We start from the raw sequence: 144,179 nt of genomic DNA on the forward strand, positions 1-144,179 counted from the left end.
GCACCATTATGTGAAATGTAGTGAAGATAGACTGAATGGTAAATAAAACTATGTTTTTTAAAGTGGTCAGTATATTTTTATAAAAAAATTCGGGAAAGTAGTTAAGTTTCACACTTAAAATTATTTTTGTCCTCGCCAGTGAGATTAATAACACTTGTTTACTTTTTAATATGTAATAGACATTGTTTTTAAAACTCTACTTGTTTAACCCATTTAACCCATACAACAACTCTTGGAAGTAAGTAGTATTATCATCCCCATTTTTGCAGGTAAGAACATTTAAATGTGAGAGGTTAATCAACTTTCCCAAGGTCACCCAGCTAATATGTGGAAGGGCCAAGGTGTCAGCCTAGGTAATCAGGCTCTGGAGTCTGTACTTAAGCACCAAGAGATACTAACCCCACAGGGAAATGGCTATTCTATGTCTTATAAAGACAGTATACACATTAAGAAAAATTGGCCAGGCTACATTATAATTATGAATTGAAAATAAAGTTGGTAATTGTAATGTAGAAGAACAATATAAACATAAAGTAAATCTCTCAGTAGTTCATTTATTTACAAATAAACATGTTAACTGATATCAAACAAGTCAGAGAAGTTCAATTGCCTTGTATTATAGTGGAGAGAATACAGAAACCATTTCCTGACCTACCAATTACGACAGTGTCGTTCATTGCACAAGTCTCCTAATCTCTGTGTATTTCACTTTTCTCCTCTGTAAATAGGAAGGTTTGTACTAAATTATTTTTAAGGTCCTTTCTTCGCTAACCTTTTAGATTTGTTTCTTTTAAATGAATATGCGTAGTTTTTCTAAGTCAAATTTAAATCGAATATTCTTTCATTGAAACGTGTTACCTACTGGGGAATTGTTGTTTGTAAGCAGCATGTATTCAGTATTCATATTTTCTCTATGATGGCCACTTTTGGGAGATGTTATCAAAATGGCTAATACGTGTCTATTGTTACAAGTTAAGAGAAATAATCAAATGAGAATTAATTGAATAAAAGCCATAGACTCAAATGTGAAGTTATCCTTACAGCACTGGATTATGACTCTTTCCTTCAGAGGTACCTCAGTCAAATTCTAGCACCCTGCATACAGTGGACATTCTGTATATACTGTTAATTTGCATACACAAACTGTTTCCTCCTCACGCATTCATTTTGATAAATGCTATATCTACTGCCACCTGGTGTTCAAAATATGTCAAATGTTTTAGAAAGTCATAAAAATCTTTTACACTGTTTTCTTTTTCTTCTATTTTTGTTTTACTTTATTTTTTTAGGGAAGTTCTGGGTTTACAACAAATCTGAAAGGGAGGTACAGAGCTTTCTCATATACCCCCTGCCCCCATGCATGCCCAGCCTCCCCCCATTATCAACATCACTTACTCGAATGGTTTATTTTTTACCAAGGATGAACCTACGTTAATGCATCATAATCGCTCAAAGTCCATAGTTTACCTTAGAGTTCACTCTTGGTGTTGTACATTCTATGGGATATTGGACAATTGTATAATTACATATGTCCATCATTAAAATATCTTACAGAGTATTTTCACTGCCCTAAAATTTTTCTATGCTCTGCTTCTTCATCTCTTCCCTCTCTCCCTCCGCCCTTGGCAACCATTGATCTTTTTATGGTCTCCATAGTTTTGCCTTTTCCAGAATGTCATACAGTTTGAATCATACAGTATTATGTACCTTTTCAGATTGGTTCTTTCACTTAATGATATGCATTTAAATTTTCTCCATGTCTTTCCATGGCTTGATAGCTCATTTCTTTTCAGCACTGAGTAATGTTCCATTGTGTGGATGTACCTTGGTTTATTTATTCATCTGCTGAAAGATATCTTGGTTGCTTCCAAGTTTTGGCAATTATTAGTAAAGCTGCTATAATGTCTGTGTGCAGGCTTCTGTGTGAACATAAATTTTCAGCTCTTGTGGGTAAATATCAAGGAGGACAATTGCTCAATCATATGCTAAGAGTAAGTGTTGTTTTGTAAGAAACTGCCAAACTGTCTTCCAAAGTGGTTGTACCATTTTGCATTTCCACCAGCAATGAATGAGAGTTCCTGTTGTTCCACATCCTCATTAGCATTTGGTGTGGTCAGTATTACAGATTTTAGCCTTAATAGGTGTGTAGTGATATCTCATTGTTATATTAATTTGCATTTTCCTGGTGCCATATTATGTAGAGCATCTTTTCATATTCTTATTAGACATCTGTATATCTTCTTCAGTGAGGTAGCTGTTAAGGTCTTCGGCTCATTTTTAACTAGGGTTGTTTGTTTTCTAACTGTTGCATTTTAAAAGTTCTTCGTATATTTTGGATAACAGTCCTTTATCAGATAGGTCTTTTGCAAATATTTTCTCCCACTCTGTACTTATCTTCTAATTCTCTTGATATTATCTTTGGCAGAGTAGAAGTTTTTACTTTTAATGAAGTCCAGCTTATCAATTCTTTTTTTTCATGGACTGTGTCTTTGATGTTGTATCCAAAAAGACATCACCATACCCAAGGTCATCTGGGTTTTCTCCTATGTTATCTTCTAAAAGTTTTATAATTTTGCATTTTACATTTAAGTCTGTAATCAACTTTGAGTTAATTTTTGTGAAGGGTGTAAGGTCTGTGTCTAGATTCATTTTTTTGCCTGTGAATGATCAGTTATTCCAGCATTGTTTGTTGAAGAGATTACCTTTTTTTTTTTTTAAACATCTTTATTGGAGTATAGTTGCTTTACAATGGTGTGTTAGTTTCTGCTTTATAACAAAGTGAATCAGCTATACATATACATATATCCCCATATCTCCTCCCTCTTGTGTCTCCCTCCCACCCTCCCTATCCCATCCCTCTAGGTGGTCACAAAGCACCCAGCTGATCTCCCTGTGCTATGTGGCTGCTCCCCACTAGCTATCTGTTTTACATTTGGTAGTGTATATATGTTCATGCCACTCTCTCACTTCATCCCAGCTTATCCTTCCCCCTGCCCGTGTCCTGAACTCCATTCTCTACGTCTGCATTTTTATTCCTGTCCTGCCCTTAGGTTTTTCAAAACCTTTTTTTTTTTAGATTCCATATATATGTGTTAGCGTATGGTATTTGCTTTTCTCTTTCTGACTTACTTCACTCTGTATGACAGACTCTAGGTCCATCCACCTCACGAAAAATAACTCAATTTCATTTCTTTTTATGGCTGAGTAATATTCTATTGTATACTTAAAACAAAACAGAGGGCTAGTAGAAATAGGTATAGAAATTAGGATATTTAAGAAAATTTTCTTTCTGAAAATTTAAATGTAATTAAAATTTTTATGAAGCATAATTTAATTTAAAAATAGAATACCTCAAATAAAATTTATTTGAATTTATGAACAACTTATTTTTACTTCTTTCATCATAATAAAATAGGTTGGAGGAAATTCAAGGTATGGTGGTTAGAGTTACCAGGTAAAATCACTGGCTGGGCAGGAAGCCAAGGAGTAGAGCAGGGAAAGGCCTCTTAGCACTGCTTGTGTAGGGGTGAGAGAAGAAGGAAAGGTTATAGTATCAGTGGGGGACACATACTCTTCAGAGGAGATGTGCCTACAGCTCTTCAGGAAAGTCTGTTTAATTCCAGGGCCTTGGTTGTCTTCTAAGGCCTGAACCTATCTTAAACTGGATTACTCCCAAGTGTGGCAAGGCTTTGAATAATCCCTAATAGACTTCTAAATAGATCTCAAACTTGAATACTACTCCTAATATCTCCTCTCATTTTTCCTACTTTCACTAGTATATGCTCTTGAAGGAAAGGAGAAAAGAAAGAGAAAGGTAATGCTAAGTAAAGGCAGATGGTGGGAGGCATCTGGCAATGATCTTTGCCTTTTTCGATGAAATGCAAAAACATTAATAACAAGAGTACTATTCCAGAATGTCGTATCTTTGTTTCTGGGTTGGCTTTGAATGCCTTTTGTTCACAAAGAAATAATCAAAGAAATTCTAATACATGCTGACAAAAGAAGCGGTCAATGGAAAATATTGGAGATTTGGTAGTCTCTTGGAAAGTAGGAGCTGTTTGTTCTAAGCAAAGGAGAAAGGAAAGAAGCATAGAGCAAACATTTTTATCCTGATATTCCTTCTTTCCTTCCTTCCTTCTTTCCTTTCTTTTCTTTTTCTTTCTTTTCCTTCCTTCCTTCATTTCTTTTTTTGAGGAAAGTTTATGCCAAATCCTCTAAAATTTATTTATTTCCGTTACTATTCCCAGTCTCTTAACTTGAGTGGCATGAACTTCCATCTGGGTTATCAAAACAGTGTCCACATTGTTTGTCAGCTTCAACGTCACCAATTCTAACCAATTCTCTACACTTCTTATTTAATGAGTGGCCTTCAGGATGGAAGTCAAATTCCTTAACTTAGGCTTTACCTCTAGCAGGAAGGCTTTTGCTCTTGTGCTTCCCTCTGATGGAGCACCCTGCCCCAGCACCTGTGCTTAACTCGCTCCTATCATTCTGCAGATCTTAGATGTCACATTCTCTAAGCCCTGCTTGCCAGCTAAGTATGGGTTAAATTCCCCTCCTCCCTACTTCCATTACGCACTGAACTTCCCTTATCAAAACATTTATCACATTTTATTGTAATTGTTTGTTTGGGTGCCAGCAAATGCTTCCAACAAAGTGATGCTTTAGCTGGACCTGGGAGGCCGTTCATGAATTAGTCAGGTGGATGGGGTTGAGAATAAAGACCTTCCAGGAAGAGGGAATATCCCTGCACAACTGCAGATGACTTCAGTCTCAGTTTGAATGAAGTTCAGGAAGCACTGGGGAAAATGAGAGTACATAAGCCAAGAGAGAAGGAGGCATGTGGTCACAAAAGGTCTTGAATATATAGAGATAAATTGTCTGGACTTAATCCAGAAGGGTGACATTTTAAATGTTTTGAAAATATGAATTACCACCATCATATTTGCTTTTCATCAGCATCATTTCTATTGAAAAATAAAAATACACATTACTCTGGCAACACGGGGAAGGGTGGCTTGAACAATAATACAGGAGAGAAAAAATAAAGACCTAAAGAAACGAATGAAGTAAAAATGGAGCAGTATAGCCAGAACTGACAGGGTTTTGTTTTGTTTTTTTCTTTAAGTAGAATTTTTTTTTAAATGTATTTATTGAATTCAGGTAGGAGAATGGATAGCGGTATTTAGGATAGATGAAAAGTTTTTGACATGGGTGACCACAAATGACAATGACAATTTTATTAACAAACCTCCACTGCTTCCAAAAGAGTTACTATTATAAGAGAAATAGACTAATATGGGAAGCTGATGAGTAAGGATTTATACACATTGAGTTTGAGATGCTGGGGGACATCCAAGTGGAAGTGTTTTGGAAGAAATCTGGATGTATGGACTCAGTGTCATTTTTAAAAATTCCAAATATGATATTTAAAACCTGTATTTTAACACCAAAGGAGTACACAGAACATAATCTCAGAATAAAGTTATGTTCTTGACAGGAAAAAATCTTTTCTGTTTACATATATACATATATATGTGTGTGTGTGTGTGTATGTATAGCATTTTCTAAATTAGATATATAAATATGTTCTCTGACCCCATCACAATTAAATTGGAAATCATAAATGAATATATGGAAAATCCTCCAAATTTTTGAAAATTGAAAGCCACACCTAAATACTCCATGGATCAAAGAAAAAATCAAAAGAGAAGGATGAAGTAAATCTGCCTCTATTTGGAGACAAAAACATTGTGTACATTAAAAAATCCCATGGATTTTTTAAAAAATAATTTTTAGAAAGCTATTACACCAAGTAGAATTTAGAAAGATGCACAATATCAATAAACAAAATCAAATAGGGTTTCTCTGTAATATTAATTAATTTTTTGCATATTGCTTTTAAGTAAACAATACCATATGCAAAAGCATGAAAATCTGAAGTACTTAGGGATAAATTTAATAAAATATATGCAACACCTATTTGTATCTCCATATTTAAACTGGGTTTGGTAATTTTTAAATTCTATTTGACATGTTTGTCTTTCAAGTGGAGTGTTTAGATCATTTACACTTTATGTAATTATTGATATGGTTGAATTTATATCAATGATATTGCTATCTTACTATGTTTTCTATTTGTTCCATCTTTTGTTTGTTTGTGTTTGTCCTTCAAGTTTTCATTCTTTTAAAAAATTATTTTAGTACTTTGAAAGTTTCCATTTGTCCCCTCTTTTGGCTTATTAACCTTCTCTTTGTTTTATATTTTTAAACGGTTATTCTACAATTTAGAATGTGCTTCTTTAACTTATCACAGTCTAACTTCAAATAATATACCACTTCATGTATACAGTATAACACCTATTCCAAAATACTTCTATTTCTTCAATCTTGTCCTTTTTGCTGTGTTAGGCATTTTTTATACATGTTTACAAACAAATTATAAAAAACATACATTATTATCTTGCTTTATACAGTCAACTTAAAAATATTAAAGATGAGAAAATATGTCTTTCATATTTATCCACATGTTTACAATTTCTAGTGCTTTTCATTCCATTGTTTAAATCCACATTTCAATCTGATATCATTTGCTTTCCACCTGAAGAACTTCCTTTGACCTTGTAGTGCAGCAACACTGGTGATAAATTTTCTTACCTTTTGTTTGTGTTAAAAAGTATTTGTTTCGGCAAGATTACACATATATAAGATTGTTAGATATTGGCCCATAGGTTACTGAGACTCTGTAATTTTTTTTCCTCTCTAAATTTGCATAGTTTTTATTCCACATTTTCAAGTTCATTGATCTTTTCTACTGCAGTTTCTAATCTGCAGTTAAACCCATCTGGTTTATTTTTCATTCCAGATGATTTTTGTTCATCCCTAGGACTTCTATTAGGATAATTGTTTATAATTTTAATTTCTCTCCTTATTACTTCATGTGTTCCTTTATAACCTTGTCCATGGTTATAATATTCAGAATAGCTATTTTAATATCCTGTTCTGCTTATTTCGTAATTAATACCGTAACTGAATCTGTTTCTTTTTACTTCTGCTTAAGAGCCACATTTTCCTGCTTATTCCACTTTCTGAAAGTTTTGATTGGTTACTGGACATTGTAAATTTTATAGTACTGAGTGCTGCATTTTACTGTATTCCTTAAGTATGGCATGCACTTAAATTCCTTTCAGATTTGTTTAGCCTTTTTGAGGCTTGTGTTAAAGTGTATTTAAGTCAGGACTGGAGCAGCCTTTGATGGAGGGCAGAGATCCTGAAACTTAGTTTTCTCAGGACCCATTCTGTCAGATTTCATAATCTTGTGCTGACTATTGTTCAATGTCTAAAAATATTTGTTTCATACATTTTGTCAAGTTTTCTAGTTATTTACAGTGAGACGGCAATTCCCACATCAATCTTTTGTGAATGTAGGCAGGAGATCCTGACTTTAATTTTAAGTAACCTTAAATAAAGCACTCTTCCCCAATGATTGCACCTCATATTAATGACAGCTTAGAATTTGATTTTTTCTCTCCCACATTAGCATACTTAATTTTCATGCATTAAATCAACACAGATATCTTGAAGTAACTAAGATATGGAGAACATAACCATAACAGAGTAACGATATAAACAAAACTTCCTACCACAGTCAGAAACATAGACTCTCCGGACTGCCTAGATGAATTACTCTACTTTACAATTTCAAACAGAAAAAGTTAATCATATACAGTTAACCTTATATAGGACTCAACTGATAACATAAGAGCCACTGAGATAAAACAATATAAAGAAAAACAAAACATACAGAAATTATTTGAGTGCAGTCTTACAAATACCTATAAATGCTTACTATAATAATAATAATTTATAGTCTAGTTAGGATAGTATAACACATTTCCATCTTCTTGTTAAAGAAGATTTGTGTAAAAGAGTAGAGAGCCTTATATTTGTAGTGTATGACTCGGCCATGGGGGCCATCCTCCCTCGCTCCACCAAGAGCAGCAATCAACTTCAGCCAATTGTGTTGATAATTCTGGCAAATTGAGGTGAATGCACAAAGGCTGTTATATTGTAGGTTTAATACATAGTCTCTGGGCAAAAAAAAAAAAAAGTGCTCACTATTTTTTTCATCTAAAATAATAAAAAGGTAATGTGATCATATTAGAGATTAATCATGGTTGTTCCAGGAAGGTGTTTAGAGCCTCCTGACATTTCTTGTCATTGGTGTTAAGAAAATGGACTAGAGGGGATTCATATCCTACAAGCTGTTCCATTGGTAGCACTTCATGCTGCCTCACGAGCACTTACCCAGTTACAAGGTGACCTCATGACAAGCTGCTTTTGCTTCTTACATACTCTGCAGTGGATGAACTGTTCTGGATTTTCATACTTGTGGTTTCAAAATATTTTATATTTCTGTTTAGCACTACAATTCTGATTATTGCTACAATTTGCGTGGGTTTTCAGTAGAAAACAATGCAGGTCAATGCAAGCTAATGCACATGCAATCGATGTCTTGAAAGCTTTTAATCATACTTTCTTCCTGTACAGATCAATCGTTAATGAAGGTATCCAATTACCTTCCTTGGAGTGTGTTTGGGAATAGCATTAAGTGAAGAGATCTTGATGTGACTACCTGTTTATAACTGTGCATTATTCATGAGACTTTTCCTGTGTGTATCAAATGCTGCAGCAGCAGAGATCCTCAGCAGACCTTGGCTGGTTTTTCTTGGGTTGCACTGCAGTAGAATCTTTGTGCGCACTGGAAGGGTGCAGTGCTTTCTTCTGCAGAAAGCAAGGTGAGGACACGGAAATACATTTAATAATTTAAGGTTCAGGAGAAAAACAGACATCTTAGAGATGATTCTTAGTCACTCTTTGGGATGTAAAAGAAAATAAATCAACACATCTCCTTTAATCAATGTGATGCTACTACTGCAGTCTTGTTTGTCCTAAATATGTCAGTGCTTCTCCTTGATCTAAAAAAGCTTTGCTCAGTTGAGAGAACGAATACTTTCCTTCACCAGAACTGTCAAGCATGGTTGATAGAACAATTCGAAAGAAATAATTATTCAGCAAAAAAAAAAAGATAGCTCTTTCATGTACTGAAACAGTATGATGTACCCAATGATTGAAAAGCACTATTTTATGAGATTATGATAGTTTCCTTCCAATTCACTTGTTTAGGATTATTGGAGAGAATCCTAAGCAAAAAGTGAAAGTCAGTGTAGGGTTGGAAACTACTGCCCGTAATACCCATATGTCTAACAAAGAGCCAGTTATAATGGGACATTATATTAGAGTGCTATGCTCTCTACTGCACTACTGTATAACAATTTTTCAGTTTTAAGCTCTAGAGAATATGATTCTGCTATAATGGTGTGATTTTTTTTTTTTAAAGATTTGGACCTTTGCCCGGAAATTTTGGAAAGAGGTTTGGGTCATCCCTCAGGGTTCATATTTTTCTTCATAGTTTAGGTAAAGGAGACACAATGTGATCTGACTGTTCCCTACTTTAATCATAAAATATGATTATACTTTAATCATAAAGTATGATTATCTGAACCAGACCCTTCTAACTTATTGCTTAGCATTCATTGATTGTTGGCCTCCCTTGTTTCATAACAGATGCCCTGCCTCTTCATCCATGTTCTGGTCAGTGGAAAGAAAGTTAAAAAGGATAGAATTTAGTTACATGGACAGCCTTAATTGAAAAAAAAGAAAAAAGGTTATAAAGTATAGTATTTATTCCAGAAGGCCATGTTATCTAGCTAAGAATCAGGAATGCTATTACCACCTAAGGATGGGAGAACAAGTTTGGGGGAACAAAGAGTCTTTGTAACATACTAAGAGTCTGCTTAACATGAGACCTAGTTAGAAAATTAGCTTTTATCTAAATCTTACACTTATTAAAAGGAACTTCTTATTGAACAGTTTTCACTGTCGTGCCTTGAATTTTCTGTAGTTTTCTCATCAGGATGAGAGTATGGTGCCCATTTGGAAAGGAGGCTGCTATCTCTGTTTCTGCTGGAGGGACTGGAAGCTTGGAGAGAATTCAGACAGTATTCTTGGTGATGGATTTTCAAGTGCTCAGGCTGGGTTGTGGCAGCAAAGATGTGATTTTCTGAGCAGAAGAACTTCAAGTAATTGGGAGTTGAAGCAAGAGAGGAAGAAGAATTGGGCTGAAACTTGTGAAAATACTGTTTTTCCTAATTGTGTTCATACTGCTAGTGTGTGATCAAAGGCCAGATCAAGTCCTATGGTGATAATCAATTTAGTAGCTGTGGTACATTTACTTCCATTAGTAATCTGAGTTGCAGCATATATCACCTTTAATTATTTTTATGTCATTTTATTAATGGTCTGTTGCCCCACCTAGATGTCAACTTCTTGAGGTCAGAGAGTCTGAATTTTACTTGGTTTCTGTACCTAAATATACTACTTGGAAATAAGAACAGACTGGTTTCTTGGCATATATGAGACAGTCTATGCTACAAGAATTTTAACACAAAAAGAAAATGAGATTCTATTTTGCATATTTTCAGATATTATTTGATATCAGTTCAGATTTTTTTTCACCCTTTAACCTTTGTTTCTGCCCTCTCTCAATTTCCACACATTTAGGAAGAGAACTGATTTGTTCTTTCTAAACCCAGCCAATTATATGTCAAGGCAGAAAAGACAAATAGCTTCTAAGTACTCTGGACTTTGCTTTTGAAAAGCCTAGATCTTTAGGAAAACTTATAGGTTTTAGGTAAGTTTCAGATAGAAACAAAACATCTTGAAAAAGCACAGGGGAAAGGTGAATTTCCTTTCTTCAGACTAGAAAAAAAGATTCTCCCAGACTGAAAACAGGAGTGCTTCTTTCAAAGTGGGGCCACCAGGTAGGTGAAAAGATCTAAACAATTCACTCTACAAGTCTCACCACATAGGTCACTTCTTCCCAAACTTTGCTTGCCCAGCCCTTCTATATCCAAGTTTCCTCTCCTATCTCCCATGTTCTCAGAGCCATATAGTTTCTCTATTGTTCTGAGCAGTCAATTCAGCTGTGGTTCCAAGCTTGTTAACACTCAGCAAAATACAAGTATCATAGTATGTACTCTTCCTTCCTTCCTTCTTTCCTTCCTCTCTCCCTCCCTCCCTCCTTTCCTTCTTTTCTTCCTTCCATTTTTCCTTCCTTTACTTTTTCAAAAAAAATAAAGTTAAATTAAAAAAATTTTTAAAAAGAGAGAGAATAAGATTTCAGCTTACTTTGAGGTCAATTATTACAGGAGGTAGAATTTGAGTTCTTTCAGTTTCAAGAACTATAAAAGGCCAAAAGTTTAGCTGGTGTATGGATCAGGGATAATTTGTGGAGAGTTGAGCTCATAAAATGTACGGGCAAAGTTTAAAGGGAAGTCAAGGGACTTTGCTTCTAGGCCTGAAGGCGGGGTGGGGGCTGGGGATCAGGGTGCACGAGGCATGTTTACAAGAGGTTCCCTAGAGACTAGATGTAGCTATAACAAAGTGTCAGTTACAGAAGTTGCAGCCATAAAGAGTGGAAATTAAACCCAGTAATCTGGGAGATGCAGAGACTTTCTTTCTCTGCCCAGAGACACCTGAATGAATGGGAGGAGCCAGCAAGGAGGATGTAGGCACAAGTAGCCCGGTCCAGAAAGTCTCCTTGTCCTCATGAGCTGTTAGAGGGATCCTTCCTCATTCCCTGACCTCCCTCTGAGAAAAGCCAGGTTGCTTGGCCTGTGAAAACCTCTTTCAGTCCAGCAGGGACCAGGGGCAGCCCAAGCCACATCAGATAAACAAGGAAAACCAAAATAACACCTCCAAGGCTCTGAAAATTAAACTACCATGAGAACCACAGCCTGCAAAAATAGACCAAGACCTATACGCTAAACCTAAACAGTGTGATTAACTGCTAAAATGAAAGATTTAAGTAGGGTCCAGTATCTCCTAATATAGACAAAGTATCCAGAGTATGATTTTAAAAAAACAGCCAACATACCAAGAACGAAGAAAAATCACAAGTTGAAGGACAAAAGACAATTAGTTGACAGTAATCCTGAGATGAGTCAGATACTGGAATTATCTGAGAAATATTTTTAAAACATCAACTATAACAATGTTTCAACAATGAATTGCAAATTCTCTTGAAACAAATTAAAAACCAGAAAATCACTGCAAAGAAATAGATTATATAAGAATAAAATCAGTGGAATTATAGAACTGAAAAATACAATAACAGAAATAAAAAACTCAATAGATGGGTTCAACAGTAGAGTGAAGATGATGAAGGAGAAAATCAGTGAACTTAAGCAGAGAACAATACAATTCACCCAATCTGAACAACAGACAGAAAAAAGATTGTTAAAAAAAAAAAAAAAAAAAGAACAGAGCCTCAGGGACCTGTGAGACAATAACAAAAGAGCCATCCTTCATGTCATTACTATTGCAGAAGGAAAGGAGAAAAAGGCGAGGCTGAAAAATTGTTTGAAGAAGTATTGGCTGAAGATGCCATAAATTTGGTTAAAGACACAAATCTACAGTTCCAAGAAGCTGAGTAGATGCCAAACAGGATAAACACAAAGAAATCCATGCCAAAGCTCTACCCAATTAAAAAATTTGAAAACTAAAAATTAAAAATTATTGAAAGCAGCTGTAAGGAGATGACATTTTACCTACAGTGGAATGAATACCAATGCAAATGACAATGGATTTCTTATGTGAGGTTATGGAAGCCAGAAATGGCACAATATTCTTCAGGCAAAAAACTGTCAACCACAAATTCTATATCCTATGAATTTATCCTTCAGGAATGAAAGAGAAATAAAAACATTCTCAGAGGAAGAAAAGCTAGAAGAATTTGTTACTAGCAGACATAGTCTTTCTAAAAATTTAGTAATATATTCTGTTTAACTCAATATATCAAAACGCTATCATTTCAACTTGCAATAAATATATATTAAATATAAAAATATTAAAGAGAAATAAACTCTCTTACTTTTAAAGATTGGCTAAGGAAAATTCTTCAAACAGAAAATAATTGATAAAAGAAGGAATGATGGAGCGTCAGGAAGAAAGAAGAAGTAATGCAAAGAGCAGAAATATGGACTCATACAAGGGACTGTTCTTTTCCTTATGAGTTTTAAAACCATATTTGATGACTGGAACAAAAATTGTAGTGCCTTCTGATTCCCAAGACAATAATATTTTCAAATGGGGAAGACAAAGAGACAAATGAGAGTGAGGTTTCCATGCTTCACTAAAAGTGGTAAAACGCTTTATATTAGACTGTATAATTTGTAGATTGATAGATATATAGATAAGTAGATATAGTAATACTCAGAACAAGCACTACCAAAAATATACAAAGAGATATATTTAAAAGCACTATGAATAAATCCAGATGGAATCCTAAAATATGTTCAGAATTGTGCAGGAAGGTAAGAAAAGAGAACCAGAGACATGAGACTGGAGGAAACAAATAGAAAACAAATAATAAATGACAACCTTAAATGTTAACATATCAACAATTACCTTAAATGTAATTGATCTAAATATACCAGTAAAAAGTAGATTAAAAAATGTGACCCAGCCATATAATGATTATAAGAAACCCACTTCAAATTCAGGGACATATGTCTATTGGAAGTAAAAGAATGAAAACAAGGAAGATTTCCCTCACCAATGGGCAGGCATCATCCAGTTCATTTAAGGTCCAAATAGAACAAAAAAATGGAGGAAGGATGAATTCTCTCTCTGTTCTTGAGCTGGGACACCTATATTCTCCTGCTCTTGGACACTGGAGCTCCTGGTTCCAGGGCCTTTAGATTCAGATTTTGGGACTTACACAATTGTCCCTCCCCAGTTCTTAGGCCTTTGGCCTTGGACTGGGAGCTACCCCATGGCTTCCCTGGTTCTCAGGCCTTTGGATGTGGACAGAACTGTACTGCCATCTTTCCTGGTTCTCAAGCTTGCACATGGCATATCTCAGATTCTCTAATTGTGTGAGCCAATTCCCATAATAATAAATCTCCTCTTATATATCTCTATGTATCTAATAAATCTCCTCATATATCTCTATGTATCCTATTAGTTCTGTTTCTCTGGAGAAGCTTGACTAATACCTTTTTAAGGATAAAGACAACTTTATCTCTAAATTACTGTGCCTAGGAGATGCTCAACAGTTTTTTATGAAAGATAGTAAGAAGAAGGGAAGAATGGTGATGAAATTTTGTATGAATGGGGACCCTGAACTTATGGGTCATTTGAAGACGTTACCTTCATTTGGTCTAGACTAGAATCCAGGAGTAAGGGTGTTGTGCCACCTGGATGGTTAATAGAGTAGATAGCTGGAGTTGAGAGAAAATCCTGTGAGCTAATTTGTAACTCTGAAGTCAGTGAAGATAAGAGGTTCACTTACAGATGAGGAGAAGAGTAGGTGTCTGACCCTGACAGTTTTAGGTTACCTAACATAAAGATGAAAATCCCCACCGGTAGAGTGAAGCCTCAGTCATCCACTGGGGCATGTTACTGAGTGTTAGAGTTGAGAATGTGGACCTGGAATTTATTGAAAGGAGCAGTTAAAGGAGGAGAGGGTTCAAGAACCAAAGGGCAAAATAAAGCATGTCTGGGAAGGCATTCAGAGTGCCCAGAGTAATTCTGCTCCAGTTTCTATTCCATCTCTGCTGTGAAAATTTTATCCTATTGTTGATTCCTCTCTCTCTCTTTATTGTCTAGCTTGAATAACTAGTAGCTGGAACCTTAGGTCTCATCTCCATGATGAACTCCTCTCCTTAAAATTGTCTCTGTGTTGAATACAGTTACCTTTTTCTCTAATTGATAAAATCTTTCTTTTTCTTCAGGGGCTCATTTTATTAACATCACCTGTAATTTCTAATGAAGAATCCATCATTCCTTCCTGTATATATATATTACAGGTTATATGAAATAGTATAAAAATTACCATATATTATATATCCAGCTGAATAGTTATGTTTCCCCTGGTAGCCAATAAATTCTTTAGTCTCATATTTCTCTTTGTATGTATCTATGTGTATATGTATGTATATCTATCCAGGCTCTGGGTTTATCTCTAGTATCTAGCATTCAATAAATGTTGAATGAAAAAAACTTCTGTAGTTTTATCCCTTGTGCCTTTCCTTTTTCCAGACGTGGTCATAACTTTTAAAATTCCTTCCGCGGGGGTGGGGTGTGGGCAGTGGTGGTGGAGGGGGCTGGAGGTTGGGGAGAGAAGGAGAGAGGGAGAAAGGGAAAGAGAGAGGGAGAGAGAGGGGTGGGGGAGAGGGCAAGAGGAGAGGGAGGGAAGAAGATTCCTTATCTCTGCACAAAAATATAATTTATCTTAAACTTCCTTTGTCTTTACCCAGGTCATTTATTACTAGACAGTTGTCATACAGAGTGGTTAGCTATTCAGGCTCTGAAACTAGCCCTGGTTTGCATTCCTGGCCGTGTTAATTACAAGTTCTGTGTCATATAAAAACCCTTATAACCCTTCTAAGCCTGAGTATTTTCATCTATAAAATGAGAATTATCATTGCTTCATGAGTTGTGAATGCTGAGTTCAGGCATGATAAATACTTAGCACAAGGCTGGGCTTAACAGTCTGCTCAATAAATGGTAGCTATTTCCAACATTTGAAAAACCATTTTAAAGTGAATTATATTTATTAAAGAAGCAGAAAGAAAAATTTTAAAGAAGCAGGTATTGATAAATATTAGCATACCAATAAATTTAATTTCAGCATTATCTTCCATATAGCAACTTCTAAAAATATGGAGATATATCTAGTAAACTTCGGATTTTGCTAAGAGGAGTGCTTTTTACATTTTGTCAGTTTGTAAGGGTCTCTGGCAAGCTTACTAATATTTATTTTACAAAATTAAATTAATCCAAAGGAAGCAAAAATATTTCCAGTTTTGAACTTTGAACCTGAATGAATAAGCTTTAATATAAGGCTCATTTTAAAAAGTTCTTATTACACAAAGTTGCCAACCTAATTTACGAAAGAAAAAAACCAAAGCTTACCTTGGTTAACAAGTTGTATTTACTATTTTCTTTAGTATCTAAAAAGTAAAATATATTGTAATATTTGCTAAAAATAATTCTTTACATAGTTTTTGGAAGGTTAGTGGCAAACATGATTTACAATTAAAAGATATCATTTTCGAACTAAAATCAGTTCATAGTCTTTATGGAATTTACAAAAGCAAGCTTAGATTCAGTTTAAATATTTGAAGCAGTTTTCACATTAAAGCATTTCCAAGAAATAGAAAATTGAGAAGCTTAAATAAAGCACCAGCTGTCACCATGTCACCAAATTAACACTGATTCCTCACTGGTCCCCATCACATGATGGAGAACAGGAGGAGAGAGGGAAGGAACACTTACAGTAAGAAACAACCCTGAAATTACATTTGCTTAGGGGATCCCCCAAAGGCATCTTGGTCAGGTTAATACATTTCTGAGGAGCAGAAATAGATTATAATAGTTAAGGCTCAATCAAGATCATGCATTTATAATAAAATACGATTACTGATATTTAAGTGATATTGAATGTCATACAACATAGTTAAAGCTGGTCATTAAGTCATCAGTATACATATTTTCTTTCTGAATCCTTTAGGACTTTGTAGGCACACTGAAATCAATCTTCATACAAATAGAATAAATATCTGAATCTCAAATTACAGGGATGCAAGAGACTGCATTTTATGATTACATCAAAACAACTATCTGTGCCTATCTTTTAAAAATAATTTTACTAGTGAAAATTAATGCTTAGGATTTTAAAGTTTTTCAAACATAAAACATTTTACATAGTAATTATGTATGTGATGAAATAAACATGAAACAAAACAGAAAACTTGGAAAGATAAATGAGAAAGTGGAAACTAACTTGCATACACTAATGTTATAAAACACCATGAGCAACAAACTCACACTTTGATCTCCTAGTTCAGAGTCCACACAGTTTTAGTGATCATTTTCTTTCTCAAAGTTATAAAAATCCATGAAGTGCAGTGGAAAGTACTACAAAGTGGCCACTGTTTCCCAATGAGAAATAAGAAAAATTAGAAAATGTAAGCTGTAACTGTAGTTCCCTTTATGCTGATTGTTCTAGGAACTCATTCTCTTAAAGAGAGAATGGTCCTTAGCTGGAACTAGCCAGAAAGATGAGAAACCAGGAATCCAAGAACAATGAAACATTAATTCACAAACCAAAAATAAATAAAACCAAAACAATCAAAAACAAAACCTAGGCTCTAATCAATCTTTTTCAAAAGTGGTTTGAATCAGCCCAAGAGTCTCTTTGATTAATCTCAAAGACACTTTCTAAGAACTGCCTTTCCTCTTCCCCTGATTGGTATCGGTCTAGGCAAGTTTATGATTTAATGGCCTGTAGCATTGTACTATTTTTTAAAAATACCATCCCACTTTAAGAAAGTACTTGTTTATTTGTAATTAAGTCCCATTAGTAGTGACTTGAATCCCATCAAGTTAAAGTAGACATAAAATGTATAAGTAAGCTCCTTTGGCTACTAATTTCTGCTACTACCTCCCCCAACCCTCCAGAAGAAGCACACACCATATAAGCCATATAGAGAAAACAAGTATTGGATTATTAAACAACAGTTTTAACCCAACTTAACTCTGCAGTAATATCAAAGGGTTGTCTTGGTCAGACTGAATATACAGGGGTAAAAGTGAATTGGACATGGGATCTTGTGAGCACAAGCTTATCTTCCATGGGTTGTAAACAATTCATTTTTAAGTGAAATCTTTAGTTTCTCTGACCTTTGCTTTTATTTCTGATCTAAACTTTTAACATTTGGGGAATATGTAAAGAAGGTGAAAAGGTAGTAAGTGGGATTAGATCTGGCTTTAAATAGTTGACTTTCCCTCAGTTTTGTCAAAATATGAATCTTCTTTGATAGCCTGAACTTCCACGTCCCCATCTATCATACGAATATCTGATGTTTTTTTGTCATTTTGCCTTAAACGGTAACTTTTATAAGCACGCTGAATGATGGTTGCTGAGACTACCTCTTGTTTTCGTTTCAGAGTAGTTGTAATTGGCTCATATGTGATCTTAAAAGGGTTGGCTAACGTAAATCCAGATTCCATCTCTGAAAGAACTTTCTCCATGCTCACATCTTTACTCATAACTCTCTTTGTTAAAGCGAGTAAGATGTCAAGGCAATGAATTCTGTCCCCAACAGCCATGGGAAGATCCATAGCAACGATCTGGCCCTTGTTTGGTTTTGCCATTAGAAGAGGAGGATCAAGAGCAGCTGCGAAGTCTGAAAGCTTGCTAGAGTCTATATACTGGGTTCTATCAGGATCAAACCTCTTCCATACCTGAAAAAATTTCCTAAAATCATCTTTACTCAATGTCTTGGCTTTTTTTTTAGAAGCAATATTTAAAAACTCCATGACAACAACAATGTACATGTTTACAATGATCAGCCACGATATGAGGATGTAACTGACAAAATAAACAATCCCAACAAAGGGGTTACCACAGTCTCCTCTAACCTGAGTCCCAGGGTTAATTTTATCAGGATCACAGTCAGACCATTTACTGTTGAAAATTGCATTGAGCATCTCGTCCCAACCAGCAAAGACTGTAACTTGGAAAAGACAGAGCATACTGCTGCCAAAGGTTTCAAAGTTGGACATGTCATTAATTCCAGCTTCCTTTTTAACATAGGCAAAATTGTACATTCCAAAGATGGCGTAGACAAACATGATCAGGAAGATAAGGAGACTGATGTTCAACAATGCGGGGAGGGACAGCATCAAAGGAAGCAGCAGATCATGGAACACCTTTGGTCCTTTCTCAGGACGCAGGATGTGGATGGTCCGTGAGAGAAGTATCAGTTGCACAAGGGAAGGAGGTACAAGGTAATATCCCACCATCAGAGGCAGAAATAGTCCTTGGTGTAGAAAAAGATAAATCAGGCAATACAATTATTTAGAGGAATATAAATTATTTTATACTTCTTTGGTTTTCTTCTATATGTTAAGGTAATTAATCCTTCCCGTATAACATTTAGCACATACTGAAAGTCTGGGTTAGCCAAATACTAATTGTGGCAATGCTCAGAGTGTCTAACAAAATTTGGAAGAGAATTATTTCTACCATCATTTTCAGAGTATTACAGATCAAGCACTTCTGGAGTCACAGATGGCATGAATTCATAATATACGACAGTAGTCATATTTTTTTTTTCCTGATTGCAGTTAGATCAAGAAATTTAATTCAACCCAACCTTTATTGGATACCTAATAAAGGTGTCAAGAAAATATGTGAAGATGAGTGACATGACTCCTATCCTCAAAGACCATATAACCTAGGGAGTAGAGGTAGACATTTAAACTAACTATAATGCAAGGCAGAAAGACCTATTGGATAAACATAGTTTAAAAAATATTTCATATTCAGTGATCACAGATTATAATTTGATTTATTGACTTCATAAATAGTATCTGGGACCTTAGGAGCTTTAAATGTGAATTGAATAAATGAGTCTTCGCCAAGAACTTTTCTTTCTGGCAATGGTGGGAGGATGAGGGCACTATGAGAGGGAGATATATAACTATAAAGCAAGGTGAAATTATAATTACCATAAAAAACATAAGGGATGCTCTCTGAAAGTACTGGAGAGGGTGTGGTTCATTCTGAGTTGAGAAGGTGGAGAAGGGGAAAATCCCATGAAACTTCTAAATGAGATGGTATGTTTGCTGAATCTGGAAGGATCATGTCTCACATTTCTGTTAATTTGGTCACTGTCAATGATGGCATTCTCCCTGACGTTCTATCTTACATATACCCTCATTTCCACAGTGCTTTAGTGAACTTTCTACTCTGACTCAAATGTTCATTTCTCCTCAATCTCTCAAACCCTTCCATTATGCAGGAGGTTTTCCTACTTAACTATAAACACATTTTTACTTCTTCATCACTAAATTTTCTTCACTTCCTTTCTTATCTAAAATCTGACTCTATCTTGAGGACACTATTTCCCTTGCAACACTCTCAAGCACAGATAACTCACTCTTTCCCATTCCACATTTCACAGGGTAGAAAGATGGAACAAGCAAGCATCTTTCCCTCTTTCCAATGTGATTTCTAGATACTTTTCCTTCACATTAATTTTATAAACAAAAAAGAAATTTTTCACAGTTTGTGGACCATGACATTCAACTATACCATCTCCTACCATTCCTTGGTTCTATGATTTATTCATTCCCCCTCGTTCATATTCATTGGAGACTTTGGTACATGGCTCACTGTCACCCTTTCCACCCCAGCACCTACCATCAACAACCCATTGAAAGGCTAGCCCTCCAGTATTTGGCTTTCTTAAATTTTAATAATCTCCATCATTTTACTGTAGACACACCCATCTATGGCCACATTCTGCACCCAGGATACCTGACCTTCTGAGATCTCAAATTCGAACATCTTTATCTCGGACTGCAATCTCCTCTCCTTCTAGCTGTCTGATTCAGTAACTCTCATTTCAGTCTCATGGGGCTCTTTAATTCTGTTTTCCTCTGTTTTCTTCCTATCAGCCCTTTCCTGACTTTACATACTTTTCTAGCAAGCTTCTTGTACTTGTCTATCAATATTAGCTGCACTGCCTCTACTACCAGCTGATGAATGAATTTTCTGGGAGCACAACTGAGCAGTTTATCTACATTTTTCACTACTGACTGCATAGAATAGTACTTGACAATAACATTAAATATTGTTTCTACTCTTATGGAGATAACATTCTAGTATGTGTCTTATGGGAGGTAGACAATAAACAAACTTTTCTCTGCCTAAAACACTTTTATCCTAGATTCTTGGCTACCTCCTTATCCAATAGGTCTCTATTTAGATTTTTGCTTCTTCCGTGAAGTTTTCTCTGATCTCTACTTACTGATTAGGTGCTCCTCGCTCTGTTGTGCTGCTGTGGCACCCCATGCTTCTTCCCTTATCATAACCTTAATAGCACAACATTAAAATGTACTGTTTAATTGTCTGCATCCCTTGATAGATTATAAACTATGTATATACAGGAATTATGCCTACTTTGTTTGTAACTGAATTCTTTGCACACAGCATAATACATATTCACAAAGAGGGTAATCAAGTATATTTGTTAAATATAGGACTGGTATCTCCAGAGTAAGAGAAAACTTGTAACAAATTCATTAAACCCTAAAACTCTAGTGTTGTGAGAGTAGCAAACAGTTTTAGAGATTAGAGGAAAGGGAACAATAATGAGTTTGAAAGGTTATATCATGCTAAGACATAAAGGTCTGTCTAGTGTCATCTTAGAAAAATAATGTATGTGATATACTGAAGGGGTAATTAAGCATTTATCTGGTGGTCTGTGAAGTCAAGTCTATGTATTAATTCAGAAAGTATTTTAAATATCTTATATCTGTCAGGCATGTGTACATGTATGAATGTAAAAATGTAAGGCATTCCTGCTGGAAATAAAAAGGATCCCTACCTGTTTTGCTTATTAAGAGACTATATCTCAGGAGATGTTTACTCTAAGAGCTTGCCTGAATTAGTATTATTACAAATGAAAATCTGACTAAACAAAATCTTACCTGTAATAGAGAAAACAACCACCATAAAATCAAAAAGGTTCCATCCATTGGTGAAATAGTTGTAATGGAAAACGACGAGCTTTAGTACACATTCTCCAGTGTACAGTGTAACAAAAACTGAGTTAATCCAGTAGAGAGCAATGTCAATTTTGGGGTTCTGTTCATCACTTTGTATCATAATGGTTATTGCTTGGAAAAATATAAGAACCATGATGATGACATCAAAAACTTGATTTGTTACCAAGTCAAAGACAAATCCTTGGAACTTGTTCTGTGTGTAAAGAAAAAAGGTGTAATATTTTTATTAATAAGATATTTATACAGACGTATTGTCTTTAGATTTACAGCTTCCCTCCCAGCATAAATAGGAGAATAACTGAAGACTAAGATTTTACCAAGCTATGACTATAGCACAGAGTAAAAGCAAACAAACAGAAAGACCATCAAAAGCTCTTTCAAAGACTATATTTTAAAAATTTTGTCAAAAGCATTTGTTGTTAAGAATTTTAAAAACACATCTTCATTTGTAAGAGAGAATATATAAAGGAAACTTTTTCAGAACTTAAAACAAAAATCTAGATATTTCCTTACTTCTGGGCGAGGTACTGGTTTTTGAGAGACTTCGCACATCAGCTTCTTCAGTGCATGACATTGTTTCTTCTGTTTTACTGTTATAAAGATATTTGAGCCTCCCAGGTAAAGAAATGAAAGAAAAAGATGTTAAAATCATATTTAATCCAAATTTCATCTTACATTAATATGTGTTTTCGAAAGCTTGGCAATTATTGATTTAATCCTCTAAAAAAGGCTTAACTGCAATGAACTAAATCATGTTTAAACATGTCTGACCTTCTGCACAAAAATTCATACAAAACACAGAGTATACACTGGAACTGATTGATAATCAATTATCTTTTGATGAACTTTCCGATGGGTAGTCAACCTTATTTTAACTTTTTAGTTACTGAGGCCTACCTCTTGTTAGAGACAAAGGAGAAACAGCAGAGGATATCTGGAAAGGTTACTAAGAAAAGCTGAACTAAAAAGCTAAAGGTAAAGCTGGTTTGTACCTTTTAATAATCAGGAAAAAAATAATTGGTCATATATGTGTTTTTATATGTTCATACATTACTTAATTTTCCAAATACTATTAGAAGATACTTTTCAGTATTATTCAAAAAGCACCAGTGCTTACCTCTTCATAGAAACTTCTAGGGATTATTCGTCTTTGTGTTTCTAGTGTTAATTTCAGTATCTTATACAGAATATGCAAAGTGAATAAGAGGTGAACATTTAATGTGTTAATCTAGGAATTAGGAATTGTTACTGCCCATGTCAGGACTTGCTCACTTAAAATTGACAGGGGTCATCAGTTTGAAGTCCAGAAGCAAATCCTAGGATATTATCCCATTAGGTTGAAATCGTTAGGAAGATGAAGCATCCAATTCAATGAATATTTCATTTGACCACTGATCTCTCTAATCCCATCTAATTAGTGCAGACTCAGAGTGGTTTGTTTACCAGATTCTACACGTGGTTAAACTTTGATGACATGGCCAAAGATGGAATTTCAAGATTAAACTCTTCTTTTCTTTGATTTACCATAAGTCATTCCTACACCTAATAGGAAGTACGGCCCTGAGGTTAAAATAAGTGAACTTATATGACTTTTGAGGCATTTGTATTAACAGAAGCCCTGAAGGGAGTCTTTGTGTGGAGATGGCACCAAACATGGGTTGTTAAATTCCGCCTCTGAATTCTCTCTTATGTGTTTCAAGCGCTCCTATTTAGGTCATGTAATTAGGATTTATGACTCCCTCTACTTCTAGCAGAAAAAGCTATTTCAACCAGCAAATATGTCTCTGCTGGTTATGACTCTGAAAGCTTTGAGTATATCAGAGAGTAAAAAAGTGTGGCTTATTTTTCTTGAACATCTTCAGATATTTGTGCAGATGCATAACAATGTTATTTTTCAGCATGTCATTATTTACAAACCTATATACAGAAACATTTGTAATTTTTAACGTTTAAACTTGTCTGTGCTTATTTGAATATAGAAAACAATGTAAAGATGAACATTTCAGCAATATCCATCAATCTGCAGGAACATCAATCATTTTTTTAAAGATAAGTACCAAATAAAACCAATATTAAGCTGAATCCAAAACCAATTATTTGAAGCAGGACATATTTTTTCCCTCGGGCATTGATGAACAAAGAATATTTATACTTATCTTTACTTTATGTTTGTTGAAATTAGCAATAATAGCACCAATCAACATACTCAGAGGAAGAAATAATCCAATGATAATAAAGTCAATAAAGTAACAACACATGTAGATGTTGTCTTCAAAATTAGGCTGCATATCTACCTAAAAGTTAAATTAAAAAATAAGCAAAATAAGGCAGAGCACAGAGGATTTTTAGGGCAGTGAAAATACTCTGTATGATATTATAATGAAGGGTATATGTTATTATACATTTGTCCAAACCCATAGAATGTACAACACTGAGTGAACCCTATGAACTATGAACATTGGGTGATAATGATGTGTCAATGTAGGTTCGTCTTTGGTAAAAAATATAGCATTGTGGTGAGGAATGTCAATAATGGGGAGGTGTGCATGTGTGAGGGCAGAGGTATATGGGAAATCTCTGTACCCCCCTCTCAATTTTGCTGTAGACCTAAAATTTCTCTGAAAAAATTGTTTTTAAAAATAAAATAAAAAGTGAGAAAATAAGCAAAATATTTATACTGACCTTTTAAGACTTAGAAAATAATTTATGACAAAAAAAATACAACAGTGATACTTGAGGCAATATTTCCTCCTTGTTCTTTGGTGAAAAGATATCATGGCTTTTATTTGAATTTTAAAATTTATTGCATTGGTTTAATCATTTTTATGATAATCCTTCAAATGGGTCTATTTGGCCTCAACCATTGTATATAATCCTGGAAGGAGTTCATTGTTCATGAAATATTCAATCTGAAATGTATTTAATTTCTATCTAGCATAAGCATTTGCTTTTACCATGTTAATTACTCAATTATTGCTTGTGTCCTGTCCTTGAATTGCAAAAATGACTTTGTGTGAACCTTAACAGTGGCTCTAGGATTATATTGTACTTACACCAACAGAATCAACTGCTGAATTCATAATAGTGATCCATCCATTAAATGTGGCCTGTAAAAATGGCATGTATTTAATTTTTATGGAAATCTTATGTTTTGTGACAAGTAAAAATTAAAACTCAATCTGTTATTAATACAGTAAAGCATTTGATTAGTAAGGCTGACCACACTTCAATATACTGTGTAATTGAGATCTTTACCACTTTCATTTTTACATTTGTATTGTCTATTAACAACTATTTAAAACTACTTAGCTTAATTGTAGTTAATAACTTAAAATATTTTAAGATAGTATTAATAAAAAGAGAGAGAGAGAGCACTGGTTAGATAGATAGATAAATGGTAAGTAAATACACGCTGCCCAAGTGTCATAGTTAGTTGTAACTGCTGTATATGTGCTTTACTATGACGGAGGTAAGACAGAAATTATTCACCACCTTATATCTGCTAGATATTGGGGGACCAAGTAGCCATTCCTCAAAGCACTAAGTAGAAACAAAATAGCAGTAATCTGAGTTAGATCAAAAATTGTGAACCTATTATCTCATCAGTGGTGGAGGAAATAGCTTTGGCCAGTACCTGTCATTTCCTCCGTTAGTCCTACCTTTATTTCCACTTCCTTCTCCCAACAGAGCAAGGACTATATTTCACTTTTGTCTTTCTAAATGAGCTTACTATAGTATGTCCCATAACATGTATCTGCTAACTAATAATTGCTAAAATAATTTAAAACCAACTTTATTAAGCATCCACATTTTGTCCTTTATGTTCACATACAATATGAATGAACATGTAATTCACAAATTCAAACATGTACTTACTACTTGAAGCAGTGAAAGAAAACTGATTCCAACATTATCAAAGTTCAGTTTTGCATTCTCCCATGGCATGGATTCATTAAACACAAGGCTTTCACATTGACTTCTATTCATGACTTCAGATACAGGAAACCTTTCTCCACTTGTTGGGTCAATGCATTCATAGAATGTGCCAGCAAATAAGTGTACTCCTATGATGCTAAAAGCCAGCCAGATCATAAGGCAGACCAGAAACACATTCAATGTGGGTAAAGTTGTTTTTACCAAAGCTCTCACTACCACCTGGCATATAAAAAACAAACATGTAAACTTTAGGTAAGAAATGTGAAAGTGTTTTAATTAAATTGGAAATATTTATTAATGTAAGGTCATATTGAAATAACAACAAAAAGGCCATCTTTAAAGATTTAATAGATCACATCTGGTATTTGAATAACCTAAAAAACAAATTTCAGTTAAAAATATATATTAAAGGCCGTGAGCCTGTGCTCTAGTGTCAGACTCAGTGCACCCCGTTACCTCACCACCCACACCTGCCCCGACGGTCCCGTTGCCTCCTGCCTGAGCAACTTCAGTGCCGGCTAATCAGACGAGACCAGCCCCAGGTTGCTGATCTTTCTGGAAAGTTTTAACTGTGGAGGAGAAAGGAAATGTCTTAGCTTTAGAAGATAGGCCTGCCTTGAGGGAGTGGCAGACAGGTTGAGGGCGCTTGATTTCTAATAAGTAGAGAGAGGGTGGAAGAACATAATAGGTCCTGAGGGCTTCTGAACCCCAACCAGGTCAGCCCAGCACAGCTTCACCCAACGTGACCCTTGGAAGGGAAGAAGCGAGGCCCTGGTTTATTAAATGTGAGGAATAAAATGCCTGCAGTAGAACTAAAACAATCAGAGTGGTTGATGAAAGAAAGAGAGAGAGAGAAGAGAAGAGAAGAAAGGAAACTAAAAGAAAAGAAAAGAAGGATTGAGATGTTCGAGTTTTAACAAGCTGCCACACGATGCCCATGTGCTGGTCTTAAGATCACATTTTGGATACTGTGTGGCTGACAGGGTCTTGGTGCTCCGGCCGGGTATCAGGCCTGAGCCTTGGAGGTGGGAGAGCCGAGCTCAGGACATTGGGCCACCAGAGACCTCCTGACCCATGTAATATCAAACAGTGAGAGCTCTCCCAGAGATCTCCATCTCAACGCTAAGACCCAACTCCACTCAACAACCAGCAAGCTCCAGTCCTGGACACTACATGCCAAACAACTAGCAAGACAGGAATACAACCCCACCCATTAGCAGAGAGGCTGCCTAAAATCATAATAAGTTAACAGACACCCCAAAACAAAACAACAGATGTATTTCTGCCCACCAGAAAGACAAGATCCAGCCTCATCCACCAAAACACGGGCACCAGTCCCCTCCACCAGGAAGCCTACACAACCCACTGAACCAACCTCACCCACTGGGGGGAGACATCAAAAACAACAGGACCTATGAACCTGCAGCCTGTAAAAAGGAGACCCCAAACACAGTAATTTAAGCAAAATGAGAAGACAGAGAAATACTCAGCAGATGAAGGAGCAAAGTAAAAACCCACCAGACAAAAGAAATGAAGAGGAAATAGGCAGTCTACCTGAAAAAGAATTCAGAGTAATGATAGTAAAGATTATCCAAAATCTTGGAAATAGAATGGAGAAAATACAAGAAACATTTCACAAGGACCTAGAAGAACTAAAGAGCAAAGAAACAATGATAACACAATAAATGAAATTAAAAATTCTCTAGAAGGAATCAATAGCAGAATCACTGAGGCAGAAGAATGGATAAGTAACCTGGAATATAAAATACTGGAAATAGTTACAGAGCAGAATAAAGAAAAAAGAATGAAAAGAATTGAGGACAGTCACAGAGACTTCTGGGACAAAATTAAATGCACCAACATTTGAATTATAGGGGCCCTAGAAGAAGAACAGAAAAAGAAAGGAACTGAGAAAATATTTGAAGAGATTATAGTTGAAAACTTCCCTAATACAGGGAAGGAAATAGTCATTCAAGTCCAGGAAGTGCAGAGAGTACCATACAGGATAAATCCAAGGAGAAACACACCAAGACACATATTAATCAAACTATCAAAAATTAAATACAAAGAAAAAAATATTAAAAACAGCAATGGAAAAGCAACAAATAACATACAAGGGAATCCCCATAAGGTTAACAGCTGATCTTTCAGCAGAAACTCTGCAAGCCAGAAGGAAGTGGCAGGACATATTTCAAGTGATGAAAGGGAAAAACCTACAACCAAGATTACTCTACCGAGAAAGGATCTCATTCAGATTCAATAGAGAAGTTAAAACTTTTACAGATAAGCAAAAGCTAAGAGAATTCAGCATCACCAAACCAGCTTTACAATAAATGCTAAAGGAACTTCCCTAGGCAGGAAACACAAGAGAAGGAAAAGACCTACAAAAACAAACCTAAAACAATTAAGAAAATGGGAATAGGAACATACATATCAATAATTACCTTAAATGTAAATGGATTAACTGCTCCAACTAGAAGACATAGGCTGGCTGAATGGATACAAAAACAAGACTTGTACATATGCTGTCTACAAGAGACCCACTTCAGACCTAGGGACACATACAGACTGAAAGTGAGGGGTTGGAAAAAGATATTCCATTCAAATGGAAATCAAAAGAAAGCTGGAGTAGTAATTCTCATATCAGACAAAATCGACTTTAAAATAAAGACTATTATAAGAGACAAAGAAGGACACTACATAATGATCAAGGGATCAATCCAAGAAGAAGATATAACAATTGTAAATATTTATGCACCCAACATACGAGCACCTCAATACGCAAGGCAAATGTTAACAGCCATAAAAGGGGAAATCGACAGTAACACAATCATAGTAGGGGACTTTAACACCCCACTTTCACCAATGGACAGATCATCCAAAATGAAGATAAATAAGGAAACACAAGCTTTAAATGACACATTAAACAACATAGACTTAATTGATATTTATAGGACATTCCATCCAAAAACAATAGAATACACATTCTTCTCAAGTGCTCATGGAACATTCTCCAGGATATATCATATCTTGGGTCACAAATCAAGCCTTGGTACATTTAAGAAAATTGAAATCATATCAAGTATCTTTTCCAACCACAATGCTATGAGACTAGATATCAATTACAGGAAAAAAAATTGTAAAAAATACAAAAACATGGAGGCTAAACAATAGACTACTAAATAACCAAGAGATCAGTGAAGACATTAAGAGGAAATCAAAAAATACCCAGAAACAAATTACAATGAAAACACGACAGCCCAAAACCTATGGGATGCAGCAAAAGCAGTTCTAAGAGGGAAGTTTATAGCAATATAATCCTACCTCAAGAAACAAGAAAAATGTCAAATAAACAACTTAACCTTACACCTAAAGCAATTAAAGAAAGAAGAACAAAAAGACTCCAAAGTTAGCAGAAGGAAAGAAATCATAAAGATCAGATCAGAAATAAATGAAAAAGAAATGAAGGAAACGATAGGAAAGATCAATAAAACTAAAAACTGGTTCTTTGAGAAGATAAACAAAATTGATAAACCATTAGCCAGACTCATCAAGAAAAAAGGGAAAAGACTCAAATCAACAGAATTAGAAATGAAAAAGGACAAGTAACAACAGAAATACAAAGGATCATGAGAGATTACTACAAGCAACTATATGTCAATAAAATGAACCACCTGGAAGAAATGGACAAATTCTTTGAAAAGCACAACCTTCCGAGACTCAACCAGGAAGAAATAGAAAATATAAACAGACCAATCACAAGCACTGAAATTGAAACTGTGATTAAAAATCTTCCAATAACCAAAGCCCAGGACCAGATGGTTTCACAGGCAACTTCTATCAAACACTTAGAGAAGAGCTAACACCTATCCTTCTGAAACTATTCCAAAATACAGCAGAGGGAGGAACACTCACAAACTCATTCTACAAGCCCACCATCACCCTGATACCAAAACCAGACAAAGAAGTCACAAAAAAAGAAAACTATAGGCCAGTATCACTGATGAATATAGATGCAAAAATCCTCAACAAAATATCAGCAAACAGAATCCAACAGCACATTAAAAGGATCATACACCATGATCCAGTGGGGTTTATCCCAAGAATGCAAGCATTCTTCAATCTATGCAAATCAATCAATGTGATACACCATATTAACAAATTGAAGGAGAAAAACCATATGATAATCCCAGTGGATGCAGAAAAAATTTTTGACAAAATTCAACACCCATTTATGATGAAAACCCTCCAGAAAGCAGGCATAGAGGGAACTTACCTCAACATAATAAAGGCCATTATATGACCAACCCACAGCAAACATTGTTCACAATGGTGAAAAACTGGAACCATTTCCTCTAAGTTCAGGAACAAGACAATGTTGCCCACTCTCACCACTATTATTCAACGTAGTTTTGGAAGTTTTAGCCACAGCAATCAGAGAAGGAAAAGAAGTAAAAGGAATCCAAATCGGAAAAGAAGAAGTAAAGCTGTCACTGTTTGCAGATAACAAGATACTATACATAGAGAATCCTAAAGATGCTACCAGAGCTAATCAATGAATTTGGTAAAGTAGCAGGATACCAAATTAATGCACAGAAATCTCTTTCATTCCTATACACTAATGATGAAAAATATGAAAGAGAAATTAAGGAAACACTCCCATTTACCATTGCAAGAAAAAGATAAAATACCTAGGAATAAACCTACTTAAGGAGACAAAAGACCTGTATGCAGAAAACTATAGATGCCAATGAAAGAAATTAAAGATGGTACAAACAGATGGAGAGACATACCATGTTCTTGAATTGGAAGAATCAACATTGTGAAAATGACTATACTACCCAAAGCAATCTACAGATTCAATGCAAACACTATCAAACTACCAATGGCATTTTTCACAGAATGATAACAAAAATCTTCACAATTTGTATGGAAACACAAAAGACCCCGAATAGCCAAAGCAATCTTGAGAAAGAAAAATGGAGCTGGAGGAATCAGGCTCCCAGACTTCAGACTATACTACAAAGCTACTGTAATCAAGAAAGTATTGTACTGACTCAAAAACAGAAATATAGATCAATGGAACAGGGTAGAAAGCCCAGAGATAAACCCACGCACATAGGGTCACCTTATCTTTGATAAAGGAGTCAAGAATATACAATGGAGAAAAGACAGCCTCTTCAATAAGTGGTGCTGAGAAAACTGGATAGCTACATGTAAAATAATGAAATTAGAACACTCCCTAACACCATGCACAAAAATAAACTCAAAATGGATTAAAGACCTAAATGTAAGGCCGGACACTAAAACTCTTAGAGGAAAACATAGGCAGAACACTCTATGACATAAATCACAGCAAGATCCTTTTTGACCCACCTCCTAGAGAAATGGAAATAAAAACAAAAATAAACAAATGGGACCTAATGAAACAAAAGTTTTTGCACAGCAAAGGAAACCATAAACAAGACAAAAAGCAACCCTCAGAATGGGAGAAAATATTTGCAAACGAAGCAACTGACAAAGGATTAATCTCCAAAATATACAAGCAGCTTATGCAGCTCAGTATCAAAAAAACAAACAACCCAATCCAAAAATGGGCAGAAGATCTAAATAGACATTTCTGCAAAGAAGATCCACAGATTGCCAACAAACACATGAAAGGATGCTCAACATCACTAATCATTAGAGAAATGCAAATCAAAACTACAATGAGGTATCACCTCACACCAATCAGAATGGCCATCATCAAAAATCTACAAACAATAAAGGCTGGAGAGGGTGTGGAGAAAAGGGCAACCTCTTGCATTATTGGTGGGAATGTAAATTGATACAGCCACTATGGAGAACAGTATGGAGGTTCCTTAAAAAACTAAAAATAGAACTACCATAGGACCCAGCAATCCCACTACTGGGCATATACCCTGAGAAAACCAAAATTCAAAAAAGAGTCATGTACCACAATGTTCATTGCAGCATTATTTACAACAGCCAGGACATGGAAGCAACCTAAGTGTCCATCGACAGATGAATGGATAAAGAAGATGTGGCACATATATACGATGGAATATTACTCAGTCATAAAAAGAAACAAAATTGAGTTATTTGTAGTGAGCTGGATGGACCTAGAGTCTGTCCTACAGAGTGATGTAAGTCAGAAGGAGAAAAACTACTCCAGAGTGGGAAGTTTGGGAAATGAATCTACCACCTAAAATTAAATAATAGCAATAATCTATGATCACTGTCTCCATTTCCTCAGTTCCCTTCATTCTTTAAATATTATTGATACATTCAGAATTTTATTCTTATCACTCCACTAAAGCTGTTATGGTGAATGTAAACCAGTGGCTATACCCAATAAAATATTTTCAATCTTTGCTACCTCTTTATCTTTCCTTTATCATTTATACTTTGACTCCTTTTCCCCAACCTCACTTCTTTCTCTCTCTCTCTCTTTTTTTCCCTGAGGGACCCTTCTCTTTTCTACCATTCTAACCTTTCCTTCCCTCAGCCATTACTGGATACGTAGCCTTTTGCCTATACTTTCTTTCTTATATTCCTTAGATTTCTGTCCTTGAATTAATATTTTGATTTTTAATTATGCTTTTAATTACATTTAGTTTTATTTCTAAAACTAAGTCACAGATCCTTTGTTGACTTTTAGATATTTTGAAAGGCCCACTGATGCTTCTGATGAAAAAAATGCTATGTCTATTAGAAAATACACACAAATGTAAGAATAAAAGCAATAGATATGGTTGAAACAAATATTTAAATAGTAAGAGCACCTGAAGACCTGAAGCTTATTAAATACATAAAACATTAATTTTGTAATCACTTAGCTTCCTTATATACTCAGTTAATTCAGCTACAGAACTTCCAGAGGATGAGATGAAGATTAAGATCTGAATCTGACCTTGACCTAAACATAATTATTTACCTGACCTCGAATTGTCCATGGCTACTGTCTCATTGCCGTTCTAATTAATGAATGGCATCAAATAGTACAGCACTTGATTTCTGACAGAGGCAGCTTCCCTAGCAAATCGCTTCCTACTTTTCTGTGAATCAAGGGCAGAAAATTTGCTGATTTTGACACTTTTTTTTCGTCTTTGTATCTAAATTTATTAGGAAAAAGAAACCCTGATATTATGCCAGAATGTTTTTTAAAATAAGGAAAAGTAGTCTAGTTACATTCATTATCTAATTTTTGTGTGTTAGTGTATATCTGTACATGTGTTTTGCTTTATTTAGGTATAATTTACAAAAATTGTGTAAATTTAAGATGTACAAGGTGATGTCCTGATATATGTATAAATTGTGAAATGATTCCCACAATCAAGCTAATTAACACATCCATCACTTCACATAATTATCTTTTTGGGTATGTGCTGAGAAACATTTAAGATCTACTCTCTTAGAAAATTTCGAGTATACAGTGCAGTATTACTAACTGTAGTCACCGTACTGTACACTAGATCCCCAGAACTTATTCATCTTATAAATGAAAGTTTGGACACTTTGATCAACATTCCTCCATTTCCCTTACCCACAGCCCCTATGTTTTAATAGGCCATGTGTAGTTTATAACTCTAGAATATACTATGAAATTATCTTATCACTAAACTGAATTTATGCTAGAAATTTGGCTGTATTGTCATTCCTGAATCTTACAGATCTTTTCAGTCATTTTCTCCTTTTCAGCTTATTTTCCTCCTTATTTTGGTTCAAAAGCACTGGGGAATATCACCACCTGTGGACTTCCATCATGTTGTTAATAAAGTGTTTTGTAAGTCATAATGTAAATTACAATTAATATTCAAAATTTGTGTTTCCTAGGTGTATGATAACTGGAATTTTTCTGTATTTGCTACATGATCAAATGTTTCTTTCCCAACACCAGCACATCAAATGTATTTGGAGAATAGGTTGACCAGTCACAGATTCGTATTAATTACAAAAATATTGTCAATCATGCATTTGCATATATATTAAAATATAATTAACATACTTAAAACATATATACACACAACTGTGTATCACATAATCATATTATATTGAATCATATAAAGATGGTACTATTAAAATTTTGGCAGTATGTTTTTGGTAAAATACATTTTTAAAATTACTTATATTTCTGTTTAGATTTATAATAATTACTCACATTTTGAAATAAAAATAAATATCTATTTTTTAACCAAGTGGAAAGAATTTAAGTATTGAGTTTCTTAATGAATGGCAGTTTAAATGTAACATACAATGTATCAACTATAAAAACAATACAGCTTAAACATAAATTATATTTCTTATTCCACCTACATTGAATATATGACATTCCATAGTATTAGTCAAATAGGCAGGCTAATGTTAAATAATCCATGTAAATGACAAATGCAAGGAAATATAAATGTATGATTACAAAATAAAAGGTAAAATACGACTCTCCCATTTCTGCATATAATTGATCACTGTATAGCGACATAATTATACTACTTGTGGTGGTCATAGACTCTGTTTTTTCTTCTAGGTTGAGTCACATGGGACTTCCATTATAGGCCCAAAGATTGAACATTGGCCATTTTATATGGTGCAACCTATTAGTTTCCCTTACATTGTTCAGAAGAAGCTTTAACATGGGAGTGAGAGAGAGAAGACTGGCAAGAATTCATAATTTGTGACATGTGACTTAAAAGTGAATTTATTTTAAAATTCAAACTGTTATTTCATTTGGTAAATTAATAAGTGTGTATAATGTCCTTATAATTTAAATAAGTTAGCTAACTGATCAACATTTCATTTTCTATCAGTTATATTTTTAACATGGACATAATTTCATTAATACTTCTATGTATCAGTGGGTTAGAATGGTATTACTTTTTTCTCTCTCAACTATTAGATTTTTTGCTTCTCTTTATTACTTTTCATATCTTATGAGCAATAAAGGCCCAAAATATTAATAAGCATAACTAATAAACCTTTCTTCTATATTTTTAATTAGTAATATGTAAGACTTTTGTATTAATATTGTTAAAGATACAAATGTGAAGACAACAATGATTGTTAATTTATGGAGCTTTATTAATCCTAAATAAAAGCCTATAGATTAGAAAATTTTGTCTTACCTTCATTCTTTCAAATTGAGATAGAACTCTGAGTGCTCGAAGGAATTTAATGGAAATAAGCGGTTTTAGTTCTTCCCGAGATTTGCCTATTAAGCTAATACAAAACACCTGGGTATATCAAAAAAAGTGAATAGAATTTAATTTTAACTTTAATCAAAACAATGTGTAAAAAATCTTTTATTATGGAAAAGATACACAAAGCCTACTAAGAAATTTATGAAAAATTTTAATATACATTTCAATATATCTTAATGATGACCTACAGAAAGATATAAGAAAATCATTCTGTGTTAAAATCACTTAAAGAAAGATAAAACAAAACTATTTTCTGGTAACAGGAATATATGCTATCGAGATAAACAAAAGTTTGTATACTTGAGATTCTTTATTGTCAAGGCTTAATATTTATATCCATTTTTTATTTTTAAATTAAATTAAGAATCAGTTACACGATTATTTGCAATATAGTAATAGTACACAATGTATTCATTAAAACAAAATTCGGAATATATTTACATATGAATCTAAATATGAAGATGGTTAAGATGATATAAAATATAGGATTTCAGAGAAGAGGCATAAAGAAGGAAATGAATACTGTTAAGACCAAGTACTAATTACCAAAAAATATAGCAAGATTCTAAGGTGATTTTTTAAACTAAACATATATGTATAAATATGATTCAAATTTTAAAAAATTAACGGAGATTGAGCAAGGTGGCATAGTTATGATTAACTTTTGTTGTATCTTCATATTTTCTGTATTTTCAAGGCAATATAAATGAAAAAAATTACTCTCTTTTACCCTACTCTAAAGAGATTATCTTGAAGTGGACTTTGAAGTAAGGGTATCATTTATATAAGCATGGAGGGATGGGGACTCAAAAGAACAATAACCAGAAAACAGGAAGGTGGGTTGCAGGTGTAGTATGGTTTGGTTGAAGTAGAAGGTTAATTGCAAGAATTAATTTAGAAGACAAAGGTCAGATATTGGAAGTCATTATTTAAAGACTGAGAAGCTTCAATCATTGTTTATAGAATAGGGAGACATTTGTGCATTCGACAAAAATTATTGAGGACCTAATATGTGACATGAATTGTTCTAGGCATATAGGATAAGGAGAAAACCAAACTGAGAAAATATTTTGCCTTAATGGAGCTTATATTTCAGTAAGCAAAATCAATGAGTAAATTATATTGGGCTGGCTAAAAGGTTTGTTTGTTTGTTTTCTGTAAGATGGCTCTAGTAGCACTTAGTTGTCTTTAACTTCATTTGAAACAATTTTGTTAGATTGTATTGTGACAGCTGTCATATCTGTGTGCATTTTTTAAAAACTTATCAAAATTGGTGAATTTTTGTGTAACCATTTTAATATTGAAGATGGAAGAAAAAAAGCAACATTTTCAGCATATTATGCTTTATTATTTCAAGAAAGGTTAAAACGCAACTGAAATGCAAAAAAAGATTTAGTAGTTTTTGAAGAAGGTGCTGTGACTGGTCAAACGTGTCAAAAGTGGTTTACGAAGTTTTGTGCTGGAGATTTCTTGCTGGATGATGCTCTATGGTTGGGTAGACCAGTTGAAGTTGATAGCGATCAAATCGAGACATTAATTGAGAACAATCACCATTATACCATGTGGGAGATAGCTGGCATACTCAAAATATCCAAATCAAACGTTGAAAATCATTTGCACCAGCTTGGTTATGTGAATCACTTTGATGTTTGGGTTCCACATAAGTTAAGCGAAAAAAACCTTCTTGACCGTATTTCTGCATGCGATTCTCTACTTAAGTGTAATGAAGATGTTCTGTTTTTAAAAAAATTTGTGACAGGCGATGAAAAGTGGCTACCGTACAATAATGTGGAATGGAGGAGATGGTGGGGCAAGCGAAATGAACCACCACCAACCACACCAAAGGCCAGTCTTCATCCAAAGAAGGTGATGTTGTGTATATGGTGGGATTGGAAAGAGAGTCCTCTATTATGAGCTCCTTCTGGGAAACCAAAAGATTAATTCCAACAAGTACTCCTCCCAATTAGACCAACTGAAAGCAGCACTCAACGAAAAGCATCCGGAATTAGTCAACAAAAAACGCATAATCTTCCATGAGTTTAATGCAAGACCACATGTTTCTTTGACGACCAGACAAAAACTATTATGGTTTGGCTGGGAAGTTCTGACTCACCCGCTATATTCACCAGACATTGCACCTTTGGATTTCCATTTATTTTGGTCTTTACAAATTTCTCTTAATGGAAAATATTTCAATTCCCTGGAAGACGGTAAAAGGCACCTAGAACAGTTCTTTGCTCAAAAAGATAAAAAGTTTTGGGAAGATGGAATTATGAAGTTGCCTGAAAAACGGCAGAAAGTAGTGGAACAGAAGGGTGAATATGTTGTTCAATAAAGTTCTTGGTGAAAATGAAAAATGTGTCTTTTATTTTTACTTTAAAACCGAAGGAACTTTTTGGCCAACCCAATATAATATTAATAGGAAATGAAGAAAGCAGAGAAAGCACAAAGGAGTATTGTAGTGGCTGCAGTTTTAAATATGGTAGTGCAGAAAGACCTAACTTCAAGTTTCTTTTCAGCAGACATAAATGAGGTGAGCCAGCAAAAGTTTCAGGTGGAAGGAAGAATAAGTGCAAAGGCACTAAGATAGAAGTAATTTTGGCATGGTTTTTGAACTTCAAGAATTCCGGTGCTGGTGGAGCAGTATATAGACCAGGATGGGGGAAAGGGAGAGTGGCAGGAAATAAGACTGGATCATGTAGACACTTGTAAACCTTTGATTGCAAAGACTGTAGCTTTTACTACGTGTGAGGGGTGTTTATTGGAGGATTTCAAGAAAAGTGACTTGAACTGAGTTTCATTTTACAACAGTACAACATACGTGGTTGCTATGTGGAGAGGAGAACAAAGGTGTGCAGTGGTGGAAGCAAGGATCTCAGCTTGGAATCTACTGCAGTGATACAAATGGGCAGTTCTGGTAGCTTGGATCAGTGTGGTACTGGTGAAGGTAATGATAAGTAGTCTAATTTTAAATGTATGATTTAAAGGTAGAGCCAATCTAAATATTTTAGAATGCTGATATTTTCAAGATATTCTGCAGTAAGCCTATTCTAATTAGCAGCAGGTTTATAGGCAATGATTAGAAGAATCCAGGAGCTAAGTAACGAACTGTTCAAATTTTAGAATGAAAATAAAAGGATGGATGTGAAGCATTACATATGAAGAAATATGGGATGTTGGTGACTGAAAATGTATAGAGAGAGGGAAAAGAAAGATATAAGTAAATGGAAGAGTAAGTCAGAGTAAAGAAGGAAGAGTAAATCAAATAGCCTTTAAATTTTTTCTTTAAAATACGTACAATAACAACCATGAAGTCTAGTTGATACCAGCCATTAGTGAAATAGGCTTTAAAACCATATGCCATCCACTTTAGAAGCATTTCCAGAATAAAGATGTAAGTGAAGATCATGTCAGCATATTCTAATAAGATTTTAATAGTCTTCCTCTGATCAATATATATATCTTCAAAAGCCTGTGTGTAAAAAATTTAAGGATTAGTGTACATGTAATTTCTACAAGCTCTTTTGGCATAGAGGGGGATGAAATCCCATCTCTAGATGGTGAGCATTGTCATAGGTTGTAGTCTCAAGGGCTTGTTCACTTGGTTTGGATTTATTCACACAATCCACATCCGTTTTCTGATCCCATGCCTGTAGCAGACATCATTCATTGATTCCAGAACCTCCAAATTGTGTTCTAATTAGTGATCTGAAAAGCCTCTCTCAAATCAGTTAATCAAACGTAAGAGGTGGAATCTTTAGTCACATCTGACCTGGTCCTTGTCTCTAATTCCACATAGCCATCTCATAGATATATGCTATTGAGAATAAAGGAGCAGAGATAAACAAACAAAGAAACAAAACCCCCCAAACCTGTGTTTTCAGAAATCCATGCTGCTATTACATGAAAAAGTCACAAAGCTTGTCAGATAAACCATTGGAAACACATAAATATGAAATAAAACTATATTGTTTTTCTAAAGTTTCTCAGTTTTAATAGATCAACCTCAATTTTACCGTGAAGGAAGCAAATTCTGATAATGTCATTCAAAGCAATTTCACAGTATTTTTTTAGCACTGAAAAAAAGGCAATAAAGTATCAATAACCTCAGGCAGACTTGTTTCAAAGTGCATTTGAGGTCAAAAATTAAACAATGATGAAAATAATCTTCGGTAAAGAATGGTGTGATTCTTAAAAACCTATTGTTAAATAAAAGTAAATATAAAATAAGAGAATTGCCGACTTGAACGAATTATGGAGTTTATAAAAGCAGATTATAAATATCATCCAAAGTTATTTTAAAGGACTTTATTCATTACATGTATTTATTTACTGAATAGGTATATAATGTGAAATAATATAAAAAGATATACAGAAGCCTCTATTTCAATTAAAACATTAAAAAATAGGCAAAACCAATCTGTGGCAGTTGAAGTCCACATACTGGCTATCCACATGGAATGAAGAAATAACTGTTAGGGGTCAGAGTATGGTTCTGGAGCCCTGGGAGCATTCTATTTCTCAAGCCAGGTGATGGTTACATAGGTACATTCACTTGGTGAAAATCTTTTATGCTATACACTTATGATTTGCATGCTTTTCAGTATGTGTCCTAAATGTCAGTATAAAGTTTACTTTAAAAATATTTGCAGGGCTTCCCTGGTGGTGCAGTGGTTGAGAGTCCGCCTGCCAATGCAGGGGACACGGGTTCGAGGCCTGGTCTGGGAAGATCCCACATGCCGCGGAGCAACTGAGCCCGTGAGCCACAGTTACTGAGCCTGCGCGTCTGGAGCCTGTGCTCCGCAGCAAGAGAGGCCGCGATAGTGAGAGGTCCGCGCACCGCGATGAAGAGTGGCCCCCGCTCGCCGCAACTAGAGAAAGCCCTCGCACAGCAACGAAGACCCAACACAGCCAATAAAAAAAAAAAAAAAAATTTGCAGTACAAAGTCTGGTTCCCAACCATGACTCCATCTTCTCTGTTTTGTGCATCTCACGATTAACTATTTCTTGTGTATCATTCTTTGATCTTCTTCAATCAAACACAAGCAAATATCAATATACATTCTATTTTTCTCCCTTTCTTACGTAAAATGTAGCATGCTGTGCACTTTATTCTTTCTTTTTTTCACTTATTACCATATCCTGGGGAATTGCAATATCAGCATGCAGACAGCTCTTGTATTTTCTAGGTAACTGCACAGTATCCCATTGGATGACTGTACCATAGCATATTTAAACAGTCACCTAATACGGTTTCTTTTTGTTTTTCAATCTTTTGCTATTACAAAAAATTCTTCAGTGCATAGCCTTGTAAATGCATTTAATATGTGTGAAGATTTTAAGATAATTTTCCTGAATTAAGCTTCTTGGGTCAATGGGTAAATATATTTGTAGTTCAGAGGTTCTTAAAAGTATGGGCAGGGACTTCCCTGGTGGCACAGTGGTTAAGAATCCGCCTGCCGATGCAGGGGACACGGGTTTGGGCCCTGGTCCAGAAAGATCCCACATGCTGCGGAGCGACTAAGCCCGTCCGTCACAACTACTGAGCCTGTGCTCTAGAGCCCTCGAGACACAACTCCTGAGCCCATGCGCCTAGAGCCCGCAACAAAGAGAAGCCACTGCAATGAGAAGCCCGCGCTCTGCAATGAAGAGTAGCCCCTGCTTGCCTCAACTAGAGGGAAAGCCCGCGTGCAGCAACGAAGACCCAAAGCAGCCAAAAATTGGTTAATTAATTAATTAATTATTTTAAAAAGTAAATGCAATATTTCTCTTTCCAATGGAACAGGTAACAAAGTACTAGCCTAATATGTGCATTTTATTAAACTTTATTAAAATAAGAAAAATTGGGTATTTATTAACATTCTTTTTTCCTGCTATCATTCATATATTTTGAAATTATATTATTTATTTAATATTGAATGAGGCATATACAGACTCTCTAAGAAACTGTAATGTATGTCTTCCAAAACTAAAATCCTAGAATATGAAATTTGGTGCTATAATAAGTATTCTGGGGAAAAATGATTTGGCATGGTGACTTCATAAATGTAGACTCATGATGCATTTTTTTTCCATAAAAATATGAACTCTCACTTACCAGAGCACCTGTGCTGAGCAGAGTGACAAGGCCAATGAAACACTTAAAACAACTGTTTTCTACTATTTTGCAGCAAGTTTTCCTTATGTTCTGCCACATTTTTCCTTTCTTGGAGTCTCTGCTGATTTGAGCAGATGAAGATCTTCGTCCATAACCTGTCAAGAATGAAACTATTAAGAACAGAAATCTAGAAAACTCATGAAAAAGTAAACATTCCAAATGTTTTAGCAAGTATTTATTTACAGAGTCTAATATAGGTGGTTTCTGACATAAATATTTGATTTTTACCTCTATTGTAGTGACCACTGCAATCACTGAGGAAAAAAAGAAAAACTTAACTTGTGAGTTTGGTAACAGTAGGAGGAAATAAATTGTGAAAGGAAGAGATGACGTAGAACATCCTCTTACCCTGCTGGGTAGAGTCTGAGAATAGAACTCACCTCCACTCCTACAAAACACACACACACATACACACAAGACACACACACACCATCTTCTGATTACTACATTTTTGTATAATGCCTGAAAAGTCATTCTCTGAAGACTCACATGGCATAACAAGCATTTCCATTTAAATATACAAATATTTATGACGTAGTAAGAGGTATAATATCAGTTAAATAAATTAAATTGATCCCAGCTCTTAGGTGGCATGGGAATGGAAATTTTGCTTGAGACTATTTAAGGAGCTAAGCTTGGATTATGGAGTAATTTGTGGGTGGGTTACTGGTGTATGAGGTTGAATTCTACCTTCTCGTCAAGAGAGTTAGCATAAGGAAAACGTGAGGCTTGAGAAGGGTATGATTAACAGGTAAGAGAATGAAGAATGGAGGTGGGTGGAGTTTAAAGTCAACACATTTTAGAATTTTATAGAATTTTACCTAGAGTCAATTTATACATCTTTGGTCAGAAAAATATAGAAAATGTTTCCTCCCTGGTCTTGTATGATACAAGTGCTATAACTCAAGCTACCGAGAGCGGATTCTTATTTTTGAATATAGGAATTTGAACATTTAGCAATTACCATTTTGATGATTTCCAGTGATTTCAAATATTCAGAACCTACAGTTATTTGTTAATCTTGTTAGGAAACTAATTTGAATTATAAGTCATTGAGGGGTGCATGCTACATATCTAGTGAGTCAGTCAACTGACAGAAGCCCTGTACATTTCTTAATATTCATGTGGAATATATAAATACATGACCATTACGTGATTTGTTTTCCTATGAGTATTTTAAATAATGACCCCATTCCACGAGTTATAAAAACACACACACGTACACTAATTTAATCTTTTTAATAATCCCATGAAGTCTTATTATTATTCTCATTTCACATGTTAGGAAATGAGCCAGAGAGAGGGTAAGTAAAAGCTAGTAAATGGTGGGCTGGCATATGAACTCAGGCTGTCTGATTTCAGAACCAACACTCTTAACTACTACATTAGACTCCCTAGGAAGTAGGCCCTTTCTCTCTTTTCCAAATACTGACTTTTTCTTTGATATTCATTGTAAGTTTCTATCAGGATTCATATGGGCATGTGCACATGTGCATGCACACAAACATGTTCATGTGTGTGTATTCCTTAGTCAAATTAATAAACTCTTTAAAATTAAAAGTGTATTCAATAGTATTATTTAGGTTAAGAGAAATTTAGTCTAATTTCAATACAATTTTCAAAGGAATTAATTTTTTTCTTACCATTTTTAAGACGCTTTGGCTTTCCACGTTCATAGACCCTTTCTTCTTCTTCAGAGATAGCAATATCAACCGTACTGCATTCAGATGAGCTAAATTGCTTTACCTTCTGAAAAGTAAAATCCCACCAAGGAAGCTGTGATTAAAGTTTCATTTACTCACTGTAGTTAAAGTTTATTTTATTTTCAGAAAAAAGAAAAATTATGTACAGAAAGACTACTGTCAGGCGTAAAAGACTTCAGGCCAATTTCATAATTGATATTAAAATGCATACATATCTCTGGGACTTGAAGTTTTAAAAAATATTTAAAAAATTAATTTAAGATAAAATAATTTTTAGATTAAAATTAACATATAGTTAATAACACTGTTATCCTAAAAGATGTGCAGGCTATCTCAAATTTCTGAAAGGAAAGATCTAGGTAGAATATATAAAAAAGAAAATTATAAATATTTTGTTCTACCTCTTTGTCTTTTGCACAGTAAGTGTCAAGGACATAAAATTAGAAGTTCTGTTTGCTTTAAACCATATACAGTCAATTGTAAGACATCATGGTGCTCAATTAAAAAAATAAAATATCCAGCAGGATATTACTCTTAAATAAGCAAATCTTTTGAAAAATTATTTCATTTCCCTTTGTATTCTCTTTATTATTGATAAAATAAGGGTATAGCAACACACTGATTTGTGAGTAGACAATAAATAAATTAATATTATATAATGTTTGAGCATTCAATAATTGAAAATTATACATTTTATATTTAAATGCTTTATTAGAGTTTTTAAAACCCTTGCACATAAATTATTTGATGACATTTTCCCAAAACTGTGTGAGTACTTATTATTCTAAATTTATAAATAAATCAATTAAGATTCAAAATTATAAATCATTTTAGTAAAAGATTATTTAATGGCCAATATATATTGCTACATTATGAAAAAAACAAGTTTCAAAATCTGATTTAAATTTTGTTATTTTTATGAAATTTATATAGTTATATATTTGTAATAAAATATGAAAGTTTAAATACCAAAGAAAGAAGAGTACGAATCTCTGAATTATCAGATCACATGTAATTTTTATATTTCATCTTTGGCTTTTGGTAGATCAACATCCTAAGTACTCTTTGGCTACATAATCTGGAAAGCGTTATAAATATATAACGAAATACATAAATGAATAAATCTTCTTTGAGTAGTTAACCAATCAACAAGACCAAATAATTATGCAGCTTAAATGACAACTTCTGAAACTTCAACATTTACAGTTATATTAATTTCCATCTTTCCTATGTATTTTCATATCTCCAACTTTCTAATGAGATTGGCAAGAAGTTTCCCATTTCCACATGATGTGCTGTGATAAATAGTAATTTTACTGAGAAATGGATGGTAGTACATGCCTTATAGTGTTGTTATAATTTAAATAAAATCAGCTAGCACTCTATAAATATTCATAAATATTTAAGTGAAGATATAGAAGTGTGCTGGAGAAGAATACTTTTCATTTTCTAATAATGGTATTAATTAAAGGAAAATGAACCTGAGAATATGGGGTGTAATAAGGAGTGAAAATGGTTCTCGGAAACAAAGATGCCTGCACTAGAAACTAGAAGAACTTTGAATAATTGAAACTTAATTCCTTTTAGAAGGCCAATTTGATAATTTATTGCAGAGAGCAGCTGCCAAGCCAGAAGAGGTCTGGGAGATAAGATGGTGGCAGAGACTTTGGGGACCTGGAAAAAGATATTCTCTGCCCTTCTCCATGCCAGTGAATGAACTAAAACGATTCTCCAGTGAAGTCCAATGCAAGTGGCTCACAGTGCAGATGTGATCTCTATAGATGTAGCTTTGTATTAAATGATAGCTCCTACTAACACATTATGCTGCTTGCAAATGAAGACAGACTGTATCCTGTAGGTTATACATTTTAAAAGCTAAGTGAATAGCAGTATCTGCCCTTCTTTGAATATGACCCTTCTCCCCCACCACCCCGCGTTTATAAAGTTGCAAAATGTTCACAATTCAAACTGGTGGTTTTTTCCTTTGTTCTTTTAGTCCAACTCAATTATATAGGTTATAATATGTTGCAGAAATGAACTGACAAGAATCTTAAAATTTTAGCAAGCAAGAAAGTAACTTTTAGCACTCTTCTAGTCCCATCTTATATTTTAAACATGATAAAGCCCAGGAGAGTTTGGTGATTTCTCCAATAATACACATAGATTTTAAAAATGTAGGTTTCTTCAATATGCTTTTCATCACCCCATGCTGCTTGCTTATTAACGGACAGACTATTATAATTATATTATCTGATGTTTACTAAGTGCTTACTATATATGGGCATTATTCTATGCACTATTGAACTATTTTTCTTAATCTTTCTATCTCCTCTAAGAAATAGATACAAGTTTATCCTCATTTACAGACGAGGAAACTGAAGCTTAGAAAGTTTAAGAAACTTGATCAGCAGCAGAAAATCAGGAATCATTGAATTGAATGGGTAATCTAACTCTGGAACTTCAGCACTGCTTCACTTCCTTATCAACAATGCCATCAATCAAAAATAAGAAATCATGATATTAAAACAACTTACCTCTTTGCTGCTTCCATCACCTGACTTGCTCTGAATCTCCTTATTGTCCAGATTTTCTATATCAGATTCTTCTGACGCAATTGGTACAGTTTCTGAGACACTGGGACTGGGGATAAGTGACTGACTCCCATTTTCGGTCATTGTGTTTTTCTCTGTGCCACTGCTTTTATCCTTATCCTTGAGGAAATCTTGGGTGTTACTCAATTCAGAGAGAGTATGGTCAGAAATATTCCCTTTAACATATATATCACTTACATTGTCCATTGTTTCCTCTAGAACATTTTGGTTTTTGCATAATATTTTAGAAAGCACATAATTTATTCCTTTTTTAATCCTTGCCATTGCACGCTGGAGATTTTTTGCTTCATCATTCTCTTCAGTTGTTGTAGCCTTGTATGAACTAAATGAGCTGACCAATGCCAGAAACAGGTAAAGTATCTGAATGAGGAAGTAAATGAGGTTAAATGCATCTCATTTTTTTGTTTCCTTTCAAACAACAGCAACAAAATAATCTGTTAAAAAAGCTGACCTGAGATTTGAAAACAGCATACACACTACAATGCTATTTAGGCTATTCAGTTTTTGTTCATCTACAGTGGGCCAGGTGCTGTGTTAGTGGTTTGTATAGCCAGAACTCATCTCAAGGTCACAATATTCTATGAAATATCATTTGTTTCTCTTTTACAGATGAAAACCACAAAGCTTACAGATGCTAAGTATCAAAGATCACACAGGTTGAACATAAGTCTGTCTTATTCCCAAGTTTGTTTTTTTTCACTAAGCCAGGTTAACTTTCCCAAGGTGAGAAAATGAATTGCTACTCCAGGTGGCTGACTTCACTTTAGCCCTAGCCCAGGAAGATGTGTAATGACATCTTCACGGGTTCTGCAAACCCATGAGGAATCTCATGGGGAGAGAGCTATCCCTGGTTCTGAAGCCCACATCTAACTTTCCTTGTGATGTGCAAGCACAGGGATTGGGTAGGTTAATTGATTCTCTGTGATAATAAATTTGGTCAAATAAGAAGGAGATGAGTGATGGAAGAATCATTCCTAATATTTGCAAGTTATTTTGAATTCGAGGATAGTGTGTATTTCGACTTTTACTATCACTGAGAAATAAGATCAAGGCATGTACATTTTCCAGAGAATCTGATTTTTATTTTGTTTGTTGTTGTAGGGTATAGATTATAATTTTAGATTCTAGTGTTGGAGATTTATATTGATTATTCTCTTAGACTTAAAGTAGTAATTTGAGCATTTTGTCTATTCTGGCAGTTTTCTCTCTTCTCTTCAGATATTTGAGCTTTTGAAGATTTAATTTACTTTATGCTTTACATATTATTTTTAAAGGGAAAGGTTCAAATGTTATACATTATGTGTAATAACATGTATTTAACTTACATAACATTTTCCTGCTTGTATTTCTGATTTCTTCATATATTAAGATCTACTCTTAAAAATACTTATACTGACAATTTATGTGTACATAAAATAAAATAGCTAAGTATATGAAGATCTGCAGCATTCATTTGTTAAAATATCTTTCAGAATTTTGGATCTATGTGAAGAGGTGAATTCTCAAGCACTCTGATAATTACTGTTTCTCATGCACATATACACCTAAAATATTATGAAGTACCCACCAAATCGTGTTCATGTCTAATGAATTACTTTTACTTCTCAATACCCAGATCTTTTTAACACTTAGGAATAGAGAAAGCTCAAATGAGACTCACTCATGGAAAAATCAAAATATTTTTGCAGATAATAAAGTCATCAAATAAATCATCATAATCGTAACCATAGTTTTGGTGTAGCAATAAAACGGAGGGTATAAGATGGCTCAGCATTGGAAATTTCTTGCAGGTAAGAGCATCTGAACAACTAACATATATTTTCTATACACTACAATGACAGAATCTCAATGGAAAAAAAAAACAAAACTAAAAAGACAGTAATTGAATGCCAATACCCCCAGAATAGTTTGATTGTTCTCCCACTAGTGTCCCATTTTGACATTAAGGCTTATTTACAGATAATCTGGGCAGGGGCTCCATGGCCCTTGTAGGAACTAGACTATTAGCATCTCTATCATTCTCAAAGGACAAAGGAAAAGACCAAGTGTAATTTAAGGTAGTTAGTTGTTTCTTTGTCCTTTGTTTGGTTAAGTATTGTCCACGGTGAGAAAAATGAAAAGGGTGTTTAGTAAGAATTTCATGACTATAAGCTTCATATGAGTAGAAACCATGTTTTCTCTTAAATAGACAACCAGCACAATGCTAGGCACAAAGTACATGATAAAAAAATATTTGTTGAAAAATTAGTTAATTATGGAATGAATGAAAGAATAGATTTTTGTGCCAGGATTTGAAGAAGGAAAAATTATGCTACAGCAACTGTATATTTAAGAGCTTACAATGTAAGATTTCTTATATCTTAGACACACACACTTCCCCCATATATATATATATATATATATATATGCATATATACATATACAATAAGAGCGTTAAAAGGCTGAAAATTAAGTTCAAAATGCTCTGGAACCGTGATATAAAGAAAGAACTTTATAACACTGTAAAATGCTACTGCTTTGTTTAAGTGCGCTCTGAATTAAAAATAGCCTAGTCTCTTAAAAGATTAATAGGAGGACTCATGATCCCTTCCTTCATGGAGCTTACAGTTTAATAAGGAAGATAGACAAGTACATGAACAATTAAACATAATGCCAATGTGTGCATATGACAGGAGTATGCCCAGGGTAAATAGAAGCAATGAGGAAATGTGCTGATACAATGGAGTCTAACCTGTGATTTTTTTCCCCACCTTTTGGGAGATGTGCTTGACCTCTATGACTTAGGAATAAAAAGTAAATATTGAGTCTCTCTTTTTTCCTGTTTTTTTTCCCAAAAGAACAATTTTGTCTTATAAGCCATTTTTTTCTTAGAAGAAGTAAAAGGTAATATCACTCCAATTACTGGAAATTTAAAAGTGAAAGCATTTCCTTTTAGTGAATGCATAACAGTTTTATAGATCAGTGGTTTTCCAACTTTGCTGCACAATTTAATCAAATGAGGATTTAAAAAGAAAAATCCTGATGACCAGGCTATGTCCACATACCAGTAAAATCAGAATCTCTGGGAATGAATCCAAGACATTAGTTTATTTTTATTAGTTCCCCAGGTAATTCCAATGTGCAGTCAAATTTGACAACCAGTGCTACATTTAAGTGCTTCTTAAAATTTAATGTGCATACAGATCACTTGGGGATATTGTTAAAATATAGATTCTGATTCCACAGGTCTGGGATGGGATCTGAGAGTCGTCATTAATAACTATCTCCCATAAAGCCAAAGCTATTTTGAGTAGCAGGTTATAAGCAGTGCTATCCAATGGAGATATGATGCATATCACATATGCAATTTTCCAGTAGGCACACTAAAAGTGTAAACAAAAACAGGTGAAATTAATTTTACTAATATATTTTATTCAACTAAGTGTATCAAAAATATTATAATTAAAATGCATTCGATATAAAAATTATTAATGAAATCATTTACGTTCTTTTTTGGGAGGTAAGACTTCAAATTCAGTGGGTATTTTACACTTATGACACATCTCAAAGTGGACCACTCGTATTTTAACTGATCAATGGCCACATGTGGCTAGAGGCCACCATATCAGACAGCACAGTTATAGACCACTGGCTTCCATAAGTCCACATTGTGAAAATGCCAGACTACAATACATCAGTTTTTCAAGGAAAATTTTAAAGCATGGATTACTTACCAATAAGTTTCCAACTAAAATCACCATCATGTAAAAAGGAATACAACTGAATTGGCCTGCTACCTTAAAGCAATCCCATAAAGTCTCTATCCACTCTCCACAGAGAATCCGGAATACATTCAGGAAGGAGTGGAGGAAATCATGCATGTGCCAGCGTGGAAGTTGACAGTCTTCATCTATGTTGCAGACGTATATTTTGTAATTTGAACCAAACAGCTTCAGGCCAAGCACAGCAGAAAAGAATATGAATGTGAACAACAGCAGGACCAAGTCTTTCAGGGCCATCATTGAGTTACCAAGAGTCAGCATCAAAATCTTGAAAGTTGGCCAATATCTCCCCAATTTGAAAATTCGTAACTGATAGAGCAATGTAAAAACCAGAATAAGAAAAAAACAACAAAAAATCTGGTCACTATTCATTACAATGTACATTAAAAATTTTTATCAGCATTATACACGTATACATATGTAGTCTTTAATGTAATATTCAGTTTTGAGAATTATTAATACTAAGCACTGAAAATTCAGTTTATGTACAATGGTTAATACATCTTACATATTCTATAGTTTTTTACTGTAAATCATGTATATTTTCTTCTATTGATCTGTCAATTCCCATTCAATATTACACTATTATAATTATTCCAGTTTTATGATTTAATATCTGGTAAAGCAAGTATCCATTCTTTGTTTTGTTTTTCACAGTGTATTGAATATTTTCCCACATTTTGACATATAGATGATGCTGGAAAAGTCTTCAGTTTCCACTGAATTCCATTGACAGTTCTATTGTGTATTTACCTTTAAAAATAACATGGAAGACCAAACATAACATTCTAGGTTTAGTCCGAATATTTCACTTCTTTTCACCAGGTTAAAAAATTTTTATTTATATGGCACAAAATCACCTTAATATTTGGGTCATCTAAAATCCATATATTATTTTTATATGTGCTATACCTTCCTCAACTTTTTCTGGTATATAGTTGGCTTTCTGGACTCAGGGGTAGGACTTAACATTTATCCATGTAAAACTTAATCATCTTAGATTCAGTCCTTTACTAGCCTTTCAGATATTTTGATACTACCTTTTATTACATTGTCTGTATTTCCCAGTCTTGTTTCATCCATAGATTTGAAAAATACAGCTTTTATATTTTTCTCTTACTCATTAGACAAGCCTATGGATAAAGATTTAAGATAGGATTCTGAAGAATTATTTGGATAAGATCAAATCTACTTAATTGTTCTTGATATCTGCTACATTCCTTCAACTTGTTACCAAGAATGAGACAATATATTATTTATCAAATGCCCAACATTTCTATAAATATCATTCTAATAACATTATTTCTTTGCCTAGTTTTCTGATGCTTTTACCACCACCTACATTGCAGGCATATAGTGATTCTGACTTGATAATTTTCTAATAACATTTTATTGGCCTGACCATTCTTCTTTTACAAAGTTTTCTACCCTACATTTAGAAATACTCACCTGATTCTTCAGTTACACACTGGCTTACATTCAGCTTCTGGGACTCCTTATTATCCTGCTTCTCAAAACTGACCCAGTATCCCTGACTCTGCTTTCTAAAACAGTATCTCAAATTTGCTGTATATATGGCATATTTCCTTTAATGCCTGGGCCAAACAACAGCATTGGAGACTACTTACTCTTTTCTGGGTTACTTTCTAAGCTTGTTACATATGAATTAATTCATTTACTACCTCCAATATACCAAAAGTATAGGTATTACTATTCTTCCCACTTCATGTCTGAGGAAACTGAGATGAATTTTTATAAAATAAAATTTAGGTCTTGGATTCTACTTACCACCCTGAATGATCGAAAAACAGCCAGTCCATGAAAATGTGTTACATAAAGTTCTACTAAACCATGGAACACAATTAGGCTATCATAAATGTTCCAGCCTACTTGGAAATACCCATACGGATGCATGGCAATTATTTTAAAAATCATTTCTGCTGTGAAAATTCCAATAAACACCTAAATAAAACAAAACATAGAGATGAGAATATGATTCCAGTAGCTCTATCAGAACCCTCACACGCAGAAACTGTAAATTTTCACTGCCACCTTCTTCGTATTTCCTCTGTCAAGATCTGATTAGTTTCAGAGTCTGTATTACAAGTACAGGCTCATAGGTTTTGTTTGACAATCTAATGTCAAACATTGTGTAATCTTCAATTACTTTAATAAAAGTCATCCTAGAAGAAAACAAAAGAATATTTGAGAGTGAAAATCTTTTCATTTTGAATAGTTCCTTTTGGGATAAAGAGTACACATTAAGATATTTAATTTTTAAAACTGTAAAAGAAATTTTTCAAAAGTATATATGATCCAGAAAAAAAGCAAACCTATGGAAATTGTCCTTTGAAAACTACACTGGCAGAAATAACTAAATTACTGTTTTGGTATCAAGTAAATGTACAGTTCAAAATTGGCAGCAGTTGGCTGTTTGTATTAGTATCAAGCAACTAAACAACAATAAAAGCAAACGAAATTAAACAATATATATTTGCTTGAATGTGACTTGTTTTTAAACTCATAGAAATCTTTGTCTTTTGTATTGTACGTGGAAAAAAAAGATGGGTGAATCTCAAAAATACCTTGCCAAAAGGATAAGCTCCAGTCTAAGATTAGGTGCAGTTGTAACAGAATTCAAAATTCAGGTGTCAGTGAAGCACTTGTGTCTGTTATTTCACCTCTGCCCTACCTTGATCTAGGGGTTACCCTACCAAAAGATGGGGTATTTGAGAAGGGAGAGGAAATAAATAATATCTACTTAACCTGACTGCCATGCAGTTAGTTAGAAGTATTAAATTTAAATGGACTCTAGCTATAAATCTATTCAATGATAAGAATATTTACAAAGCAGGGCTGGGGGCGGTGAGGTGAGAAAGCATGAACACAGTACTTCATCTAATACTCATATAATGCATTTGCAACATTTTGGAGTTATAAAATAAAATAACGGGGATAATGATGACTAAAGAAAAGTTGAAATTGCAAAAGAAAATAATGTACAATGAGATTCTTACCTGGTTTTCAATGTTGAGAATGTTGTTGGTTTCTAAACTCATTGGGTAGTGTTCTAAGGCCAAAAAATGTATGTTTAGAATTATGCATATGGTAAGGAAAAGATCGGTAAATGGGTCCCGTATAATCATATGGACAAACTCTTTCAACTTTAACCAACAGGGAGAACAATTCCAGATCAAGAAAGTTTTAGCAAATCTATACCAACAAAATGGGCATCTCTTCCTGGATTTTCTAAGTTCTGAAATGAAAGAATAGAAAAGTTATGTATTAGCTAATTGTTTATTTAAGCTCTAACTAGTAGAAATTTTTGACTTTTGCATGCAAAGGGAGGTTTGAAACTAGACTTCTGATTTTGAATTAGCATATAGAAATATTTTGTATTAATAAAAATCAGAGTAAAGTAAATTTCTTCTATTTTGTTCATGCTTGCGAGTTAGACAAATGAAAATGAGACAAATTATGTATTAGAATCAAAACATAGGAGTACCTCTCAAGAAAAACAAATATGGAATATAACTGAGAGTATATTTATAATTTTAGATTTACATGCTTTACAAAATAATGTCTTTCAATATTGTCTATTGTCTATGATTATATTATAGTATGTAATATATAATAGTATTAATATAATAATACTATATAATATAATAATATTATATATTATAGTATGTAATATATAATAGTATATATTATAGTATCATATTATAATATGATTATATGTCATATTGTCTATGATTACTAGTTATATATATTTAAAAAGCAGAGACAAGTATAAAAAGGACCTTAATAGGTTAATGTTATATACACCAAACTGTATTTTTAGTTACAAGGTAATACTTCATGTTGTTTTCAGTGTTAAACAAAGAAAATTCCTTGGCACTCTTTGGTTCCTTTTCCAGTGTTTAAAACACTATGCTTATGAAATTTTAAAGTATTGTTTATCCTAATAGTCTCATGCTATTCCTTAAATTTTAGTTATCATCATCTAAAATTCTGAAGAAATTGGAGGATTTCCTTAAAAGTGAATCATATGGGGACTTCCCTGGTGGCGCAGTGGTTAAGAATCCACCTACCAATGCAGGGACACGGGTTTGAGCCCTGGTCTCGGAAGATCCCACATGCCGCGGAGCAACTAAGCCCGTGTGCCAAAACTACTGAAGCCTGCGCACCTAGAGCCCACGAGCCACAACTACTGAGCCCGCGTGCCACAACTACTGAGCCCGCGTGCCACAACTACTGAAGCCCACGCACCTAGAGCCCATGCTCCGCAACAAAGAGAAGCCACCACAATGAGAAGGTCACACACCACAACGAAGAGTAGCCCCCACTCGCCGCAACTAGAGAAAGCCCGCGGGCAGCAACAAAGAACCAACACAGCCAATAAATAAATAAATTAATTAATTAATTAATTAATTAATTTTTTAAAAAGTGAATCATATGAATGGTACCTTCCATAGTGTCTAAATATTTTTTACTTTACCTTCTTTATGTCTGATAGTAGTATCATCCAACATATCCAAAGAAGTAATCATAGAAGTTGATGATCTTTTCTTCATTTCTATTTCTGTAGTCTTGGTCTAAAAAGAAATTTGATGAGTCTAATACTGGCTTCTCCCCTTTGTAGATCTAAGACTATAACTATAAGAAGGCTTATAGCCTTCTTTAAAATGCTGATTCTTACTTCCAAAAGCCTTTCTGTGTTCCATAATTTGGCACTCTTTACACTATAGGTATTATTAAACTGACTTAGGATTATTTGGAAAATGAATGCGTATTACTTGCAACTCAACAAAATCATTTTATATTATGAGGTCAACTATAAAAGGAGAAAACCAGAGAATGATAGTGGTATTACCCATATTTGACAAAGAATTCAGTGTACAGTTTAGAATTATTGTGGAATATCCAGTTGGCAAACATGCTACTGAACAATAACACCTTACATTTCTCTAACACCTTACATTTTTTACTTGGGGATATGTTAACTATGACTTTGTAAACTCTCTTGATAAAATCAATTATTTGGTGTTGAGATGATGAAATATGTCCCATGTAATATCAGGTAATAAAATGAATTTTAAAGGATATTTTTGGTTCGAACATATTTGATAATTCCAAAAAGGAATCACATCTTTCCGTCCCTCATGACTCTTGAGTAATGGTTTTAAGACATCCTCTGTTTTGCTGATGTGGCTACAGAGTTAAAAAGAACCCTTGCAGTGGAAAGGCACTCAAAACTCCTCGGCTTCGATGCAGATGTTACAAGTTCTACACATTCATGATTATCACAAGTATGGCCCCAGATGTTTCTAGTGACCATGTATAAATTTTGTATTTGAATTTAAACTGTAAGAAACTGGCAATGGGTAGATGATATTGCACCATAGAGCTCCCGACAGTTTTTACACTTGGTACACACAGAGAATAATAATATTTGTATGCTTATTAATTTGGTAAATAGGTGAGCCTAATAGGTGAAATAAATAGTAAATAAATTTTAATAGGTGAGGCAGCTTTTGAATAGAGATAACTGGCATGGGCCTGCTGCTGCCCTAACACTGAGGAGATTCGTGGTTGAGGCTCACTGATAACCCATACCCAGAGCACCCTAGTTGGCAGGTTCTGCTGAGGTCTATCTGAAGTCCCAGAGTAGATATCAAGGGAATCATCACATTCATCTCACTCCGTAGGAGTCAAGTCCTTCTAATTTAAATACTAGAGCTAGAGGAGGTAAAAACCAACTGTACTACATACTGAGTTCCATCAGGAAAATGACAGATTCTTTTTATCTACAGATCTCTGTTGCCTCACTTTTTTTTTTTTTAACTGAAAAAGTACGCAAAAGCTCAGGATGTGAAGCTAATTTATTTATTTAAACCAATGCTTATTCCAGAAAGTATTTTCTTGGCTGACTTACAAGGCTACATAAAATATGTGATAATTTATATAATTCCAAATTTCTAAGAGTTAAAAACCAACAGAACTATAATTTTTCTGTTATTAAAGTCTGATAGAAATTTCCCAGGTGTTTCTTCATAAAGATGATACTTTGTCATATCGTGAACAATATCCTCCACTATATTCTTAATACCGAGGAATTACTTCTCATAGAGCTGCTTCTGGTAGTGACGGTGACAATGTTTGATGAATTTACAACAAAGAGCAATCCAATAAAGTTCATCAGCTGTGATGGGGGGAGCAGTGGAGTGGGGAGAGTAATAACGTTATTGTTGAGACAGTCAGTGCTCATTAGTGATTTGGCTTGAACTATGGACATGTTTTAGGATACAAAATGAACAAACCACATATCAGTCTAGTAATATATTTCTCTCAGTTGAACTTCTCAATAAGTGCCCATACGTTGGCCAACTCCTAAGGATATAGCTAGTTTACAATGTAAATTGAAAGGATTATGACTCAAAAATCTCCTTTTTGGAAGTTTAAGAGCTAATAAGGACATATGCCTGAATTTTAGACAATCCAGCATTAAAATTAAACTGGAAGAAGGGGCTAGGATTCTTTTCACCGCTGGTTTCAATTTTCTCTGGAGGGGAGATATGAAAAAGGAAGAACCCAGTCATATTTCTGGCATTTATCAATGAACACCTGAAGTGTTCGTCTTGTACCCAGACTTCCTCTCTCTACTGCAACCCCACTGGCCTTTTTAATCCTCTGACTCATCCTGTTCCCTCCTGCCAGAGAGAATGGACTCATTCTTCAGATCTCAGTTCAAGTGCCAAGTCCTCAATAAAAACCTTTCTGACTCAGAGAAATCCTTTATTACAGGCTTTCAAAGCACTATGTTTCTCACTTTTTTAACACTTCCCGTATTTTCATTTAATTTTTTTAGTGGAGAATAATACTCACCAGGTACCCAATAGGTTGCTTCAACCATCAATGATGTTATACTTTCCACTTTTCATGTATTACTCACCCTACTTTTTTCCTGAAGTATTTTAAATCAAATTTCAGATATCATAAAATTTCAGAATAAGCTTTTTTAAAAAGATAGTCACAACACCATTATCACAATCAGCAAAATTAGTAATTCCTTAATATTATCCAAGACCCAGACCATGCTCAATTTTCGTTCATTGCTCAGAAACATTCTATTATAGTTGACTTGTTCCAATCAAAATACAAAATGATATGCATTTTTTTTGGTTTGCAGTTCTACTGATTATCATGATTTTAAATTTATTTAGCCTATGTGATTTGTTAAAGACACTGAATCACTTATATTGTAGAATTTTCCACATTCTTAATTTGGCAGATTATGTGTTTTTAGTTTAATTTAATGCATTCTTCTCTTTCCTATAGTCTCTGGAAAAAGATGGTTAGATCTAGAGGCATATTAGACTTAGCGTGGATTTTGGCAAGAATATATTGTGGTGTTTTATGTTTCCTATTTCATAACATCAGGAAACATAATGTCTGGTGGTCCTAAAGTTACAATTTATTTTTATAGTAATTTTATAGTTTATCTCCCCATTAGACCATTAGCTTCATGATGATAGACACTGTATTTGTATTTATTAATTTTAAAATCTCCAATGCTTAATACAATGTCTAACATACAGAATATTGTCAATAATGTTTAATTATACAGGTGAACTATAAGGATGTCAGTTTAGATGGGCAAATTTTTTTTTAATATTTATATTCCTACAGTTGTATAAATCATTCTTTTCTAAGGTTTTGCCAATAACTGACAATTCATAGGAAAGTTTCACCTACAAACTGTGTAACTGATGAAATAATATTGTTTCAGTGTTGATTCTCCAGAACAATGATGGTAAAGTGATGAAAAATGGGTTCTCTTTCTCAGTGTTGAGAAATCAATTACCAATAAATATAGATCAAACTTTGTAACTGGAACTTCTCAATAAAGATTAAATTTGAGAATTTGTGAAGACACTAATTATGTGTCTGGCACATAGTTGACACTCAATAAACATTATATACTATTATTACCATCATTATTACTTTAATTATCCCTAAAAGGGAGACATAGTCAAAGACTTAAAGAATTTTATATTGACAAGTATTCTCCATATGGACGGCAGTGCCTTCTTGCAGTTGTGTTCTTGTCTTTCCTATAATTAGACATTACCATTTTTTCAGTTGCTTAGTATATTCTAAGCAGTGCTAAGTGCTTTATAAACGTTTATTTAATTTGAATCTCACAACAACCTATGACACAGATATTATAATACACACCTTACAGATGAAGAAGCTGAAGTTTAGAAAGGTTAACAGACTTGGCAAATATCATACATCTATTAAGTGGCTAAAATGGACTTAAATCTATATTTATCTGACTGCAAAACTCTGATTTTAGCCAATATGATGTACTGTTTTCTTATAATGTGAGAATATGAAACACATATGTAATTTCCCAGTAATTCCAACATTGGAATTAGAATCTGTCTAGGGTTAAATCAGGTTGGTCACCTAGAGGGTCCTCAGTATGTTCCATTTTAAATTCTTCACTGTCCAGTGTTTTCTTATGTATAAATAAAAAAGGAAAAGAAAATACATCTTGTGAAAATAACTTTTATTCTCATTTTCCCAGAAAACTTTTGCATGACAAAATGTTCTAGTACTCTTCCAGGAACAGAAATCTTTTATAATTGAAAGATTTTAATTAAAACCAGAAAGGCTTTATGTGATCCAAATAGCCAAATGAATGGAGATATTGGGAAATTAGGAAATAATCTAAGTTCTTCATAAGCAGAGCTAATAGGGCATCTCATCTGGAATAAGAGAAGTATTGTGCTCTTGAATGCATTTGTGTGTAGCTCTTGACATTTGAAATGCCACTTGAAAACAAATTACACATTCAACATATCATTCAGACTACAATCATTCAATATGAAGGACCTCAGACTCATTTCTAGAGACAGAAAGCTTTTGTAATTTGTTTTTCTGTGACTTCCTCATGGGTGATATGATGGCTATATTTGATAGCTTCTTTTTATACATGTTTTCTTCATACGGTCTGTAATTGCTTCATTTTTCAATTGTATGCATTGAAACCTCATAGATATACATATCTATCAATAACTTGTCATTTGGTATGATCCTATATCATATCATTCAGGACCCACTTTTTAGTGGAATGACTTTTCTAGAGCTTCTCTACTGATGACAACTTAATGAAAGGGTTATATAAAAGGGAAGTTAACATTTTCCCCTTTTTGGCCCAGCAGGGGCCTTCGGTATTAATGAACTTCTTAGCCAGCCATACTACACGTGCCAGAGTGAATCTTTTGCCCTTTACTTTTCCTCAGCTCTTTTTATCTTTTTTATATGAGAGGACCCTGGATATAGCTCCTTTCTATCTTTTGTTTGCTCCCCAATCTGTCCTTTTTACATCTACTAGAAAATATAGTTCGAGTATTTTTCCCGTGTAGACAATCTTTATTAGCAAGTGTTAAGAGTGCAAAAATAAATATTCCAGAAGGACAGAAAAGAAGGCAGGGCATGGTTCCCCTCCCACAAGTGAGGGTCCTGTAACTAGGCCAGTGGGGTGGGAGCACTGGACTTGCTTGTGATCACTTTGGGCCAAGCACCCTCCAAAGAACAAGCTCCTTGGCAGGGGGGCTCCTCCCAACACAGAGGAAGGGAGCAACACCTCAGACGAGGCATGGGTCCCGTCCCCCTTAGGCTGCTTTGGCTTCTGCCCACTGCACACCTTGACAGCTTCTGGGTAGGGGTATTAGGACACTGAGCTAAACCTATCCCTCTCTAAACCTAAGAGGAGGTGTGAGATAGCTAGGTCCTGTGGAATATAAGAAAGTTACTTCTGGTTGCTTTTCTAGGTCCTGTTCTTCTTTTCTGCACACTTATGGCACAATTTAGATTTTTAAAGATAATTTTCTACAACTTCTTTAATGTTACTTCTGTCAATACTTTTAGATTCATGGGCCAAATCTTTTGCTATGAGGCTAAACATCTGAAAATATATTCAAACACAACACTAAGGTCATTGAAAATTAGAGTAAAACTGTATTAAGTTTTACTGATCATGGATTTAATTATTCCACAGGTAAAATAACTCCTTAGGTCAGGATGCACAGTGCATTTCCTCTTGAACGAGTAAGAAAGTCAATAAAGTAAAATTTTTTTCCTCTTTTTACAACTTCAGTACTATACTTCGATCCATGCTTTTAGTACTTGCTGATTTGTAAATTATGGAAGGCACTGTCACTTTTGAGTTGAACACCGAAATTTTCCAAAGCTAATTCTTATGTGCTATCTGAAGCAAGTTTAAATTAATAAATTATACCTGCATTAAGAGAAGTCAAGTTCAAAAAAATATATAATATATCCATAGTTTATCAGCAGTAGTAATATGCATTTTGGAGCAAAAACAATATCGTAAAAATGTTGGTCACTCTTACCACACCACACTCAGGAAAGAATGTTATGTAGCAAAAATGAGCCCTCCTATTAAAATCACTTATGATCTTATGTATCACACACAGATATTGAGCATCTATTAGAAGACAATATGCTCCAAGAAGATAAACTCTGACTCCAAAAAAGCATTTAAAAAAGCTATACCTCTGCTGCTTTATTTCCTTCTTGAAGTTCCGTTAAAGCCTGCTGAAGTTCCGGCTCAATCTTCTTAGCTTTTTCAGCAGCTCTCTGCTTTTCTTCTTCACAAGAGATAGCAAGTATGCCTAAGAACAAACTTGCCATATAAAAGGCAAACCAAAAACTTATCACAACAAAAAATATCATGTAGACCTTCCCAGAAGCATAAAGGACCTAAGGAGAGGTGGAAAACAAGACAGAGAGGAAACGTTATTTGTCTTCCTGCAATCTGTTATTTTAAAGTGAAAAATGAAATTTTGTTATGAAAATAATTTATTTATAAGTGGAATGTAATCACAAGACAGTTTAAGTACTGGCTCTACCTGGAGAAGTAAATTAAAGCTCTTCAATTTAGACATATATGTAAGGTACAAAATATATGGTACAAAACCAGGGAAGAACTTAGTAATTTAATTAATTCAGGCTGAACATCTGACTTTTATGTCTTCATTAACAGAGTAAACATGTTGAAAGGAAAAAACTGTCATCTTTCAATAAAGAAAGCTGGACAGTCTGAATATGAAAGATTATTTACTTTGCAGTAGAATCTTTAACTATACGAAGTGTAATAAAGTCAAAGAATGACTGTTTGGAGATTACTTTCCTCTGAAACTTTACTTTATGGAAACATCGCAACGAGGTACAAAATCAGGTCTATTCAAAGGGGTGAGGAACAGGAATATGTCTATATCTGTCAGAATACCTGCTTTGTTGATGAACCTCTAGACAAATCACAAAGGAAAGTCATATCATTCACTTATATGAAGTCATTTGTGGATAGAAAAATACAAAACTGTAGATTTCCAAACTGCGCATTGACTAGCTTTTATTTCATAATAATTACCTAAGATATATCAGAAAAATTTTAAATTTATAAGTAGATATTACAAATCCAAAATATAGTCCACTGATTTATCGTCATTAATTAAAAGTATATGAACAAATTTCAAGAAAACAAATGGGAATAGTTTTAATTTTTAAGTATTCATTTGAACCAATAGACAGGTATTTACAGAAAATACTGTGTTGATATAACAGAGTTAAGAATGTTTACAAATTAATACGAACTTCTAACATTTAGTCAGAAATAATTTCTTATTAATCTATAGTATGTTTTTCTTTAAAGGTATTTTTAATAAACTCGATTATCCCAGTGAGTCAGCTATTTAGGATGTGGTTAAATATTTTTCCTACTAAATGGCTGTCATTTACAGTATATTCAGGAGTTAGTAATAGATATCATGGAGTACACTGCAGGACATGTACGTTAATAAATACTTTATGGTTATTATTTTATTAATTCTGGGCAAAACATTCATGTGGTATTTACCACAGAAAAGAGATGAAAATTAGATAGACAAAGATCTCACAACTGTGGGGGAATGCCTGAATTCAAAACTTTTGCTCTTTCCCCTATATGAAGCTGATGGAGAATAAAAGTATACAATCTTATTAGAATGGAAAAGTATACAAATTCTAGTTCTATTATATTTTAGCAGGAAATAGGTGCTAATTATACCCCTTTGTCATAGATTTGTTGTGAAAATCAAATGAAACAATGTATGAGAAGATCTTAGCTCATGGCAAGTATGCAGTAAACATTAACCATTGCTAAACATAACTCCATTCCATGAGGATTGACAATCTGCTTTGTTCATTTCCGTACTGATGCTGTATCAAAGAGTACCTGGGTCAAATAAATATTTGTTGAATTAACGGGGAATGATATTCTCTAAAACATGAGCTGTACTCTTTGGGAATAATTGCCAAATTTCCCTAGCCATAGTCAGTTTAATTCAGTAGGGCAATGCTCAGAGTAAAAATCCAGTCCAAATCAAAGCAAACCTTATCTACACTAGTCAATAAAAATTTAGAGTACAATAATGATGAAGGTCCTGTAAGACTCCAGCACCAGGGCACTCCCAGACTGATTTCTCATTTCACTGGTTGTATGAGAGGATTGCCTTTAGACCAATGTTACCAAGAAAATTAGCTAACGTACTTTGAAAGCTGTAAAAAAAAAGGCAAGACATTCACTATTATATAAAGTAACATAACCCATAAATATTCACTTATATTTTTGTTTATTAAAATTTCATCAAGCATTTCTATGTGTTAGATGCTGAGAATACAAAAATTAAAATAAGACAAAATACTTCTTCTTAGGTAGTGTATCTCCTAATGGGAGGAAATGCTGAACAAGCAATTAAAATAACCACTACCTGAGGCAATTACAGGGTACCATGGAATTCTGATGTAGAATATGTCCAGCTCTAAAAGAAGAGGTTGGGGAAAAGCTCAAACAAGAAATATAGCTTGGAGGCATAAATCTGAGGCATGAGACAGAAGATGGAAGAAACTTGAATTTGCACACACTGAAACAAGAAATTATGGGAAAAGGTCATTTAGGAAACAGCAAGTCTTTTTGACTCAAATAAAGCAGAGAGTATATAATTGGGATATTGTTGGGAAATGAATCTGGCAACAAATGCAGAGACTAGATTTTAAAGGGCACTATGGACAATGCATATGGACTTTGAACTTCATCCCATAGAAATTTGGAAATCACTGAAGGATTGTTAGAAGGAGAATAACATGATGAGATCATTTTAGAAATAAGAAGTTTATAGTGTTGTGGAGCAGGCATTGATGCTTGTCAAAATTTTGGGAAATAACAATATAACTACTCTTACAAAATTAGAAAAATATAGTTTGCATAAAGAAAAAAATCACTTGTAATATTTTTATGTACTTCTACCAGAAATATAATTATACTACAAGCATGTTTGGTTTACTTGATTTTCATTTAATAATATATTATGAACCTTCGTGCCAAAAATATATTATATTACCCTTATCATTATTAATGGCCTGTAAACACACATACACACACACCATAATTTATTCAATCATAAAAAGTATGGTGTAAAAAAAAAAAAGTATGGTGTGTGTGTGTTTAAAAAGAGTGTTCTTCTTCAACTGTAAATACTTCTGGAATTTAAAGTAATTTATTTATTTTATCTAATATCTTTCGATATTAACTATGCTGCTGAAATGACACTGCGTATTCCACTGTGCTGGAACTTTTCTTAAAAGGAAAATTGAATCTCTATTTTAGTGAGCACGTATTATATCCTTCTGAGACACTATGGCACACAAATCATCAGTTATAAAGGAGGACTCTCAGCATTTTGATTTCAAGTCTCATAACAGCAGGCTTTCTGCTATTACAACTGGAGCCTGATTGAATATTAAAGGAGAATGAGAAGAAATAGAGAATTAAAGAGAAAGAGTACATTGTGGGCATTCAACAAATAATTTCTTAATACATGGTAATCTCATAGGTTCAATTTTTTTGTCTAAAGAATTAGTACTTAGAAATGCTCTTTACTTAGCTAATGTCAAACGTCTGAGACCACAGAGCAGTATAGTGATCTCTGGCAGATACATGTGTTTTAACTTTGGGGAGATTACCTAAATGCTCTGATCTTAGGGTCTTCATAAAAAAGCTCATATACATATTTATATCCTTGTAGGATTGTTTCAAAGATTAAATAAGATATCAATACCATACATAAGAACACAGACTTGGGCTCAGTTTTAACATACAGTTTGACATTAGGTAATTCTCGTCCTCTTTTCTTCTGTCCTCAAATTCTTCTTCACATAAAAATTTAATACAGTGTATTATATTTGATCATTATTTCAGAAAGGAGGAGCATGGCACCATTTTTCCATGCAGTGCAGATTCTCTGTGTTCTTACCTGGTGATAAAGTGCTTCAGGGTAATCTTGCATCATTAACCGAAATAGGGCTAATAAGGTCCAGCCAAAACTGTCAAAATTTGTGTAGCCATAATCAGGATTTACACCAGCTTTTACACACACATATCCTTCAGGACACTGACTAATTAAGACACAGAAAAGAAAAACTGCTTACTCTTAGGTGACTTTCAGATTATGGTCAAATCATAAATATAGAACATCTGCCCATGAATAATAAAGGGCTCCCTCTTCCACAGGGAGTAGTCTTCTCCCAAACAATTCCCAGCGGAAAAAGCTGAATATGAGTTAGACTTTAAGTTGATATAAGTGAACAGTGTTAATTAAATTAAAAGACAACAGGGCCTCACAAATGGTTTTTGCCAAGCCTTTTGTTAAAGATTTCTTTACTACCCAGTATCAAAGTGAAAGTATAACTGATGGAAAATAACGCTGATAAAAATAAAACTGTAGTAGTTTAGGGTTTAATTTTTAAATGATCTCACCTCAAACCCTTACATCCCATTATTTAAGAGTGAGAAAAAATTTATTATCAATAACTTATAAGCAGAACTGGCAGTTTGGTAGAAAGATGATTAAATATTTATTTCATTTCCTTTCATGGAGTCTTCATACTTTTACCTACTGAGGCTTGGGTGTTGTAGTCCATTATGACAGTAGTGGCCCAATAAATCATGCTTCCTCCATCCACACCTTTCTGTAGTTCCTCCTACATTATTGGAACTTTGGCCATGTGACTTGTTTTGCATACTTGTTAATGGTTAACAATTGTGATGCAGAGGTTTAAAAAGTACTTGTATGTTGAGGCTTGTTAAATTGCTGACCTACAAAATCTGAACAAATGAATTTCTGTTCTTGTCTTAAAGCACCAACTTTTGGCATAGTTTACCATGCAGCAAAGTATGATGGTTGCAGGTGAAACGCTGTATGACTTTCTCTTCTGGCCTTGACATACTATATCATTGTGATTCTGTCTATCCATGACCAGATATCTTCAACATGCATTTCAGGTCAAATTTAATTTGGAATGTCCATTGAAAGGGTTAGCTCGAGTGGGATGGGGCAGACACGATGAGATGAAATCACAATCTGGACTTGAAAACAGAAAGGAAGCCCAGCAGTAGGGTGGCAAAAGAGTTGAGTAAGCAACAATATGTCTAAATCACCTTAATACAACTAAACTGCATAACTCATGTTCCCCTCTCCCGTGTGCTTTTTTGTCAGTCTGTGCCCAGAGCTTCTAAGAAAGAGCTGAGTTTACACATGGGTGTCAAGTCATCCCGGCTTAGGGAAGTAACATAAGGAACTGAGTCGTAGTACTGCTGAGAAGCACTCTATTTCTACCTTCTTATCTCTTCATCTGAAATTATAGGACAATAAAACTTGAGAGTTTTGTCATCTCACTGAAGAATTATTTATAAGTACTGTTTTTAAGAGCAATCAGCTTGTTATTAATGTAAATTATATTCATTAAAGACATACAAGCCATAAAATAAGTGAAATAACATCATATCTTTAATTTTTTTTTCTTCAAAATCTTCTGGCTGAAGAACAGATTATATTGTCTTTCTTGATAAGTCCTATTAGCTCTGGGGCACACTGAAAACAGAAAATTAGATTCTTATTTAAGTCCCAGCTCTTCCATTTACTAACTTCTTGACCTTGAATAAATCATTTAGCTAGTCTATCCATTATACTTTTTTCTGTAAAATCAGATTAATAGTATTCCATATTGTACACTTCTCAGCATGGTTTTGATGGTAAATGAGATTATGTAATCAAATGGGAACCATTAATAAAAGCAATAATCATTAAATAAATACTATTGATCAGGGATACTGAAACGGAGCAGGACGCTATGGTCCTTGCTCTCCCATGTCCTCAGCCTGCCTTTTGTCTGTGGAAAAACTTTAACCAAAGAATAAGCTTAATCAGAGAAGTGAGAAAAAGTAGAAACAGAGGAAAACAGTCAAAGGAGACCAAATAATAATAGTTTAGTCATTAAACATAGCCAAGGACCTTTAGTTCCTTCTCAAGGGCTACAGATAATATTCTGAGCCATATCCTGTGAACTGTCTATAGATACTGAAATCCCCAGCAGGTGGAAGAAGGTTTGTTTTCGATAAAATAAAATATCTTAGTAAAGCAGGATTAGCAAACTTCTCCCATGGCAAATGCAGATGCCATCGAAATCAATAGCTTTGTGTTTTATGATTTAATTCACCATTATCTAGGTCCAATAACTAAAATGAATAAAACCCTTAACTTTGAGGTTTCTGTATTATTGCTAATTTATTACACCTGGCAATAATTTAGACATAACACTATTTTTAAATTAGTTATTTGTTTGTTTCTTTTTACTACATAAAGAACAGGCCTTCTCTCTTGGCTATTGCTGTTCATACTAATCACCATTATTTATAAGCATAGGTAAATGCGTAGAGTTAAAAATCAACATGGGTTGCAAATGTTGTTGAAACAAGAAATAGTTTGAAATAGCAGTATTCTATACATTCTTTCATTAACCTTTTTTTTTAACATCTTTATTGGAGTAAATTGCTTTACAATGGTGCGTTAGTTTCTGCTTTATAACAAAGTGAATCAGTTATTCATATACATATACACATATGTTCCCATATCTCTTCCCTCTTGTGTCTCCCTCCCTCCCACCCTCCCTATCCCACCCCTCTAGATGGTCACAAAGCACCGAGCTGATCTCCCTGTGCTATGCAGCTGCTTCCCACTAGCTATCTATTTTACATTTGGTAGTGTATATATGTCCATGCCACTCTCTCACTTTGTCACAGCTTACCCTTCCCCCTCCCCATATCCTTAAGTCCATTCTCTAGTAGGTCTGTGTCTTTATTCCCGTCTTGCCCCTCGGTTCTTCATGACCTTTTTTTTTTTTTTTTAGATTCCATATATATGTGTTAGCATATGGTATTTGTTTTTCTCTTTCTGACTTACTTCACTCCGTATGACAGACTCTAGGTCCATCCACCTCACTACAAATAACTCAATTTTGTTTCTTTTTATGGCTGAGTAATATTCCATTGTATATGAAGACCAGACTGTAGCCATGACATAAGCTGCCATAATTCTGAGAATTGGCCTCAAGGAAATGGGAACAAACCGACCCTGGAACTGAAGATTAACCGCACTTAAAACAATCGAGATGATGCTGGTCAGACCACCGATGACCAATATCAAGATGACTGTCAGAGCTGACTGCGCTGTTTCTGCCTGTAGCCCCCTCCCTCTGTCTATAAAAGCTCTTGCTCCCTGATCGTCAGGGCGGTGGGGTCAGAGTCGGCCTTTGGACATAGGCTGCTGCCCTCTCCCCACCCACCCCCCTGCTCCCAGTTGCCGGCACCGAAAATAAAGCAAACTTTCCTTTCCACCAACCTGGCCTCTTTACCGGCTTTTGAGCGTTGAACTGCCAGACCTCACTTTTGGTTACAATAGAAGAAAACATTAATACCACTTACCCAGCATCTGTTCTGTTGCCACAAAGAAGAGCATATCTTTCTCCTTCCAAATAATAAAAGTTTTCTGTTTCTGAAAAATAAGAAAGAAATGATATTCCATATCTAATCTTGAGTGAACAGCATATCTGAAACCCAATTAAATCTGTACAGATGAGCATCCTTCTGTACAGTGAGAAGGAAGGAGCACAGAGCCTGCCTCTTCCCCTTTTTTTTCAAATCTAGGAGGCTGTCCTAGCATCCAGTGTACAGGCCAAAAGACCTCTGGCAATCCACCTACTCCAGCCAGGTATGACCAGACCCTGAAAGAAAAATTCCCAAGACTAATCTATTTGAAAATTGAGGATTATTCCTTCCAGGGTTTATTCCTGATGATCTTCCTGAACAGAAGATCAGAGTTTTCTGTCTCTGGGTTTAATTTCCATTCTCTTCTCACTTTGCAGCTTATTTTTCTACAATGAGCGTCCAGTGCCGCTTAATTACTTGTCCTGATATCACCTAGTTTCAATCATAATCTGAGCTAATCTGAGTCATAGCCCATAGAATTCATACAGGTATTTTTATCTGCTATCAATCAAAATGTAAATTGTGTATTTATAGATATCAGTTACCAGGGTTGGGAACATACATGCTTAGTAGCATTGCTTTTTAGGTTCTGAATTCAAATCACAAAAATCAAACCCATGAGATCAGCCCTGGTGAGTGTGTGTGTGTGTGTGTGTGTGTGTGTGTTGCGTGTATACAAAATTGAATTACACCAATCTCAGAAAATGTCACTTTGTCACCTAAAATAATTTTAGAAGAATTTAAAAATCATAGTTAGGAACCATTGATCAACACTTTTGAGTGACAGTCAAAAACCAAATGAAATTTGACATTAGAACTGGGCAGTCCCAAGTGCTCTTCTAAATACAAGGACTATGACACGGAAATTAGGTTAAATAATATTTTGCAAATATATTTCCAGCAATTCCTAACACGTTATTTGAGAAAATAGAATGACTAGAATTGGACAAATATTAAAGTGATAATCTTTAAAATGATTTCATTATAATATACATACTTTAACAAAGAAAAGAACTTGGACTCTGTTTTCTTAGCAATAACCAGTGAAGTAGCAAAATTTGTTTACTTTTTAGTAATTAGCATATTTTAATTACAACACCAAAGAAACTAAAGGGGATTTCAATTGGAATCTAAGATTTAACATCCATCTCCTATTGTTCTTATCAATAGAATTAAGACCATGGAATAGACCTACATAATAAGGAAACATTTCACATATATACTAATAATTTTGTATTACTTGCATCATAATCATATTATGGGGTAAACCAAAGAGTAAAATTTATTAAGATTTGTTTTAGAACTTATTAAATCCAAAGTATAAATAAAGTTAAGGTAGAAGGACTACTTAAGGTTTATCAATATTTTATTTTTATTAGTTGAACAATATACTTTTGATTTTTTCTAAATACTGTCAGAAAGGAACTGATGATTTTAATATGAGGGAAAAATCTAATAAGAGAGTATGGTCTGGTGAAAAGGGAATGGGTTTTAAAGCCAGATGGAGCTTGGCTAGAATCCTAGTTTTGCCACCGAGTGGTTATAGTACGCTAGAACATTCACAGAATTTCTCTTTACTTCTGTTTCCCTGTTGGTAACAGGGGTTATTCATGTCTTCTCTGCAGGATTATGGTGAAGATATGTGATCAGGCATGTGAATTAGTTATGTATAAGGGCTAAGCAATACTTGTTTGACATTATTTCTGTTAGCCTAAAATATTTTCATTATTCATCAAAGTATAACTCAAATCATTTAAAATGAGCAGCAATTGAAATAAAACAATAGTTAGAATTTCTATATTGTAGGTCATTTTTTGATTTATATGATCACCCCAAAGTTTCTAATGTGTACACTTACATTTAAATTTTAAACAACTTTATCGAAGAAAGGTAGTATCATAAGGATTGTACTCTGATAAAATTGCAATTAAGACTTTGGTCATATTTATTTATTTTTGAAAGGATAAAATTTGCAAGTTTTAGCAATTCCAAACTTAGGTTTCCCTGATTTAACTGTCTGAAGACTTGGAACTTTATTATCCTGATAAAGGAAACTGATCCAAATTAGTACTTGAGCATAGTTATGGCATTGACATGAAGGTTGTTCTGAAGTCGAATTTGTTCTGAAATTGAATGTTCAACATTTCTGTGAAGAATGTTTTGCCAGTAAGAAAAGTTTTAATTTTTTTGATATAGATGCACAGGATTCTTACCTCGAATATAATATGGGTTTCCAGTTCTGTTGTGCAGCGTTTCAGTTTCATTTTCTTGGGGCCATCGCAAACATTTATGCTTCAGGTTGCCCATGAAGAGCTCCATCCCAATTAGAGAAAATATGCTCAGAAAGAAGAGAGTTAGGATAATGACCCCAGTGAGTTTCTTCAAACAATGGATCAGGATCCCTACAAAAGACTTCAGACCTGAAAAGAGAAAGGTTTATTTTTGATAAAATATCTTAGTAAAGCAGGATTAGCAAACTTCTCCCATGGCAAATGCAGATGCCATCGAAATCAATAGCTTTGTGTTTTATGATTTAATTCACCATTATCTAGGTCCAATGACTAAAATGAATAAAACCCTTAACTTTGAGGTTTCTGTATTATTGCTAATTTATTACACCTGGCAATAATTTAGATATAACTTAGTGTTTTTAAATTAGTTATTTGTTTGTTTCTCTTTACTACATAAAGAACAGGCCTTCTCTCTTGGCTATTGCTGTTCATACTAATCACCATTATTTATAAGCATAGGTAAAGGCGTAGAGTTAAAAATCAACATGGGTTGCAAATGTTGTTGAAACAAGAAGTAGTTTGAAATAGCAGAATTCTATACATTCTTTCATTAACTTTTTAAGAACTCAATATTTGGAGCTGATTAAGTAAAACATGAAAAACTTTTAATGATTAGAAATGAGAATAACACATAACTGTGATTATATGTGGCTGTATTTATATCAGAATACTTACTAATCGAGAATTCAATTTTAAAGCTAGATTTATTTAAGGACATTCATTTTTCTAATTATTAAATAATACATGCTCAATATTGAAAACATAGAAAACAAGAAGATACAACAACAAAAACCCCATAAGTAAATTTCATAGATGAAACTACTATAAGCCTTCCTTCCTCCCTTGCTTCCTTCCTTCTTTCCATCCTTCCTTCGTTAGTTCCCTCCTTTCTTCATTCTTCTCTTTTTCCCTTGCTCCTTTTTTATTTGTTGGTCTGTTTAAATTTATGATCCTAATAACTGCTCAGCTCAACAATGGATGAGAATATACTAGCTCTGTGACGTTGAGCAAGTTACCAACATTTCTATGCTTGTTTTATTATTTTTTAAATGGGTATAATGATACCTATTTCATATATCATTGTGAGAATTGAAAATCTATTTTTTAAATGACCTCCTCAGATTAGATTTCTTGAGTGTAATAGAATAGGGTTGAAATAAAGTTATTCCTGTGGTTAAAGAAATGTGATATCTAGAGTAAATATACAATTTTAATTGCTATCATACCAAAATACATATTTATAGCTACTTTTGCCACCTGGAATACTACTGTTAATTTTTTTTTGCTATATGCAAGTCTTTTTAAAGTATTACATTAGAAATGGAATTTCTGTGTCAAAATATATGACCATATTTAAGTATCGATTCATACGTTCAAATTGTTGAGATGTTGAACCAATGCATAAACCAAAGACTATCAATATATAGTCAGGCCTTCACTAAAGCTAGGACATTTTAAAAAATATCATTGCCAATGTATTAGAAGAAAAATAGGATCATTTTACTTTGATGTAATTTCCATGATCACCATAATAAACTTTTAAAATACGTATAGTTGCACTGTGTATTTTTGTTTGATAACTGTCATGAGTCCTCTGTATATTTTTTACTGAAAAAATTTTTTCATATTGTTTTGTTGAAATTATCTTTAAGAATAGACATTCTTAAATAAGTATATGTGTATAAATTCATGCAAATATGTTTTATTAATGATAGTAATATTATATAAAATATTTTTACAAATATATAAATTAAAATATATTTATAAATATATGAATATAAAATATTAATACTAACATAATTTATAAATATATATAAAGCCAAGTCTCTTGTGGAGCTTTAATTTTAGTGGTGAAATTTTGATTAAAGGTAAAAAAGTCAGCATCAAATTTTACAGAATCAAATTTATTAGTAATTTTCATTGTTATCTGCAATTCATTGTTACCTACCATTCAAAGTTCTGAGCCATATGCCAATTTTGATTTTGATTTCCTGGTATAACTTTTTCCTTTATTTTACTTTTAAACTTTCATTTTGTTTTAGTTTAGGTATATCTCTTGTGGAGTTTAACTTATTTTTAATTTAATTTTAAAGTCTCTACATCTTGACAGACAATTTTTACCCAGTTATATTCATTTTTATAAATTGGCTTTATTGTTGGATTGGCCTTTATCATTACTTTTTTTTAATTTTTATATTCCCCTTATGATTTACTATGTGTCCTATCCTTTCTGAATAAACTTTAATTTCTTTTTTCCCTCTAGTATTTTAGATAAAGTATATCTATTTTGAGAACCTGATCAAACTTAGGTTCTTATTTTGAAAAAGCATGTACTCTCTACATCTAAAATAAAACTGTATCTACTATAGTCTCACCGTATAAGATAAGGAAATAACCATATTTACTTCCTCACATTTCTCTATTCCTACTTCTCAGTTTTTGTTTATTTTTATAATTTAGGACTTTTAACCTAGTTATAATTGTTGAATTTTATGTATTTTGCATTATATCTTATCTTTCATGATTTATAGGAAAGATAACATTCAAATCATCACAAAGACTTGTCAGGAAACATAAATTCATGCAAATAGGGAGTGGAGGATACTTGAATGAATATGCCTGACTTAAAGAGGCAGCTGCTCCTCAACTACAGCTGGCAGTTGCCACGCAAGAATGCTGATAATTCATCCAAGCTAATTTAGAATTTAATGTTAAAATCATTAGATTTTTATAATCTATTTCAAATTGTTCTAAAAAAAGCAAAATACCTCTCTAGTTGAAGAATAAACCACAGACGTCCATGTTATAACTTCTGATTTATAATATTTGCATTCTGTTTTGCAACCCACTAACAACAGTAATTTGGAATTCATTCTCTGTTGAAACGATTTCAGAGTTCATTCCATTCTTTTGGTACTAAATCTTCCCATTGTTGAATATTTTATTTTCATAGTTTCGATTTTCAGCAGATACTCAGGAACGATCCGTGTAAAATTTCAGAATTCTTGGATGGCTGAGGATATTATTGTGTAGATTTCCCATATGAATGGCAGACAGGTATAGAATTCTGGTGTCACAACCTTCCCATCTATACTTCCCCTAAGCTCTGAAACTCCACTGCCTACTCATGTTTAATATTATCAAGAGGTGTGCATAACCTTTCCATAGGCTCTTTTTCTTCGCTCTTTTGCTTGTAGGTTTTATAATGCTTTTTCTCTTTAATACTTTAAATTTACAAAATTTTATAATATGTCTAAGTGTATCTGTTACTTTTTTTTAATCTAGTATAAGATGAGCCTTTTCCATTTGTGACTAAGGTCTTTCTCAGGTTAAGGGACTTGAAAATTTCTAATGTATTTTTGAATAATTTGTCTTTTATATTTAATCTGGTCTCTTTTTTTAGGATCACCAATTATCCATATAATGGAACTTGGTTTTGTCTTCCTTCATTAACCCATTCCATTTTTGGTTCTACTAGGTCTCTAGTTTTTCTTCACACGAGTGGTTTATTTACTACACCATAATATTATACAGATAATGCTGTATATTTTACTACTTCTATTACCCTCAAAAGGTCACCAAGAATATTATAATTTTTACTATTTTTTTGTCTTAAAGGTATTTTTATTTGTCTATTTTATGATCTCATTTTCATCTTCTACTTGAGAGTCTAGGTTTTTTTCTATTGGGACTACAAAACTACAAAACAGATGATTTCTTATGCTTGCTTCTATTCCTTAGAGCATATTTTTAAAAGAAAAAAAAGGATTATTTTCATTCTGTTGAATAGTATGTTTTTCCTTCTGTATTGCAAAATAGTTTCATACACTCTATATTGCTGGTATGTGCCTTGATTATTTTCTCCTTTGAAACAAACAGCAGTTCCTATCAGCCTGTGTGCTCCCAATTCTAGTTACTGTATTCTTCTTGTATTAACTTGGATTTACCTGAATTCTTCTACAATCTTTACCTCTGATTCTAAGATGAAGATGAAAGTGATACAATTTTATGTTCTAGTAATTTACGGAGAGTAGTAAAAGAGCTAGGACTGTGAAAATTCCTGCCAAGGCAGTTCTCACTGCTGGTTTCTTCACTGTGTTTGGTGAAGCTGCCATGCCACAGACCATTTTTATCAAACAGCTTTACTGAGATATAATTTATAAACCATACAATTCACCTGTTTAATGTGTACTATTTAATGTTTCAGTATATCCACAAGGTTAGGCATCCATTACCATATTTCTCCAATCTTTTTTTGCTATTTTGCCCAGCCTGTTCTCCAAGTACAGAGTATGCAATATATCTGGCCTTTTTCATGATGTTCCAGTGGATGAAAGTTGCCTATAGATCTTACTTTTGGTATTATCACACTTGCCTGTGGGTTTATTCATTCAAATATTTCATAATACTTCTGACTCATAGCAGCCAAAAAAACTCTGGGTCAAGTTTTCCTAGCTGATTGTTTTTATTCATTCAGAACAACAAATCAGAAGGTATTGGTAGGCTTCTCTAAGACACTTTCAGGAATGAGAGGTGTAAAATAGTTGTCAGCTTCTTCCATCAGTGTGGTCACAGCTCTACTTTATTTAGCAGAACCTTCTTAAACTTTGTGGCATGTGGAATGCATCCTATCCAAGCACTGACAGCAAAAGGGAATTTATCTTATTTTATATTGCTTTGTTCATTTCAACTGGTTTTTAGACACAATGAGGAAAAGAAGAGGATAGATTAGATATCTGTCTAAACTGCTATGTCTCTCAGAAGTCTAAGGACAATTTTATAAGTTCATATTCAAGACATAAGAATAAGTAAAAAAGAAAAAAATAGAAAAATAATATATTTTGATTGAGCTCTATATTTTATTATCAAAAGCACTGAACCCACTTCAAATAAGTAAAAAATGTGATATTTTTTTCTTGCCATTCCAGGAGTGATTGAAATAAATCTGAAAATCAGATAATTCATTTATTCCAAAGCTGAAACACTGTTCAATCTAACATTTCTTCAAGCAATAATAGGGGTGTTCAGATGAATACACGGAAGTACATAAAACAAAATGAAGAACTCAATGCCTTTTCTTACCTTGGTTTAAAGGAATAATTTTCAAAATTCTCAAATTTCTTGTAATTCGAAATATTGAAATGAAGTTTGGAGGTGAATATCTTGATATATGCCTGTGGGATTAAATTGGAGTCATTTAGAAGTCATATTGAGTTTATGTTACTTATCTTTGGCTCTTCATACTATTTGAAACTTATTTTTAAAACCATATATCCAAATGTTTCACTTGCTTTCATTATTGCATTTTGCAAATAGTTTTATTATTGATTGGAAGGGAAAGACTGCTATAGTGCAAGGTATCCAAGTAAATATTAATCTACAAACAAATTATGAGAGTTTATAAAAGCTTGACACTCTGAGTAGTCATAATTCCATATCAAATACTCTATATTATGTTCATAAATATTTTGAATCTAATTGGTGAAGAGATAGTTAAAAATAAGGAAATCCATAGTTTTTTAAAGGAATAAAATTTAAGTATTTAAACTTCTGGTGATGATAGTGATGGTGATGAGGTGGTGATGATGATGACAATGGTGATGGTGATGACAGCAGAAGTAAAGGTGTATAGTGGTTAAGGACATAGACTCTGTAGCCAGACTGACCATGTAGAAATACAGGCTCCACTATTTAAATTACTTAATCTTTCTTGCCTTAGTTTCCTCAAATGTAAAGTAAGGATAATAATACTTCCTAATTCTGAGGATTTGGGGGGGATTAAATAAGTTAATATATGTAAAGTTCATAACAAAGCACCTGACACATACTAAGGGCTAAATGTTAGCTGTGTTACCTAAGTGTTAGCTAATAGCAATGGCAAGAGCAGAAATAATAATAGTAATAGTAGAAGTAGTAGTGATAATAATTTCAATGATATTAGCTACTATTTTTTGACAGCTTACAACATGGCAGAAACTAATTATGTTCTTTATAAAGATTATTGCTTTTTTTAAAAAATTGACCCCAAGTCCACAAATAGAGTATTATTTTAAATTATTTTTAACAGAAGTTTGATGCCAGTGACAATTTCTTTAGCCATAAAATAGAGTACACTAAGTAGAAGGATTAAAAAAATCAATACACGTGTAAATTATTAGAATTTAATGTACCATTCTAGAAAAATGTGTGTGTATAAAATATCTTATTCTGATAACTAGAATATTTACTGGTTTTAAGCAATGTAGATTAGAGAAGAATCAAATATGCCAGGATGCTCTCTTAAGCTCTCAGGAAATTTTCTGCTCACTAAAAATAATCACTTCAAATGCAAAAATTCAATCTCTATTGTTTTTGCTTCAGGTAGATTACGGAGATAATATCCCATTCCTTTCATTCTGAATGCATATTCTGAGGACTAGTTCAGTTGGAGCTGCCTGAGAGAACTCATTATGGCTATGATTTATGAATTATTCTTTACTCACAGAATTTTTGCAGGCAGAAAACTTTATCATCCTCAATGTTTCTTTATGAAAAGCATTTTCTTAGCAAGGTATTAAGATGTTTGCAACTTAAATACTCACTCAAACAAAGTTACACTGAAATCGAGCCAGTTCCATGGATCACCAAAGAAATAAAAAGATCCTGCCCAGATGCCTCTTGCAATGAGTTTTACAAGTATTTCAAATGTATAAATTCCAAGCAAAGTATTCCTGCAGAAAAGTTTTCATATTAAAAGTGAGACTAATACATCATCATCTCTGAAGTACTATGTTGAGGATAATTATCTGGCAACCAAGCAAGCAACCAACCAATCAACCAGACAACCATAGGATAGGGCTTTAGTTAGGGCTTCTAGAGTGGGCTATGTCTTACAGCATTAACCATGAAATTTGACTACCAATTAATTGTGGAATGTGTATAAATATTATATTACATACGATGTATATTATATACTAAAAATATTAATTTGTTATAATATGTAATATATAATGTACTGTAACACAATGTATTAAATATAAAATATAATCATATATGCAATTATACATAATAAAATTATATAACTTACTGTAATGCTGGCCCCCATTTTGGCAAATCAGTCATGGACATAAATATGCAGTCAATCAGGATGCTAATTAAAATTAACAGTCGGAAAAAGGTAAGTTATCGTCAAGGAATAATGGTAATAAAAATAATATTGGAAATACATGTTTCTATAATCTGTTTATATGTATTTACACATATGAGATCACATAGTTTCTTAAATGTCAAAAAAATATACTGCTCATATTGAAAACAACGAGGATTACTAAGATTTGTTAACATTTACTACTGTTGTGTGTACTAGAAAAGAAAAAAATATATATATATATATTTTTGGCCACGAGGCATGTGGGATCTTAGTTCCCTGACCAGTGATCAAACCTGAGCCCCCTGCAGTGGAAGTGTGGAGTCTTAACTGCTGGTCCACCAGGGAAGTCCCTAGAAAATATATTTTAAATGTACTTTCAAATATGGGACACAGTGTAGTTATAATCAAGATTTCAGTATGACCTAAAATGAATATTAATTAAAAAGAGAAAAAGACTGCAGCAATATCTGAATAGAATAGTTGCATTTGATATTAGTACAGTCTAAAACCAACAGAAAAGGATATGGATGTACCAAAATCTTAATGGTTGTCCTTCTAACTGAATTGAAAGGAGACAATGTACACCAGGTGGCACTGAATCTGAATATTGTTCTCTTTTTATTTAATACTATGAAAGTCTGTAAGAGGAAAAAAAGAACATCAAGTGAAATGAAAAAAAAGAACATCAAGTGAAATTAGAACTGATAATTATGATCTCATCAATTATGAAGCATATTGCCAATGATCATTTCAGTCATGAAGTCTAACAGTTGTACTTCTTACATTTTGATATCATTTTACAGACTAAATCAAATGGAAAGGTTTTTTAAAACTATTTTTACTTATATTTAGCCTTATCTACCAGTTTTTCTTTTACCAGTGTTCTACCTAAGAAAACCGTGTGCCACACACCAATCCTCAAGTCTTCCTGTAGAACTAATGTGATAGAAAGAAATCTATATCCAGATGGCTCATGGGTATGCATTTAAGCATACTAAAATTCAATGAATGTAAAATAAGTTAATTTTATTTTGAAGCAAATAAGGTATGGGATTATAGTAGTAAAAGTGACCGAATGCACTCAAACATTACATTAATCATTAGTAATTACCTACGGTATAAAACCCCACTTGTATGTTATCAATGACATAAACATATTTAAAACAGAAGTTTATATCATGTAAAACTAATATGTTGGCATATAGAAGCATTAAACCAAAAAAGGGAAAAATCAGGAACATTTTAAAAAGGACTTATGTATATGTGTGTATATGTATACGTGTGTAAAATATGGATACACAGTAAAAGTGTATATGTATGTGTGTATGTCTATATATATATACACACACACATAAGTATATACACACATACATATGTGCACTTTTATTATATATACATACCCATTTGGAAAATTCATTTGTTGTGGTATGTGCATAACTATATTACACATAGTAAACATTATATAGAGTATAATGTAACAGTATATAATGTATAGTGTATAATGCAATGTGATAAAATATATTAAAATATACTAAAATATATATTATATTTAATATATAATTATACAGAGGTGTATATGTGACTATACATTGGTATTTATATTTGTCTATATATACAAATATATATTCATTGATATTTTATGAATACCTATTCTAAATGGAAAACAAACCGTGCTCTGATTCTCCTCAATGGAACACTTTTCCAACATACAATTTGTGTGTATTTTGGCCTGATTGTAGTTATTGTCCCTCTTTCCATTTTAAAAGCAAAAAGAAAATAAAAAGGGCCAAATAAAATAAATCTGATTGTTTAAAATGTGCTTTCCATGTATTTTCCAAAACAATTTCAAACTTCACACAGGATTAGCCAACCAGCTTATGTCTTTGTGAAGGAATGAGTAGTTCCAGATAGAATAATTTTCTAGTTAATGTTTAAGTGCTGAAATTGTTCATTTAATTTTAGAATTATTTATTTGTATGCCATCTTTAACAGAGTAAACTAAATATAATTCAAATTTTTAATATCTTTGTGTTATCACTAATAACAATACTTTTTATACTAAGGTATCCTTACCGTTTTTGGGTTTTTTTCAAAATCTTTGATTTTGTCTTCAGTAACACACCTAGATTTGTCTGCCATGTCTGTAAATACTACAAAGAACCCAGAACTCTGCTATAATAGAGTTACCTCTAAGGTTACTGTGTTATATCAACTGTTAACGACTTAAGCATAGCAAAAGTGAAAGCAGAGATAATTGAGATGAGGACTTACATTTTCACTAAAATGTTCTTAAGGTTTTATAGGTGTTTTATAGCGAATGATGCATAATGCCCATGGAGGCTACCAGAGATACTGGAGTCTTTTGTTAATATATACATTTATACTGTAAATTGTCAATACGCTGCCACCATGCAAAGTGTTCAAAAGAGTTGTGATTATACATAATGCTCACTTTGCCTTCTGTCCAGAAAGTGATTCATTTCCATTTCACCCATTTGGTAAAATCACTGAACACTCTACAAGAATATTAAATTACATTTGTCTACAACGGCACTAATCCTCATATCTCCCAAATTTGATCTTTCTTTATAGTTACTTCATTTTTGTCAGAAGCACTTCTATTCTTTCAAGCTGGAAACCTTGGCATTATTAATCAGTCTTCAAATCCTGCTATTTCATCTCGGGTGTGTTACCTCTCTCTCCAAGACACTCCTATAATCCAGACCTCTTGACTTCAGGCCTCAATTGTTTTCTCTATAATTTCATCTTTCTGACCCTATCTCTTCCATGCAATAGTAATTTAGAAATCTCTAGATTAACCTTACTTAAACACTGCATTCATTACACCAGTACTTTGGCCACCACATTAAAGCCATGTTGTCATCTCTGTTATCTCATCTTATTTCCCACAATTTGCAACACATCTACAGGGTTCTAGTTCTATCATCAGCCTGTCTCTTCCCTATTCCAGAATTAATATCTGCTATTGACTGACTGTTCATTGAAGATCTTCCCTTTGCCTTGTAAAAATTTGAAGTGTTCTCCAAGCTATAACTCAAATTCTATTTCCTTAGTAGAGACTCTTCCAGCTTTGTCAGTCTACACAGATCTCTGTCTTTTCTAAGCATAATTATTTTTATTTTTATCATTTTGTGCTTATTTTTTGGATTGTTCAAATATTTAGTAAGTTCCTCAAATCATTCTCTGGATAGATAGGCTGTGACTGTATGAATGAATAAAATTTATGAATGAAATATAGATTGGCTTTATTTTCCTAACTACTGAGTAAAATCATCAAATTGAACAGTTGAAATTGCTGTACATAGCATGGAAATTTTATATGATAGTTATTTTAAAATCAATAATCTTAAGTAGCCAATCATTATGCTCACATAAAAGAAATCATTTACATTAAGGCATTATAGTATAGCCTGTTACATACAAAGTAAAGTAACCCTAAACAAACTAACCTACCAGGCAAATATTCAGTTTTGATAAAAATCTCAAATATGTGTGAAATTTCTTACCCAGTTTTCTATAACTTAAAATTACCTCTTCACTTATTCTTCTATCTTCTTTCATCCTATCTCAATTACATTTTTCACATGTCTGGAAAATGAATAAAAATATAGTCATAATAAGTTTAATTAATCCTTACCATTTTATTCTTGTAGTATGGGTCCACATCTTCCAATGGCTCAGACACCATTGCTCTAGGAAGATTTCCATAAACAAATGGCAGCTCTTTTCCAACTTCCAAGTCAGTGTTCGGCTTTAAATCTTCTTTGTGTTCCTCACTGTGTTTTTTAGCATTATGCTGTTCCATAACTTCAAGAGACTCTCTGGTGAAGGGGACAAGGCCCTTAGGTTCTGGGGAAGCCATTTCCAATTTTGCACCTGAAAAGTATTTTCTTCAGTTCTAGATAAGATTTGTGTATATAAAGAAAAATTTTAAATTATAAAAGTCTAGGATATGAATAAAAGAGAATAGCAAACTGAATAAAATCATTCAAAGAAAATTCCTGAGTTTTAGAGAAATCTGAGTCATTAAACTTGGTTTTGTTTCACTTAATATTAGACTTAATTTATAATTTCATGAATAACTCATTCTATTTCATTTATTCATCCATTGAATCCTCTTTCTTTTACTGAAATCTGCCTTTCAGTTTCTCCCTTGTAATGAAAGAGTTCTAAAGTGGCTAGAGATTGTTGGAAGGCCAAATCTAATTATTTCACTCTCAGCTGTATTTAACCACTGACTAGACTTTCCTTCTCTAAACTCAGTTTTCATTGGCTCTGGGACCCCCCTCTTCTTTATCTCTTCCTATAGCTCTGATTAATTCCTTTGACTTAGTTTTTCCTCCAAAATTTTAACTTTGATATCCTTTAAAGTTCTGCTTTTCCCCTAGTTATATCCATCTTTTTGGTAAATACTTAGGCAAACACAGAGTTTTAACTACCATACAAGGGTATTTACCAAGTACATTTCCCAAAACACTCCCTTCCCTCAGTCATCTATGTGGCAATCCACCAATAACAGCAACTTAACAAGTAAAAACAAAGTTTGTTGTTTTCCCCCAAGACTAGAATCACTCTTTTACCTTCTAGCCATTGTAAAAACAAAAACACACATATAAACTTATTACCTTGAAAATTACTCATGAAATGTTTTTCTTCATCATTAATTCCTCTGAAAAAAATAATTTTCTTACAATTATTTTCCATCAGGTATTTAAATATTATCCACTGTTCATATACTTACATCAAGATAGTCATCTTTGTAATTCTATCTCTGGATTGCTCTAGTAGTCTTTACAGGTCTCTCTCAATTCCAGTCTTTATCTACTTCAAGTCATCCTACGGGTCACTTAAATTAGTCTTCATTAAATATAATTTCATGTATCAATTCTCCATTTATGAACCTGGTTCTTTCCTCTCATATAAAATTATGTTCTTTTGCTGATTTTTTCCAGCCCAATTTCTGTCAAAACCTACCCTTCAAATGATCCTGCTCAGTGACAACTGACTGATTATTCTTTATACATTCTCCTTAACCCCCTCTGTAATTTTATTATTGCAATTAAGGATAAGAAATTTTGTACTTGATACTGTAGCATTTTCTATATGTATATTTTGTCTGTAATAGTGCTGGCCTTAGCCGAATTTCTTCTATAATATTTTCCTAAGACAGAAATCACACACATATGTACACACACATATATGCTAATCCAGAATTTTCCACTACTGGGTAAAATTGAGTTGTTTAATAGTTGAATCCATTACTTGCTATTAATGGAAAGTAAGAAAAAATATGTTAGTTAATCATAATGGAGTACCAATCATTGTGAGAATCAGACTCCTACTGGGTTAAATAAGAGGTGTGTGAGAGATATTTAAAATACACAAATGGCAATCTCATAGACATCCAAGGAGAGGACACATAGTCCATTTCTGTACCCTGAAAAATAAAAATGGAAAATAATTACTGGGATAACTCCTTATGCCATTCATGGCATCACAGTTTTCTCGGCTTTTCTTTTCTTTTAATTTCTACTGCATTCTATCTAAAGAATGGCTTCCTATGCTGACTTCTAAGAATGCACGTAGAACAAAACGCCATCGCCTGCCTCAACTTTGATTTTTCAGTTTAAGTTCCCACCATATGCCTATAACCTCTACCTCCAAAAATGTAAATTAAAAGATACTCTAATTGACTAGCCCAGCCTATGGATTTATTTCCTCTTGGTTCAGCTATTTGTGACCAGAGAGAGGGACATTTTCACAACAGCAATGGCAGCTTATGCCCAAGACCCTCAAGAGATGTTGCAAGGATAGGTGTGAAGCAGTTTTAAAGAGAGAAATATGGAATAGGAATGTCAGCATATATCTACTTGGAACCCTCTTTCCAGACTAATAAAAACTAACAATTGCTCATCATAAAATTTACTTATTTTTCAAATATCTTGCTTCAATATCATCATTTATCATCAGACTTATTTATTTTTTTCCACTCTCTAAAACAGGATAGTTTATTGAAATTGAATAATATTAAAATCATTACTGCAATAATTACAGTGAAACCCACCTTTGCATTGCCTCAATTTTTGTCCCACACATCCACCTTGATTCCCGGGAAAAAAAAATTTTACATGTACCCAGTATATTGATTCCTTATAATTTACAATGTCATATCAGAGATATTTGGTAAGGACTGCAGTGATTGCCATGAAACTTGCTGAGAAGAGCATGCAGAGGTCTGATGCTTTGAGAAAATGCCTGGCATAGTTTTCTCATGGGCACAAGAGTCCTGGACAGGCACTGCAGGACCCAGGGATCTTCTGAGCCAAAGTGCAAGTTCATTCCACAAAGGGATCTATAAAGAGTTCCCCCCTTGAGAAGCTTTTGTTGATTGTCACATTTGTAAAATGTCCATGATATCATCAGACTTTTAGATTTTATTTGTACTGCTTTCAAGTTGCTTGCTTCTATCTGCTTCTTCTTCTAACAACTGCCTCTAACTTGCTAAGTGTAAACACTATAATAATACGCCACGAGTGGCAGTCCAAGACCTCCAATGAAAAAAAAAAATCAACCATTATTTTCTTGTCCTGAGATATACCTTAAAGGGTTGAGATTGATGAATGATGACTCCCAGGTTAATAGGCAGAATGTACTTCTCTTAGATTCCAAGATTCCTGTCAGGTTTAGAAGAAGCTGATGATATTTCTCTTTATTATAAGTATAATCCAAAACAAGTCACATTTATCGCCTGACGATTTAAAGTCCCACAGGTAGAAATATTTCTATGTGGAAGGACTGATTGAAAGGCAGCTATCGGGACAGATCAAACATCTGATGAAAATAGCCATCGTACTCCTGTGGGTATATAAGTTCTAGCCTCCAAAAACTGGCTCAGGCTTCACTCCATTTACTACATAACTAATTTATATTCTTGGATTCTTCTTGTATTTGCATCTCTTTACTCCAGTGTGCTAACATTTTCTTTATTCCAACTCTTTTTCTTGCCCCTGAGATTGTTTTACTCTTTCCTGACTTAAATGACTTTTGATTTTTGGCTCTTGTCTTTACATTCTCTGCAATTGTATTCTGCCCAGGGTTTAGCCAGTTTTGGCTAACGCTCCTCACTATGTGCGCCTAACTTAGGATTGACCTACTTTGGGTCCCTGTTCTGGACTTTCTGGTGGCTTCAGATTTCCTGATTGCTCAACTCTATCCTTCCTAAGATGTCCTAACCCATCTGAGACCCCGTGGAACACATTACTGGAATATGTTATCTTGCAGAAAGTGGTTATAAAATAAGTGAGTCTCTCAAAAATCTATTTATAATCATATACACTTATTTTTATTTATAATTCTATATTTTAGCATTTTAATTTCAGATACATTTTTAAAATATATATAAATATTGCAGTCTGATATATAATATAGGGCAATAAGTTTAACCATGGTTTTTGCTTTTGACATTCATTTATTTAGCAATCATTTGTGGAGCATATATTAAGTGCCAAACACTGTGCTAGGTATCAGTGCTGGAAATATTAATAAAATATAGTCACTGGATTTAAGGACAATGGAAGACAGACTTGTAAACAAATAAGAACCAAGTTATCTTGGTCATCTCTGAAAATTATTAAGTTTCAAGAGCAACAGAGACTGAAATTAAAATCATTTCCAACACTGGTGGGCCTGGATTCTACAGTGTTAGTCAAATTTTCCCTCCTCTTCTTGAGGGAGGGAGGAGTCTAGGACATTAAGATTCAGAATGACACAGTCAACATACACAATAGGATTAGAAGATCATAACCAGTGTCAGATAACAAAGTCTATCTGCATCTGATTGCAAATTTTCTAAGAACAATGAACAGGAAGCTTAGTGGCAGTTGAAATATCAAGAAGGGATGCAGATCACTGGGGATAGGATCCCAATGAGGGTCTCCCGCCTCACTAACAAATGCCACTATGACAGTGATAAAGGCAGCAGAAAGTCAGGTTGCCAAGAACACAAAAGGTAAAGCTGATCCTGCCTTAAATAGTCCTACTTGAATCTTCTAAGACAACAAATGTGTTGATTCCCTACTGGTGAGTCTGGGAAATTGGTCTAACTCAACATTCCAAACCTCTCAATGTTCCCAGTTTCTCTAGATGTTCTCAAAACTTCTACTGCTTTGTGAAATTGGCCTCTAGGATTTCTGAATTATCCCTGTTACTCCGAAAAACATGAACAAGTTTTAAAGGCGCAAGGATCTTCCTAGAACTGTACTTCTCGTGAACCCAAGAATCTGTCAGATCATTGGCCAAAAATTTCTGGCCAGGGGCCTCATACGGCGTTAACAAGTTAAAGAAAAGTACTCTTTGCCACTTCCCAGAGGAATGCAAAGGGGCTCTGTCACGCAATGAGATTCTACAAGTTATCTTCAGTCCTAATGTCCTTGATGCAACTGGTTCCCCTGAGATGTAAGACCTGATCTCAACATCTGTTTAAAAAGTCCAGAACTGGAACTATATCTTGCAGCTCTTGGGGACCATTCACAACCAGGTGACCTCCTTAAGCATCCTCTTAATCTGCAGAGAGACTGTGGATTTTCTCAGACCTTCACTGTTGCCCAGCTTCTGAGCAGTGGAACTAAGCTCATAGAACCACAAACCATTTCCTAAATCTGCAGTCAGATGGAAGAGCTCTGAACCAGTTGTCATAAAAGACCAACCATTAGCACCTACTCTGGCTCTGGGTTAGCTTGAGATGGGCACAAAACCTTCAACATTGTACCAGACCTTGGGCAGCTGACTAGATGTGATATTGTCAAATCAGCAGTTTATGATTTGCTGGGGCCTCTGAGAGGAGGGAGAAGGGAAGAGGATGGTGGCCCCTGATCAATATCCTGGTACTGAGAGTTGTAGGGAAAGAAAACCCTCTCAGTACACCTGATTTGAATTATACCAGCTCTTGACTGCATATTAGAAATCTCCTGGCACTAATGTTGAATATCTAGGAGTCAGCAGCCCAACCCAGACAGACAATTTCAGAGTATGTTCGGCTGGGGTCCCTTGGGATAAATCTAATGCAGCCTGCTAGACAGAAAGATTCCTTTGGCTGATAGCCATGTTTCATTCAACCATCTTCAAAAAGCAAGCAAAGACATCATTACATTTTCTTTGGTTGTTTTTCTTATCTGATATCCTAAGTATGAGAGACGAAGCTTATACCGGAATTGCTGAGGCAAATACTCGCTTTAGAATATCACTTCTCCAAAAGATCACATGCTTTTCACCTCTCTGGGCAACTTATCTCCCTCAGCTCTAGAATTTTCCTTATTCTGTGGGTGCCTTGACCTTACCAGATGTTGCCATTCTGCCACAGAGGTTCTGGTGCAAAACAGGTCTAAAGTTTGAAATGAAAAATGCAACTGGGATATGCACCTTATCTTGTTGCTCCCAGTTCCCTCAAGATAATGAATCTAGCTTTTTCCTTCCACTCTTACCTTTTGTTTCCAATCCACTCAATCTCATCGTTAAGTAGCAGGACCATAAGTCACAGCATTCTGGGGACAGTTTGGGTTTATGTCTGTTGCTGAGAATTAATTATTAACCGCATTCTCTTTCCTTTTCAAAAGTCTCTGAGTTAGATGATGAATGACATAGCCACTCAATCAGTGGGCCAGCGCTCGGCCTCTCTGTAGTTTAGTTCCCGGGAAGAGGCTGTGTGTATAGATAGCATTCTCTATCAGCAACTGCAGCTGCATTTCTTAGAGATAACGAAGGGCAGGGAAGAAAGGGGATGCCGGAAGTCGATGTTTTTCCTCTCCCACCTTCTCCCATTCCTTATTGCTTCCCTTGTCCCTCAGTTTGATTCCCAGAGCACAGCCTGCCAGTAATGCAGTCAAGCTGTGCAGATAGATTCTGCACATGTAGGAGGTGACTGCCCAGAGCGGTCACAGCCTTCTCACTTTCATTTTTCCCACCTTAGGGAATTAAAACTACAGCGTCTAAATAATCAACCTATATGCTTTCTGGGAAGCTGGAGTTGATCTTAGGTGTGAGAAACAGATGCTAGAGTAGCTTTGCCAAAGAGAATTATGACATGTTCACTTATTATAACAGATAATAAATATTTATTTATTCTCTTAATATATTTACCAAAAGATTTAGGGTTGTTTACAAAGGTGTAGGCCATAGAGCAAGATAACATAAATTAAGAAAAATGAAGCAAAAATTAGGACAGTAGATCCATAGAGTAAGGATAACTTAGCAAATGTCAATTTCACTCTGACAGGAAATAGGAAATAAAGGGTAAAATGACTTCTCACTTAGTTTCCAAGCTATTTTGAAACAATTATGCTCTCTATCGGACATGGACAATGCAACAAGCCTCTTGTACCAATTACATTCAGATAATTGTAAAAAAAAAAAAAAAAGTAATGATAGTAATAACAAGGCTGATAAACACTTGGAGACTAGAAGGTACTGCATGTATAACTGACAGAGACAGAGTTAATGTGATGATTAACTGGAATCTATATTGTTGAGAATGTAGGAACCATACCTGCTTTAGTGAAGTAACCAATTTAGATTATATTTTTGTTCATTGGAGCCTCTTGACTGCACTACATAGATATATTATGGCTTATATTTCATCTTTCCCAATTCTGTAATGACTCACAGCTAAATTCTCTGATGCAAAGCCTTTTCACCAAGAGTTCTCTATAATTTTTTCTTCTCCAGGGGTTAGAACTCAAATGATATTACATGTATCGCTTTTTTCTTATGAAGGATACAAAAATATTATCATTTTCTTTTAGGAAGCATAAGGAAAGATGTCTCACGAAATTTTGAAAGATATAAATAAGTTTAAAACAATCAATAATCTTAACAGTAAATCTCTAGAGACATACTTCAGACTCTTCTCAGTGGGTGCAATCTTTGGCAGGCTAGGATATGGAAGTAACGGGCCCTCTCTCATAGTTCAGGAAAGAGTGTAAATAAGTGCATTTTTTCTGAAGGACTGCTTGGCAATACTTCCTAAAATAAAGTTTCATGAACTCTTTTGCCCAGCAATTAAACTGCCCTATGAATATTTTGTTAAAGTTTGAGTTCTGTGTTCATATGGAATGACTCTCCAAATAAATTATTTAGTGAAAAACAAAATGTTGAGAACAGCTTGCATTGCATTCAAAGAACGGCTTTGAATAAAATGTTTTATGAAGATTATACACACAGTAGCCTATATGCTAGCACATGCATGGTGTTTTCCCTCTGAAAGGAAGTAAACTGCTATATCTAGGCAGAGGGACTGAAAAGGTGTCAGAGGACTCTGCTGCTTTCTGCTTAGTATTTCTATACCACTTGAACATAATTTACCATGTACATGTATTACTAAAATCCAAAAATGGAAAATTTACATACTGAAGGCTTGGGAATAAAGGACAGATTAAACAGAATAACGCCAATCCACCTGGAATTTTGCAGCTGTCTGCTCCCCTTGACTTCAACCTACCTGGTTTTCTGCTTTGGGATTATTTTTTCACTTCAACGGTTTACTTCCTGTTTAGCTTTGATTATCTGACTCCTACACTTTTACTTCTCTCTGGTATACAGTTTATCTCACCTGGCTTAATTGACTTTTTCTCCTTTGTCCCTGGACCTGGATTCTGCCTGCAGCTGTGTTCTGCAACCAGGTCAGCCAATTTTGGCTTCAATATATCCACTTAATTCTGGACTCAACTCCCTCACTGTGACAACTTCAGCCAACACGTTCCTAGAATATGTCATTCTGCAGAAGAAAACTGTACATAAGTAATTTTCTCAAAAACATAAGTATACATTGCCATTTTACTTTGATTTTATTTCTTAATAATTTTTTTATTCCAGGCATTCTTCTATATTCAAAAACTCAGAAAGCAGCCTTTGAAATAAACAAGTACCAGCAAAAATCCAAAGGGACAGGTGCTATCTTTCCCCAAGTAAAAAGTTGTCTTTTGAGAACTGAACTCCCCCCAAATCTGGTGAACTTGAATTCTAGTGATGGTTCATTAACATAATTAGGATCTGAGGTCTTTGTGTCATATTTCTAGGGAGGAGGAGCTCAGGTCACACATTCAGAGTAGTATGACTTATACTGAGGAGAATAAATCTGGACAAGAGTGTCATGTGACAAAGTCTTAGCACCTGGTCTCTTTTCACATTCATTTCGAAGAATGAGCCCAAGGAAAGGTCAGTGCATGTTTGAATGCCTTGACAGGATGCAGGACGGTAAGTGTCTATGGGAGATGGAGTCTCACTAGGGTGAACCATTATGACTGGCAATGGAGGCAGAGAAGGGTTCTAGAACATGAAGGAAAGTTGCCTGGGTTTTAAGTATGCCCACTTGAGCTTCTCTATGGCAACCTCATGGTTCACAAGTAGGGTCCCTTGTTTCTATGGATAGGATAATAACTTCCAAGCTGTGCCTGTCCAGCCCACCAAAATAAACATGTTGGGGAAAGGCCAGAATCTTCCCAGAACTAACTGTTCTTGTGACCCTAGTCAGTCAGACCCTTGACCAGAGGAATCTGGCCAGAAGCCATGTAAGAGCTCAAGAGGGAGGAATGTATTCTTGCCTCTGCTAGAATAATACAAAAGGGAGCTTGTTATGCATGTAACTTCTATACTCATCAGTAACCCTGAGACCTTCTGGCCTATGGCTTTAGACACCACTGAATCTGTGGAATGCTAAATTTTAAAAAAATTCCAGGACTGGCATATTCACTGGAACCCTAGACGCCTCTTAGAATTGGCTATTTACCTCTGCTCCTGATCATCTGAAACAGGTGGTCTGTTTTTCCAGGATCTACTTGTACCACCCCCAAAACTACTCTAGCTTTTCAAATGTGGAACTAAATACATAGACACCAAGTTTTTCTCAAATTGGAGAGTAACAGCAACTAGAGAGGAGCCTTTAAACATATTAGGGTGAGGCAGGATATGGAAGTGCCAAAATTATAGCCTATAATTAGGTTCTTAGGCCATGCAGCCTCTGGGAGAACTCAGAGAATGAGAAGCTGGTGGATGGGGAGCCTCACTCTGGCATTTAAAGCAGAAGGGAAGGAATATTCCATCCAACACTATATATTCAACCAGGGACTATGGCCCTCAAATCAGCATCCTCTTATGTTCCAGTTTAAAACCAAGTGCCCTGGACTAATCTCTGACTTTTAAAATCAGAATTTCCTTGGGTGGGGCTTCAACATTTTCGTCAAGCTCCTGTTTGATGCTGATACAGTCAGTCTGGCACCTGGCTGTCACCACAATCAAAACTGTCAACAAAGTTGGCTATCCTCAGTCAGCAAAAGCTGAGTCAATCCACTCAGAAATGCTGTGTATACAACAGGGATATCTGTTAGCCAGACATGGGGGTTCCCCTATCAGCATAGAGCATAACCAGAATAAGCCTGGTTTATAAATAACAATAAATGAACAAACACATGGAAATCATGATCCCAGCTGGGCAAAGAGATACAGACCAGCTAAAGAAACATCTCTAGAAGCTCTCCAATGAAAACTTTCTCTTCAGCCTTAAAGGTTCCCTTTTTCAGTGTTGCAGAGGTGAGACCTTGCTTGCATGGCCTTGGTTAGCCCACATTAATAGAAGAGAAGGGGACCAACTCAGGGAAAAATGAGATCTGTCCGTACAAGTTAGTGTCATATGATGGTGGGTGACTGTGCATTGCTGATAGCTAGTCAGGGTGGGCAGAGTTTACAGATGTCCTCTCACAATGGACCAATCGTGATATGGGTTAGTGGAAATAATGGGACCAGACTTACAGGTATCAAGACTGTCTCTCTTATGCTAATGCCTCTACCATAAGCTTTCAAGAAAGAGTCTATGGTGGTAGGTTTAGGGTTGTGGGTCAGTCTCTGAATATCCCAGTTGTGTTACAGATACTGTCATAATGAGATCTAGGCCTGGGGCATACTGGGATACTTCTTCCCTAAGTGAGGGATTGAGCAAAATACTGTTGTTTCCATTTTCATTGTGCTTTAGACCTGTATTCATCCTACCTGGGCAAAATTAGTGGGAGTGTAAATCAACTACCCTCCCAGAGGCTTTTCCACAGGAGGCTGTGAGACAGAATGCCCAGTTCCTAGGGGCTTAGCTCTTCTGCCCCCTCTGCAGTAGAGACTGACACACAGCAACATGTGTATCATGTTTGGAATCTGTTGGTTCCTTTTCCTGAGCCTACGTCCAATTTTAGGTTCTTCTCTTATTGTTTTATATACATTGATGGTAAAAAGGGAGCTCACAGTACCTCTCCTCTCAGTGCAGAATTTTCATAAATCCCAGCAGTCAAGAGTAGCGTATTTATGCCTAAACTTTGATTTCTCCTATGTTAATTAGTGGATCAAATAAATTCAGCAATACCCAATATACTGATGGTTTCATCCCAAGGAAGTAAGAGCATATACCTAAAACAAAATTTAAAACTAAAAAGAGAAAGAGAGTACAGTATATTTTGAGAATATTCAAAAGGTTTAAATATGAATTGTTAGCCAAAGTACACAATTTTGTGAGGATGGAGGCTCACAGGTTAGAATATACTTTAAACTGTACTGGTGGCAGTAGATCGTGACCTGGATTTGAATTTCACTTCCTCTAGTGCATTCTAGTGAGGTCTGTCAAAACCTCTTTTATTCTTATAATGAACTGGACTTTAAATGAGAGCTAGAGAGTGAAGTGGATAAAAATGCAGAACAATTCCTTATATAAGCAATAATTACACACGGTATTACCTTTACAAAACCCTTCATGTAATCTCTGTCATTTGGTCCTTGTCAGGATCTGTAAGTTTTTTATGTCATTTACAGATAAGAAAAATAAAGCTTAATCAAAAGTTAAATAACTTCAATTTCACAAAAACAGAAATCATTTTATCATATAAAATTCAAAGTTTTCTTCATTGGAATTCCAGCTCATCATTGATTAGCCAGGTAACATCATCAAATTATTCCTCGTGGGCCTTATCTTCTTTACTTGTAAAACTAGAGGCTGGATTATAGAAACTTTAATTAGGGCTGGTTATAGCAGGTATGGTGCTCAGGACTCTGTTTATTATAGGGCCCAGCTTCCTTACATTTTGCTATAGAGTACCCGATAGCCAGGAAGAAAAATATCCACAAAAAGCACCACCCAAACTCCTCCTCATTTCAAGAGATTTTTCTGGCCAATATCCAAACTTGACTCCATCATTTCCATTAATGAAAGGAACCCATCAGTGTGTCATTCCACATGTGTTCATCATTTGTCCTTCTTAGACCGATATCCTAAGTATTGGAAGCAACATATAACCACAGTCACAATGAACACATCATCATCACTTTTAAAAGAAAACCTTCAGAAGGTATGCATATTACAGAACTAAACAATGGAAAAACAAAAACAAAAACATAAACCTGTTGATCCAAACAATACCAAAATGCCCAACTGTTTAAACTGGCACACCATTTCCCATCACATCCGTGCTGCTAATTTTATCTGTTGATTCTTACATGAAAAGCATCAATCGTGAAATCACTAAGTTACTTGGCGTAGAAGATAAGATTCCTTAGAAGAAGTATACTCCACCTTGCATAAGCTTTTATTCCTTCTGTTCTATCATTGTGTCATGTAACCTAAAAGTCATTGCCATGTAGAGTTTTTAGAAATTTTACACTAACAGAGCATCCTGGTTTCAGAAGCTTACCTGGTGGGATGAGAAAACTGACCACACATACATACAGTGCAGAGCAAACATGCACAGACAGTTGCTGCTCTTGAAGTAGCTCTCGTAATTCAAGTCCAGAATCTCCTACTGGGGACCCTAAGGGTGTGTATGGGGTGGGGCAGGCAGGGTGGGTGGGAAAGGCTGGCAGCAGATGGCAGCTATCACTATCCCGGGACTGGGCACTCAGCAAGAGAAAGGCACTTACTTGCTACCAGGTGACGGGTCTCCACCAGCACCTAAAGGGAACTCTGAGAAGTTGGGCTCCTTGGAGCCCCTTTCTCCTCCTGGGCTTCTCTTTCCTCCAGGATCTCTGGTTTCCTGAGCTCTGGTTGCTCAGGAGGTGTTGCTAGGCTGGCGTCGGCCCTCACCAGCGGATGCCACCCAGGCCACGACAGCTCAGCAGTAAACGGACCCCACCGAACTGTCGGCTGCAAAGAGTTTCTGGGGCGGCTGCCCAGCCGCTGACCCGAAGACCCCTCCCGCCCAGATGCGCAGTGGAGCTCCGCCCGCCGCCTGGAAGCTGTTTTTGAGTCCTTCTCACTCCTCCCTCCCCTCTCCCAGCCACGCCACCCTGGCCCCCGCCCGCATCCCCAGGATGGTGCACGACTTCGGCCTCCAGACCGGGCGAGGGCGGGGTGATGTTGACAGAGACAGCGGCGGCTGCGGTGTCTCGTCTACCAGCTGCCTGGGAAGGGAGGGGGCGAGAGGAGCGGGATGGGTGAGGAGGGGGAGCGGGGAGAGGACTGCAAGAGCGGGAAGGAATGGAGAATAGAGGAAGAGCGGGGATGCAGCTGGGATGCAGCTGAGGGTGGGGGAAGAGTCGTAAACAGGAGGGACAGGAGCGGGAGGGGAAGAGAAGGCGGCAAACTCAGGTCTTTAGGTCTAGGAGCTTGCTCTCTCTCCTTGCCTAGTTGCCCCCATGGAGGCCGTGAGAGGCAATTATTAGCCTGCAGCATTCAAATCTGGACAGTGCCGTAGGGGTGTGTATGTGTGTGTGTGTGTGTGTGTGCGCGCGCAGATGTTTAGGAAAGAACGGATTGGAGCCACTATACCTTCTCACTCGAGATTTCTTGCCCACTCTGGCGATTTGAGACACAAAGACAGAGGAACAGTTATGCATATCTTGGAAAACTAGTGCACGACAGGGTGGTTTGGGGGTGAAAGAAGGAAGTGTTTGACCTTCTTTCCCAAAGGGAGTTTGGAAAATTTTGTTACATCATAGAACATTCATTTTATAACCCGATCTTGTTCAAAATAGTGACTTTTCCTTTAAAAAAAAAAAAAGGATCCCTACAACACATGTCAGAAAGACAATAAAAATGAGGAAAAGGGAAAAGAAATCATGTATATTTATAAGAGGCTCAAATTTTACATTCCAAGGCATCGGACAGAAGAATAAAGTAGAACTAAGCTAACATTAGTTCTGTGCAAACCATGTCAGAAACAGCATGTTTCATCCATGATTCACAGAAAAGGTCTTGTTACATGTATTTTGTTTGTTTGTTTAAATCATAACATTTGTTATGAAAAATTTCAAAAATATACAAAAATACAAAGAAACTATAACAAACTCCTGTGTACTCATCACTCAGCCTCAACTATTGTCAACATGTAGCCAATTTTATTTTGTCTATACCCACCCTCTCACCTTAGATTAATTTAAAAGTAGTCCAGATATCATATCATTTTAACCAAAAAAAATCAGCATATGTGTCTCTGAATGATAAGAACTTCTAAAAAATACAACCCAATACGATTATCATACCTAAAAATTAATTGCTATTTTGTAGTCAGACATCCATTTGATCTATTTTTTTTTATAAATTTATTTATTTTTATTTTTGGCTGTGTTGTGTCTTCATTGCTGTGTGCAGGCTTTCTCTAGTTGTGGTGAGCGGGGGCTACTCTTTGTTGTGGTGTGCGGGCTTCTCATTGCAGTGGCTTCTCTTTGTTGCGGAGCATGGGCTCTAGGCGCACGGGCTTCAGTAGTTGTGGCATGCGGGCTCAGTAGTTGTGGCTTGTAGGCTCTAGAGCACAGGCTCAGTAGCTGTGGTGCACGGGCTTAGTTGCTCCACAGCATGTGGGATCTTCCCGGACCAGGGCTCGAACCTGTGTCCCCTGCATTGGCAAGCAGATTCTTAACTACTGCACTATCAGAGAAGCCCCTCCTTGATCTATTTTTAATAGACAATGTGTGGATTTCCAGCTTCTCTTGCTCACACTTTGAGGTAACCCTACAAGTGGATTGTCTAGTGCATTGGACTTTTCTTGGAGCATTCCTTCACACCCAGTAAAATTCTATGCATCTTTCTGTACAAACATAATATAAATAACATAATATAAAGTTAACAAACTTAAAAATATCAAATATTTTAAAGTTTAAATAAGATATCTGACATAAATAAAGAGAAATTCTGCTTTGTATAATGAACAACTATAACAGGCAACTAATCCCAAGACATTGTGCAAACCAAAAATAGAAACAGAGGCAAATGGAAGGGAAACCAATGATATTGGACTTACCTTCTGAGTTAGACAATAATTTTTTGTTGTTTTTATTCTGGAGCAAATATTTTGTCACTACTATTAGATAATATTACTAAATTAATCTGACAAATTTTAGCAATTATTATGATCCTAATAAGAGCTTATGAGGGGCTTCCCTGGTGGCGCAGTGGTTAAGAATCCGCCTGCCAATGCAGGGGACACGGGTTAGAGCCCTGGTCCGGGAAGATCCCACATGCTGCGGAGCAACTAAGCCCGTGCACCACAATTACTGAGCCTGTGCTCTAGAGCCCACTAGCCACAACTACTGAGCCCGTGTGCCACAACTACTGAAGCCTGTGCTCCTAGAGCCTGTGCTCCGCAACAAGAGAAGCCACCGCAATGAGAAGTCTACACACCGCAACGAAGAGTAGCCCCCGCTCATCACAACTAGAGAAAGCCCGCGTGAAGCAATGAAGACCCAACGCAGCCAAAAATAAATAAAATAAATAAATTTATTTTAAAAAAAATAAAGAGCTTATGAGAACCCTTTGGGTTGCCCGGCTGGGTAAGTGTGTGGGTAGGAGGGGTCACTTGCTGTTTGTTTTCCACGCTTCTGCCTGAAGAACCTTATAATCATATATTTTAAGCTGTGTTTCCTAAGTATGTACCCAGCAGGCAGAAGCTCTAGACCTGCTTGCCCTACCTCGTCAAGAGAAACCTTTTCTATCATACTACACTTGAACCAGATAAGCCCCTGGAGGAATTATTTCCCTTGAAGCCTGCTTAAGTGGAGGCTGTTCATTTCTAACCTCAAATATATCAGTGTCAGGCATGTGGACGGGTCTGGTGTTTTGATTCTGACTCCGTATCACCACATCCGAGGTCGGTAAAACCTTAAAACAATTCTTCCAAAATACAAACAAATCAAAACATACCTTCCTTTGAACGTATGTCCACTAGCTGTATCATCCTTTTCTTCTACTGGTCTAGCATTCATCTTCTGACTTTATAAATATTCTTATTTATTAAGGATTTATTTTCTGGTTGACAGTCTTCCCTTCCATCTGGACTCTTACAACTTTCTACTTTCTACTCTTAACAACTTTCTCATTCATTTGGATGCCGATAGCCATTTCAGTAGCCTAGTTTCTACTTTCCTCCCTAATAGATGATTTTTTTCCACTCTACCTCAGCTACTAATTCCCACACTCACATTTTGAATCTTGTCATAGCTAGCAACTGCTTGTTTTTCTCTGTAACGTTTATCTGACTTGCTAAATGTCAGTTGCTTATTTTTTTTTTTCTGTCTTGTACCACCAGAATGCATGCTACATGACAAAGGAGACTTGTTTATTCCCTGTTATAAGGTGCTTAGAACAGAGGTTGTAATATAGTAGGTACCCGGTAAATCTGTTAAAGGAATGAACACCAAGCATGCCCCCAGTCCACTGTGTGCTTCTTGGAAGAATGTGGTGATTCACCATAGAAACAGATCATAGGGCACATGTAATATGAAGAACGTGAAAATTGTTTCTTTATCTGCTTTTATTCTGCTTCATCTATGATACTTATATACTTTAATGCTTCTGTATACACAGATGTGAAAATTTCCCCTGGCTGCAGAATCTTGATACAAAGCACAGGTCTGTCTGAAAAGAAGTGGTACAAATAAGAAAGTCCAATTTTGTCTATGGGGAATGCCAAGGCACTCAGAGAAATAAAACACTCAGCATTAAAACAAAACAAAAACAACCAAAAAACTATACCCTTATTCTAACATACTAAGGAATAGACATTGGTGTGGGATTGTTGTCAAAATCCAGGCCTAGATATTTTTAAGGATGAATATAAAATAAAATGTATTGTAGAAACATGTTTCTGAATCACTTGAATTTTATGATTTTTAAGACTTCATATTGGGACCTGGTGGTGCAGTGGTTGAGAATCCGCCTGCTAATGCAGGGGACACAGGTTCGAGCCCTGGTCTGGGAAGATCTCACATGCTGTGGAGAAACTAAGCCCGTGCGCCGCAACTACTGAGCCTGCACTCTGGAGCCCGTGAGCCACACTACTGAGCCTGCATGCCACAACTACTGAAGCCCGTGCACCTAGAGCCCATGCTCTGCAACAAGAGAAGCCACTGCAGTGAGAAGCCTGTACACCACAACGAAGAGTAGCCCCTGCTCGCTGCAACTAGAGAAAGCCCACGCGCAGCAACGAAGACCCAACACAGCCAAAACTAAATAAACAAATAAATTTTAAAGAGTAAATCCTAAGAGCTCTCATCACAAGGAAAAAAAAATTTAAGAAAAAGAGCATATTTTCTTTAGCAAATGCTAGTTAACTTTCCACATGTCATGTATAATATCACAAGCAAATGCCTATGATCCTTTTTGTCTTAGTCAGTTAGGGCTGCTAACTGGTGGCTTATAAATAACAGAAAATTATTTCTCACAATTTTGGCAGCTGGAAGGTGACAGCATAGTCAGGTTGTGGTGAGAGCCCTCTTCTGGATTGCAGATTGCAGGTTTATCATTGTATCTTCCCATGGTGAAGAACTGAGAGAAGAAGAAAGCTCTCTTATGATTCTTATAAAGGCACTAAACCCATTCATGAGGGCTCCACCCTTGTGACCTCATCTAATCTTAATCACTTCCCAAAGGCCCTGTCTCCTAATGCCATCACATTGGGGAGGAGGGTTTCAACATATGATTTTGGGTTTTTTTTGGAGGAGGACACGAACATTCCATCAATAATACTTTCTTTTCAGTTTTTATCACCCTCACCTACCTACATCAAAACAGTGCTGCAGGGACTTCCCTGGTGGCGCAGTGGTTAAGAACCCACCTGCCAATGCAGGGGACATGGGTTCGATCCCTGGTCTGGGAAGATCCCACATGCCGCAGAGCAACTAAGCCTGTGTGCCACAACTACTGAGCCTGTGCTCTAGAGCCCGTGAGCCACAACTACAGAGCCTGCACGCCACAACTACTGAAGCCAGCATGCCCTAGAGCCCATGTGCTGTAACTACTGAGCCCATGTGCTGCAACTACTGAAGCCCGTGAGCCTAGAGCCCATGCTCTGCAACAAGAGAAGCCACCGCAATGAGAAGCCCGTGCGCTGCAAAGAAGAGTAGCCCCTGCTCGCCGCAACTAGAGAAAGCCCACGAGCAGCAAGGAAGACCAAGGCAGCCAGAAAAAAAAAAAAAGACAGTGCTGCAAAGCCAAAATCAGTTTCTTATCATTATTTTTATTTGTATAGTGTTCTACTTATGGTTCTGACTATATGTTTGAATTACTTAGAACTGTTCCAAGAAAACCTTGCCACAGTCTTCAATTCTGTCCCAAGTTCCAGAACTATAAGAATCTGGACATGAATAAAACTGTAAAAAGTTGTTTAAACAGTTGCGGAGGAACCAAATAAATGTCTTGATTCTTAAGGATTCTCAGAATTGAAGGAACAGGCCATAGATGGTGAGAGTCAATTGGGGTTCTCTATAAAAAAGTGGACAAAAATTCTTTTAGAGCTTTAATTATCAGTTGATAAATTACTAAACCAGTTCCAATTTCTCAGATTCCTTGGAATATATGCATATGTACACAATGTCCCAGTTTGACTCTTCCCAAAAATGTTCCAAAGGTAGGCATAGTCAACAAAGACTCTCAGTGAAAAGCCAAATTAAATATAGGAAATCAGCAAGGAAACATATGTCAAACTTCTCATTTGGAAAACACATTCATATAGTATAAGGTGGACACTTTTGTGCCTATATTTATTTCATAGTTTTCTGTGGTACCAAGAATCAGATTAGACAAATCATAGACACATCTGGAGTTTGTGTTTGAAATGTTCCTGATCACAATGCATTCCATTTTGCACTTTTGAATCCAACATTCATCTGTCAAGTAATTTCTAATCAGTCTTGGCAGAAATCCAGAATATTTTCAAGTGAAATAATAAAACACAAAACAGAGATAAATACAAAATCACAATTTGTTGTCATTTATCTGAATGTTCCATTATAATTTGTGTGCCCATATGTGAAACAGTTGAATATATGCACGCCATATGTAAAAGTAGGATTTGACTGCTGTAACAAAAAGCTAAAAAAATTGTGGCTTAAACATGGTAGAAATTTATTTCTCTCAAACCTAATAACCTAGGCATAAGGAGTTCAGGGCTACAAAATATCACCAAATCAGGCTCTTTCAATTTTGTTGATCTGCCATCTCTACTGTATTATACAACTGTTTCCATGATTCAAGATGGCTCACCAACACATTTGTATTCCAGATAGCAGGAAAAGGGAATAGAGAAAATGGAGTTCATGCCCATTCCACTAAAGGTTACAATCCAAAAGTTTTACTTTACACATTCTTGAGTTCATATCATGTTGGCCAAAACTTAACCCCATAGACACAACTGGCTGCAAGGAAGGCTCGGGAATGTCGAGTTTATTCTGATGTCTATTCGGTGAGCCAAAAGTTGAGGTTTCTACTAATGTAGAAAAGTAAGAATAAATATTGGGGGATGATCAGCAACTTCTGCCATGCCATGTCTGCATCTGCAATTGACATTCTAATTAGACTGGATGCCCTCACCACACAGCAAATTAGAAAAAAATGTGTAACTTCTAAAAATTTAAGAACTTACAAAAGCAAAACTAAATTTATCAATAAACATTTCTCTCCACCTAAATTAGAATTATCAGGCAAGAAATTCAGATTGAAGAACAACCATTTGAACAGTTACAGTATTAGATTCTAATTTGTTTCCTCAAATGCATTAGATTTCTTGCCTATCAAGAGTAATACTGGTGAAAGTCGAGATAATCATCTCTGCAGACAGCTAGGAAAATCTCAGGAATTAGGGAGACCTGGTTATCTTGCAACTGGGCTAGGTTGTGTGCTGAAAACAGGAAGTTGTTTGAAAATCTGTAGGCCACCAGAGGTCTAACTCTAGCCCACCCTGCTAACTGCCCCTTCCTCAACTCGTGGTAGGAAATACATTCTCTAGAAAATTTGGAATGTAAAGTCTTGAAATCTGGAATATTAAACACAGAGAAGAATACAGAGAGGTGCTAGACTGAAAAGAAGACCTTTAATAAAAGTTTGTGCTCTAGGGGCTTCCCTGGTGGCGCAGTGGTTGAGAATCTGTCTGCTAATGCACGGGACACGGGTTCTAGCCCTGGTCTGGGAGGATCCCACATGCCGCGGAGCAATTGGGCCTGTGAACCACAGCTGCTGAGCCTGTGCGTCTGGAGCCTGTGCTCCGCAACAAGAGAGGCCGCGATGGTGAGAGGCCCGCTCACTGCGATAGGAGTGGCCCCCGGTTGCCGCAACTAGAGAAAGCCCTTGCACAGAAACGAAGACCCAACACAGCCAAAAATAAATAAATAAATAAATAAATAAAATTAAAAAAAAAAAGTTTGTGTTCTAAATGATGAGACTCTCTCCCTTTTGCTCCTGGTAATTTCCCTTAATCAACAACCAGTATTCTGGTAGTCAGATTTTATATTTCAGAAGGGAGATTCTAGGATCTTCTCCTGGAAAATCTGACCTATCCCAGGACAGACCCATTGATACTGGTATATTCATGTCTTCAACAAAATACTTAACTGATTACTGGATCATCCTAGAATAAAGTCTTCTAGTCCACAAGATTTACTTCTCCAACCCTCAAACACATGTATAAATGTATAATGTATCTGGTTATTTACTTAGTGATCACTAAACAAGAATCACTGGACATTTGAGCAATGATTTCATCATAGCAGAGAGGAAATGAAACAAGTCTATTGAACAGAGTAACTTTGTGAAGGTAGAAACAGAGTAAGGCACAGAGGAAATTCAAAGAAAATATAATTAACGTGGGAAATAAGAGTGAGTGATATATCCATGGAACAAAGATAGGATGTACTATTTTAAAGGAACAATATATAAAAGAGCTCTTGGAATCTTAATCTATGATAGATGATGATGATGATAATGGAAGAGTCTGTATAATAAAATTGTGGAAATGACCAAGTATACACAAAGAAAGAGACAACAGCATATTAAAGATAAAATAAGAGACTAAATTCCAAAGGTCCAACCTTCATTTTCCAGAAAGAGAGAATAGAGAGCAAGTGAGAGTAAATCATCAAATAAATAATACAAGAAAATTTCTGAGAATTGAAGGACCCAAGTCTCCCAAATGAATGGGCCCAGAAAGGGCCAATCAGTTTAAGTGGAAATAGTTCCTCGACAAAGAGAATCACCATGAAATATTAGAATTTTTAGATAAAGATAAGATTTTAAAGCTCCCAGAAAGAAAAAAATTGAGTTACATACCTTTTGCCTAAATCTTGGGTGTAATATCATTCTCCAATAAAATCAACCAGGACTCCTTTGAGAGATGGTTGATTGTAGGTCTGGGGCAGGAAAAATATAACATGAGTCTGGAGCATCTTGCAGTATCAGAAAGTAAGAAAGCTCAAAAAAACTTCACAGTAATGGGGGTATGTCAAAACAAAGGGACATGAGGGCCAACTGAAAGCTACTAATGACCGAAGCTGGAACAATTTGAGCAACACAATAAGTAAAGTAGTGTTGGATTATAACCCAAAGTATAAAATATCCATGAGTCCATACTGGTATAAATAAATGATTGAATAAATTAATAAATGTGGGAGAAGAGACAAATGTCCCATGCAGAAGAATTTTAAATAATTTATATAGATTCTCCACACTGAAGGAGAGGAAGCATAATTCCTTACCCCTTAAGTGTGGGTTACACATGGATACTTCCTTCCAAAGTGTACCGTATGGAAAAGGGGAAAAAGAGTAACTTTACAGTGTAGAAACCTGACAATCCTACCTCAGCCAGGTGATCAAGGTCAACATCAACAGTCATAAATCATGCTGATAGTAAGCACTCTTGAAATGACTTGATGGAAATAGCACTTTATCTCTGTGATCTTCCTCCCAAATCTCATACCTGCAGACTAAGAGAAAAACATCAGACAAATTCCAATAGAGGAACAACCTACAATTTACCTGACCAGTACTCCTCAAAACTGTTTAGGACATCAAAACAAGGAAAAGTCTAAGAAACTGTCACATCCAAAAGAAGCCTAAGGATATGACAACTAAACGTAAATATGGTAAGCTGGATGAGATCCTGGAACAGAAAAAAAGGACGTTAAGTTAAAAACTAAAGACATTTGAATTAACTATGGACTTTAGTTAATAATTATATCAACATTGGTTCATTAATGGTAACAAATGTGCCATACTAATGTAAGATGTAAATAGTAGGGGCAACTGTGTGTGTGTATGTTTGTGGGGCTGGGGGAAGGTATATAGGACTCTCTGTATTATCTTTTCAACAAATTGTTCATAAATCCCAAAGTGCTGTATAAGAAATAAAGTATTATTAGGATGAAAGTATAATGAGAAATAGGATATTCCCATATTCTCAAAGAATCTAGTCACAAAATAGGCATTAATTACAAAAGAAAAACTAGCAACTTTACAGTGGAGTATCCTGACAGAGGCCAACATAATGAAATGATCAAAATTAACATCACCAATAATAAGACATGCAATCTTTTGCCCCCAATTCATAAATTCAATTTAGTCAGGAGAACACACAAAACTCAAATAGAGGGATAATCTACAAGATAACTGGTCCATACTAATCAAAGGTGTCAAAGTCACTAAAGGCAAAGAAAGACCAAGGGATTGTCATAGAATATAGAGACCAAGGAGGCTTGACAAGTATGTATAATGTGGAATTCTGGATTGTATCCTGAATCAGAAATGTGACATTGGTGGAAAAACTAGTGAAATTCTAATAAAATCTGTAGATTAAAACCACAACAGAACAAAGAATTGGGCTATAAATTATATAGGATTTATCAGTTGCTGCATTGGAATCCAGAAGGCAATGGGTGGTAAGTTTCAAATGTCTAGAGAAGAATGAACTCCAATCTAGTATTTTAGACACAGCTAAGCCATCAGTAAATATAAGAGAAGGATATAAATAATTTTCAGACATGGGAGTTCTCAAAACTTTATTTTCCATGTACTTTTCCATCTATGTATTCTTACTTAAGAAATTATTGAAAAACGTGAGTTTTCCAAGGAGAGAACAATTCAGAAATGTCCCTGGGATCTAATAAACAGGGTTTCAAAATAGAAGAAAGTGCCAGAATGAGAGATACACTGCAGGCCCCAAGAGAACCAGTTCAGACTGGAGATGGAGGTACATGTGGTAGTTTACATAAATTTTTAAGAGTACGAGAACATTTAGTCAACAGTTAAAAAAATAAGAAAATTTAAAAGTTATTTAAATATTAACCTGAGAAAAAACAAAATCACATATATATAAGGAAATATGATTATGGTACTCTCCTTGACTTAGCAGAATCTTATTATCAAAGCAACCAATGTGGGTTTAATCAGTGTCATATAGCAACATTGGCAGGATGTTTGCATGGGCAGGGGGTGAAAGAGAGGGAAAATGCTTATTTCCCATAGTAGAAATGTGATACATAATATCTAAAATTGATGAATCAAAAAAAAGCAGTATCCACATACTACTTGTAAATTTGGAAGAAGATTATAGATGAAACAGCTAAAACGATTTAAAGGGTTGCCTGACTAAAGTCAAGAAAATAAGAGAGTTTTGATACATGCCTTTTAGGAATATTTAACTTTTTAATCCATGTTTATGTTTTACTTTAATAAAACATAAAATTAATTGAAAATAAAGTTAATACATAATTTCCCAGGAAGTCATCACACCAATATGAAGATATAAATAATGTCACACCTCTCCCCCTGACTGCTGCTTTATCTCTTTATCCCATCTGAAGAAAAGACAGACTTGGAGCGAGAGATTTCACAAAACAGCTATTCAAGAGATGACTCTGCAAAGAGATGGCTGGCATCCCTATCTTTTCACATCACCTGAAATGAGAGAAATTTCCGCATAGTCACCCAATATTCAATTGGCTCTTCTCTTAAGTGAATATTGCATTTATAGCCATAGTCTGAGAAATTCACCTACACATCCTTCCAAACTCCATTCTCACATTCAAGGAAGTCTACCTGCAGGCTCCATCTTGTAAACCCCTGTAAACAAAGAAAAACAAAGTGTGTTGTTCACCACCAGGTTCTACAAGGATTAAGTTGTTAGCCACTGCAGTCTCTGACCAACAACATACCCTGAGAGGAATTCAGGGTGAAAAACAGGATGAGGCACCCTGTGCTTTGGGTAAACAGGTCCCACAGATAGTTAGATGTATATCTCAGGAAGAATTTTAATGAACCCAGACTCTTGCATCTTCCCATACATCGAAAAGCACTAAAATCATTAACTTGAGATATCTGTTCTTTGTGACTAGCAGTAGTCTTTTACCAAAATGTGTGCTTGACTGCATGTATTCCCTAGCCAAAAATCATATGTAAACTGGCTTCTCCTCTACCTCTTGGGAGCAATTTCCTCAGAGCTACTGAGTAGTTGTCTCCTGGGCTATCATCCTTCTTAAGATCCCTGAATAAAACTTAAACTCACAACTCTCAAGTTGTGTGTTTTACTTTGAGTCAACATCCCCTCTGCCAGCAACTCTCTTCCAGAAGTAACTGCATCCCTTCCAGAAACAGAATGTAATTGTCCTTCAGGACCCCTACCTCCCCATGCCCCCAGTATTACAGGTGATGGAGGGAGCAAATCTTGAATGAACCAATAGTACAGGAGGGTTCATATCTTGCCAACACCATCTCTTCTAATGCATAACAAACATCAGCTAAGGTAAATAGCTAATCATCTAAATCCAACATTCTGAAATGTTCATGAATGGCAAATAAATCAGGTTTTTTTTCCTTCAACCATGTTATAGAAAACTGAAAGAATTAACTATTGTTTCATTCTTCTTTCTGAGTTAGATTCTTCTCCAATGTTTGTCAAGCCATTTTGCCTCTTGCTTTATTTTCCCTTCAACGGTGTATCCCTCATTTTAAAAATCCTTAGGAAACCCTCTGTTGCCTTCTATCAGATCAAGTTAATTACCCCAGCTATGGGGTTTCATATTACTTATTGTAATTTAGTTATTAATTATGTCACTACTTGTTTAATTTACATCTTCTTCTCAGAATGTAACACCCAAGGGGTCAGTGAATGTATTGTTCTTACCACGGTGTCTCAGTATGAGCTCTGGAGATTCAAGAACTGTTGTATATGTTATCTGTAAAACAAAATAATAATGTACCAACGTCTAAAGTCATTGGGGTGATTAAATGACACAATGTATATAAAGCTCGTTGACTTATAGTTACTACTTAATAAATGTTATGTTTTATTGTTATTAGATTTTTTATTACAGATTATTAAGGAACAATCAGAACAATAACAACAAGAACGTAATTTCCAGACACCTACTTTAGAATAGAATAAATATAAAGAGGTTAAAGGAAATAGTGTCACATTGTAATTAGACAGGCTTCCTAGGAACTGTGGCTACTTAATGTAAAGTGTAATGAGGATTTTGGACACGCTAGAGAAAGGCAGAAAATAAATTATGCAAGATGAGTAGGAAAGAAAGGTAAGATTCCCAAGTGTACTAAATGTATAAATTATTAAAGTCATACTGCATGTGGTCTTTCTTTGCATAGTTCTGGCCTTGGTACAAGTAAACATATGTAAGAAATTAAAACATAGTACTGAGTATACATATATATATATATATATATATGTACATATATATATATATCAGCTTATATTAAGTGCTTAATTAGTATTTGTTGATAAATTAGTTTACACTTAGTGTTTTTAGACATTTGCCATGAAATGTAATATATTGTTTAACAGAAACATTTCTCTATGTAGAGGCAAAAATATTTGGAGAATCCCTAGGTGAAACCAAGAAGAAATTTAAAGCGCTGTAAACAGTTTTGCAGGACTTCTCAATATGATTATTCAAGACTGTCTCTGCATATACAGCCTTTCTTCCCTAAGATGACCAAATTGAGGCTTTTTTACTCTTCCTTAGGATCTACTTTTCCCCTCTCTTCCTGATTCCTTTTGTTACCTCCTTCCTCAGGGACTTTGTTCAGTTTTTTGCTTTTTCTTTATCCTCAAATTCTCTCATTAGACTAAACTGTAGATACGCTACACACTCAATTTACAGAAAAAAGTACATATGCACAAACCTAGAAAGTTTTGCACTTAGTTTCATAAGATTTGTGAACCAGTCTGAAGGTCATTTGTTAATCTTAAAGTAGACAGTGCAGGGAAACAAACTCCTGGTCTTCCGTAGGCTACCGTTCTTACTTTCTTTTCTCTACCACCTTAAAAGTACAGCTTATACGTGACGTCTCGCTTCCTCCCCATTCGTTTTTTCATTCTACTCTGGAATTCCCCACTGAAATACTCTTGCCAGAGTCACTATAAGAGTATCTTATATGAATAAAGTACTGTGCAAAGGACACACAGGCTGCAGTGGCTGTCTCCATGAGTTGCTCTATTAGTTTACCTTTCTTTCAGTGTATATTTTCACAAGCATTTTGCAAAGTTTACACTACAGAAATTAAAATTGTACCTTTCAATGCTGATTAACTGAAATTATGTGTTATCATGTCTTATAATTCAGTAATTTCATTTTGTTACAATTGTCTTCCCTCTCTGGAAAATCATGTTACGTTAGGATTCTGGGAAGTGAGCAGGCACTGTATAAAACTGTGAAAAATGATTTGCTAAATGTCAGAATTAATGGACCCTTTTCAGTTTCCATCTGCCTAACACCTCTGTTATATTATTTTCTTCTTGAAACTGTAGTTTTCTTTGTGTTTGCTCACCCCACACTTTTCTAATTCAATTTCTCTGGCCCATCATCTCAAGAGAACTGGTTTTATTCCAGCTCTTTCTCTAATCCAGGGCTCTCCAAAAGAATTCTCTGCAGTGATAGAAATGTTCCATATCTGCCTAATACAGTAGTCATCAGCTATATGGAGCTACTGAGCATTTGAAATATGGCTAGTGAAATTGAGGAATGGCTTTACAAATTTTTATTCTCTTAAAATTGATTTAAATTCAAAAAATGATGTGTGGCTAGTGGCTACCAAACCGGGCAGTACAGCGCTAGAAAATAGTGTGATCTTGGAGAAGACTTTTTTCTTCTCAGTTGCTTCATTTGAAAAAAGGGGGTCAGAACAGCTGGTTTCAATGATTCTTTCTGCTTCCCGGTCTAAATTTTGATTGTGCTCCTCCACACGAAAAAAATCATGATTTCCTGAAAACATAAACCCCAAAGATTTTCCTTTTTATGATTTGAAGCAGAAGCAGTTTGAATACTGGAGAAGAGAATTAGCCCTCAGTTAGTTACTGGCATTTATTTAGAGAGCATTTGCACAAAGGAAGTAGAATGCCACTTAAGGAATTATAGTTTAGTTGCTAAGAGAGTAGATCATGAAAGTTCTCATGAAGAAAAAAAATTTGTAACTGTGTGTGGTGATGGATGTTAACTAGATTTATTGTGGTGAACATTTCACAATATATACATATATTGAATCATTGTTGTACATCTGAAACTAACATAATGTTATATGTCAATGATATCTCAATTTAAAAAAAAGAAATTATGGATTGCGGTTATAAGAGGCATTCATATTGATTTAAATTGAATTAGGAGTCATTGACTTAAATGAGGTAACACAGAACTGATGATGGATTTAATAATTATTCCAATTTAAATGCCTATGAACTGTGTACATTATTTCTTAAGGAATTTTCTCAACATATTTTTCAAGGGTCTGCACACAGTGGGCATTAAATAAAAGTGACTGATTGAAAAACAATTTTAAATTAAGTTTTTCCTTTAGATACATTATATTTTAAATAAGAAAATACCCTATTGCCCCCTGGTGGTCAAATTAAGCCTTATACGCTACACAGTCTACCTCCTACCCAACTTTCCCATTGGTTTATTCAAGCTTTTTCTTATCAGAGGTAGGGTGTTGGTTCAGATCTATTTTCATTACAGCTGTGATTTTTGTGAGATTAATAATTATACCTGGCATGTCTGAGCTGATTCAATTGCTATATATGAAATAATTCCTGCCCCAAATCTAAATTTCAGAGTCTGTGTCTGCTCTCTCTTCTTGCTTCCCCTGCTCCTTTCCTCCTCCCTTCCTCTCATTAATAATACATCCATGCACATTTGCAAGGCTGCACACTCATTTAGCTTGCTTTTGCCCTTCCTGTTCAAATTAACTGTAAGGAACAGTAAAATTATTATTAGACATTCAGAGCTGACAATGATCTCTAGTTCAAATCTCTCATTGTAGAAGTTAAGATGTATTTCACAAGGGACATTTAAGATAATAGTGTAAATAATGATGTTAAATGTCCTGCCCACCACTCAGGACTTTTCCTTCTGTTTCCTTCTTCGTTTCCTTCTTAATTTCCTTCTCAATTGCCTTAAAGTCAAGCAGACAGGGATTTTCCATTGTTAATTTTATACACAAATATTGGTAAATTTTGTGCCAGATTTTGTGCTAAGCACAAGGCAGACCCTTCTTTCCCTTATGAAAATTATAGCCTAATAGAGAATACAGATAAATAGTTAGGATTTACAGTACAATGTGATACAACTGCATTAAAAGAACAAATACAAGGTACTATGGAGGATCAAGAAAAATTGTTCCGAATCTAGATGGCAAGGATCAAAAACACTTCCCATCAGAAGTGGTGGCTAAGCTTTGACCAATGTTGCAATTCCAATAACCCCATAGTAGTCAATGTGTCAATTTCTATAAGAAATTTGGCAATGAGGTGTAAGAGCAAGGAGCTTATCTTTCTACAGGCTAAGTTTGTTTAGAAATAGGGATTGATTTATAAAGAGAAAACAGAAACAAACTCAGAACCCATTCTCTTCCTGATTAAATACCTGAGTCTCCCTTAACCCAGGCGAAGGGAAAGGTAAGGAAAGAAGAGAGAGAAACAAGTAAGCTGGCAGGAAGGCCATTAGAAGATTATACAATCAATTCAGTAAAACATAATAGCACCAAAGTGCTTCAGAAGAGAACCACATTTGAAATTCTAGGTAGACCATAGGGAGTTTATATGAAATTAGTGCTCAAACTTTATTTTAATAAGATAATTTGTTTCAAGGACTCAGAATGCAAGGAAATTTTTGCTACATTTGGGGGGAGGGTAGTTGCTAAACAGTGACCATTTACATTGGGATCTAGGAAAAAAGAACAACATTTTGAGGGCCAGAATTAGTTGCAAGTTCCAGATCTTGTTTTAGAAAAACATTTGTTTTAGGATATTATTTATATTTTAATGATAATTGAGAATTTGTCTTTTGAGACACCCACAATTACGGATTTTAAAATTTACACAAATACCATAATTGTGACTAAAAGAACTTTCTGTGTATAATCTATTGCAATTGCTTTTTGGCTTCCACCCTTGTAGTCATTAAGAATAAATGTCAGTATTTGTAATGGCACAAAAATTAGTTTTGCTGCAATGGTAATGATTTTCAATAGTTCAAGAGCAGAGAAGGAAAACAAAATGCATTTAGAGAGTGAAGATAAGTAAGAAATATATTACTGCTTAGGCAATTCTTGGAGTCTTGGGGATCTTGAGACTAAGAATATTGTGATTATCTGAGAACTCACAATTGCATCTAAAACACCATGGTTTCATTTTACTTTAAATCAGTTAAAATCATTTAGAGTTGAAAATTTTATTGAGAACATTATATACAATACATTCTTCAGCTCAGACTGAAACTTATGGTAGGTATTCATTTTACGGAGGGTTAATTGTTTATTGAAGTCAGAGGCATAATGGAGTGTGTGAATAATGTAGTATATTGTACTCTCCAACAATTTGTTTGCTTGAAAATAGCCCAGATTCTCTTTTTAGTAGGGCTCCTCATTCCTCACTCAGTTTCCTTCCACCCAAGTTATTCTTCACTTGTTTTGAAACTTCAAAGAATCCTGAATTGCTTACTGAGTCCCAGTTATTTGGGGGCAACTCAGCCTATGTTCCTCTGACATTTAACAGAGCTGAACAATGATGTTTCTATTTAAGTAATTCTATGCTTTCCCATGTGTAGAGATGTAACTAGACCGTAATAAATAGGCCCTTGACTCCAGAAAAATGCAGAATACTAATTTTTTTTCAATTAAAAACACTCCCAATTCTGCAGGTTTGAAATTCATTTAAAATGGTCATTCAGGGTATTATTAAAGTGGAAACAAATTTATTAAAAGGTAGCACACAAGGAGCAAAGGCATTGACAGTATGGAGCTATGCTTTGACAATTGTCGTTACAGCCAGCATCATTCAGCACACATTATATGCTGAGCTAAAGGCTCATAAAGGAAGGTAAGATTATCATCTAACATACATAATGAGTCCAGGTAGACTTAATCCAGGGTCCACGTTCTTAACCCCTAGGGGATAACCTCTTAACCTCTATATTCTAAGCCAATTTATAGTCCCCAAACTTTGGTTTACATGAAAAAAAATAGCTTAAAGAAATTATTGCAAATTTAATAGATATGGAGTGAGGTTCAGGGATCAACATTTTAACTGCAGCCCAGATTACAAGTGTAGATATACTAAAGTACTGGGATATACTAGTTTGGCAGGGATCATGAATATAACAATGGAGTTATTTTGTACATGTGAGCAACAGGTATTTGGTTTGTACAAGTTGGAGGGGCCAGCTTCTTTACTCAGTACCCTTCACTCACCATCAGCTGCCCGCACACATCACTGCCCAGCACCAGGCAAGCTCCCTTCTAGGGATGCTCTGTTTACCCAAGAAAAGTGGCACTGGCTTCTTTCAAACATTCACTTTTCCTAATGTAACTGTTTTGACTAAGCATTGGCATCTTCTTAGAATATTATGTCAAGAGTTGGAAGAACAAAGAAAAAAAAAAAAAAAAAAGAGTTGGAAGAACATAATACTCTTCACAGGTCCACTGGGACTGCTGCATGGAAAGTGTTAAAAAGCAACTCTATCCCAGCCTTACTAAGAGCCATCAGTGACAAGTTAAATTCTAATCCATTTTCTAAACACAGCTAATGCAGAGGCTAAAAGGAACAGAAGTAGCCATCTCTTAGGTAATAACATAATTTCCAGTTCCATTGTAACTTGTCTGTAAAAGAGAAGTGTTAAACAACATGAAAACCAACTAGCATATTGGTCATTTTTATTCCTTACTTCTAACCACCGATTCTCTGCTTCCACTCTTTTTTAAAGGTATTTCATTTTACAGAGACTATTATTTATAATCATATAAACTTTATCCAGTTTTAGTCACCACACCAAGTTTTACAGTGTCTGAGAAGTGCATAGGGCACTCAAGATAGGTTAACACAACTAGCCAGTGTACTCTAAGAAGTGTTATAAAATATGAAACAAAATGTGTTGCGGTAGAATTTCTGGTTTTGATAAATCTTGCTATTAGCATTGGTCTTATTAATATATTCTGAATTTCAATGTGTCATTTATTTTTTGAATGATAAATTGCTTGGGGATATTAACTTGAAGGTGCTCTGCTAGGAGGTATGTCTCAGATTTTAAAAATGTAGTAGTATGGAATAGGCAAAAAAACAGAGAGTCTATCTAACAGTGTTCTTGAGCATCAAATTATACACCAGCAAATAATTTTGTTCATTAGAAAGGCAACACTGGAAGCATGGAATGTACTTCTGGAGTTCAACAGGCAGAGTCAGGCTATATGAATATATGGGGCACCACTTACTGTCACCACAGATCTCAAGCTCACCTACGGTTCCTAGACCAATTCTTTGGTCCCAGCTACTGTAAATCCACTGACTTTAGGTGGACCTTGTCCCAACTATCGCAGAACAATCTAATGCTAAATTTTGTGATGCTTAATCATCCCACTACCTCTGACTCAAAAAAAGTTCCATGCAACAGGTGGAGGAATTTGGCTTCCTGATGGGAGCCGAGACAGTCAGGTGGGACACCTAGAAGTGAAGGCAAATTAATCCCCCACGGGGAAAACTTTGACCAATGAGAGATAAGGGGTCAGAGGGAACCAGAATAAATTCTCTCTCAATGTCCTCCGGTTTGGACTATTTGAGATGCAGCAGCTCCATACTGCTTCTATGAAAACATCCAGCAAGCCAAAGCAAAAACTTATCCTTGTTACAAAGCTGTGGCTGCCTCACTCCTGTATATCTGTTCTCCCCCTTTAAAAAATCAGAACCTGAAGCAAAAGCTATTTGCTTATGCTTTTTTTAAAAAAAAATTTTTATCGGAGTATAGTTGCTTTAGGGTGACTGTGGTCCCTCAGACCTCAGCTCCTGTGGTGTTGCAATCACCAATAAGAAGCAGGCACATAAGCTTTTACTTCAGATTCTGTTTTCTATGTAACCCTATTGAAGACAGTGTAGCTGGCTGGGCAGTGTTTATACCATAATTTCAGTCCTAATGCAAGTTTCAAAAGGTTTATGAGTTTGTTCAGCTCCAGTTGGAGGGAACATAGGAAGCCATACAGAAATATACTTCACTAGAACAGGCTGAGTTAGGGAACTCAGAAATTGCTCCAATAGGGAGAGTTGTTTGCCCGAAACTGTTTACTCAAGGTTGCCTGAGTATTGCTAAAGGAGATTTGGAATTGTGGTTGGTAGGCACAGTTACAGACTTTAAGATTAAGAAGACTTCTGAAAGGCAAGGGAAAGGAAATATGATAATATAAAAAAAGGAAATTGGAAAAATCAAGAAGCAAAAGAGTCAAATCATTCAGAATTCAGCTGAGAAGGAGCCCTGGCTTGGAAAAGGGAGTCTAGAATAAAATGCTTTACCTAATGTCCCACCAGCTTTCCATTCTTGAAGATACATCAATATGATCATGGTATATTATCCTTTTTACTTATTATTGGATTTGATACGCTAATATTTTGTTTAGGGTTTTTGCATCTATGATCATGAGAGACGTTAGTATACAATTTGTCCTTCTTATAATATCCTTGTCAGATATTGGATCCATGGTTATGCTGACCTCATACCAGCAATCACTTTTCTATTTTCTGAAAGAATTTATGTATACGTCTAGAAAAGTTCACATGTGAAACCATGGCTTTAAAGCCTTATTCAATTTTTTAAATAAGTATAGAATTATTCACATTTTCCATTTCTTCCCAAGACAAATTTGGAAAATTACATTTTTAAGAAATTTGTCTACTTCATCTAAATGTTTAACTTACTGGAATAGAGTTGTCCATCATACTCTCTCTTATCTTTGTATACTAGAATATGTAATGATGTTCCATTTAAAAAATTCTTGATTTGGTAATTTCATTTTTTCTTGATCAGTTTTGTTATTTAGAAAAATTTTTTTCTTAGTCTTTTTAAAGAACTAAATTTAGTTCTGTTGAGTCCTCTATTGTTAATTTGTTTTCTATTTCATTGTTTGTGCATCTTATCTTTATTATTTTCTTCTCTTGTATTTTGGTTTGATTTGTTGTTATTTCCAAGCTTCTTTAGATGGATTCTCCAATTATTAATGTTTACGCTTTCTTCTTTCCACAATATGCATTTAAGTCTATAAATTTCACATAGCACCACTTTAGCTGCATTCTATAAATTTCTGTTTGTTTTCATTTTCATTTAGCTCAGAATATTACCTGATTTCCTTCACAATTTGTCCAATGGGCTATTTAGAAGTGTGTTATTTAATCACTAAAGAGTTAGAGATCTCTTTTTGTTGTTGTTGTGTTGTTGTTATTTATTATTTTCTACTTGCTTAATTTCATTGTGGTCAGATAAATATTCTGTCTGATATTTAAACCTTGGGCTTTATGATTCAAGACATGGTCTATTTTGTTAAATGTTTCATGTGCGCTTGGGGGAAAAGTGTATTCTATTGTTAATAGGTAGAATGTTCTATATGTCAGTCATTTTTGTTAATAGTGTTGTTCAAATATATTATATGCTTCCTGATTTTTGTGGCTTTCTTTTATGAGTTAGTGAAAGAGGTATGGCAAAATATCCTATTATGATTGTGGATTTGTGTATTTTTCATATAATGTTGTCAATATTTGCTCTCTATATTTTAAAGCTATATTTTGGGTATACAAAGATATAATATTGTGATATCTCCTCAGTATGTTCAACCTTTTATCATTATGAAATATCATCTTTATTTCCAGTGATGCTTTTTGCTTTAAAGTATTTTTGTATTACCTTAGTAAAACTACACATTCTTTCTTTTGGTTGATATTGCATGGCATAATCTTTTATATCATTTTACTTTCAACCTTTCTTATATGTATGTTTATTGTAATCAGAAAATAGTTAGATCTATTTTCATCCAGACTGAACATCTTCATCTTTTAATGGTATCACTGGTATATTTGGATCTAGATCTATCAGCTTACTCCTTTTTTCCATTTTCCCCTTTTGTTCATTTCCTTTTTCTTCTTTCTTGACTTATTATGAATTAATCAAATGCATTTTTAATATTTCTATTTTCCCTTTTATTAACTATAGATTGTGTTATTATTTTGGGAGGAAGAAGGATGAATTTCCTAGAGGTTACACAGTGGATCCTTGATTTATTGAGTCTCTACCTTAAATTAATACTTTATCAAGGTAGTACAAATGGATACATATTATGGTATATTCAAATCACTGCTGTATACAGCAATTTGGATGAATCTCAAAATCATAATATTCAGCTAAAGAAGATATATACAAAAGAGTACATGCTTTAGGATTCTATTGCTATAAAATACTGCAATCTGCCAAAATAATTTATGGTGATAAAAGTCAGGATAATGGTTTCTTTGGGGGAAAGTGGCAGAGATGGGGCACAGAGGGAATTTCTTGGGTGCTGGTATTTTCTATATTTTTATCTATGTGTTGATTGTATGGTTGTACTATAACCATGTTATGAAAATTCACTGAGGTATATATACACTTACATATGTACTCTTCTATAGATATATTAATATATGTGCAATATTAATATATATACTAACCTTTAATAAATGTAAAATAAAAATCTAGTTTTAAAAACACTCCTTGGAGAAATTGGAATCCTTTTGCACTGTCGGTGAGATTGTAAAGTGGTTCAACTGCTATGGAAAACAGTATGGTGGTTTCTCAAAAACTTAAAAATAGAAATGCCATATGATCCAGCAATCCCATTTCTGGGTATGTATCCAGAAGAATCTAAAGCAGGATCTTGAAAAGATATTTGCACTCCTGTGTTCACTGCAGTGCTATTCACAATAGCCAAGAAGTGGAAGCAACCCAAATGTTCATCAACAGATAAAAGGATAAACAAAATGTTGTACATATATACTATGGAATATTATTCAGCCTTAAAAAGGAAGAAAATCCTTAAGCACGCTACAACATGGATGAACCTTAAGGACATTATGCTAAGTGAAATAAGCCAGTCACAAAAAGACAGATACTGTATGATTCCACTTATATGAGTACCTAATGTAATTAAATTCATAAAAACAGAAAGTAGAATAGTGGTTGCCAGGGGCTGAGGGAAGGGGGAAATGGAGAGTTGTTGTTTAATGAGTTATAGAGCTTGAGTTTTGCAAGATGAAAAAATCTGTGCAACAGTGTGAATATACTTAACACTACTGACCTATAAACTTAAAAATTATTAAGACAGTAAATTTTATGTTTTTTTACAATTAAAATTTTTTTTTAATTTTAAAAATTTAAAAAAAATAAAATTTTATGTTTTTTTTACCACAATTAAAAAAATTTTTAATAAAAGTTAGCCTTGGGTCTATCTTGTACAAGTTGTCCAGACAGGGTGAATCAATCCTTTGTGCTCATAACACATTACTCATACGTTTTTGAACACTCATATAGCTACCAAATTGAAATGTGCAAGTGTACTCAGCAGATTAATAATAAAATCATTCATTTTTCAAGGAGGGTTCTGGGAAATGTAAGGGCATGGGTCTTTAAGTGGTCATAGTAAACCATTTTGTAATCAACCTTGATTTCAGAAACAAATATTGTAAGTAATGTTTTCTTCAGCTCTGCCTTAGGCTTGCTCTGGTGATCCCAGAGGGGACTGGCAAAACAGCCCATGAGGGGCTTGGGATGTCTTTCTTCAAGAAGCTAAGGCTCACCTGCATGACATCTAGTTCCTCAAATCTGCCTGCTTCTTTTTTCCAAGTCCTAGAATCCTGCCACAATTATCTTCCTTTTTTTCTTCGTTCTTCACTGACTTTACCAAGTAATCAAGACATGTGCTAGATGTGTGATTAAGACAGACCTCTTCTTGAAGAAAGATTCCTTCATATCTTGTTCAACTTGTAGCGATCTTCCAAATACTGGCTCCTTGACTTGTCACTCAGAGTAGAACTTCTTCTCTTTAAACCCATAGGCAGATTATTTCTACCCTTCATGTTAAAAGAGTTGTTATAAATTCTGCATATGAATCCAAGTTACTGCACTACCTCTAGTGTAATGAGGTCATCCTCTGCTGAAATATTGTCTACTAGTGCCTGACCCTGCAGACCTTCACACAATTGACAGCATTTTTGTGTTTCTTCAATGGTTTCCATCTCTCATCTGTAACAAGAGCTTACTGTTCTTTTAAACAAGGTCATATTCTCCTCTTCTTTGCACAGAATTTCTTCAGTTTCTGGTAGAAAACAACCCTTACTATTTTCAAATTTTATAGCAGTAGCCAAAGTCTTCAGCCTCAGCCAGAAAGGCAGTGCAAGGGATTTAAATTCATTCAGGCGTGTATAATAATGACCCTCACCTTCCAGCCAAGAAAAGTCCTACTGTTTAGAAATTGGGCTTCCATGCAGGTTGGGTTGAAAATATTGTTTAGTTTGCAATCTTACAGAGAAGTTTCCCTGGATTTCTCTGTGAAATGAAAACAAACAAACCAAAAAAAAGAAAAAAACCATTGTGAAGAACATTTTATATCTTCTGATTGGATAAACAACTTTTTCCTCCAAATCACAACTCTAGTCTGGTCAACTTGCATGCTTTTCAACAGTAAATTTCAATATCATATGTTCGTAGTTAATCAGTACTCTTGACTCATCTCTAGGGTGATGATTTTAATTCTAGATAAACTCTGCTTTCATTTTGAGGAGAGAGTTTTCAATGAGTCAAAAATAAATCTGACACAGTTTCTAGTCCCCTCCAGTCTTCCCAGGAAACAGCTGCTGTCTGTCCAACTAGTTACTCAAGCCAGAAATTAGGAGTCATCTGTGGCACTTTCTTATTGATCCTCCACCCACTCCATCATTATTAGTGAAACCTGTTGATACACTTTTAAACAGCTTTTAAATCCATATACTCTCCACATTTACGACATCACTACGCTGTTCCTAGCCACTATCAGCTCTCACCAGTACTAATGCAATAGCCACCTACTGGTCCATTTACATATCCTCTTCTATTCCAAGCAGTCTCTGAAGAAAAACCCTCTCACAATGTAAAAGTGATTATATCAACCCATTTCTCCTAAGGACAAGATCAAAATCATTATTAAGATCCTCAGGACCCCACATGGTCTGACATCTTTCTGACCCATCCAGTCTCCTTTCACTCCAAGCACCACCTCACTGAATGCACCTCAGCCACACTTCTTCCTTTAGTTCCTAGAAAAGGCTATATTACTTCACTTATTCATCCTTCAGATTCCAGGGAAAGCTTTGTTGACAATCCTGAGTATATTAAACTCCTCTACTTTTACAATTGTAGCAATTACAACATTAATAATTTAACATCTGCATGTCTGATTATACAATCAATGTTTGTCATCCTGCTTCTACAAAAACTAAATGCAGACAGAAACCTAGTTTGTTTTTTCTCTTCATGACTGTCATGACCATCTAGCACAGGATATGACACATAGTGTTGGCTCATTAATAATTTGTTGAATGAAAAAATGATCTGGCAACCTTAAATAAAAGCAATTTTAGTCTCTACTATATTCTCTTAAAAATCCTCAAGTCTCAGTATCTTACTAAGGCATGTTCTTAAAAATCATTTCCCGGACTTCCCTGGTGGCGCAGTGGTTGAGAGTCTGCCTGCCAATGCAGGGGACACGGGTTCGAGCCCTGGTCTGGGAAGATCCCACATGCCGCGGAGCAACTAGGCCCATGAGCCACAACTACTGAGCCTGCGCATCTAGAGCCTGTGCTCTGCAACAACAGAGGCCACGATAGTGAGAGGCCCGCGCATCGCGATGAAGAGTGGCCCCCGCTTGCCACAACTAGAGAAAGCCCTCGCACAGAAACGAAGACCCACACAGCCAAAAATAAATAAATTAATTAATTTAAAAAAAATCATTTCCCTATTCTTTTTCACTTTCAATATTTCTTATACCTCCTAGTCATCTCTGTTTCTTTTCTCTTTCCTGTTTTCTCTCCCAAAAGAAATCCTGTGATTTAGCCAAAGCAAACCCCACTAGCCTCTCTTCTTCTCCAGCTTTCCCTTTTCCTCACTATTAGGATAAGTATGGGGATCTCTGGTTAGTAGGAAATACTTAAAGAAATAAGTGAGGACTGGGAAATATTAATGGTTAACATCTACTAAGGGCTTCTTAATGTGTCAGGCGCTGATTTCAGTACTTTACATGGATTGGCTCAAACTTCAAAAACCCCATTATGTAAAGGCTAAAACAATTCTTATTTTATTGAGGAAAGATATGAGGCACAAAGGAGTTAGTAATCTATCAAGATCAGAGGGATGATAAATGGTTGAGCCCTGTCTGAACTTAGAAAATCTGAGTTCACTGTCTATCAGTAAGCAGTAGGCTACTGTCTCCCTCAAGTAACAAAATAATTCTCAGTGGTGGTGAGCTTGGAAAAGGCTGTAAAAACTCACGCATTTATATTGTTTTGCGCTTGTCACACACACACACCCCCATCCAGTGTCTAGCATAAACTCTAGAAAATGGCCAATAAAATATCAGTAGAATGAACTAATGAATGAAAGAATGATTAACCAATGAATCAGTCTATCAAGTGGTATGACTTAAGGTGTTGAAGCAACAAAATGATGTACAAGCAGCTTGTGTTAAGAAGAATAATCTGTAGGATTGTAGGAAACAGGCTTGAAAAAACACCAGTAACCAGACACTTATAATAATTTACATAGGAAGTGGTAGGACTTGGACTAGAATATAATCATGAAGCTGGTCAGATAGATACTTTTTATAAAATTTCTTGAATGTGAAGTTTTTTCTATTTTTTCTCTGACTTCCATTTACATATCTGCAGAAGGACAGATAAGGCAGATAATGGGGAAGGGAAGGCAATTCACATCTATAAATTGTTTAAATACATTACGGTCCAAATTTTAAAAATTACTCTCCAAAAAATGACCAGCTTCTGCCTTAACAGAACTTATTTCCTACTTAATATCCCATAGGGATTATATTAACCTCTTTCATTGTATTATAGTTTTAGTGATAAGGAAGGAACTTAAACTGTTTCCAAAGAGGTCTTTTTCTTTTTTCATCTGTATTACTTTCTTTCTCTTCCCTAGACCACATTAAATTTAGACTCAGGTTTGTAGATGCTACTGAAGTAGACAGAACACTATCTTCCTCCTCTCCTGCCAAAGATGCCCATATCCCAATCCTCAGAATATCAATGTTACCTTACCCAGCAAAAGAGACTTTGAAAATGTGATTAAGTTTAGGATCCTGTGATTAGGGAGACTATCCTGGATTACCTGAGTGGGTCCAATGTAATCACAAGGGTCCTTATAAGAGGGCAGCAGGGATATCAGAGTCAGAGATAGTTTTGAAGATGGAGTGAGGGGCCATGAGCCAAAGAGTGCAGGAGGGCTCTGGAAGCTGGAAAAGGCAAGGAAACAGATTCCCTCTTAGTGCCTCCAGAAAGAATGGAGCCCCTATGACACCTGGATTTTAAGGTTTCTGACCTTCCATACTATAAGGTAATGAATTTGTGTTATTTTAAGCCACTATGTTTATGATAATTTGCTACAACAGCAATAGGAATGTAATACCCCTACAGTATACCCATAACTTATTATTATTTTTTATTTCAAGGTTGGCAAAGGAGCAAAAGGACTAGTATTGATTCACCTCAAAGAGTCAATTATTTTGCTATTGCTGGGGACAGAGACAATTGAAGTAATTCTTGGAACATTATTAAGTTAACGTCATTCAGTTTTGTTTTGTTTTCAGAGATGCTTTAAGTGGCTTCAATATAGTATCTTAGTTTTTCAAAACTGGATTACCCCTGGAGGAGTAAAAGATTGATAGTGAGAGAAGGGAGAGAGGCAATGTAGATGTAAAAACATGTAAACATTGATTTAGATATGTGCTTAATCTATAAAGTACCTATTTTTTTATTCCATTGTTTAAGATTATCAGAGGAAAAAAAACAATAGCTCCTGAGAGCTAATGATATAAATCCAAGCATGTATCATTTTGATATATAAACTTTATTACATAAAAGGCATTCTGGAATTATATTGTTCGAAACAAACTTTTCTAGAAGCAATGTTTACATTTTCCTCTGTGTTAATTACTCCCTTCATCCATATCCTAAACTATAATTTACATTTCAAGTAGTATATTTTCCACTATAGTACAGTCTTTCATTAATTTACCCATAATCCAAAACTCAATTTCTTCATTGTTTCCAATTAATACATGTTTATCTTTTCCCATTTGTTGTACATCTATGCTATCTTTCTGCTGGTCAGAAGCTTTCCGAGGCTGATTGAATTTATATTTAAATAACAGTGGAAAGAATTCATATCTTGGTATAATCTTATACTCAAACACAACAGACTGGGGAAAAAAACCTATATTCTTTATATATTATTACTGATGCTATGTAGATAAACCAGGAATAATTCCAAAGTATCTTCTGACTGTGCTTCTTAAATGATGTGTGATTAACGAGTTTTAGTCCTCAAAGTAATTTAAGAAAATACTTTCTACCTGCCAGACATTCCTCTCACCTCAGTTACACTTACTCAGGGAGAATTCTCACAACCCAAACAAAGTTTTGCTTTCCCAGTAGCTGCAGAGTGCACACTGACAGGCTGTGATCTCACTAAATGATGCCAAGAGAATCTGTTATTTCTGTTTGATTGCATGAAAGCATAGCTCTGATGAGTGTCCTGAGTCATAGGCTTAGGTAATATCTTTAGAATCTAGAATCTAAAAGCAGAAGCCATTTAAAATGTCATAGACAAATGAGTTTTTTCCTCAGCTCAGTAACTTATTGGCCTTGCCACCGTTTTTTCAGTTAAAGACTTTATCTTTGGGCCTGAATTAAATTCTTCTTACATTAAGGATGAACATTAAAACTCCATGAAAACAGAGACTGGTGACTATCCTTCCTTTTACATACTTGTTCTTGCATCAATTATCTCTTCACAGTTGAACTTCATCATGTCAAACAATTCATTTAAGTAATGATGACCACTAACCCTTGTAATTCATTCCACAGTCTTTTGCAATTTCATATTGTCTCATTAGGTTCAGTTCTAGCCCATTTCATGATCAGGCTGTAATTTGTTCGTTTTCCATTAACTTCATTATAGGCAATTATTTAAGAAACTCTCTTAAAGAGTTGTCAAATGGAGAGAAAATCAGCAGATTTTAGAGTTACTCTGCCTTTGGGTACACTCTAGGTAGATGACAACATTCCAGAAACAATCCGGACTTGTTCTTAAGTAGCCTCAGACATGTATTGTAATCTCTATGGTTCCTATTGTCAAGAGGTTTGAGGGAGCCTAATTAATCACTCTTCCCATCTTTGGGAACTTAACCAATTTAAGTCCGACAAAACGCCAGTAAGTATTAAAATAGGCTAAGAAGTTTTACCAGTAAAGCTGTAGTGAAGAGTATAGCAGGGTCTTTCTACCTTTATTTTGATCCTAGGACTTGAGACCCTCAGGTCTCTGACCTGTCTGTCTCATTGCAGGTGGATGAGCTGGCCCTAAAAGAAGCCCTGCTTCTTCTGCTTATTCCATGGAATTTACAAGAGCAAGCATTAGCTTTTCCTAGACACAGTTCTCTCCTAAAAGACAAGAGATAATTGGGTTCATGCTGCCTAAATCATAATGCCTGTGTCCTAACCTCATGATTATGTGATTCAGGGAAGGGCAGACTCAATCAGAGTGCTCACTTCTTCTACCATGGGGAGAGCTCAACACTGGAATAAGGTGGGAAAGGAGGATGTGATGAAGTGTTCCTTCCTGAGAAATGGAGTGAAAGTTCCTTCACAGAAAAATGAACATGGAGAAATAGCTCCCTGCACCCAGGAAAAATACCCTGACTTGTCAGGTATATGACACCTTGACTTCCAAGTATTTCTGTGGAGCTGTTTAGAACTTGGACTCAGCAGAGCTGACTTTAAATCCCAAACTGCTACCTTTCAACTAGAACATTGAATAAATATATTAAGTGTCTAAACCCCTGTTTCTTCATCTGCCATAGGGCAATGATATCAGTACCTACTTCACAGGTTGATGTGGATATTAAGTGAGAAATTACATGTAAAACATTATATAAAGTGCCTGACCTATAGAAAGGCCCCACCAGAATGATAACTATAACAGTAATTGTAATTATTATCACTATTATTATTCTCAACTGAATATCTTCTTCTTTGTGAATTGAACTTGCTTATATATTCACATGCATATAAATGGTTCCTGTTCACTTATTGAAATCAGTAACTCTAACCCAGAGTCAGCAAACACAGCCCATAGGCCAAATTCATCCCCAAATCCCTCTTTTTTTTTCTTGTAAACACATTTGTATTGGAACACAGCCACATTTTTTTCATTTATATATTGATTATGGCTGCTTTTGAGCAATAATGGCAGGTTGAGTGGTTGAGACAGATGCCAGAAACCAACCAGCTCACAAAGCCGAAGATATTTACTTTTGGGCCCTATACAAAAAATGTTTGGCGATCACTCCTAACCTCTGTGCAGGAATATGTGAAACATCAAAATGGGCCCAACTTGGGTGGTAAGAAACACTTATAATTTAAAATTAGAGCATCGATACATTTTGATAAAGGTAATGGTTAAAAATGTGAAAATGCCTCTGATTTGGGTTTATGAGGCAGTCAGACTTTGAAAACCTTGCTGTGATGACTTTGAAATAATACTGTGTTTGGCCGCTCCAACCAGACACAAATAGGCATGTTTTTGTTTTATATTATTGTTTCTTAATAAAATGTTTTTAAGCAAATTAGTCCTTTTCACCTTTACTAATTCTCTTCCTTATTTGAGATTGTCATTCTTTTTCTAATAGCTTAAGGTAAATACCAACTCCTCTATTTTTCATCTTTTTTTATTAATTACAAAGTATTGTGAGGGTACAATTTTTCCTCAATCCTGCTTTTTCTGTAACCCCCAGGCTCAGTTATAAAGTATTCTCCTTTTCATTGATTTTTAGTTTATAATTTTATTTTTCTGTTTCCTTTGATTCAAGAGATGGGTGTGCTGCTTAACTCCCCAATAACTATGATATTAAAATTCTTTCTAGTTTTATTATATTATGTGAATATGATATATAAACATTTTACTTTTTGGATTTAAGATATTCATTTTAGCTAAGTGCACGATTTTTTTTTTTAATTTCCAAAAGATTATTCTCGATTTGGTGAATTTAAGACCCCTCACATATATAGCCATAGTTATGTAATCAGATACACCAATTGCACTATTTATAGCCTGTATGTCTTTACCTGTTTTTTGTGTACTATCTCAATCCAACTCCAAAATGGGTGTATTGAAATCTTCCACTTGCACTAAAAGAAAGAAAGAAAAAAACCCATACAATATGACCTCATTCACGCATATGTAAAATTACCCTCAGATGTGTGTGAACTTTCTTATTCCCAGGTGTTACTGCCATCCTGACTGCCATCACCATCCATTCTTATTTCTACCAAATCAGGGTTTCTATCATCTCAAACCTTCCTATTTTTTAAAGTTGCTGTATCAGTGAGTACTTCTATAGATTGGCCCTGTAAATATTTGGCAAACTCCTTAGATCTAAGAATAGCTTCTTTAGCATGGTTGTTTTTCAGGATAGTAACGAAGAAACACCAGGAAACATCCCTTTGACTGTACCTGCTTTGAGTCAGTGCCCAGCCTCATGCTAGCTGCCTAGTCTTTGAGTCTTGCCCATGACATATAAGATTTTATTTCCAAGACGTGATTCCATGTTTAGGACACTAGGTGGGACTAACACCTCAATGCTTCTCATAAGGAACACTGATCTGGGTTTTCTCCCAGATAAACTCTAATTTAGATTGTTTCTTACTGAGCCACTTTCTTGATCCTCATATACAGACCACAATCCAGAGTATTTGGTTTTTGTACACAGTCTTTAATATTTCTTTAAAAAATTAGAAAAGAAAGAAATGCAAGGCATTTAAATGTGTTGACTACATTATAGCATCTGTTGTATATAAACCAAAAGATTAAAAAAAAAAAAACAACTGTGTGCCTATAGAGCAAACAATGTTAAAGGAAAGAAAAATTTCATTGTCATGGAAAGCACTAGCCCAAAAGCCGGTTTCTCAATGTTTCTCAGAAAACAGAATGTAAACCAGAACAACTGCTTTGTTCAGATTGGTTGTAAAACCAAGCAAAATAAATCTGACACTTCAAAATCTATAACACAAAATCAAACATGGAAGAAACAAAACCTTTAAAATTCAATTTAAGTATCTAGATATATGGAAAATCCAAGTGTTTTGACAAATACACCAGGTTTTATGTTGGTGAAACGAAGTTGGTTATTTTTTCTAAGCTGCTTCTTTAAGGTAGACTAATCCAATTGTTCTCTGAGGGAAGAAGTTAGGAGTTACAATTGCAATAGCTGTGAAAAATACTCTACTGGACCCTAATATTGTAATCTAGTAACTCATATCTTTTGAAGTTTTGGTAGGTTTAGATGTCTAGTTCAAAATAATTTTTAAAAGATGGTTAGTGGGGTATGCTCTGACCAATAAAAATATTAGTGAGCAAAATTAGGAAGTGACACGCTCCACATACAATTAACTTAAGTGTCTAAGACTTAAGGACAAAGCCCTCATTCACCTAGAACATCCACTCCAGAAATATGGAGGGGGTATCCAGTGAACTGAGATTAAAGTTTTAGACATATTACTGCTCACTTACCTCTGTATATGGCAACCAGGAAAACTGTGTATTCATATCAGAAATCTTAGAATTATCTTTGTACAATATTAAATTTTACAAATTTATCTGCAATCCACTTATTCTTCCCATTATGGCTCCTTCCAGGAAACTTGACACTCTCCTTTGGTGGTCTCAGGAATCTTTTCAACATAATTATTTCTTAAGAAAAAAAGATTGCTTTGAGCATAAAATGCATATGTGGTTCTGCCATATTTATTAAATGGCTCTTGAAGTATTTGATTCTTGGTTGAAGGTAGAAGATATTCACACTGGTTTGAAGGGAGTTGTTATCTTCAGAAGTGTTTTTGTAAATCACTCTTCTCCATAACTTTTGGAAATAAATTTTGGAAGCTTTGTTGATGTTCATCATGAATTGTTTCAGAAACAAGGCCTACAATCTTATTCCAGCTTTATTTTCAAGAATATCTTGATCAAGACATATTCGTCAATGTATTTTTTTATTATGTTTATAGATTTTCTGAAAAAAAGGTGAATTTTTTCACTTACGTGAACTTTCTTTGTAACGTCTTGGCCACCCTTAACAAGCCTCAAATACGCAACTACCCCAGAAAGTACTTCAGAGGGCAATTTTCTGATTCATCCCAGACACAGCAATGAACACCTCTCCTTCCAGAATATACCCAGAGACGATGCTTAAATCCCAAATCCTCCTTCAGGGCTCTGTTGATGGTGCATATGACCGATGTCATGAGAGCCCAGCACTTAAACATTTGTCTACGTCCTCTTTTCGAGATCACTCTGGTTGTTGAAGGACTGGTCATGAACGTAAATATCCTTCCAACGTAAATGAATATTCACGGTGCCGAAAGTAATTCAGTAATTCTTTATCACTCCGCCATAGCTGAGCCAGCGACAGTACCGGGCATATGGAAAGAGCCTCTGGTAATAAAGCTTAAGCAGCTTGGGCAGCTGGGCAGCGCCCAATGCCTCCACAGAGCGTGGAACTCGTCCCAGGCCGGACGGCCCAGAGAACTGGCGGGAACCTCAAACCGCAGTCTCGGCCACTGCGCAGGCGCGTCGCGGCCTCAGAGGCCGTCTGCAGCCGCCACCAGAAGCTGTAGTTCCCGCTTGGGAGATGGCCTGGCGCCCGGAGGCTCTGCAGCATCTCTGCCCATCCGCTTTGACAGTGGGTCCAACGCTCAGATGGAGAGAAGGAGGCCATGCCTATTCCAGAAAGAAGTTCTTCTGCGGGAAGGTGAGCCCTTGAGCATATTGAGAATCAACAGCCCAGTGAAGAGATACGTGAGGCAGGGCGAGGTGTGTGAGAAGGGGCGGGATGTCCCAGGTATTCCCCAGGCACGCCCCTCTTCCCGAATCTCCGCTCTGTTCACCAACCCGGAAGCTCCCAGCGTGATTTTTAGTACACGACAACTTGCCTGCTGCAAAAACCCAAAAACCCGTGTATGCCTGAGGACTAGGAGGTTGAAATAGAGGGGGAAGGGTAAGCTTATTTGCTCTCTCTGCTCAGGTGGAACTGCTGCCAGGAGTCTGAGCTCCACGGAGTGTGAATTAACTTGAGATGGAGTTCAGAATTTGCTTATTAGTCTCCAAAACTTCATGGCCAAAATGGTTTAGAAATTGGCCAAAATAAGACATGGTTTCTGTCTGAGTAAAGCTTCAGTTGATTCTTTCAGACCTGGTTATCTAAATTTCAAAACAGTGAGAAAAAGAAACCACTCAATTGGTACTTGACTCTGGTTCATTGCCTATCGAAAATAATGCATAAAGTTAGCATTACTCACATTTTGGGGAGAGGATCTGGCTTAAGAGTATTTTTCCCTATCCTAAGACCATAAATATATGCTCCTATATTTTCTTTAAGAATAGTTCTTTATTAGTCTGTTATGCATCTTTTTTTTTAAGTCTAATGAAAAAAAAGAACTTGCTGGGGGAGAAGGCCATGGAAGGGCTTGGGTACCATGGAAGATAGAATATATTTAAGTATCTATTCTGTATTTCAGGAAGATAGAGATATTGTTAAATTTTTAAAAAATGAAAGGAGAGGCAGCAACCAGAAAAAAATTGAAGGCTGTATGAATTTAAACCCATCAAAGGAAATCATCTGTCAAGTGCAGGGCAGGAAAGGAAAAATGGAAAAAATATAAATAAAAGAAATACAAAGAAACTTGGACAAAATAAATAAAGAAATACAAACAAATAAAGAAGGAAATACAAAGAAACTTGGACAAAACTTGTATTAATGAGCACTGGCTGTCATAACAAAATACCATAGACTGAATGGCTTAAACAACAGGCTTTTATTTCTCACATTTCTGGAGGTTGGGAAGTCCACTCTGAAGATTCAGTTCCCTGGTAAGGGCTCTCTTCCTGGGTTGCAGAAGGCTACCTTCTCACTGTTCTCACATGGTGGAGAGAGAGGAAGCAAGCTCTCTGATGTCTCTTCTTATAAGGGCCCTAATCATAAGGGTCACACCTTCATGACCTCATTGAAATCTAACTCTCTCCACCTCCAGCTGCCATCACATCTGTGGTTAGGGCTTCAACATGTGAATTTTGGAAAGACACGATCCAGTCCATACTGTTCCACTCCTGGCTCCACAAAATTCATGCCATTCTCACATGCAAAATATATTCATGCCATTCCAGTAGCCCCAGGCCTTAAATCTTTTGAGAATTGAATTCTAAATTCAAAGTCCAAAGTCTCATCTAAATAGAAAATCAGATATGAGTGTTAATCGAGGTATGATTTATCTGAGGCAAAAATTCCTCTCCAGCTGTAAAGTTGTGAAACCAGACAAGCTCTGTGCTTCCAAAATACAATTGTGGGAAGAGCATAGTATAGACACCCCCATTCCAAAAGGGAGAAGTAGGAAAGAAGGAAGCGGTGATGAGTCACAAGCAGCTCAAAAACTAGCATGGTGAATTCCATCAGATTGTAAGTCTCAGAATAATCCTGTTTTGTTTGATGCTTTGCCTTCTGGAACCATTGAGGCAACAGTTCTGCTCCTGTAGCTGTGCAGGGCAGGGGTCATGCCCCCAAAACTCTGTCAGGTGGAGGTCATTTCCCCAAGGCTCTTCCAGGTGAGACTCTAGCCTTGAAGGTTCTGGGTGACCCAAGCACCACAGCTTCAGTTGGGAGCCATACGGCCTGTTGAAACTGAAGTGGTGGCCTTAATGATCTCTGAATTGTATGCAGGGCCATGCTTTCCTTTTTTTTAAATTGAGGTATAACTGATATACAAGATAATATTAGTTTCAGGTGTACAACATGATTTGATATTTGTATATATAGTGAAATGATCACCACAATAAGTCTAGTTAAGATCCTTCAGCATCTGCAATTACAAAATGTTTTTATTGTGATGAAAAATTTTAAGATCTACTCTCTTAGCCACTTTCAAGTATGCAATACAGTGTTGTTAACTATAGTTACCATGCTGTACATTACACCATCATGACTTATTTTTAAAATTTATTTATTTATTTATTTTTGGCTGCATTGGGTCTTTGTTGCTGCGTGCGGGCTTTCTCTAGTTGTGGCGAGCGGGGGCTACTGTTTGTTGCGGTGCGCTGGCCCCTCACCATGGTGGCCCCTCCCACTGTGGAGCACGGGCTCCAAGCACGCGGGCCTCAGTAGCTGTGGTCCATGGGCCCAGTAGCTGTGGCTCAGGGGCTCCAGAGCACAGGCTCAGCAGCCATGGCGCATGGGCCTAGCCGCTCTGCGGCACACGGGATCCTCCTGGATCAGGGCCTGAACCTGCACCGCCAGCATTGGCAGGCGGACTCTCCACCACTGCGCCACCAGGGAAGCCCATACTGGAAGTTTGTACATTTTGACCCCATTCACCCATTCTGTCCACCATCACCCACCCCTACCCCCAGCCTCTGGCAACCACCAATCTGTTCTTCTCTGTATCTATAAGCTTGTTTTCTTTCACTGTCATTCTTCTCTTTTCTTGAAGAGTAGTGCATGTTTGCAGCCAAAAGTCTTTATTGTCCTGTCCTGTCGAATCTAAGTCCAGTAACCTTTCTTTATTTCATCCTGTCTTGATCCCCTTCAATTCAGACTGGCAGTGTTTCTGCTTATATAATCTCATAATCTCTTTATCAAGTGATGGTCCAGCCATATCCTTGGTGTTATCTTCTGAATACACTTCCACATTTTTTGAAATATGGACAGGCTGAGAATTTTCCAAATCTTTAAAGTTTGTTTCCTTTTTGATTAACAATTCCTTCTTCAATTCATCTCTTCTTGAATTTTACTCTAAGGAGGCAAGAGGAAACAAGCTGCTCCTTCAATGTTTTGCTTAGCAATGTCCTCAGCTAAATATCCAGTTTCATCACTTGAAAGTTATACCTTCTACAAAACACTAGCACGCAAACACATTCAGCCAAGTTCTTTGCTGCTTTATAACAAGGATTTCCTTTCCTCTGGTTTCTAATAACATGTTCCTCATTTCCATCTGAGACCTCAAAATGGCCTTTAACATCCATATTTTTGCCAGTATTCTGCTTATGATTATCTATGTATTTTCTAACAAGATGGAAGTTTTCTCTCCAGCTCTCTTCTTTTTTTTTTTCCTGAGTCCCTCAGAATCACTCTTAATGTCCATATTTCTAGCATATAGCTCAGAACTCATCAGGCAGGTCTTTACCCATTACCCAGTTCCGAAGCTGCTTCCACATTTATAGATATTTGTTGTAGCAGCACCTTACTTCTTGGTATCAAATTTATATTAGTCAGCTCAGGCTACTGTAACCATAGACTTAAACAGCAGGAGTTTATTTCTCACAGTTCTGGACACTGGGAAGTCCAAGATCAAAGTGCCAGCCCATTCGGGTTCTCCATTGAGGGTTCTCTTCTGGCTTGCAGATAACTGCCTTCTTGCTGGGGCCTCGTATGGCAGAGTGAGAGCAAACAAGCTCCCTGGTGTCTCTTCCTAGAAGAACACTAATTCCATTGTGAAGCCTTCCACCTCATATATGGTATATATGATACATATAATATATGTATATAAATGTATGACATATTTATATAGTGTATAAATATGTGTTATATTTAATATATGTTTAAATCCAGCAATACTTACTAAATCAACTAAAAGTCAAAAAAAGCTATAAAACAGGAGCTAACTTGGCAAGAATATATCATTTTATTAAGAAAACAGTTGTATTAAATTTATTAAACAAATTTGCATAAATAAAACTCAGGACTTGTTGGGACAAGATAAGCAGATTGGAGTGAACAGAGTTTAGAGCACATGGCTGTGTAGACAAATGGATGCAAAACTATAAAGATATACTGGAGCCAAACTGTAAATATTATTACTTTAAATTTTAGCCTGCTATTGTTGGGGCGTATGGAAGGCTTTCACAAAAGTTAAATGGCATGACCAGAATTATATTTTAAAAATATAATTATGGCAATGGAATCAAAGCTGAATTGAAACAGAGAGCAAGAGGACACTAGAGAAAATGTAATCAGCCAGGTTTCCTCAGCTAAAGAAAAGAAGGTCCTATACCAATGGTAAACTAATTTCCTTTCAGTCAGTTAAAGTTACTCCCATGTTCAGGAATCTATCATGGCTCATTTTCCACTGCTTGAAAGCCTCAAATCTACCTGGCATTAATGACACCCACATTTTAACCTCACTCTTCGAATATAATCATTTCCTAAACTAATTGTTTGTATAAAAGTGCTCCTAAAACTTGTAGTAAAGTGATTTAAAGAAGACATGAAATCTAGCATGGCTCCTGTCACTCTGCTTGTGTGACCTCAGATAAGTATTTTAATCCCTCAGTGGGACTTTTTTCCTTACCTGTAAGTTCCATGAGGGCCTGGACCATGTCTGTCTTGTCCATTATTATGTTTCAGCCCAGAGTGTAAAACATAATAAGTGCTTAATAAACACCCATTTATTAAGTGGTGTGATAATCATTTTTGCCTTATGTACCAGATAAGAGTCCTGTGAGGATCAACCCAAAGAATGCAGGGGATAAGCATTTTACAGTTTAGCCATGTTAAAAATCTTAGTTCGATTATGACTTGGTTATAAACAAACAAACAAATAAATAAATGTGTGTGTGTGTGTGTATGTCTGGTCTACTTACAGAAATAATGCATGTTTACTGTAGAAAATTTTTAAATTTAGTAAATCACACACAAAAATAATAACAGATATTATTATGCTATGCAGAGATAATCAGCAAGATGAGCTTACACTTAGGCTTTTTCTAATGAAATATACATCTTTAAAAAAGACCGTATGTCATAGGATATTTTATACTCTATTCTTCTCTCAGTAATTGTTGGAGGAAGTTACTGAGAGGGCATGAATGCCTCTTGACCCACAAGCTCCTTACCACCTCCCCCCACCCCCCACCCCCTGCCTTGGAATAAATGTTCCATCTTCTGTTCTCATACTAGAAGCCAGTTCAAGGATGCAGCTTTGACAGAGTAATGTGTTATTGAGGCCATCTGGGCTGTATATGTGACTGAGGCTTGTTAAGGCCTCTATTTAAATTCTTAAGATTCTGGCAGGTGGGGGCAGAAATCTACGTGCCTTGTGGTTGCCCAAGACAAGCCTCATGTGTAAGCTCCCTTGCTTATTAAAACTGCTGCCACCCACAGAAAAAAAGTAAAAGAAAAAGTAAAAGGTGGTTGTATTAAGTTTATTAAACAACTTTGAATAAATAAAAAGGTATATCATATTCATGGAATGACATAACATACTAAATGTGTCAAATATTACCAATTTTCTCCAAATTACTTTACAAATCCAATGTAATCTCAAAAATCATTATGCTGGATCTGTGGTATAACTGAACAGATTCATTCAAAAATTTATGTTGGAGACTAAATAAACACCTAGAGATTGCTAGGTTCACTTTAAGAAGGTAAATGAGAATACTGACCACATTTAAGACATTCTGCAAAGCTATAGTTATAAAACCAATATTATCTTTATGCCAGAAGAGACAAATAGATAAGTCAAACAGAATAGAAACTTTAGAAATAGATACATGCATTTATGGAAACATGATATATTATGAAATGGCACTAAAATCAATGGTTAAAAGATATGAGGGAAAACAGCTTCTGTAATTGGAGAAAAATAAATCATGGGTGCTCCTTATCTCTGATACAAAGGCAGATTTCAAATATGTTATAGATAAATGATGTGGAATTTGCACCATAAGCATCATAGATCACAAGGTTATTCTTCTACCGTTCTTCTATGTAGAAGAAAATTATTTCTTATATTTAGAAGAAAATTAGTAGAATAATTTGTGGACCATAGGTAGGAAAAGATTTTTGCAAGACCTTCAAAGCACAAACTATGAGATGAAAAAGCCAGTTGTTATGATGTTATCAACAGTAAGATTTTCTGTCAATGAAAGATACCATTGATAAATGGGTAAGCTATTGGCTAAATTTAAAAAGAAAGGGGACTTCCCTGGTGGTCCAGTGGTTAAGGCTCCACGCTTCCAATGCAGGGGATGTGGGTTTGATCCCTGATCGGGGAACTAAGATCCCGTGTGCCACATGGAGTGGCCAAAAACCAAAAAAAATGAAAAACAAACAAAAAGAACAATAACAAAAATAAAACTAACAAGGGATTGTTATCTGTTATATAGAAATAACTTCTGTTAATCAAGGAAAAGACTAAAAATCCATTGGAAAAAACTGGACTAATGAAAGAGACAGACTACCATAGATCAGACTTCTGCACAACTAAACAGTACACAAGGAAAGTCTCATACTTATAATCATATAAATACAAATTAAAGCAGTGACAGATCACTTTGCTCATGTCAGAAAGATTATATTTCAAAAGGATGGAAATATAAAGTGTTGGTGAATGTGTATTGAGTGCTAACTTTCACTCACAGTGGAAAGTAATCTGGAAAGTAATTTTTTCTAAATTAAATATTAATAATATTTAATGATCACATGATCTATATGATATATATCATACAGAAATTCTCAGAAGCATCCATACATAAAGACAAGGATATTGATTGTGGTATTGTTTGTGGTGATAGAATTGGTGGCAACCTCAGTGTCCATCAGTAAGAGATATGATGGATGTTTAAATGCAGCGGATGTCTACTAAAATTCACTATGAAATATTAAGAATAAATGAGCATGTTCCAGCAACACAAAAAGACCTCTAATCAGAGATTTGAATAAGAGAAGTAGAAAATAGAGATTTATACCATATAAGTAAACTGGAAATATCCACAAAGCATACTACATATTTTATAAAGTTATATTTAAGGGCATAGATCAATCACATTAGTTATGGGATGAGGGGAATAAGAATAGTGATCTTGAACGAATGGAAAAAATAAAAGAAAGATTACTGGCAGGATGGATGGTGGTAATGTACTTTTTAATTTAAAAGTATGATCAATTCTTTCAAACTGAGCTCCATTAGAAAGACAAAAAAGGAGTGGGGGGGAGAAAGGAAGGAAAAAAGCCCCTAATATTTGGTGTTTGCTACTTGGAGCTCTGACTGTTTTATTTAATAAAACATTTCAAAAAGGAACACATTGAACATTTTAATTTATTGGGCCTGGTAGAAGAGAGTCTGCCCTGATACATTTCTAAATGTGAAGTTCTTTTTTCATTACTTACTGTTTCACTAATATTTTTATTGTTACTATTGCTTATTACTGCACTACAACTGTTATGTCACTACAGTGCATTGGTATGGTGATTAATTCTTGTTTATCCTGCTTGTCGTTCCTCGTGTACTTTCCAATTGAAGATTCATGTTTTCTAACTGTACTAGAATAGTCTCAGCCTTACATCTTTGGGTATTGTTTCTCCAGTACTTCCTCAGTGTCTTTCTTGTGTATTCCTATGATAGGTATATTAGAACCTGTCAATAAATCTGTCATTTGACATCTGTCTCTGAACTTCTTTTTTGTATTTTTACTCTCTATTTTACTGGCTTTTCTATGTTCTATGTGCATTCTTTACAATAATAAGGAAATACTCTAGTCCTTTTTTTGACTATGTCCTTTTCAACCTAAACAATCTCTAATTTTTTAAATTTCAGTCACTACATTTTTAATACCTGATATTTGGAACTAGTTGTTTTCATATTGTCCTGCTCCTGTGTTTCATGGTTTCCTTTCTCGTATGCCTTTGAGAATCTGCAACATACGTATTTTAAGGTCATCTTAGATATATTATTTTGTGCTGTATCTGAAGTGACAGATCTCTTGAATTTTGATGTTTTAAAGCTGTTGCTATTAGCATTTTTTCCTCATTTGTTTTAGAATTTGGTTTGTAGGTCTGTCTGTGATGGCATTTGCTTCCTCCCATCCCCTTTCTGTGCAGTTTTCCTTATCTGTAGTTTTGTGTTTCTTAATTTGGCCATTATAGTCCTGTGTATATAACCAGATCTTATGTTATCGATTTAGCACTTTAATCTTCTGGGGATATTGGGAAACCTCAGATTGAGTCATGGCCTAGCAAGGAGCTGGGTCCCTCTTCTCAGTGGGAAGATTTTTCAATTTCTTCCCCATGTCTTTAGGTATGCCTCTTTATATGTCATTTCCTTGGGAAGAGGTACCACTTTTCTTTGTCCTGCTTTGTAGGCTTGGGTTCAAATAGTGAATGTGGATTTAGTGTCTACTTCTATGAGACATTTTTAATCTCTTCTTCTCCCCATCGACTCTGCCTGCTGCTGGAGGTGAAGCCCAGGAGATCTGAAGCTTCAACTCTGCTTCCTGCTTTTCACATCTGATTCCACTTTTGGTTCCATAGATGTTTATCTTATTTTTGAAGATTGCTGCACTTAGAAAACCATTTTTTTTCCAGATTTTCTCTGTAATTGAAATTTGTTTAATATACACAGGTTGTCTCGAAGAGTGAACTGGTCTTTCAGTCTCCTTTTTCATTAAAAACAAAACAAAAAATAACTGCAAGAAAAGGGATTCTTTTAAAGTCATTTAAAAGAGATTATTTTCTCAAAGGCTTAAAGTATATAATTATATTCTAGTCTCTATTTTAAAATCTTTCAGAAGTGATGTGTTAAAAATTACTTTCCTCAATTTGTGCAAATTATTTTTAATTTTCTAGTTGCTAGTCAAGACTTTTAAAGTTTTAAATGACATAATTGCAAATAATATTGTGTAGTAGACTTATTTTAGTAGCTTAGTCGAACTTATTTTCATACATTTATTTTGTAAAAATCAAATTTAGGGATCGAATGTACTTTATCTGAGTCATTAATTTGGGCCAGTCTCTTCATTGAAAGTGAAATTTCACACCAACCCTTGTTAAAAAATAAAATTTTGAAAGTGCATTAAAAATAATGAAGTACTTGTAATTTTGCATGAATATTTTGGTGACAGAGAGATAAACCTATTTTAATATTAGTAAGAAACATCTACTCAAATGTGTAGTAGCGACTTGAGTGTGGAGTTTTTCAATAATGCTGTAAAAATATTCATTTCTATGAATCATCTTTTTCAGATATTTATTTGTCATAAAGGTATTTATCCGTTCATTTGTGCCTGATATGTTTAGAAAATACTAAGTACATATTTTTTTCAACAAGTAAGTTGCTAACTTTATCTTCATAAAAGGTAATAGTGTTGAAATTAAAGATATTGAAAATATGTCATTTTACTCCCTATGAGGCACAATCAAAATAGATTCCTGTATTAAATTATGGCATTTGAGTGATTTTAGTTCTCTTACTCTTGAGCAGTTAGCTAGTTTTGACATCATATGTCCTTTAATCCAAACTTCATTCCTTTATTAATTTAACAGCTTTAGAATTACAAATATTCTAAGCCATCTTCAGTAGTTTTTAGCTTAGTGTTTTAATCTACCATTACACTGGAAGAACAGCCTAGTCAAAAACTGGGTACGTATAAACAAAGTTGACCAACTTTACATAAATAAAATATGAAAAGAACATGGGTTCTGTCGTTGGAGACCTGAATTTGTATTCCGGCTTCACCACTTAGTGCCTCTATGACCTTAGGAAAGTTATTTAAGTCTCAGTTTCATCATCTGTAAAATGCTGGAAATAGCACATAACTCGCAGGTTTGTTGGAGGATAAAATAAGGTAACGTAAAACCATTGGCCCAACACATACCCCGTATCAGGGACTCTGTCAGTGATGATTCTCTGAGCTATGAGAATCCTAAATTATCTATTGGATTCCTCGGAACCAAAACATCTAAACAAACTAATGTCTTTAAAAATATATATATTATATATAGTTTTTAAAATCAATAACCATTTTTTGAGTACTCACTATGAGGCCTGTGTAGTCCTAGTTGTTGGCAGTGCAAACATGAGCTTGAATTCTACTCTGGTGAGGAAGAACAATTATAATTATCCTAACTTTCCTAATTCCTAATGGCATTTAGTCAGGGGAACAAGAACCAAGAACTATAAAATAGACACTAAGAAAGCTATTACCCTTATTTCTTGCTCTCTGTCTCTCTTTCTGGGTTCATATTTCATTTCATCCCTGCTTCTCTTTGTGAGTCAGCTTCTTTCATCTTTCTTCTGGCACATCAGATTTCTTTGTTCAAGTTCTTCCTCATAGCTCAGTGATAGTCACATAAGAGTCTCTCAGAGCAGAGACTGCATCTTCTAATCTCTCTGCGTAATGACTCCACATTCCTTGGAGACACATTCCAACTGGGCCAGTTTTGGTTGACTGTCCACCTAGTCCAGTTGGCGGTGGCAGGTGGCAAGGTCATGGAGTAGGCTGCTTACTGAAAAGAAGCTGAGAAGATCCAGGATTTAAGGTTGTGGTCTGTACAGACTGGAATAGGTTCGTTTCTAGCTATTGGTAAATATTCTTAAGAAGAGAAAATACTCAGAGAAAAGGAGCTTTAAAAAAGAAAGCTAGCATAGGCTGATTGAAATAAGATCACCATGTCATATCCGATCTCATCTAAATTTTTCCACATCAAAATATCTTATTACAATGCAGTGACCAAAAGAGAAATATTTATGAGAGTTGAAGAAACTGTTACATGAAACCAAGCATTCCCTGGTGAGGACTTTTGGTATCCTGATAAAATGTTAGAATTGTATGATAAAATGTTAGAATTGTACAAAACCTTCATAGACACCTTTATAAACCACATTTATTCGTGAACTCATTTTCTTCAGTCACCTTGCTGATGTGACCAGGGACACAAAACATTTGGCTTCATTCTACTCCATTGATACAAATTGTCCACCAAACCCCATCCAAATAGAATCTATTGATCTGAATGATGAACAGGTGAAACTCTGTATGTATGTATATTTAAATATATATGTTTACACAACAATATCTGAGAAAGGATTTATGGTAGCTCATTCAATATTGCATCAAAAAATATTACTTTACTAGAAAAGTATTTCAAACGGCATGCCCTACTAAAAATGGATAAAGGGTGCCTCTCTACATTATACACACAAAAAAATCAATAGTATTATCTGGAATTTAGATCTAGAGAAAAGGAAGTTGTGATATACAAGGACAAAGTGTAAGTCAGACAGAAGTAGAGACATAATTTGGATTCTTAACACAAATTCTTAACACCAATTCTGTAGTGAGGACAGTGAAATTTAAAACATGGCAACCAACTTAGGAGAGCTTATTTAAATTAAAAAAAAAATTTCTCAGTGTGTTGATAAGGAACATTAATAATATAAGATTTACATGGCTGAAAATCACTTTTTTTCTTGAACAAAATTACCTTTAGTAAAGTTCAGGTCAACCATTACTGAATGCCCACCATACATAAGATTCCATACAAGATTTTGAGGATCAAGAATTAATAAAAATTATGATGCTTTCCTTTAGGGATTTTAAATGAGGGTATCAGATGGGGAAGACATGAATACACACAATTATTAATTCACTGTTACTTTCAAAATGATGGAAGCATGTATACAGTACAAAAATAGTATGAAGAAAGGTATGTTGAAACTACTAGTGTATAAACCAGAGAGTGGTTCACTCATAGGTTCCAGATGTATGAAGACTGGAGGTTAACCATAAATCCTAACATCACCTTGATGAGATGAAAAGAATTGACAACAGATTTCTTTTCTATAGAGGTTCAAAACTTTAAGCCAAATGATTGAGGTGTTAAATATTATTTCAACAATCAATGAATGAGTCTTTTTTTTTTTCCTTTTTGTTTTATATAGTATAGGACCTTCCTATGTATCTGAAATTAAGCTTGGTAGATAATTACCTACTTTATACCTTGTACATGGAATGGGTTCCCTTTCAACATGCTCCCACTTGAGACCCCTTTTTTTGTGACAGATCTCAATGTTTCTGGCTTTCATGTTTCTATATTTCATTCCATAGCCCCAATTTATTCTTGCCTATGACATTGTATGGTCTTCTTTTGACCTTCTACTCTAGAAGGCTGTCCTTCATTTGCCTACTCAGACTTGGCATCCATGATATTCCCTTTGTTTTGTCCTAATGACCTTAGTTCTGCTTAAAATTTTTCCAGTAGATTCATGTTATGTATCAACTGTGACATATAATTTCTCATGCCTTGATTACCTGACCAAGATTCTGTTCTTTTCTCCTTGCATCTTGCTATAAAAACTTTGGGATTTCTCTTTCTGACTTACTTCACTCTGTATGACAGACTCTAGGTCCATCCACCTCACTACAAATAACTCAATTTTGTTCCTTTTTATGGCGGAGTAATATTCCATTGTATATATGTGCCACATCTTCTTTATCCATTCATCTATATATGGAATCTAAAAAAAAAAAAAAAAGGTCGTGAAGAACCTAGGGGCAAGATGGGAATAAAGACGCAGACCTACTAGAAAATGGACTTGAGGACACGGGGAGGGGGAAGGGTAAGCTGGGACAAAGTGAGAGAGTGGTAGTGTATATATGGATATATATACACTACCAAATGTAAAATAGATAGCTAGTGGGAAGCAGTCGCATAGCACAGGGAGATCAGCTCGGTGCTTTGTGACCAGCTAGAAGGATGGGATAGGGAGGGTGGGAGGGAGGGAGACGCAAGAGGGAAGAGATATGGGGATATATGTATATGTATAACTGATTCACTCCTTTATAAAGCAGAAACTAACACACCATTGTAAAGCAATTATACTCCAATAAAAACGTTAAAAAAAAAAAACCTTTGGGATTGTATTAGGGATATATAATAGTTCTCCTGTATTGCTCAAAATCTGATATGTATTTGGTTATTACATCAAAGTTTGCAAATTTTCAGCAAAGACTTTATTTATTTTTATTCTCACTGTATCTGTAGAGCCCATCAAATCTACTCCCCTCCTTCACCCAGTGCCAGTGTGAAGCATCTTGACTAAGTCTGTAATTAGATGATTAACATGGAGCATGCTCAGAAAATACTTCCAACAGTAGTGCAAGTGAATGGTTTGGTAGAGGATGGAAGACATAGGGTGGGTTTCTTAGTACTAGGCTCTCCTCTCATTGCAGTGTGGTCTTCTGTGCTTAGATATTTGACTTTAATAAGCTCCATTAAAAATACATGTATTATTTAGGAGAATAATTCTTTAAGAATTATTGACATAACCTCAATTGTTATTATATACATTAATAATATTTTATTGCCGTTGCCATTGAGGGCACACTTGGAATACAGGACAAAGACATGGAAAGATGGGAGGCCCTGTTAGAGGGACGTGAATGAAAGGATTTTACTGATACCACATATACGAATACTGGGACTGGCAATTTGGAGATCTCTGTCCTAATCTTAGATTCACCTCTGATTATAATTGGCAAACAATTGAATCTCCATGTTTTCAACATTTTCTTTTGAAAATAAGAAAAATTAGGTTTGACACATGAAGGTGCCTTTGCTCACCTTATGCAAATATTGGCATGGGTGTTAGAGCTTCATTCTTTGCTTTAGATTATTTTTATTGAAAGTACGAATATATTTATTGCTTAAAAGATTCCTCTGAAATGATAGCAATTTATAAATTGTAAAGTGGAAAAAGTAAGATACAGAACATCAAAAACATTGTAAACACTTTTGAAGTGTGGGGGTTACTTGTATTTAAATACCTTTTTTTAATATGGGATATTAGTAAGGAACATTCAGTGCAAAAATACAGAATTGGCAAATGTATACTTTAGTGGTATTGAATACCTTCAGTTCTTGTATTTCATAATCTTTCCATTCTGAGAGATATTCTCTCTTCAAATTTTCAGTCAACAGTGCTCTCAAATTCTGAACTTCCCTTCTAGTCAAGTATTTACAAATCATGTATAATAAGGCATAAATACATGATAGGAGTTGTATTTCTTACTCTTCTCAAGAACATTTGCATTTAAGCAGGGTCAAGTTTAAGCCAAATGACTGGTAGTAAATGTGGGCATACCAAGAAACAGCCCAAGATTAAAGGAGTTTTTTTTTTTTTTTTCCTTTTCTGTTAAACAGCAGAACCTTCCAGTGCATCTGGAATAAAACATGGTAGGCAATTAATGGTCAAGCATGCCAGGACAGTGCTACTCTTAAATTCATTATTTGTTCTCTTATATTTCAGAAAAATTTATATGTGAATTATTCATAATTCAGAATTTGTTTAAATGTATTTTTCACATCTTAGTGACAAGGACATTTTTAAAATGGGACAAAATACAAAATGCACAAAAATTGAAGTAAATTGAATTTTATTTATCTGTGCTATCCGAACCCAAGGCATGTTAGACAAATCGATTTTTTTACGTATGTGCATTTGCATGCTAAATGGGATGGAAGAACCATTACTTTAAATCTAGGGAGTTAGAGTATATTACACTGTTGAGCTTAGAGGGTTGGACTGCTTCTAGGGCCATGTCATGTTTGTGATTTTCAAAGGTGGTATGGAAATCTGGGCCTGAGAAAATGGTATTGCTGAATTGGTGTAGACACTCTCTAGAAAGGCAGAAAGTGATGGAGAATAACAGAGCAGTGGATGCTGACCATTTTTAATACCTTCATTATAGATTTGTTGGTCTTAGTTTCTATGACTTAGGAAAATTAATTTTATTGGTGTTCCCTGTTAACGTTTTTCTACTGTTTTTACACATTATTTATACAAAACACCATGAGATAACAGTTTGCTAATAGGGTATTAAAAAGCATAGAAAACTTAATTTGATTTACTTTTGAGGTTTATTACCTTGAAAAAAGAGGCATTTTTTTACATCAAGAACTTTATTGTACAACAAATTGAATGAGTCTGAGAGCTGAGCTGTTAGAACATAAATTAATTGATTAATATGTAATCTTGTAAACAAATATTATGATGCTATCTATGTTCATCTTCCTAAAAAATAGATAATTTCTGCTTGAGAACTATGCCTACAAATTTAAAATACAGTAAAAGCATTGTTCTATCTTTCCACAAAAATGCATAAACTTTGTTCCTAATATTTAAAAGAATATTTCACTTACAAGGGCTGAACTGAGACTCTCACAGGCAGTCAAATTAAACTCACATCACCAACACAGAATAATCGTCCCATCCATTCATAATTATAACATCCAATATTATTACTCGCTGTTTAAAAGTGTGGGCTTCTAATTTAGCTTTCTAGAAAGCTGAATTTAACAATATTTATGTTGGTTTATATGTGACTTTGTATATTTGTTTAAAAATGTATAAAGTTACTATTATCCCATACTCAAAATCTTAGACACAATTCACAAGAGTTAAAACTTAAAATGATGTACACAAAGAGCAATGCAAGTGATTTTTAAGTTATTTTTCAGCTAGATTTAAGCTAAAGCTCTTTGACCACACTTCAACTGGTGCTATAATGTTATTTTTAAAGCATCACTGGCATTTGTTCTGTTTGAAAATATGAAGACTTTCTGCTAAAATTTGAAACTATTGAAAATAGCAAAGGCCATGCACAAAAACGGTCTTTTTACTGCTGTACTGCTATACACTTAAGGACTATTAATTTTAAATGGTTATAAAGCAGTGTGAAAACTATTTATATTTATAAAACATTAAGCCTGATTCCTTTCCCAAAAAAGTCTCAACAGCTGCCTGTTTCTGAGATTTTAAAGATAAATTATTCAATAGCTAGTTCTTTTTTGTGTTTTTAAAGTGACTATGCACTATAAATATGGGATGGTTTCAAAATAAAAACAAACTCACAGGGGACTATGGCCTTCAGCCAAGATGGAGTGGAGTAACAGGGTTTATACTTTCATATGAAAACAATATGAAAAAATATATATTTATTTATTTCAATTATTGCATACCAGGCAATGCAGGACAGTGATCTCTGAACTCTGAGAGAGGGAGGGAAAAATGGTTAGTCCTGTAATTGCCTTAACTTACTGCCCAAGACCTTCCAGGATTCAGCTCAGGGAGGGGGAACCCAGGGAGGATCCTAGTGAACTTCTTGTGTTGAGGATATGGAGTTTAGTGCCCACAAAGGCCAAGGTGTTGATATGCCCCAAGGCAGAGTTCTGGAGAGGCAAGAGCTATGCAAAGAGAGTACTCTGGAGAGTTTTAGAGGGTCACATTCATGTATTCAGCTAGGTAGAAACTACTTGAGGCCAGGAAAAGGACCATCTGAAAGGAGCAGAGGGAACAATCCAGAGAGCTCACACAAGGCCTGGAAAAGTTGGTCTTCCCACAATCCAAAAAACCTCATATTTTGTGGGTCATTGGGCATTGCCTTAGTAGCAGGATATTGCTTCAATAGTAGGGAAAAATAACCCTAGATTAATGCTGCTTTGTTCCCAGATAATAAATCTTAAAAGTATACCTTGAAAAGATCAAAGTTCTTAAGAGTTTCCCAGAAAAAACTCAAGAATATATAGGGGAATGCAAATATGTAAAGCACCCCAAAAGGTTAAATTCACAATGTCTGACATCCAGTCAAAAATTACCAGACATGCCAAAGAAAAGAAAACTATGACTCACAATGAAGACAAAAACCAAAAGAAATATACCCAGAACTAATACATGATATAATCTGTAACAAACATATTAAAAATGTTATTATAACTGTATTCCATATGTTCAGGAACCTGGAAAAAAATCAAGCAAGTGAAGTAGTGATATGGAATCTATTTTAAAAAGTACCTAAGAAAACTTCTAGAAATGAAAAAAATAAATCTTACATGTGGAAACTATCCAAAATGAAAATCAGAGAAAAAAAATAATTTTTAAAACATGAACAAAGGAGCAAATAGCTGTGGGACAAATTTAAGTGACTTAACATGTGCAATTTGATCTCAAAACAGAGGAAGTGAGTAGAAAAAAATAGTTGAAGAAATTATGGTCAAAATTTTTCCAAATTTGTTGATAATTTTAAACCAACAAATTCAAGAAGCTCAATGAAATCTAAGTACAAGAAAGCTTAAGAGAAATACACCAAGGCACATTACAATCAGTGTCCAATATTGCTCTGGAATATTAGGAAATCACCTATTGGGATAGTTCAGTGCCATCTTAATCAAGGAAAAAATAAATCTTTTGAATCCTGCATGATTCCTATGTTAGTCCCTCAATTCAGTTCAGAAAGTTTTCAAGAAGACTGTTGGATAATTGGTAGTTCAAAAGTAAGGATCAGTGGGGATTCCTCATTTTTGGGCATGCTGGATGTTGAATCTTTTCCAACTAACTCTGTAGCCCTCGTAATAGAGAGACTTCTTTTCACTTTCTACTTCAGGAACTCTGATCGACAAATTACTTTCCCATCCTAATCTCTCCTACCTTTCTCTAGCTCTGTTTTTATCCTAAATTTTGAAATGGGAAGACAAATTCTGAAAGTACTTCATTAGTCAGTCTTTCATGGCTGATAGAGTTTCTTAGAGTGTATAAAGAGCACAAGAGTAAGGAATTATGGAGAAAATAAACGTTAATTATTTGAAATATAATTTTGCTCAAGTGATTAAGATGAAGGTGTCACACATAGGTTTGGCTACTGGTTTGGATACTCTGCTTAGACCAGATCATATGGTCAAATGGTTATTGGGAGGTTTTTCTGAGCTTTCTCTCATTTGTTATCTCTTTCTCTGTTCTAAATCTGTCATCTCTTGGTAGTCTCTTTGAAAGTGTCAGTAGAAAGCAAAATTTATGTTTAGATAACAATATTTTATTTTGGCAACTGTGACTAGGATACCTATGCAGCAAAAAAAGAAGAGGTGAGTGAAATATTTTTAGTATAGTTGGCCAAGGTCTGAGTGAGCTACTTCATTTACCTAAGAAAATTGTGCTTAATAAAGAGCTGTTGCAAATTAAACTTAGTTAAGCCTCATTAACCGAGGCTTAGTGTTTTTAGCTCTCTTAAC

General features: G+C 35.1%; 1 protein-coding gene across 4 annotated transcripts; it reads right to left on the bottom strand.

Moving 5' to 3' along the window:
- Window positions 1-16,109: 16,109 nt before the first annotated feature.
- Window positions 16,110-92,672, bottom strand: SCN7A (sodium voltage-gated channel alpha subunit 7). Of its 4 annotated transcripts, none has more exons than XM_059928017.1 (26): window positions 92,405-92,672; window positions 81,091-81,134; window positions 80,103-80,341; window positions 76,970-77,082; window positions 76,382-76,471; window positions 75,897-76,025; window positions 74,398-74,489; window positions 69,238-69,444; window positions 66,962-67,031; window positions 63,456-63,597; window positions 59,659-59,865; window positions 53,570-53,666; window positions 52,089-52,327; window positions 50,860-51,033; window positions 49,024-49,380; window positions 45,233-45,670; window positions 42,639-42,744; window positions 40,936-41,090; window positions 38,137-38,310; window positions 34,764-34,871; window positions 25,585-25,863; window positions 24,762-24,815; window positions 23,865-24,002; window positions 22,222-22,326; window positions 21,631-21,901; window positions 16,110-18,953 (listed from the first exon to the last, which is right to left on the bottom strand). In XM_059928017.1, exons 2-26 carry the CDS (start codon window positions 81,104-81,106, stop codon window positions 17,899-17,901), a joined length of 5,055 nt encoding a protein of 1,684 aa, XP_059784000.1. In that variant the 5' UTR covers window positions 81,107-81,134; window positions 92,405-92,672; the 3' UTR covers window positions 16,110-17,898. The 4 variants fall into 4 exon arrangements, with proteins under 4 accessions (XP_059784000.1, XP_059784004.1, XP_059784001.1 ...); XM_059928021.1 differs by having other exon boundaries at window positions 80,103-80,363; XM_059928018.1 differs by lacking the exon at window positions 81,091-81,134.
- Window positions 92,673-144,179: the final 51,507 nt, after the last annotated feature.

This window comes from Balaenoptera ricei, chromosome 7 (assembly GCF_028023285.1).
Source record: "Balaenoptera ricei isolate mBalRic1 chromosome 7, mBalRic1.hap2, whole genome shotgun sequence".
NCBI lineage: Eukaryota > Metazoa > Chordata > Mammalia > Artiodactyla > Balaenopteridae > Balaenoptera > Balaenoptera ricei.

Excerpts from the sequence above, each read along its gene's own strand:
- SCN7A (XM_059928017.1), bottom strand. Across the intron at positions 76,026-76,381 it reads AAATGGGGGCCAGCATTACA|GAATACTTTGCTTGGAATTT; the intron begins GTAAGTTATATA and ends ACTTTTCTGCAG. Across the intron at positions 69,445-74,397 it reads AATTATTCCTTTAAACCAAG|GTCTGAAGTCTTTTGTAGGG; the intron begins GTAAGAAAAGGC and ends TTCTCTTTTCAG.